This window comes from Muscardinus avellanarius, assembly GCF_963383645.1.
Source record: "Muscardinus avellanarius genome assembly, chromosome: 2".
NCBI classification, from domain to species: domain Eukaryota; kingdom Metazoa; phylum Chordata; class Mammalia; order Rodentia; family Gliridae; genus Muscardinus; species Muscardinus avellanarius.
In genome coordinates, this window is record NC_137787.1 from 129,623,980 (window position 1) to 129,768,158 (window position 144,179).

The 144,179-nt window shown below is 38.6% G+C and overlaps 1 protein-coding gene across 2 annotated transcripts; it reads left to right on the forward strand.

Moving 5' to 3' along the window:
* Nucleotides 1-24,542: 24,542 nt before the first annotated feature.
* On the forward strand, nucleotides 24,543-92,086 carry RXFP2 (relaxin family peptide receptor 2; the record flags this gene model as incomplete). Of its 2 annotated transcripts, XM_080690043.1 has the most annotated exons (18): nucleotides 24,543-24,585; nucleotides 47,488-47,634; nucleotides 50,804-50,881; nucleotides 53,591-53,696; nucleotides 55,778-55,849; nucleotides 63,792-63,863; nucleotides 64,609-64,680; nucleotides 66,977-67,048; nucleotides 68,107-68,178; nucleotides 71,138-71,209; nucleotides 72,146-72,217; nucleotides 76,198-76,269; nucleotides 76,373-76,444; nucleotides 78,778-78,849; nucleotides 81,366-81,595; nucleotides 82,189-82,599; nucleotides 86,129-86,347; nucleotides 91,827-92,086. In XM_080690043.1, the coding sequence occupies 18 exons, from the start codon at nucleotides 24,543-24,545 to the stop codon at nucleotides 92,084-92,086; spliced, it is 2,214 nt and encodes a 737-aa protein (XP_080546169.1). The 2 variants fall into 2 exon arrangements, with proteins under 2 accessions (XP_080546169.1, XP_080546170.1); XM_080690044.1 differs by lacking the exon at nucleotides 72,146-72,217.
* Nucleotides 92,087-144,179: the final 52,093 nt, after the last annotated feature.

The following is a 144,179-nucleotide window of genomic DNA, read 5'->3' on the forward strand; positions in this document are numbered from 1 at the left end:
GCCTAGTGGGAGGCAATTAGACCATTTGGATCATGCACTTGAAGAGGATTGTTAGACACTGGTATCTTCTTCTTCCCCTTCTCTCTTCATTTTATGGTTGCCATGAGGTGAATAGTTAGATTCACTTTGTCTTCCCCTCCATGATTACTGCTTTATCACAGTCCCAGAAGTAATGGAACAACCACTTGTGGACTGAAAGCTCCAAAACTGTGATCCACAATAAAACCTTTCTCTTTAAAATTTGATTTTCTTAGGTATTTTGTTATAATAATGGAAAACTGACTAACACAGTGAGCATATAAGATGCTGAGAGATGAACAGTCCTTAAATAGTTTACTGTTTAGGTGCTTGTATTTGTCATATTTGCATTATTACATTAAAATACCAGAGGCAACTAACTTTACAAAAAGAAAATATTTAGCTCACAGTTTTGGAGGTTCAGTGTCCAAGATCAGGGTCCCCAGTGGTTTTATCTCTTGTTAAGGTGATAGATGAGGACACATCATGGTTAGAAGTTCACACACACACACACACACACACACACACACACACACGTGTGTGTGTGTGTGTGTGTGTGTGTGTGTGTGTGTGTGACATAGCTTAGATAATCAAGTAGAAAAACAGAGAGAATGGGGTCCCCAAAGTCCCTCCTATAGGAATTCTATAGAGATGACCTAAGGACCTCCTACTAAACCACAACTCCTAAAGTTCCTGTCACCTCCCAATATTGCCCATTGGGCACCAAGCCTTCAAGGGAAATTCAACATCCAAACTCTATCAATGTTAAAGCAAACTAACTCCCCAGGGGAAAAAAACATAATCACACAAAACAATTTCTGAGTGCAAGGCTGCTTGTGAGATATTTATTTTTTTATTTTTCTTATATTTTTATTGGTGCATTGTAGTCATACATCTTAACGGGATAAAAGACTTGTGTAGACATACATGTAAATATCACCCAATTAGTCTTTACCCAATCCCCACCCCATTCCCTCCCCATCCCTCTTTCTCATGCTTGTCTTAGTAACTGACTTTGATATTTGTTTAATTACATCATGTGCTTTAGAGAGTTTCCCTCTTACCACCTCCCATCCCCTCAGTTAGGTCACCTTATTTGCTCCTCTATAGAATCTCCTTCATCTAGAGTTCCTCCTGGTACCCATTTCTCCCTAGCTTTCATGTATTAGAGAAAGCATCTGATTTCTTCTTTTTTGTGACTGACTAACCTGACTCAGCATAATGTCCTCCAGTTCCATTCATTTCCCTGTAAATTATGTAATTGTGTTTTTCTCTTTGTTTTTTAATGTGTTTTCCTTTATGTTTTTTTATAGAATTAGTAAAATCCCATTGTGTACATCCCACAGTTTTGTAATCCATTCATCTGTTGATGGACATCTTGGCTGGTTCCATAATTTGGCAATGGTGAATTGTGCAGCTATGAACATAGATACACATGCATTAGTTTGGTAGTTTGGTTTCCATTCTTTTGGGTAGATACCCAGAAGCAGTATTGCTGAAATAAATGGTAAGTTAATTCCCATTCTTCTGAGGACCCTCCATACTGTTTTCCAAAGTGGTTGCACTAATTTGCAATCCCACCAACAATGTCTTAGAGTTCCCAATTCTCCACATCCTTGCCAGCATGTATTCTTGTTTGTGTTTTGAATGATTGCCATTCTAGTTGAAGTTAGGTGAAATCTTAGAGTAGTTTTGATTTGCATCTCTCTGATTGTCAATGATGTTGAGCATTTTTTCATGCATTTATTGGACATTTGAATTTCTTCTTTCATGAAGATTCTATTTAATTCACTTGCCCATTTTTTGATTGGGTTATTTGTTTTCTTAGTGCTGAGTTTCTTGAGTTCTCTGTATATTCTAGATATTAGTCCTCTATCAGAGGAGTAGGTGACAAAAATCTTCTCCCATTCTGTAGGCTCTCAATTGAGGTTCTTGACAGTTTCCTTTGCTGTATGGAAGCTCTTCAGTTTCATGCAATCCCACATATTGATTTGCCTTTTAGTTTGTTGTGCCTTTGGAGTCTTGTTGAGAAAGTGTTTATCTGTGCCTATGTGTTGCAGTGTTGGACCTATGCCCTCATCAAGGAGCCTCAAGGTCTCTGGTCTAATTTCCAAGTCTTTGATCCATCTTGAATTGACTCTTGTGCAGGGTGAGAAGGTGTGATTTATTTGCAGTTTTCTGCATATGATTAAAGAGTTTTGCCAACACAATTTGTTGAACAGGCTATCTTTTTTCCAGTGTATGTTTTTGGCCCCTTTGTCAAATATCAGTTGGCTATAAGTGTGTGGATTTGTTTCTGAGTCTTCTATTCTGCTCCACTGGTCTATGTATATATTTTTTTGTGCCAGTACCATGCTGTTTTATTACAATGGTTTTGTACTATCATTTAAAGTCAGGTATTGTGATTCCTCCTGCATGGTTCTTGTTGCTGCAAACTACTTTGGCTATTCTGGGTTTTTGTTGTTTAAGGACTGATTTTTCTATGTCTATGAGGAATGATCTTGGTAATTTAATGACCATTGATTGCATTGACTCTGTAGATCACTTTTGGAAGTATGGCCATTTTGATGATATTTATTCTGCCTAGATAATTTTATTTTTTTGGTGGTACTGTGGGTGGAACCCAGGGGCTTTCTACCTCTGGGCTATACTCCCAAACCTTTTTTATATTTTATTTGGAAACAGGGTCTCACTAAGTTCCTGAGAGCCTCACTAAGTAGCTGAGGCTGGCTTTGAACCTGTGCGATCCTCCTGTCAGCCTCCCAAGTGCAGGGCTTACAAGTGTGAACCACCACACCCGGCCTCTAGAGAATTTTAAATGCTTTCAATATTCATGACAAATGTATCTTAGTTTCAGATATCATGTGCCATCTCTTTATTCTCCAGTTCCTATCTTCCTCTTCTCTGCTTAATGAGACACATCCTCTTAGAACAAAGCCAAATTCAGACTCCACTGGTGAGGGATGACTTTGCTGGGTCTTCCTATTCTCCTCTCACAACCTTCACTGAATGTATCAATTGGTTTTCCCAATCATGATCTTTAATGCCACCTTTCATCAAACAGAATCAGAACTCAAAGATGGCTGGTTTGGGGACAAGAGCAGAGCAGGAATGTGTGACTGTGCCATAAAGTAAATAATCAAAACACTCTGATAGCATGTCTGAAGAAACAAAAGCCTACTTAAAGAGTATTCACTGACCAAATATTAATAATTATACCATGTAACAATGAACTATATAATCAAGAAAAGTATAGCATTTTTTACTGTACAATGCCTATAGCAGACTGATGTGTCTGAGGAATGCTAAATTAGAAAATCAGCATTTTCAAACATATTAAGTACTGAATCAGATAACGATCATACTATAGAATGACTTTTTTTATGAAGATAAAGAATGTTCTTAAGGTAGTTTTCTACAGGTTGCATACTAGGTGAAAACTGTATATGTTTTGGTCTATAACAAAATATCCACATCTACTTATAAGGAAACATCAAATCCAAACTAAGGACCATTGTACTTTTCTTTCTTTTTTTTTTTTTAGAAAGCTAAAACTGGCTTTTATTCCATCAATATTTGGCATGGTCTGAAATCTACAATCAAATATTCTATCAAATTTTTAAATTTATTTTTATTGGTGCTTTGTAATCCTATATCACATTGGAAAACAAGACTTGAGAGGATATACAAGCACACATCATCCAATTAGCCCTCATCCAGTCTGCATCCCATTCCCTCCCCCTCCCTTGATCCCATGCTTGTTTGGTGATTAACTTTGATACATTTGTTTATGTACCTCCTGTGTTTTAAAGAGACTCCATCCTTCCCTATTCCATACCTTCTGATTAGTCACCTTAATTGCTTCACTATAGGGCCCTTTCTATAGCTCAACCTCTTCCTGTTGCCCCTTTGCTCCTAGTTATTGCTGATTAGGGGAAGCATCTGGTTTTTATTTTCTGTGATATTTCTCTGTGCATGCTGCATTGCAAGTACCGATCCTGCTCTTGACAGCCCCAGTAGTGGCCTGGCTACCCAGTGGATTGATCCACACCTCGCTGACTCAAGCAGTGGCCTTGCCTCATGGGAGGCCCCGATTCTGGTCTCGCTGGCCCTGACACCGGCCTAACCCCTCAGCTGGCTCCGATCCCGGCCTCACAGACCCCAGCACCGGCTTTGCCTCATGGCCGTCTCCAATCCCGGCCTCGCTGCTCCCGGCACCGGCGTAACCCCTTGGCAGGCTCCGATCCTGGCCTTGGAGGCCCCAGCACTGACCATGCCTCACAGCTGGCTCTGATCCCTGCCTAGCTGGCCCCGGCACCAGCCTTGCCTCATGGCAGGCTCCAATGCTGGACGCTGGCCCCGGCATCAGCCTAAACCCTAGGCAGGCTCTGATCTCGGCCTCAGAGGCCCCAGTAGCGGCCTTGCCTCATGGAAGGCTCCAATCCCGGCCTCGCTGGCCCTGGCACCAGCCTAACCCCTCAGCAGGCTCCAATCCCGGCCTCAGAGGCCCCAGCACTGGCCTTGCCTCACAGTAAGCTCCGATCCTGGCCTTGCTGGCCCCAGCACCGGCCTAACCCCTCTGTAGGCTCCAATCCCGGCCTAGGAGGCCCCAGTAGAGGCCTTGCCTCACAGCAGGCTCTGATGTTGGCCATTGGTCCCAGCACTAGCTTAACCCCTCGGCAGGCTCAGATCCCAGCCTTGGAGGCCCCAGCATTGGCCTTGCCTCACGGCAGGCTCCAATCCCAGCCCCACTGGTCCCAGCACCGGCCTAACCCCTCGGCAGGCTCCGTCACGGCCTTGGAGGCTCCAGCACCGGCCTTGCCTCACAGCAGGCTCCAATCCCAGCTTTGCTGTGTCCGTTGCCGGCCTTACCCCTTGGCAGGCTCCAATCTGAGCACCCTCTTCGCCCAACCATTTGTCTCACATTCTCGAGGGTGCGTGCTGGTAGCATTCTACCTCTGGGGTTATTACTTCAAAGGTTCCAGGTGTAATGCATCAGATCTCTGCATCCCCTGAGTACTGGACACTGCCATTGCCACTGCCTCCACCATTTCAAATCTCTCCCAAGCTTTTTTTCCACTCTGAATGTTGTCCAGTGTTCCTAAGCATGTACAACGATAGCATTCAACATTTGGTGTAATTTCTCCAAAAAAATAAGGTTGGTAGGATCCGATTTCTGCTTCTCCTGAATACAAGTCTCCACCGCCATCGCGGAGACCACTTTCAACACTGCCTTTCTCCTAAGTCTCTGCTAAACTCTCTCCTTATAGGTGATGTCCAAGATTCTTAGCAATGTAGAGAAGAAGAGCAGTCCTCCTTTGTGGGGAATTTTTCCAAAAGTTCCAGTGCATTTGGATAAGTTTTGTCTGCATCTCCAGTATCCTGGCATCCGCCATGGCTTTCTTGACCCCTCTCCAATTTTTTTCCTTTTTCTTTTTCTTTCCTTTTTTTTTTTTTTTTTTTTAAATAAGAGAAGACAGTATGTGTGGTTTGAGGAGGTTGTGGGATCAGGCACTCAGTAGCACTGTGACCTGGGCCTGGTTTCCCCATTAGTCCAACGTGCTCCACACGACTCTGCCTGGGTCTGAGTCCTGCTACCTGGGGTCCGGCGTGCCCTGCCTGACCCCCTCCTGGGACCCAGGGTCTTACGACTGGGCCTGGTTTCTCCAGGGGTCTGGTGTGCTCTGTGTGGTCCAGCCCAGGGCCCAGAGTCCTGCGACCCGGCCCCGGCTGTTCCGGGGTCCAACGTGGCCTGCCTGATTCCCGCCCAGGACCCAGGGTCTTAGGACCGGGCCCCCACATTGTACTTTTTTAAAAGTGAAAGACATAGGATGTGTTCTTCAAAAAATATATATGTATCATAAAGGACAACAAAGCTACAAAATGTCCCAGATTGAAGGAGAATAATTAAAAAAGATATGGCAACTAGATATAATCCAAAACCCTAAGCTGTATCTTGTACTAGAGAGCAAAATTGCTGAAAAAAATGCATGATCAATTATCATGCTTCAATATGGATAGTAAATTAAGGTATTGTGTCAATTCAAATTTACTGAAGTTGAAAGTATACTTTGATTATGTAAGAGAATATTGTTATTCCTAGAAAATACACATTAAAGCATTTAAAGGGACATCATGCATGTAATTAACTTTCTAATGCTTCTAGATAAAATGCATGGAGATAAAAGGATGAATGGATAAATAGAACAAGTGACAATGTGAATCAGGTAGAACAGTAACAAAAATTGAATCTGATTAAAAAAGTATATTGTGGGTTGGGTGTGATGGCACATAATCATAATCTCAGTAGTTGGGAGGCTGAGACAAGAATATTGCAGGTTAGAGGCCAGCACATGGTGACTTAGAAAGACCCTGTTTCTAAATAAAAAATAAAAAGGGCTGGTGGTAAAGCTCAGTGATAGAATACCCCCTGGGTTCAATTCCCAATATAAAAATAGAAGGAAGAAAGAAAAGGGAAGGGAAGGGAAAAGAGAAAGAAAAAGGAAGGAAGGAAGGAAGGAAGGAAGGAAAGAAATTATAGGTATTTGTGATAGTGATATACTTACAGCTTCTACATAGGCTTAAAATTGATTCCAAGTAAGTTTCATTTTTTTAACCTGCAAGGATTCCTGAGACATTAGTAAAAGAGCAGGAGGGCTAGTAGACATTGCCTCAGCTATACTCAGTTACCTCTGATGCCATTGTCTGAATTAAGGACGAGCACTTGCACTAATGCATTGCATGTGCTGGTGTCAATGTCCAATCCTTCCTCACTTGGGCACTGCCTTGGGAATATGTCCCTATCCTGTTCCGGATCATACTTCTTTCTTCTTCTTTTACACCCACCACTCATAGCATCATTCCACACTGCGCTGACCTGGGCTAGCACAGTGACTTCTGTTTATGTCTATGACACCTCCGTAATCTACTCCAAGCACATCTATATTACTCAATGCCAATCTTTCTCTGGCTCTAGTTATCTAGATTGCAAATGTGCTGCTCTGTGGACAGGGCTTTTCTTTTTTTCTTTCTTTTTTATTTTTTTTTGAGGGTCTGGTTTTGGAACCCAGGGGCATTTGACCTCTGAGCTACACCCCCTGCCCTATTTTTTATTCTTTATTTTGAAACCGGGTCTCACTAAGTAGCTGAGGCTGTCCGCGAACCGTGAGACCTCCAGGTCTCAGCCTCCCAAATGCTGGGATTACAAGCGTGCACCACCATGCTTCAATGTGTGCTCTGCCCAGTTAAGGTTCCCATTTCTTCAGAAAAGCAGTCCCCATAAACAATCTCTTCTCTCTGAGGAGTGAAGTTCAGGACTGTTTCAGCTATCTGGTATCTGAAGACAGCAGCAACAAAGAGCCTGCAAAGCCCTCCCAGGCCTTCAGGAGTCACATCTTCTCTGCTTGCAGTATGTAAATCTAACACATACTTTCCCCACCCCAGCAATAGTATTTTGTCCTTATGTTTTGATATTGAACATTTTGTGTCCACTTATTTGTGGGCTATAGCCACAGGGACACAGTAATTCAAAAACTGGCTATTAAAGCCGTCCTACTTTTGCTTTCTCTCCACCAATAATTAGCTTTAGGAATCCATCCATTCCCAACTTTTGATCCAGCCCTTTCATCAGTGTTACTCAATCTGTAATGATATCTCAAGGGAATCCCAGTTAGCAAATGACTCCAGTGAAGATCCCTCAGTGACTGTTCTAAGATAATAGGTGTATGAAGGCTCTTTTCCTAATCACAATTAAGTATCCTTCAGTTAGGAAAAATCTGTTCTTTATTTATGCAATATAGTTATGGAATCAGGGTGTTATTTTCCTAAAATTGTCCCTCTCTCTTTGAATGTTAAAAAATATTTTTAAATGCTTCAATACTCTAAATATTTAAAATAAACTTTTCAAAGGTAAGTAATATTGGAGGAATAAGCAAAAGCAAGGTTTTGCTTACTTCAATGCTGCTATAAAATCTTTTTAATACTTTTATATTAATAATATTTATTTTATCAAGTAATTATAAGAAATAAAAGGAATTTTTTCTACCTCAGACTTACAATATTAAAGAGAGAAATCAAGTGTGCTAGTCATATTTTTGTCACTGTGGTGCAAATACCTGACAAGAATGAGTTAATCTGCTTTTTGTCACTGTGATGAAAATACCTGACAAGAACAGAATTCATTTTGGCTCACGGCTCTGTAGGTTCAGTCCATGGTTGGCTGGCTCCATTTTTCTGGGCCTGAGGTGAGGCAGAAACATCATGGTGGAAGGGCATGGCAAGGGAAGGCTGCTCCACTCATGGCAGCCAGAAAGCAGAGAAGGAAGATGAGAACAGGGACTCACATAGTCCCCAAGGCCATGAACCTATGACCTACTTTCTACAGCCACACTCCACCTGCCCACAGTTAGCACCCAGTAGGCCATGCAAATCATTAATCCACTAAACAGATCAGTCCATGTATGATGTCAGAGCTGTAATACCAGTATGTGAGAGGCTGAGACAGGAGGATTACAGGCTTGCAGCTAGCCTCAGAAATTTAGCAAGGCCATTCACAACTTAGTTAGATTCTGTTTCAAACTAAAAAAATAAAATAGGGTTGGGGTATAGCTCAGAGGTAGAATGTCCCTGGATTCCAACCACAGGATCAAAAAATAAAATAAAATAGAATAAAATCTACAGTTCATATTTCTCCACATTGTATCATTAAACCTTCAGAGATTCTTCCTAAAGTGAAATAATCCTAGCAATAAAATCACATTGATGGCTGCAAAAGCTCTTGCCAGATCCCACTCATTTAGGGGATATTTGCCAAGGACCAGATGAACTAGAGTTGAGGGTCAAATTTGGCCCAAGGGCTGGAGGTTTGCCAAAAACAAAGCAATCCAATATGTTGTTCTGACAAATATTCAGCAATACATGGTCAAGTCCTGAGTTCACAGTTTCATGTATTGTGGGGGGGAGGGAGAATGCAATCAAAATATTTTTATAAGATCCCAACCTATTTATTTTTCTTAAAATATATATTAAGTGATAAGTGTTCAATTAGAGGTGAAATATATAATTGGTGCTGGTTACAAATTTCAGAGAAGATTCAATTTATTAAAATTTGTGACTGAAGAGTTTTGCATTATAGAAAAAGTTCAGTATATGATAGCTGAAGACATATTCTTCAGACAAATCTCATTCTATCAGTGCTTGCTTCAATAAATAAGTTTTTCTGACTTTTCTATGGCCAAGACTTTTGGATTGAATTGGTGACATTTTTTTTTTTTTGGCTTTGTTACTCAATCTAGAACTACATCAGTCTCAACCTCTCTCTCTCTCTCTCTCTCTCTCTCTCTCTCTCTCTCTCTCTCTCTCTCTCTCACACACACACACACACACACACACACATTCACACACTTTCTGACAGCAGTAGCTTTTCAGAAAAGGCCAGAAAACAGAAAACATATCTGAGGAAGTAAAGCAAGAAAGATGTGATGTATCCTGCTTTAAAATATTGAAGAAAAAGTTTTATAAAGCTGGAGTTTTCATTTTATATAGCAACTGTGTTCAGTAAACCAATTATTTACCAATTATTTACCAATTAGACCTTTAAGTTAAAGTGGAAAAATTAGTGTAGACTTCTTCATATTTCCTTAAATCCTATTTGAGTGGAGGGAGGAGCTGTGCATGTGGCAAAGGTGATGGGATGATACTCATATGAGACTGTCTTCCAAACGAAAGTATTCTAGGGATTTTACTTGCTGGCTTAATGAAGAAAACATGACAGAAAACTTCAAGGGCCTCTAAGAACTGGAGACAACCCCTATCCAGGGCCAGTAAGGAGCCAGAGGTTTCAGTTCTATAACTGCAAGGAAATAAATTCTACCAACAACCTTGTGGAGAATAGAAGTAAATTCTTCCCCAGTCTGGCTTTCAGATAAGAACATAACCCACTTCATACATAAATAGCAGCTCTGTAAGACCTGGGGTAAGGACCTGCCACCTATGCCTGACTCCCAACTTACAGAATCTAAAATAATAAAAGTGAGCTGTTCTGAGCCACCAAGTGTAGTAATTTGGGACATAGGAATAGATAACTAATAAACCTATTCAGAGTAACTCAATAAATTCCAGATATAATTGATAACTTATCAATTTTCCTTTTATTACCTCTGGATCAAATCATAGTTTGAAAGTCTATCTCTATGCAAAAGTTTCTGAGAAATTCATTCATGTTTTTTCTTAATACTTGGATTTTATTTATTTATTTATTTATTTATTTATTTATTTATTTATAATGTATCCCAGAGGTAGAAGAGTTTCCAGGAACCCCAGTACCACCAAAAAAAAAAAAAAAGATCTCTTAAGGACAATTTTAACCAAATATTTGCAATATATGCATACTGCAATATATAAAATATTACTGAAACTAAAAAAGGCCTAAATAAGTGGACCTTGGTACCATGTTTATAAATCATAAGACCCTATATTGTTAAGAAGTAAATTATCCCACATTTATCTGTAGGTTGCATAGAACCCCAGTAACAATACTAGCAGGTGTCAAAATTGACACACCTGGGCGTGGTGGCGCACGCTTGTAATCCCAGCATTTGGGAGGCTGAGACGAGAGAATCGCAGTTTATGGACATCCTTAGCTACTTAGTGAGGCCCTCTGCAACTCAGTGAGACCCGGTTTCAAAATAAAGAATAAAAAATAGGGCAGGGGATATAGCTTGGAAGTTGAATGCCCCTGGGTTCCATCCCCAGACCCGCAAAAACAAAAAGAAAGAAAGAAAGAAAGAAAGAAAGAAAGAAAGAAAGAAAGAAAGAAAGAAAGAGAGAGAGAAATTAACATGCCCATTCTGTGTAGATGCAAACAACCTAAAACAGTCCAGTCAACTTTGAAAAAGAAAAAATTTAGAGGACTTACACTACCTAATTTAAAACTTTTGATGCTAGCTGGATGTGTTGTTATATACCTATAATTCTAATACTCTGAGACAGAAGGAGGATCACAGGTTTGAGGCCAGCCTCAGCAACTTAGCAAGACTCTGTTTTAAAATTAAAAAAATTTATGAAATGCACCTGCCTGTAAGGCATTAATTTCTTGTAGGCAGTACCAAAAAAAGATATGATAGTTATGATAAAGCTACTGTAATAAAGACAGTGTAGTACTGGCAAAAGAAAAGACTAGAAATCAATAGAACAAAATAGAAATTTCAGAAAAAAAGTGTGTGTGTGTGTGTGTGTGTGTGTGTGTGTGTGTGTGTGTGTGTTTGGAGAGAGAGAATTTTTAACAGATTTTAAGGTAATTCAATAAGAAAATTACGGTATTTTCAACAACTTTTACTGCAACAACTAAAAAACCATATGGAAGAAGTTAAGACTTAATTCTAATCTCTTACCACAAATAAAAAATAACTCAAAATTGATCACAGATTTGAATGTAAGAGCCAAAATTTATACAAATATGCACATAAAATTGGTGATTTTATTCTATATAATCTATAACTCAATAAAATTATTTAAGTATATAGTCTACATTGTTGTTAACAAGATATTTTTATTTTTTATTGGTGCATTGTAGTCATACATCTTAATGGAATACAAGATGGTAGAGGCATACATGCACACATCACTCATTTGGCCCTTCCCCCATTCCCACCCCATTTCCTCCCTCCTCTCTCCCTCTCTTGTTTGGCTTATTGATTGACTTTGATATGTTTGTGAATGTACGTCATGTACATTAGGGAATTTACCTCTTCTCCCCTCCCATCCCTCTCAGTCAGGTCACCTTATTTGCCCCTTTATGGTTTATCATTCTTTGTCTAGAGTTCCTCCCATGACCCTTTTTCTCCCTAGCTTCACCATAATTGCCGAACTATGGACCCAGCCAAGTTTTCCACCAACAGATGAATGGATTACAAAACTATAGGTTATGTACACAATGGAATTTTACTCATCCCATAAAGAAAAAACAAAATTACATCATTTACAGAGAAATGGATAGAACTGAAGAACATTATGCTAAGTGAGATACTTTTTGTGAGTCACAAAAAGTAAGAAGATATTTTTATATTGAGTATGTGAAAAAAAATGAGTTGAAGTCCTATTCTCCTAGAAGAATAATACTTTACAAAATAGTTCAAATCATGATCTCATCTAAGTTCCTGAGGGTTTATCCTTGGCAAGTCTTCTCGGTCAAAAATCTGCATTTTATGAGAAAAACAAAATTGCATATGATGTTTCTTTTTTACAAAAATATTCTTATATACATTACTATATTCACTAGAGGCTTCATCTATTACTATATTTAGTCAGAGTTATAAAAATGATGATTATAAGCAATCCTTAACATAGTTACATCAAGAGGTTTATGAAAACCTTCAATAGACAGGGCATGAATACAATCTAAATTGTACATCATTTTCAATATGTTAAAAAATAAAATAAAATGTAAAAAAATACTTAAGGCTAAAAGTGAATATATATATATACATATATGTATAAATGTATGTATGTATGTATGTATGTATGTATGTATATGAAATTTCCTTATTTCTTTAATACTTAATGTATAGCCTGGATATTCAAAAACAAAAACAGTCTATTGTTTGGGGCCTATTTTTTAAATCTCCCTCGCTTCATAGTTTTTTGTCACTGACTATTCAATACTTAGTTTCTCTTGTCTTTTTCACTTTTTCAAATACTGTGTTGTTAGGCTCAAATGTGAGATGATATTTCCTTTCCATTTCCTTTTGCTGAAGTCCTATCACATTATATGATATGTATTTGTACATATGAGTAGTTTGCATATATATATATATATATGAACATGTGTTTATATATGTTTATATGTGTCATATATATTAACTATGGCTAAAGAACATCATGAATAGATTTGGAGATGCAAAGGATAGGAGATGTCTCAGCTACAAAGGCATATGGAAAGGAAAGAAGAAATTATAAATTCTAAGTATTCAGCTCTGCTGAATATGTGCATTACATATCTAAGAATTTTATTTCACTGGTGCCACAATTGGTAGCAGCCAGTGAAGTCATTTTTCTCTCTAGGCCCGCATCTCCTGTCCCAGTGAACTTCCTCAATATGTTTGAGTTCCCCTGGTCCTCACTGGATTTAGAGGATTCCTAAAACAAAGGCATAGAGAAGTCACCCTTACATGTGGTTATCTGGAGACAACTGTGTGATTTAATAGAGAATTTCAGCCTTAAGTATCTAGCCTTTTTCTAATATTTTATAGCCCATAAAATTTCAACATTTCACATAGTGTTTTCTCCATTCATTTGCTAGCTTTGTGTGCCTCAAATAACCATTCTGAAATCCACAGTCTTCCACTGCAGGATCTAGCTAATCTTCAGCAAGGAAATGTTTACATAACCTCACCTACAATCCATATATCCCAGAGAACTCTGAGTAGCTTTTTCTTAGCTCCTTTACCTGGATATTCCCAAATAGATCTCATGTACAGTTCTGCTAGTCACAGAATACATGTTCACTAGACAGTAAACCTCTTTATTTTTTTGGTACTGCAGATGGAACCCAGAGGCATTCTACCTTAGCATTACACCCCTAGCCCGATTTTATTTCTTTTTTGGACACAAGTTCTCAATAGGTTGATGAGTGTATCACTACTTGCTGAGGCTGTCCTCAAACCTGAACCCCTCCTGTCAGCCTCCCAAGTACTAGGATTGTAGGTATGCACCACCACACCCAGCTGACAGTAATCTATTATTATTTAAATGTAGCCCTAATATTTTGAGTGTCTTAGAATTAAATTTTTTGTGTGTATGTGTACTGGGGATTGAACCTACAGCCTCATACATGCTAGGTAAATGCTCTACCGTTGAGCTACATTCCCATCTTATTAGTGTCTTTGAATTTTAATAACTTTTTTTGTACTAGGGATTGAACCCAGGGATATTCTACCTCGAGCTACACCTCCAGCCCTATTTTATTATTTTTATTTTGAAACAGAGTCTTATTAAGTTGTCAAGGTTCTCACTAAGTTGTTTAGACTGGCCTCAAACCTCTAATCCTCCTGTCTTAGCCTCCCTAGTGCTAGGATTACAGGCATGTACTATCACACCTGGCTTCTTAATGACTTTTAAATAAGGTTTCTAGAAGGGGGCCACTAAGAGCATTTACATGTATGTCAATGTCAACATGATTTATATTATGATGTAAGACTATAATGCACCAATAAAAGCAGAAAAAATAAGGCTTCAATGAATATCTCCTACCATGTAATCACTCAGTGATTTGTGTGTGTGTGTGGTGCTAGGGATGGAATTCAGAGGCATTCTACTTCTGAGCTACACCCCCAGTCCTATTTTTTTATTCTTTATTTTATTTTATTTTATTTTTTTATTGGTGCACTGTATTCATACATCATAGTGGAATACTAACTTTTGTAGACATACATGCACACATCGCCCAGTCAGCCCCCACCCAATCCCTACACCATTCCCTCCCCATCCCTCCTTCCCATGCTTGGCTTAGTGGTTGGCATCTAGTATTATAGCAAATTATCCAAAATTAAAAATGATAATCTCACATAACAGTTTCATTTGTCTGATACCAAGCTTTTGATGACTTAAAGATAACATTTCAATATTTCTTTTTGCTTTCTTTCTTACCAGAGAATATTTTTTCTTTTTTTTATGTGAAACTATCATATATTTATATATTTATTTTTCAGAAAAAAAATCTATCCTAATATGGAATATGGATTCTAGATACCCAAAACGATCTTGAAAAAGAACAAAGCTAGAAGATATATATTTTCTGACTTCAAACCATATAAAGCTACAATAATTGAAACAGTGTAGTACTGTTCTAAAGGCAGATATAAAAACCATTGGAGTTAAGTACAAGCCTAGAGCTAAATTCTTCCCTATATTATCAAGTTATTTTTGACAAGGTTTCCACAAACATTTGGTGGTAGAAATAATAATCTTTTAACTAAATATTGTTGAAAAATAATAATTACATGGAAAGAATAAAATAGGACCCTAACCTAATCCCATATACAAGTATTAACTCAAAATAGATAAAAGACCTAAATATAAATCTTAAGACTATAAACTTTTAGAAGAAAATCTGGGTCATAAAACCTCACAACATTGAAATTGGCAGTGATTTCTTGGATATGATTTCAATGGCACAGGCAACAGAAGAGTATACAAACTCCCTAAAAAATAAAAAAAAATATTGTATATCCAAAGACAATGTAAACAGAGTTAACAGTTACTAATAGAATTGGATAAAATATTTCCAAATGCTATATCTGAAGGTATATTAATATTCCAACTAGAAATCCTAAAAATTAACAACAATAAAGGCAAACAATACCCTTTAGAGATAGGTAAAAGACTAACATAAATAATGAATCTCCACAGATAACCAATCTTAGTTGTCTGTTGGATGGAAACTCTTGTTTCTCTGGTTCTGGTGTGTGTTACCTATTTCTTCTTTGTAGTTAATCTCTTTGAGTATTTTCTCTAGCGATGGTTTTGAAGACATAAATTCCTTCAGTTTCTGTTTGTCATGGAAGCTTCTTATTTTTCCATCTAATTTGATAGAAAGTTTTGCTGGATAGGAAATTTTTGGCTGGAAGTTGTTTTCTTTCAGAGTTTGGAATATGTTACTCGAAGCCCTTCTGGCTCTCATGACTTGGTTTGGGAAGTCTGGCGTGATTCTAATTGGTTTGCCTCTGAATATCACTTGGCCCTTTGTTTTTGTTGCCTTTAAGATTCTCTGCTTGGCTTCCACAGTGGTCATTTTGACAATTATGCAGCGTGGGGATCCTCTTCTCCGATCCTGTCTAAAGGGAGTTCTATAAGTTTCCTGGACCTGTGTATCAACCTCTTGCTCTATGTTTGGAAAATTTTCTGCTATTACTTCCTTGAAGAGATTGTTGATCCCTTTGGTTTCACTTTCTTTTCCCTCCTCTATTCCAATTATTCTTAGGTTAGCTCTCTTAAAATGGGCCCATATTTCTTCAATGTCAGATTCCTGCTGTCGGATATTTTTTCCTGGATTAGAAACTATGCGTTCATTTTTGGAATGATCATATTCTAAGAGCGAGATTCTGTTCTCCATGTGGTCTAATCGGTTGTTTGTGCTTTGAATTGAGGCCTTTACTTCATTAATTGCATCCTTTATCTCTTTTTGGCTCTCTCTGAATTCTTTTTGAAGCACCTCTATTATTTCTACAGTTATTTTCCTGATTTGATCTTCTAGAAATCTCTGATTTTCTGTTTTATCAGGTTCTGATGTTGTGGGGTTGTGGGCATTCATTGCTCCAGTGTTATTCCTCTTTCCCATGATTTCAGAAGTTTGTGCCTTCTCTGGGTTCTTCCCTTGGGTCACTATGACTTCACTTAAGGTGTTCTGGATCTTGAGTCTGTAGTATCTCAGACCCCACTACTCCTTTACTGGGTTGTATCACAGAGTCTCCGACCCAGGGAGTCGATAGAGGCTGCTTTAAACTATGGGGGGTGCCAGGTTGCACGTTCTCCTATGGTGTGATAACTCTGCCACCGCCACTCCCCCACTGGGTCATGTCCCAGGAAGTACAGTACTGGGATTTCTCCTCTGTGGCCCGCAATTTGACTCACTGTTCTTGAGTTCGCAGATGTAGCTGTACTGGACTCATTGAATTCGCTGCTACTGCCGCCGGTGGCAATATGGCGCCCTTGTTACACCCTCCGCCGTGAGGCTGGCTTATTTCTTCTTGGTTTTGAATTCCACTCTGAATTCTTGCAGTGTGTGCTGAGCTCAGCCACTGGGAGCTTTAGATGCTCCCTGCACTGAAAGCTGTAGCCGTCAGGTGAATTCGCCGCTGCCGCGTATGGCGCTGCTGCCGCGTACTCGGGCGTGAGGCGTGAGGCCGGTATATCTCCTCTGTGGCTCTGAGCTCTGTTCTCAAACCACTTTCTCTCTGGAGCCTGGTGATTTTTTTGTTTCTCTGGTGATGGTGTTTTCTGGCTATGAAAGGCGCTGATTTTGTGGTAATGGAGAATGGTTGTTAGCGAGGCTCTTAAGCCCCGCTTTTCTCGGTTGCCATCTTCCCTGAAGTCTCTATTCTTTATTTTAAAACAGGGTCTCACTGAGTTGCAAAGGGCCACACTAAATAGCTGAGGCTGGCCGTGAACCTGGATCCTCCTGTCTCAGCCTCCCAAATACTGGGATTACAAGCATGTGCCACCATACCCAGCAGTGATTTAAAATATTTGATTGTATTCCTGGTGGCTTCTCAAATCCTCATTTTAGAGTACATTAAGAAGCTAGTTCACAAGTGAACTCTTTGTTTCCCATGAGTCCTCTTTCCTATAGCCTGATAATTTCCACCGGCCGATGGGACATTGCTTTCAGAATGTCCTTGGGTCTCTCAAACTCAGCACATGTAAATACTCCTTCATCACCCTCCCTGCTAAAACACTCCCCTTCCTAAGTCTATGATCCATTAGATACCTGCAACCACCCAGGGTTTCTCTATCATCATGTCATCATCATCGTCATCATCATCATCATCTCCCATCAATTCTTCCTCTAAAACATATCTCACATTTGTTTCCTCTTCTTTGCTTCCACAGCCAAGGTACTGTCCTCTGCCTGCCTGGACTGCTGCAGGACATCTACTGGGTCCTGTTACCTTCAGGCTCTGTTTTTTCCAACATACCTCCATGCAAGAGTCTGTCAATTTCCTCTCCTCTCCTTTTTGATTCAAGATTTTAACAACTCTCCCTTTCCTTCCATGTGAAGTCTACATTTCTTATCATGACTTAAAAACCACCTTGCATGCTTGTCCTAATTCCACTTACACCCTTATCTTTCCCAAAGTCTCCTTCACTGCGGCCCTCTGCATATACAACACTACCTTATCTTTCAGCTGAAGTGTAATCAAAGTGTAATGAATGAGCATGTCAATACACGTAATAAAAATATCCATCCTGATTGTCATGGGGTGGCCCAAAGAGCCCAAAGATGAGCAGTTAACTCTGCTCTCCAGAAATAGAGCCATTAATTGAATATTGGGGGCCTTCTGTCTATTATTTCTTCTCCAATGAAGAGTTGGGGGGGGGGGTTTCTGCATGTTTCAGCCAACTGTCAGTAGGTAGGAAGTAATATATTCAAGAAATGGTATAAAGGCAAGGCCTGAGAACAGAGGGATAGTAATCACCATCACAGGTGCTGGGGCTGGGTCAAGGGCCTCTGCGGTGCTGCCAGGCTTCCTTCTTTATGATCCTATAAAATGAAAGGCTGGCACAAGGAATTTGAAAAGAATTTAGATAAAAATGATTTGTGACTTTAAATCAAATATCATTACCCTGCAATATACATGGTTAGAACTCTATAAAGATACACTCATTTAGGGTAAACTCAATACACAGACCTGAAAATTTAGACAGCCACCTAATAAGATTCTAGTTTATTTTATGTTATTGGAAGCTTTAAAATGAAGGAAACTTTGATATATACACACTAGAAAATAGCAACTATTGATTAAGTGTGCATTGAAGTTCAGTTAGAATACGCACAATTTTAGGGGAAAAAAGGGAGAGGGAATTTAGTTAATGTTCAGGAATAATTTTTTTAATAACAAAAGGAATACCAGCTTTAGAAATAATTTCTTAATAGTTTAGGTAGAAGATATTCCAAAAGAAGAAACACTCTACAAGGGAAAATTGAATGTATATATTAACTATTTCACACACTTTATGCCAGAGGTTAATTGCCTCAGTCTTCATCCTCCAAAACCAAGGGTTGGGCTGAAGATTTCCAGATCTAACAGGCTGAGTCAGGTTTTTCTGTGACAATCACAATAGAATGGAGGTCTTAAAAGTGTACAGGAATGTGTGTGTCTGCCTTGCTCATGGTTCTGTGGGTCATCTGTGGCTCTTCTGGGCTTGGCTGGACTCAGGTTCAAACATGTTCCATGTGGCTTTCATTCTGGCTAAGGAATGGGGAGTAAAGAAAGCCAAGCCATATTAAAAACACATCCAAAGCCTCTGTGGAAAGGTGGCAAACGTCACATCTGATCACATTCAATTGGTGAAAATACATCTCACTACCAGGGTCCATGTCAATAGAGCAGAGAAATACACATGACCTACTGAGAAATGCTGTCAAGTCACTGCAAATGGTGGGGGTGCGTGATCCTTTACAGGGTGTGTGGACTCACAAAGAACAACAATCTAAAGTACTACAATATCTCTGGCATACTTTTTGAGTGTCTACCCTTTGAGATCTGGCCCAGAATGTATGGTGAGGATTCTCTCTGTTCTACACAAGTACACGAATCTGCTTCTCTTCTTCCTTCCTTCCTTCCTTCCTTCCTTCCTTCCTTCCTTCCTTTCCTCCTTCCTTCCTTCTTTCAGCCTTACTTGCATGTGTCTTGATACAACCAGAAGAGCTGATACTGCTTTTTGTTGTTGTTGTTGTTGTTGTTCTTACTGAAGGTTGAATTTAGGGTCATTTTATCTCCAAATTATACCCCTAGCCCTATTTTACTTTTCATTTTGAAACAGGGTCTTGCTAAGTTGCTGGGGCTGGCTACAAACCTGCCACTCTCCTGTCTCGGCTCTCAAGCACTGAGATTACAGGCATGCACAACCATAATTTGCTTGAAAGTACTTCTTAATCTCTAAAATCATCAGTCAAGAAGGACAGAGATCAGGTGTCACCTAACAGCCTTCACTCTGATAGATTGTCCCCTTCCCTGAAGTGCCAGAGAGCCTCCTGTCTGCATCCTCACCTTGGCTCTTCCTAGTACATCTTGTATTAACGACTATTCGTTTACACTCCCCTTAAGAGCTAGTACGAGGGGCATGACCTCCAGTCGCTAGAACCCTGAGCCTTTCTATCCTCACCCTGGCCACTACTGCTGCTGTGCTGTGCACAAGTCACTACCGTTCTTTTTCTTCATAGATCTGTCTTTTCTCTCTAGTTTCTTTTTTAAAGCCACCTTGGTTTCTTTGATGTTGGGCAATTTCAAAACCAAATATCTAGATTTTAATCTCTAAAATCATTTTTCTTTGTCTGCCTTAGTAGAACCTGTTCTTCTTCCCATGTTCACAAGTCCTTGTACTTGATCAGGTCTAGACAACTTGGCCCTGATCCCCTCAGGCACTGCCTCTTCTCACTATTTTCTCCTTTAGGGACTTGAATTAGCTTTGTATGGAAACTTCCCATGCTTTCCCCCAAATCTCTCAGCTTCCTCCATGCTTTTCATTTCCTTTTATCGGTACCACCCACCGAGTGCCTCCTTTACTTTCTAATCCCAATTTTTTTTTTTTTTTTTTTTTTTTTTGCAGTACTGGGGATGAAATCCAGGGTCATTGTACCTCAGAGCTACACCCCCACCCCCCAGCCCTATTTTTTAGTCCTTTTCTATTTTTTTTTTTTTTTTGTGTGTGTGGGGGGGGTTGGGTGTTAGGGGATGAAACCCAGGGGCATTCTACGACAGCCACACCTCCAGCCCTACTTTTTTATTTTTTTGTTCTTTATTTTGAAACAGGGTCTCATTGAGTTCCAAAGAGCCTCACTAAGTAGTAGCTGAGACTGTCCATGAGCCATGATCCTCCTGTTTCAGCCTCCCAAATGCTGGGATTACAAGCTTGCACCACCACACCCTGTTCTAGTCCTTTTCTTTTTGAAACAGGGTCTCACTGATTTGCAAAATGCCTCCCTAAGTAGCTGAGGCTGTCCGCAAACCAGTCTCCACCTCCTGAATGCTGGGATTACAAGCGTGCACCACCACGCCCAGTTCTAATCCAATTTGCAGCCATTTTTTTCAACTTTGCCTTAATGACTATCAAAACTATTCATTGAATTTTTAAATTCCAGAAGTACATTGCTCATTTCTAATAATCCTTTTTGTTCTTTTTGATGATTTCTTATTTCTTACTATTTTTTATTCCAATTGTTTTTCTCCTGACCATTTCAATATTGCAAGTAATCAGGTCCCTAAATATATTATTTTGTTTCATTAACTCTTGCCTCTGGGTGTTTGATCCTTGATAATGAGCTAGTATCTAACTGATGTTAATCTGGATGAAGTTTGGGTGAGTCTAAATCCAGAATGTTTTCCTATGTAGTTTATGTTTCTTCAAGATGGTGCTGAGGGCACCCAAGCTTGGTCCTCTGTGAAGCTCTGACTTGGGTCTCAGACCTTCCCACTGAAGTTGCAGCTCTGATACCCACCTTTGTTGTCAAGACAACCTGGCCTTCTACATTGACTTACTGTGCTCCATCACTGTTTCAGTGTCTGAGTTTTGTTTGTTCCTGTGTTTTCCCATTAGCTTTGATTGTCCTGTTTGAAGATTCTAGAAATGTGATAACATTTTTTTTATGCAGAAGTTATTACCTTCAACTAAGGCAGCCTTTCAGAGTCTCTAATCTTCCAAATTTTCAGCAGTGGATGTCTTTTGTGATATTTTTTTACTCCGGGTTTATGGCTGTGTTCCTCATAGCGAAGCTTGCCAAGAGTGAAAATTCCCAGATAAATTAAGCATAACTTAAATTATTTTAAGTTTAGAACATCAGAGTTAGAACACTTAGGCCTTCTTGCCTCTAATGGGACTGGTTGGCTCAACTAATGGACGCAGAATGCTCATAAGATTGTGTGATTCACTTAGGTTCACTCTGGCTGAGGGGTGCCAATAAATCTGTTTCCACTGCTGAAAAGATTATATAAAGTATCAGTCTTATTGAATGATGAGTTAATGTTATAAACCTCTGTAGAAAGTCTAACATATAATTACAAATACTTAGCTCCTATTGCTAAATTATTAAGGCTTTATGACAACTTGACATGTAAGACGGAGGTGACTCAAGTGAGCTCTGTCATTGTTGGCCTGTTATCAGTTCAATTCTTATATTTATTATTATATAATTCAACTTTTCGAGGGAAAATCTTATCTATTAATATAATTTATTCACCAAAAGTCACTACGTCCTTCTCCCCCCAAAACAGAACATGTTACAAATTGCTAACAAACTGGGTTTTGTGAATTAAACACTGGAAGAGTCTGTATAAATGAGAGGTATGTCCAAGGCTATACTACCATTAAGTACAGTGGGCATTTAGTAAATGTCTTGACTGAAAGCAGTAACTTGGCAAAATAGTGAATTATAGCTTATTTGAAAAACAATCCAATCATATGATTCTAAAAATGTGTTAAAATTGATTTTTTTCTGGCCATATTTAAGTTATATTCTTGATTTAAGAACTGTATATTTAACAATGATTTCTAAGACATGCATAAGATCTATAGCAAAATCAAAGATAATGTAGGCTTCAACTTTTCCCACACATAGAACCAGGTAATTAGTACTATAATAAATAAACTCCCTGGAATTAGCCAGAATCATATTGAATTGTACTATATACTGTATAGTATAGAGTGTAAGTGTGGATGTTATTGACAGGAGACAGGCATGAAGAAATGAGTTGATTGAGGCAAGGACGGATCAAACACACTTATACAGATGTGAAGTGAATATCCAGTAATGAGCCAGTTTGCACGAGTCTTCCATCTCAGCTCCACATGAAGCACTCTCTGGAGTCTCCTTACCAATTATGTCTTTAAGAAGAGAGTAAATTTCATTTACCCTTACTTAATCACAGACATTATAGCCCTGTGTAGATTTCAACCATTCCAGTTACAGTTCAGAAGGCTGGATATGCACAGGAGATAAATCAAAGTTAAAACATATTAAATGAATATGACATCTCAGTGCTTGCATTTTCTGCCTTTAAAACCCCATAATGAGCCAAAGATATTCTTACTACTATTTATAATTATTGAGTTTTGAATCTTTTTGTGATATTTCAAAGATTAGCTTAGAAAAGCTTAAAAAAGAGATAATGATTTAACCTTTTGCCAGTTTAAATCTACTGCTAAAGTTTACCATTCACGAAGAAATTTAGACTGTTCTTTGAAATCTTGACTTTTTTAAAAAAAATTATGTTTTCAGAGAAAATATATTTAAACTTTAAATAAACTTATAATAGACAATTCGTTGCATTTAACTGCATTTAAATTTTCATGTTCAAAGTTTCAGTACCAGAAACTAGCAAACTAGCATCCATCATCTTGGCAGAACAAAAAATATTTTTAAAAAACCTAATCAGTTCTGACATTTTTAAAGTGAAATACAAAGATGTTTATCTAAAAAGTCCTCAAAGTTTGTTAAGGGGAAAAAAAGGTTTTTGAAATATAAGAAACTATCTTCAAGTATTTCTTTTCATCTTTAACTTTATTCTCTCTGTTGCTGTTTCTTTGGGTTTGAAAAATCAAATGAAAATACATCTAAACGTATCTGGAAGGTATCACGGGGAATTTAGCTCTCTTCTGAAAACAGAGAAGTAACTTCATTATGTGTTAAATAAAATATTTTTATTTTAAATTCTGTTTGAAAGCTTATTTCATCAAAGCCTGGACTGAAAGAAAGAACATGGAAAACCCCACCTTGTGATTTGGGATAGCAACAACCATCACAATATAGCTTTCCTAACAATGTTGTTAGGATACAGATAATCACAGCATATAAGAAAATCTACATCATTAATTATAAAACCCACTGTCCAAATCAAGTACAAACTGTCTTCTACCTATACATTCCCAAGTTAGGAAAATACACACTCTGACAAGGAAATTCTACAGTGTCGCTCTGGGGCTCAGCTGAATCCTACAGCCACAAGCCCTTGTCCACTGTAACTTGCACAACCAATGCTGTTTAGGAAGCTGCTCCCCGGAGGTGAGGACTAAGTCATAATTAAAGTTTTCTGGTAGATGCCCAACACAGAACTGAAAGCAAGAATAAATTACACACTTTAAAATAGGAATATGATTATAAAGGAAGTAAGTGAGATTTAAAATTCCATAGAAATGTTTTTACAGTAAGTAACCTTTGAGCACAAGGCTATATATTTTAATTATTACTATCTTTCTATACGTCATTCAAAAATTTTAAGTGCATTTGAGTAGTAGATATTCTTTGTGTGCTAGTAAGTAGCATTTTGTCACTTGCTAATGGCATGAAAAATGTTCGCAGAGACTTTCATAGCCTATTCAGCATAAATCTATATCCCTTCCTATTTAAGAATTTCTATATATCTGGATGTAAAATAAGTAAAATATGATCTGCTTTAAGGGAGGAAAAGTAAGGAATTAAAATTGTTTCTTGAAATCCTAAAGTCATGTCTATATCTCCTTTGACACATCAGAACACACGAGAGACCAGGAGTATAACGGTAGATTTAAAATGAAATGAAACAAAAAAGAAAAAAAAAAACACAAAAAAGGGAGGCTACATCGTGACAAGAGTTTGTTTCCCTCGTGCCAGTGAAGTTTCAGCTGTGAGCATGCTCAGACACACAGGAGGAACCCAAGTTACCAGCTCAGAACTCCTTCGGAGGTGTGCGGAGTACAGTCTAGTAACTCAACCGCTGTAAACGTATTGTGATTGTTCTGATATTAAGCATCTCCTCAGCCTCACATTGACTGCAATGCTCCTTTTACTTCATGTCATCGTGCTGATAGACGTCAAAGGTAAGGCTGCTCGTTTCTCACTTTAAATAAGTGCAATTCCCAAAGAATATACAATTTCTGTTTAGTTCTGTGCCATGGGCAATAGACTCATTGCAGTGTTTGAAAAATAGATATTAAATTTGTGCTTCATTATTATTAACACTAATTCCTTGTAGTTCCACACAGTCCAGTAATTTCTAATGTAACAAATTTTTAGGGAAATTCGCCTTTATGGGTTATTAAAGCTATACATAAAATATCTTTTTAAATATCTTGACTCTATCAATTAGAACAGGGAAAATATCTTAGTACTTACTTTTAAAACAAGATAAACTAATACTGTGTCTTGTAAACAATTCTACCTGTTGCAATGTGTCCATAAAGATATATAATTATTAGTAACTATGTTTCATTGTTAACATAAACTGAGAACTTCAAGCCATAGAAAAATCTGGAATGTAGTCTCTTTCCCTAAAAGTACATCTATATTATAAAGTTATTACAGATCAACCAAAATGCATCTATTTAGAACATTTTCTGTTTTTAGTTTTGAGATTTTTATTTTAGTCAAACTGATAATTTTAAAATCAGTGATATTTTACTTTAAAGCTGGCAAAAATTTAAATCTTCACTTGGTTTTAAAGTATGAGACTTTCGTTGTGAACTTTACACTTAGTATACTTATCTACTCATCAAACCCATGCCTGATATGCTAGTCTTATCATGATTACTATTATTCAAAATACTTATTTTAGTTCATAAACTTCAAGATTTTGATAAATGTCAGAGAATAAATTTTAAGATTTTAAATTATTTTTATTTTCTGAGAACATCCTTTTAAGTTTTTAAAATATTTAACATTATCAGATGAATTCCAACTGGAATTTAAGTCTTGAAAGATTCAATATTTATGAGTATAAATGCAGTATGTATAAGCATTAAATGTAATATTTAAGAATATCAGATAATCAAGAGATGTTTAAGATATTTAAAATTATAGAAGCTTTACATTAATTTAAAACGATGCTAAAAGTTTATTCAAATTGTTTAAAGATATTATTCCAATACACCTAGAACAAATTTTATTTTGCACTTAAATTTCTCTTATGTGAAAATCTGTTATCTAAAAAGAAGCAATATATGAACTTATCTTTAATGAAATACCACTGCAGAAAATAGTTTGTTTCTTTTATTTAAGCTCTTACCTCAGAAGTTAATGTCCTGCCATTTTTGTAGTATTCAATTTTATATTTATTTTTAAGGAAAAGCAGTGAGAAATAGGTTCTTACGTTTAAGATACATCATAAAGATGTACCCTTTAAAAAGTCTCTAATACAGAGAACCAAATACTATATACTATACTGTTTTTACTCATGATAATGTCTAATTGATTTATTTAAACCCTATATGAGATTTAAAAATCTATTTCTAAAGTAACAGTGAATGATTCTTTTTTGTAAAAAAAAAAAGAAAAAAGAAAAACTTTAAGCTAATAATTTTGCCTTTTTATTTATAAGTAAATGCCAAACTTCAGATTCATAGTCCCAGCCTAGTAAATTTTTTTATTAATTATAGTTCTCTGGAAAATTTTGCTTTCTATCTTTGTTATTTTTGAGTCCTAATTTAAATCTTCATATTTAAAATGATTCATTTTTAAAGTAAGACATATTAATGGTGCATTGGTTTCTAGTTGCTGATTATGGAAATAAGCACTTGCTACATAATTAGTACAACTTTTTCTTTTTCACAGCAAAATTATAGTTAAAATGGTGAGGCTCTTTATAATAATCAAAAGAGGTTATTAAGAATTATGTCAGAGTAAAGATTGCCTTTTAAAATTAAATATTTGTGATAGATTCTTAGGGCAGCCTAAGTGAAATGAAAAGTTAGAAACATGATTGTCTTCTCTTTTTGAGCCACAATCACCCTGGAGTGTCTAGAAATGAATGATATTGACTGTCTTAATCTATAAACACGAAATGGTAATTACAGATAATGTACATTATTATCATCACGTGTATTTTTATCATTATTCACTGTGTATCTTCAAACCACTACTGGACTAATTAGAGACAATATTACAAACCAAAATCACGGGCTTATATAGGAAATTAAAGTATTACGTATTAAGGATGCTACTTGATAACTGCCAATTGCTACTTGTTCAAATAATGTGCTAACCTTCCCAAACCGCAGTCCTGCAGACAGAGCCTGAGCAGCAGTATTTGACTGCCCCCTACTGGCCAAGTCGAAGGCCCGAGCTGAACAATCCTCAAATGTCAGTTCAACTTGGTTGCTAAGACTTTCCGACTACATTTCCATTTCACACAATGTGTCCCTGCTGCGAAGAGCTGTAAAAATCAATTATATTTCAGGTCAGCTGTCCTGAGGGGCTGAAGCTATATAAATAATGAAAAAAAACTTGGCGGCTTGAGTGTAAACAGAACCTGCTGTGAAGGAGAAGGGAAAGATGGACGCCCCAACCAAGACTCTGTGCCTGTGTGATCTGATCTGTCGAGGCACTGGCTAAACACACCGCTCCATAAATGACTACTCACTGGCTCACCTTGCCGTGAATCAATAGAGCAAGTGTAATAAAAGAGTCTGTTGGCCTCTCACCTGGGGTGACAAGCTGGCCTGCATTTTAATTTTAGACAAAATTGGGGTGTTGCTTTCTGCTAAATTGATATTTAAAGTCACACGATTTTTATCTGGAAAGCAGTGTTGCAAATAAAATTTAATGAACAAGAAGTGGAAATTGTTATGCAATAATAAATGTTCAGTTTTTTTAGAACCATAGATCTATTTAAGAACCTAAAAATGTCCTGGTTTACTTATTTGGTAAAAATATAACATTTTTTGCGATACTGGAGATAAAACCCAGGGACATTCTACCTCCAAGTTACATCCCCAGCCCTATTTTTTATTCTTTATTTTGAAACAGGGTCTCACTGAGTTGCAAAGGGCATAAGAGGCTGGTCACGAACCACCATCCTCCTGTCTCAGCCTCCCAAATGCTGGGATTACAAGCATGCACCACCACACCTGGCTAAAATATAATTTATTTATCAAGTGGAATGGCTGCTTGTTTGAAATGGGAAATAATAGTGAATTAGGGGTATTATTATCTGGAAACAAAAAGTAAATCTCTCTTGCATGTTTTATTTAGTGTATCAATTTCTCACCTTATCTTTGAGGGCTGAGAAAAGACCCTTCCAAATGTTAGTACATATGTAAAAATGAAAATTTTCTGTGAAAGTTCCACTATTAAATGCCTCTAAAAAAGGACCCAAAACCCAAATAAAATGAGTGACTTTGTGCTCCATGTGATAAAAGGCTTTTGAAAGTTTAAAGATTAGAAAGGAATTCCACCTGAGCAATTAACTTTATTGTGGAGTAAAAGGCTTTTAAAATATATTTAATGTTATTGATAAAATTCTAGCTCCTTTTTTCTAGAGTGGAGACACTGGGGATTGAACTCAGGTGTGTTCTATCTTCAAACTACACCTCCATTCCTATTTTATTTTTTGTTTTGAAATGGGGTTTTGCTAGGTTCTGAAAGTTGCTGAGGCTGGTCTCGAACCTGCAATTCTCCTGTCTCAGCCTCCCAAATACTGAGATTAAAAGAATGCACCACCACAATTGGCCAGCCCTCCTTTCCTGTCCTGCTTCTTTCCACCGTTCTTCTCAGAGGTTTTTACTTCTGTCCTTCTTATGCCCCTCTCTATCCCTACTGTTGTTTTCAATTTCTTTGTTTTGCTCTAATTTTGACTTTATTTTTGTAATTGACACATAAAACCATACCTATTTATGGGGCATTATGTGATACTTTGACACAAAGATTCATTGTATAATATTTGAATCAGGGTAAAACTATTGATCTCAAATATTTATCATCTGTTTTTAATGAAAACATTCAGAATCCTTTCTTCTAGTTTGCTTTTCCTTACATTTGTATTAGCAAATATTACTTGTACCTATTAATGAAGCACTGTGTGGTATCTCTACACATGCATACAGCCCACACTGATCAAATCAGGAAAATTAGCATTTCCCTCTCCTTAACATTTATGTTTGGAGACTTTGAGCTCCTCTCTTCCGCACAGAAAGACGAATACCACATATTCTCATATGTAGGAGCTAAAATAAAGTCTAGCCAAAGGTAGAATAGTGATTACTAGAGACAGGGAGGGTGGGAAGAGGGAGAAGTCAAGGCGGTTGAATAGCGGGTACCAGACATAGGCAGAAGGAATGAGCACCGGTGTTCCTCAGCACAGCGGGATGACTATAGAACACAGTAACCTATTACATATTTTATGAAGTTACTGCTCACTTCTTGGTCATTTATTCCCTTTTCACCTGTGCGTGCATCTGTCAAGTGCACACATGCGTGTGCGTGCGTGTGTGTGTGTGTGTGTGTGTGTGTGTGTGTGTGTGTGTTAGTTACTGGGGATTGAACCCTGGGGAATTCCGTTATGCCCCCAGCCCTATTTTATTTTTTTATTTTGAAACAGTCTCACTAAGTTGTGGAGGGCCTCGGTAAGTTGCTGAGGCCGGCTGTGAACCTGGCATGCATCTGCCTTAAGACACCTCCTGGCCTCTCTCCCCAACATTTCTCCATCTCCTCTGCTCCCTCTCCTCTCTCTTCCTGATTTCCTTGCCTCTGCAATCTTCCCCTTTTCTTCTTATCCCTATTTTCCAACCCTCTTGTTCTATGAGCTCTTCTCTTAACTCTGCCTTTGAGCTAACTCACATTTATCCATCCTGGTTATCCACATCTGCCTTTGCATATCCACTTTGGGTCATCTAAGCTCTCACCTTGACCTGTTCAAGGACCATCACCTCTAACCACTTCCTGCCCTGTGGCTCCCTGCGGCTCTGGGCTCCTCCTGGCGGCTCCCGGTTCCTCTCTGGTATTTGTCTCTCTTGTTACCTTCACCTTCTGGCCTGGTCAGTGGTCACCATTTCTGTGACTAAGAGTGCTAGCACACATGCCCAAGCAGAGCTAAATGAGAATAATTCCCTCTTAGTACTTTAGAACTGCCATGCTCTCTTTCTTAGGCCCACTGTGATTTGTCTATATTGATGAAATTCAGAAAGCTCTGAAAACTGAAATTTTTAACACTTTTGGATAGAAAATTTGGTCAGAATTGACCAAAGGCTATTTATATAGTTTTTACTTTTATGCATATTAAAAATTCTACACTTGTGCTATGGAAAATTGTTTATGTGTTTGATTATGGGAAGTGTGTCCCAGAACTAGTAGGAAATGTTATATAATTTATAGCATATGCATCAAATTTACAGGGTCTCACTGAGTTACAAAGGGCCTCACTAAGTAGTATCTGAGGCTGATCCTCCTGTCTCAGATCCCAAGTGCTGGGATTACAAGCATGTGCCACCATTCCCGCCTCTCAAATTTACTTCAAAAATTTAAAAAGTTAGAGCCGGGCGTGTTGGCACACGCTTGTAATCCCAGCACTTGGGAGGCTGAGACAGGAGGATCGCACAGGGTCGAAGCCAGCCTCAGCTACTTAGTGAGGCTCTCAGCAACTTAGTGAGACCCTATTTCCAAATAAAATATAAAAAGGTCTGGGAGTATAGCCCGGACATAGAAAGCCTCTGGGTTCCATCCCCAGTACCACCAAAAAAAAAAAAATAATAATAATAATAATAAAAAAATAAAAAAATAAAAAAGTTACAAATTTTACATCATATCTCTCCAGAGGTTTTCTGCTTAAGTGATGTAGATCTGTAGAGTCCCAACACTCCTGAGATCCCAACTGACCTGGGCCACATTATTCTAACTAGGAGTAGAATCACTATTTTCTTTGCCCAAATAAGTTTGTTGTTAATATAATGTGTTTGATGAGGGAAAAATAGTTTCAGCTAATTTCTTCTTTGTCTGACGTGTTATTTTTTGTTCTTTCTCTGATTCCAGCTTATTTTTATTCAAACTTATAGGTGGGTTTTTTTTAATTTCAGCAACTATATTTTTTATTCCTATAATTCCAGCTGTGTTTAGAGCTATCTGGTTTGGTTTTACAAGCTGCTTCTTTTTTATTTTTTTATTTTTTATTTTCTTTTTGTGGTACTGGGGACAAACTTCCATTCTTATTTCATGATGTTCTTCCATTCATGCTTTGAGAATTTTAAGCATGCAGATTCTAAACTACTATTTAAAGCTCTATTATTCCCTAATTCTCCAAGTATGAATTCTCCCCCTTTTTGGAGCCAGGGACATGTCCATGAAGTTGGAGAAACTTCTGCCCTTGGTTCCCTTCAAGTGACCTCACAAGTACTTTCCAATCTCAATCGTAGCTTGTGTCAATGTCACAGGCATTTTGCCTTGTGGGGACCTAGCTCCAGTCTCGTGCCCCATTTGCAGGGCATCACACTGCTTTCCTGCTGACCATGGGCAAGGGGCTCTGTTCAAGCCCTGGGGAGTCAGGCAGAGCTGTCAGAGTCTCCGCCCCAGCACTGAGCTTCCTCTGGGTCCCAGCCTCTTCTGGGTGAGCTGCACTCAACCACCTTCTCAAACCAGTATTAAATCAAGCTCTGGTTGCTTCTCCAGTCCCAGCCCCCTGCATATCAAATGATGTTGCCTCCCCTTAAAACAGTGGCTTTATTGCTATTCATATTCTATAGAGACCTTTTCCTGCTATGACTTACAGCTTTGAATGAAAAAGTCTAAGAGCAGTCTCTTCTGTGTCCTTGGAAAAGAGTATAGTACAAAAGTCTATTCAGGATTTACTCACAATAGAGGATTTTGGGGGGAAGAGCTGTCTGGGGATAGAACCCAGGGGCATTTGACCTCTGAGCTACACCCTCTGCCCTGTCTTTTATTCTTTATTTTGAAACAGGGTCTCACTAAGTTGTAGAGGATCTCACTAAATAGCTGAGGCTGTCTGCGAACCACAATCCTCCGGTCTGAGCCTCTCGAATGCTGGGATTACACGTGTGCACCACCACGCCGGGCACAATGGGGGATCTTGATCCAGAACCCAGAAAAGAAGGTAGTATATCAATTCTTCTGATTATGCGTTATCAGAGAGGAGGCATGGAGAAAGCTCACAGAGGGAGATTCAGAATTGTGAAACAAAATGCTCTACAATGTCAAGAGAATAAAAAATAAAATAGGGCTGAGAGTATAGCTCAGAAGTAGAATGGCCCTAGGTTCCATCCCCAGTACCATAATAATAATAATAATAATAATAATAATAATAATAATATAAAATAGGATGAAGCCAGCAGAGTGGTGAAGATGCTAGATTTGGGATCAGCAGACCCATGTCAAGCCACAGCCCTGGCCTACTTTAGCATTTGGACTCGAGCATACCCAGTAGTAACCTCTCAGCTTTGTCTACAAAATTGACATTACCATCAATTTTCTAGAAACCACTTGCAATGATCATAGAGTCTAGGGTTCTATTTCCTGAAGATTCAGTAGGTCAGAGAAGGAGCTTGGGACTCTACACACGAAGAAGCACTCCAGGTGGTTCCAGTGACCTTATCCCTTGGATCACGCCTCTGCAGATACTGGTATTGTGGCTTCTGTTGCACTGCTTGTGTATATCAGGATTGCTAATTGGATTGATATGGATTATTTAACACATTAATCCTACTTGAAAAGGTTTTATAAATTTGGAAGTTATTAGGACAAATTAAATATTTTGCAAGAGAATAGCTGGCCCTACATTGTCTAATAATCAATACAGAGCTTCTTAATGGATGGTACAATTCAAAAACTGAAATATAGAAGCTTATTTATAGATCAGTCTTGATGTTAATTACCACCCCATCCTTAAGAAGAAATTCATAGTCATAAAAATAGCTAGAGAAGAGGGCATCTTCTTTCTCATTTGTCATCTGGGTTTCATTACCTTTTGGCTTGATTATAGCCCAACCAGAGGACATCAGATTGGTCAATGGCTGTATCTCTGCCTCTGCCTATTTCTCTTTCTCTCTCTCTCTCTCTCTCTCTCTCTCTCTCTCTCTCTCTCTCTCTCTCTCTCCTCTTCCTCTTTAATTACACCTTTCTTGACACATTCTGCTTCAACCACATATGTTTTCAATAGTATTTCCATTGCTATAGATATTTCTACCTCTAATTCCCTTTGCATAAACCAATATGATTCTCCCTCATCCTGTCTTGAAGGGTCACTGCAAAAAAAATTAAAAATAAAATAAAAATTCCTTAAAAGCTTCCGCTTTTGCCTGAGGGTGATATGAGTCTTTATGTAACTGCTATTATAGACAGAAAAGGATAATAAGCTATGCTGAATGTTACTGAAAACCTCTGTTCCCTTATTTGAAGCCATTTACTTTATGGCTGTTTCCTGTTTCCCACTTTAAAATTCAGCTTTTACTGTAATAACTAAAGCTGAAATCATCTACTGAGTAAGTAAATCACTCTCCCTAAGCACACCGGGTTTTTTAAATTCTAGGTTATTTTTGTCCATTTGCACATGTGAATTTTAAGTTTTGCAAAGACCAAAGTGTGAAGAAATTACCTGCTCTGTGACTTAATTCCCAGACCAGTGTGGACCATCTTAGCCCAAACTACATTGAATCCACTGAAAAAGTAGGGATGGGGACCTAGCTGCCCCTCCTCCCATAGCATTTGGCTTTGAGCAAATATGCTAGCATTTTAAAAAATATTGATGTAAGTGAAAAGAGGAAAGTGAGCATAAAGCCTCTGCATGTACTGAGCCCACAGTGATGTCACATCCAACATGTAGATGCCCACGTCTAGCCTAAGCTTCCGACGTGGGTTGTCACTGACAAACTTAGTGCCCCCATGACATTGCTATTCCTGAAAATGTTTAGACAAAATTTGTGAAGCTTAGGTTCAAAATGGAGAGATTTTCTAGCCATTGAGAAAATAAAAACTAATAACTTTCTTTCCACTGGGTGGGGGGCATAGTGACTATGTGGAAAAGACAAAAATCTATAATTAATATATAAGGTCATTAATATTACAGTGGAATTATATATAAGATGATTTGAGAAGAAGAGTTCATACTCTGGAGTGGTCTTAGAAGGAGTAAGGTTTTCCCAGAAATGACATCTGAGATGACTGTCAAAGAAAGAGAAAGTGTAAAGGGAGAGAAATCACATTTCAAATACAGAGCACAGTACATGGTAAAATCTTAATAACTTCTTACTGTAAAAGTCCAGGCTGCCAGGAATGTTTTCCTGGATGAATATAAAATAACTGGAAATAAAGGAAAACTGTCATGATCCGAAATCACTTGGAGGCTTTTGCTCACTCATTTTTCAGACCAAATTGTGTCACTGAAGGATGTGTCCATGTTTTAAAATCTGTTTTCTCTTTCAAAGACATTTGGGTTGTTTTCAGTGTGGGGCTATGGTGAGTAACACCTCCATGAGTATTCTCAGAGGAGTCTCCATGTACACACCTGCATACATTTCTGAGGGCATATACCTAAGTAAAAAGTGTGAAGTCATAGAGTTTGCAAGGCTCCTAATTCAACCGATGAGGATAAACTGTGCTCTAAAGCAGCTGTTCCCATCAGCACCCCAAGAAGTGTAGGATAAGTCACCTGGCTTCCCTTCCTCATCAAACCCTGGATCATTGTTTTTAATTATACCCATACTAGTAATCTATGGTGATATCCCCTTGTGGCTTAAATTTACATTTCCTGTCTGGCACAGTGGCACACACCTGTAATCCCATTACTTGGGAGACTGAGACAGAAGAATCACAAGTTTGAGGCTAGCCTCAGCCACTTAGCAAGAAAGACCCTGTTTCAAAATTTAAAAGGGCTTAGGGTGTAGCTTTGTAGCTCAGAAGTAGAATGCCCCTTGGAGTCAGTCCCCAGAACCAAAAAAAAAAAAAATCATTTCCCTGGTTAAAAGTTTGATTTAATACCTTTTCAGATGTTCTTACTCGTTTCAACATCTTTTGTTTAGTACCTATTCAAGTCCCTTGCCCACTTTTCTATTTACTGTTCATCTTTTCCTATTAATTTGTAGGACATCTGTAATTCTAATGATCAGACTTTGCAAATATTTTCTACTGTGCATCTTTATACTCTCTTAATGACAACTTTTTCTTTTTTGGTTTTAACATAAGTCCTTAATTTTAATATAGTCTAAGTATCTTTTCCTTCATGGTTAGTGCCTTGCTCTGTTTTTTATTATTTGTATTATCCTTAAGATCTTCACCTTAAAGTCATAAAGATTTTCCTTTTATAATACTTTCTAGATGCTCTATTATCACCTTGTTCTTCCTCTTCAAGAGGGACTTGGCTCTTCCTCTCCTTGTGGTACCATGTGCCTTTTAGAACAAGCCTATCTTTTCCTATGAGTGTGTATGCATGCTCCTGAGATTTTATTGAGATTGCTTCAAATGAATAAAACAATCTGGGGAAACAAGTTAGCATCTTTAAAATATCACCTTTCATTATTTAGATCTTTAATGTCTCTCAATTATATTATCTTCCTCACACAAGTATTTGCACATTTTTGTTAGTTTTATTTCTAAATATATGACATTGTTGATGCTATAGTAAGACATTTCTTTTTAAATTTTTTATTGGTGCATTGTAGTCATACATCTTAATGTAGTACAGATGGTAGAGGCATACATGCACACTCACTTAGCCCTTCCCCAAATCTCTCCCCTTTCCCTCCCCCTTTCCTCCTTCTGATTGACTTTATATGTTTATGAATGTACATCATGTACATTAGGTAATTTCCCTCTTCCCCCTTCTCATATCTCTCAGTTAGGTCACCTTATTTGCTCATCTATAGTTAGTAAGAGTCATTTCTTAACCATTTCATTTTCTAATTGTTGCTGATATGTAATTGGCTATAGAAAATCTTGCTAAATTTACTAATATTAGTAATCTATTATTCTGGATGTTTTATTTTCATAGTCATATTCATAAGTGGTAGCAGTTTAATTTCTTCTCTTACAATATTTCTACCATTAATTTGCTGTCTTTGATTAACTATATTGGCTTAGTCCTTTCGTACAATGTTGAGTAGATATAATAATAGTAAACATCGATGTCCATTTCCCATTCTCAAAGAGAAATCCTTCAAAAACTCACCATTAAGAATATTATATGCCTTTAACCAGAGGAATAAGGCAAGAGAAGGAAACAAAGGAGCACAAATAGGAAAAGAACCAAAACTATCAATATTTGCAGATGACACAATACTATACTTAGAAGATCCAAGAAACTCAACGAAAAAGCTTATAGAACTGACAGAAAAATCAGTCCTTAAACTCATTTGGAACAACAAAAAAATCAGAATAGCCAAAGTAGTTCCTAACAACAAGAACCATGCAGGAGGAATCACAATACCTGACTTTAAGCTATACTGCAAAGCCATACTAATAAAAACAGCATGGTACTAGCACAAAAACAGATACATAGATGATAGAGCAAAATAGAAGACTCAAAAACAAATCTGCACACTTACAGCCAATTGACTTTTCACAAAGGGGCCAAAAACATGCACTGGAAAAAAGATAACGTCTTCAACAAATGGTGTTGGCAAAACTGGCTAATCATATGCAGAAAATAGAAATAAACCCTACTTTCCTACTCTGCATAAGAGTTAATTCAAAAATAAATCAAAGACTTAGAAATCAGACCAGAAACTTTGTAGCTCCTTGAAGAGGGCATACATCCAATACTTCAATATATAGGCACAGTTAAAAATTTTTTCAACAAGACCCCAAAGGCACAAGAAATTAAAAGGAGTATAAATATGTGGGATTGCATTAAATTCAAGAGCTTCTGTACAGCAATGGAACCTCAAGAACCTCAACAGAGAGCCAACAGAATGGAAGAAAAATTATGCCAACTATTCCTCCAAAAGAGGACTAATATCTAGAATATATTGAGAACTCAAGAAACTCAGCACTAAGAAAACAAATAACCCATTCAAAAAATAGGCACATGAACTCAATAGACACTTCACAAAAGAAGAAATTCAAATGGCCAATAAATGTATGAAAAAATGTTCAACATCATTAGCAATAAGAGAGATGCAAATCAAAACTACCCTAAGATTTTATCTAATTCCAATTAGTAAAAAAGTAAAGATAGCAACAAACTACAGGTAAAGGGCTGGAGCAAGGTAATCCATGCCAACAGAACTCAACAAGTAGAAGTAGCAACTATGATATCAAACAAGTTAGACTTCAAGCCCAAGCTTATCGGAAGAGACAAAGCAGGTCATTTTTTACTGGTAAAAGGAACAATACAGCAAGAGGAAATAATGATAGTCAACATTTATGCCCCACACATAGGTGCAGCTACTTTCTTAAAACCTAACTCCAATTAGAATGGCAATCATTCAAAACACAAACAACAAATACTGGCAAAGATGTGGAGAAATGGAAACTCTAATATGTTTTTGGTGGGATTGCAAATTAGTGCAACCACTATGGAAAACAGTATGGAGGATCCTCAAAATAGTGGGAATGAACTTACCATATGATCCAGCAATACTACTACCAAAAAGAACAGAAATCAAACTACCAAACTAATGCATGCATATCTATGTTCATAGCTGCACAATTCACAATTGCCAAACTCTGGAACCAGCCAAGATGTCCATCAACAGATGAATGGATTACAAAACTATTAGATATGTACCAATGGAATTTTACTCAGCCATAAAGAAAGACAAAAATACATCATTTATAGGGAAATGGATGGAACTGGAGAACATTATGCTAAGTGAGATTCATCACAAAAAATAAAAAATTGCATGCTTGTCCTAATATGTGGAACCTAGGGAGCAACAGGGTGATAGGAAGAACTTTAGATGAGGAAGGAGATGCTATATATGAGCAACTAAGGCAACCTAACTAAAGAGAATAGAGAAATCCCTTAATGTACATGATGTATATTCATAAACATAGCAATCAATAAGCCAAACATGAGAAGGAAGGAGGAGGGAATGGGGTGGGAGTTGGGTAAGGGCTAAATGAGTGATGTGTGCATGTGTGCCTCTACCATCTTGTACCATCTTATACATTAAGATGTATGACTACAATGCACCAATATTTTTAAAAAAAGAATATTATATGATATGGGTTTTGTAAATATACTTAATGAAATCATATAGATTACCTCCTACTTTCAGTTTTCATGGCTATTTTAAAGTTAGCTTCAAGTAGTTCCACCCCTGAAGCTCCTCTTTATAAGTAAAACCAAAGGCAAATGACAAATTGGGAGAAAATATGTGAGTTATAGCAAGAGGGCTGACCTCCCTAAAGAATTCCAGTCAGATTGCCAGACTCTGTTTTCTCATACTAAGGTTCCAGACACTGTGTTCCAGACCCCTGCTGTCAGGAACAAAGTTTCACCAGTCTACGAGCATAAATAAATTATTTTTTCACCCAGGCAAATTTATTCCTTTTAAAGAATTGCTTTTTCTCCTACAGACATCTTCTCTTTCATTTTTAACCATAAAATGTTATTTTTCTAATAATTCAGTATGAAAACATAGTTTACAGAGTTTTTAAAACATCCTTACTTGGCAAACTAAAATATTAGCAACATTTTTGTTGTTATTGTTTTAGACTGGAAATATAACCCAGGGGCATTCCTTTGAAATAGAATCTTACTAAGTTGCTGAGTGTCTTACTACATTGCAGAGGCTGGCTGTGAACCTGGGATCCTCTTGTCTCAGCCTCCCAAGTACTAGGATTACAGGTGTGTGCCACCAAGCCTGGTTTGTTTGTTCTAAAGATGAGAACTGGTGTGTGTGTGTGTGTGTGTGTGTGTGTGTGTGTGTGTGTGTGTGTTTGCAGTGGTAAAAATCAAACGTAGGGTCTCCGGCATGTGAGACAAGCACTCTACCACTGAGCTACATCCCCAACCCCTGAAATCAGATTAAGTAAGAGTAATCTGTTTAAAAATCTGTTTAAAAATACAGAGGAGAGACAAAGATACTGGAAATATAGGAAAGAAAGGAAATAATTAATGAAGAAAGTCCAAGAAAGTGAGGTCAAGTGAAGTATAGAACACAAATAGGGCAGGAAGAGCGACCTTCCCTCTTTATATGTCATAAAGAAAGCATCTTGGCCTTGGCTCATGACTGTACTTTCCATAAGGCTCAGCATAAGCTGTCTAAGTGTGCAATACCCGATATCTGTACAAGGCTCATCCTGCCCAGACACATGCAATAGTCTTGCATGTGGGCAGATTTGTAAATTAATAGGACTAGAATTGGGGAGAATTTCCACTAAGAGGAAGAATAGCCAGCAAAGGCTCCTTGACACAAGGAAGTCAATGACTCAGAGAGGAAATTAGAAGAGCAAGAGAGTCACAAAGACACCACCATCTCCTCATTTCCCATGCCATGTTTCCTCAACCTTCACCTGTCTGTCTTACTTTCTCTATTCCTATGTTCCCCACATGCTGTGCCTTCTGAAAGCTCACCATTTTCAGGCAAGTTTTAGGAAGAAAGTAGTCTCTCAAATTCAGCAGAATAAGATATTTCAATATGAAAAGATAAAATTTTAAGCTAAAAGGATGTATCCCTAGGCATGAAGCTTAGGCAATTCACTGGTCAACAGAAAAGATATTTTTGGAAGTCTTCCTTATTCCCTCAAATCTCTTAACACCCTCAGAAGCCACAACATTCATTGTGTGACAGGCATGGAGATCTCAGTCAAAGGACATTTAAAGCTGAAATCCATCCCTGCTGAGGATTATGTTGGCAATTTGAAATAAAATTTTCCAATTTAAATCAAAATGTGTTGAAGCCAGGCATGGGGTATACACCTGTGATCACAGTACTTTGGAGGCTGAGACAAGAGGAACCCAGGTTAAGGCCAGCTTCAGCAACTAATGAAGGTCTTCAGTAACTTAAGGAGACTGTTTCAAAATAAAAAAGGGCTGAGGATGAAACTCAGAAGTAGAATGCCCCTGGGCTCAATCTCCAGTACAAAAAAAAAAATAGTATTGAGTATGTTCCACAAAGTTTGGATAGCATTTCCCAAACTCTGTCTAAACATCAGGAAACCATCTGAATTGGGAGATGGGTAATGATTTCTGCAGAAAATCTGTTAGTAGTGATTGGTTGGTTTGTCCCAGAAGAGCAAAACAGAAAACAGGGCTTAGAGAAATTTAGTTAAGGCAGAAATCTTTAAATTGGGAAGGAGGTGGGGTAAATGTTTGAATGAAACTGAGTGGAAAGCCTGCATATTATGATTGGCATGCCAAACAATGCTATCAGTGCAAGAAACACCAACCAGCTGCTTAAGAAATGAGATTTCCAAGTTTAAAGAAAAATAGATTAGTGGCCAGTTCTCTCCACCATCTTCACATGAAAAACTTTTAGAAATACTTTCCTATGTTCCTTCAAACAAGCAATAAATCATCTACTCTGCAAAAGTGTGCTCTCACGACTCTCAGAATCTTCTAAGAAGTAGGTGTCCAGAAGGAATGGAGCAGGATTCACCCTTGCTTCTCCTGGGAGCTGCCCACGGTGGTGTTGCTGCTCCCAAGAGACCCTGCACCAGAGCTCCAGGTGGGAATGGACTCTCTCTGCTTGTTAATTGGCAACAAAGTTTGGCACATTGTGGAAACTCAGCTAACATTTTCTGGATGTTAAGAAGATATTTTTTCAGCTCATTTACTCTAAAAAATTCATGACAGAGTTGCTATCTGTGAGTTCTGCTCTGTAGCTCCATTGCCTTCCTCTGTGACAATGTCATCTGAATTGGTGGAGAAACCCTAGGAGTGGTGCATCCTGGGGAAGGGTCTCCATGGCCAGTAGCCTCTGTGCTCCCCCAGCACCAGGGAGCTGCCATCTCTGGCATTCCTGTGGGGAGAGACTACTATTGGCAGAAAATCAGAGCAAAGAGGGATTTGTGTATCTCCATTAATTCTTAAACTGGGAACTAGAAGTTCATTTTCTACTGTTGTTTCCCAGTCACCCAGGGAAAGTGTTGGCGGGTGGCAAAAATTCTCCTTGAGCAGCAGGCTGTTTGGTTTCCTAGGGCTGTCACAGAGCCATTTTATAACCCCTTTGCACAGACATGCCTGGAATATAAACTGAAGAAAGAAGGACAATTATGAAGCAATTTTCTGTTACATGCTCAACTCTCCCCTTGGCTGTGTGGTTGGTGGGAATCCCATGAAAATGGCTGTGGAAGCTATCAGTACTGCTGTAAAGTAGGCATCCTTCATTTTTCTAACCCCCAAGTTTTAATATAACTGTCTCCACTTTCACAGATGGCAGGAGGAATAAACAGAAGAATATGCCTCCTACAGACCGCTACTGATTCTTTTTCACTCTCTGCCAAACCCAGCAGGATCTTTTAATTATTATTTAAATTTTATAATGACAGAGCAGAATAATCAATGAAGTGCAAAGAACATCAAACAATATTTTGTCATCAGAATAAAAGCATAGGCCTGAAACTTTACAAAGAGTAGTTCCAAAAGGGGCTTTCTTCAATTTCTTTCTTATTTCCAAATGATCCATTCATTCATTCATTTATTAAAAAACATTATTGAACACCCAGTAATACCAGACACTAAATGGAAAAGAGGATTTAGGATTCAGAGGGAACAGAGTAAGGAATAGACTTTATTTTTCTTTTCATGCAAAATTTATACCTAAATGTCTTTGTGATAATGCTACTCCAGGTGAGAAATGGAATTGGAAGTACTATCTGTGCATAGTCAGTATTTCCCTTTTCTTCTTTTGACCATACTTGCTAAATTAAACTCAATTTTCTCCCCTGTGGAAAAGAAAATATTATTGATCCCTCTTGTCCATGAGAGTCAGCTGCTCACCTACTTCTGACTCTCTTAGTGAGCCTGCATCCAAGTAACTGGCATGTTCATGGCTCCAGCTGAGTATGTGCTCATTATTATTCCCAGGATCAGCCCCAGAAGAAAGCACAGTAGTCCACCTTCACAATGCTTACTTAGGCAGCCTCAGCCTTCTCTTTCAAAATCCTCTTCCATCAAATGCTTAACCATTTCTTCTAAGTGTTAAGAAAATGCTCTTATGAAGAGATTGAAAGGACATTTTTATCGCTTATTTGTTACTTACAACTTTCAACTTTCAAGAGAGATTTGAGGCTGTTAAAAATAAAAATGGTTTGTCATAAGGCTTTTTACATGGAGGGACATGAAGAAGTAGGGAAGCTTCTAGTATAACCATTTTCCTTTCTTTCATAACAGTCACATAAAAAATCATGAAATAATAAGGCTCAGCAAGCTGCTGTGTTACATAGATCCTCCTTTTTATTGTCCTATTTTCTACCTTATGATGAGATCACCTGTCTGCCGGGGTTTGCTGGGGGCTAAGAGTTCTCAGCATTTAATGCTTGTGTGGTGCAGGGAGTACCTGGACCACGAGCCATACCCCATAATTGGACACCCACATTAAGCCTATTTTAAGTAGGAGGAAACAAAAATTTGAAGGGGTGAGGTAACTTGCTGGAGGTCACATAGCTAATGAATGGCAGAGGGAGCTTTAATCCATAGGTCTAATGGTCTCTGACAGGCTCCATCACTGAAAATGTTTTTAAACAAGAAGTCACATCCCATTCATGGATCATGAAACAATTTAGTGACTTATTATCTCTTTTCAAGTAAATAAGATAGAATAGCAATGATCAGAGTTCATTTGAATCAGTAAAAGGTAAGTGATATTTCAAGAAATCTTGTTTTCTTATATGGGAGGTGTAGTTGTGTGACTGTGGGCATGTGGGTGTGTGAAGGAAAGTGGTAAGAATGGTTAGTGTATGTGGAAGTGTCTAGAGGTATGGAGAGAGAGGATGTGTGTTGGGTGTGAATACAGATGTAGACAGATATGTAGATGGGGGTAAGTTGTGTGTGTGTGTGTGTGTGTGTGTGTGTGTGTGTGTGTGTACATGTGTGTATGTATGTGAGTGCATGTGCCCATTAAATTTTGATACAAAATTTATTTCTAACTATTAATTATCATCTTAAAAATTCAAAACTGCTACACTAAGATATATGGCTCTTATTCATTTTCCAAGCACAGGAATATAACCAGTTTTTATAAATCTGCCCTCTCTAGAAACCTTTCTAAACAAGAAGTTAAGAGACTTTAAGATCTATGACTCTGTATGTCTCTCCCTACATTAATAGGTTTAATAATCCAGCCCCCTGAGCCACAAAGCAAAGAAAATCTTCCTAAAATAGTTACAGCTTGACTGGTCTTGTGCCTAATTGCTGATAATAAATAATTCATCTAACACTGTAGCAAGTGCAGGGAAAATAATTAGCTGTTGTAGAAACACGGGGTAGGGGATAAAACCCAGGGGTAGAAAAGCATCCAAGGCCCACACTCTGGGTTGGCCTTCTGCATCAGAAAAGGCCCAGAAGATGCAGTGCGGCCCGAGCCACAGAGAGTGTGCACATGACACCTGCTGTCCCCCGAAAGTCCAGCTGCTCTGCTTTTACGAGGCTGCTGGATCTCCAGGGTCACTGAGTCTAAACCATTAAAGCTCAAATAATCCACTCAACCTCTTTAATGATGTCACTAAAAGCTTAGTATACACTTGCAATTCAGATATAGCTTTAGTGCCCAAAACCAAACTCCTGCCCTTTGACAAACACATCATTTGTCAAATAAGGAAGGCCAGCAGGATTCACCTACTTTAGCAGAATATCCAGAGAGACAGGGAGCGAGAAGAACAATACTGTCCACTGTTTGTGAAGCTCCAGATCCCCCAACAGAGGCTCTCCCCTCAAAACCAGAGTAGAAGTGTATTTATATCAGTCTTCATTCCTCATCTTTATATAGAGATCAGACTAATGACAGGCATAGCCATTAACTTTCAGTAAAATAGTTGGAAAATACCCACCACAACATAGGTGATGCTCCATGAAGACCTGTTCTCTATCCTTCTGGTATGTTAAGGAAAAAAAACTCTTTTTTAAAAATTTTTTTTATCTATTTTATTGGTGCACTGTATTCATACATCATAGTGGGATACAAACTTTTGTAGACATACATGCACACATCGCCCAGTCAGCCCCCACCCGATCCTCACCCCATTCCCTCCCCATCCCTCCTTCCCATGCTTGGCTTAGTAGTTGACATCTAGTATTATAGCAATTTATCCAAAATTAAAAATGATAATCTCACATAACAGTTTCATTTGTCTGATACCAAGCTTTTGATGACTTAAAGATAACATTTCAATATTTCTTTTTGCTTTCTTTCTTACCAGAGAATATTTTTTTAGGTGAAACTATCATATATTTATATATTTATTTTTCAGAAAAAAATCTATCCTAATATGGAATATGGATTCTAGATACCCAAAATGATCTTGAAAAAGAACAAAGCTAGAAGATATATATTTTCTGATTTCAAAGCATATAAAGCTACAATAATTGAAACAGTGTAGTACTGTTCTAAAGGCAGATATATAAACCATTGGAGTTAAATACAAGCCTAGAGCTAAATTCTTCCCTATATTATCAAGTTATTTTTGACAAGGTTTCCACGAACATTTGGTGGTAGAAATAATAATCTTTTAACTAAATATTGTTGAAAAATAATAATTACATGGAAAAGAATAAAATTGGACCCTTACCTAATCCCATATACAAGTATTAACTCAAAATAGATAAAAGACCTAAATATAAATCTTAAGACTATAAACTTTTAGAAGAAAATCTGGGTCATAAAACCTCACAACATTGAAATTGGCAGTGATTTCTTGGATATGATTTCAATGGCACAGGCAACAGAAGAGTATACAAACTCCCTAAAAAATAAAAAAAAATATTGTATATCCAAAGACAATGTAAACAGAGTTAACAGTTACTAATAGAATGGGATAAAATATTTCCAAATGCTATATCTGAAGGTATATTAATATTCCAACTAGAAATCCTAAAAATTAACAACAATAAAGGCAAACAATACCATTTAGAGATAGGTAAAAGACTAACATAAGTAATGAATCTCCACAGATAACCAATCTTAGTTGACTGTTGGATGGAAACTCTTGTTTCTCTGGTTCTGGTGTGTGTTACCTATTTCGTCTTTGTAGTTAATCTCTTTGAGTATTTTCTCTAGTGCTGGTTTTAAAGACATAAATTCCTTCAGTTTCTGTTTGTCATGGAAGCTTCTTATTTTTCCATCTAATTTGATAGAAAGTTTTGCTGGGTAGGAAATTTTTGGCTGGAAATTGTTTTCTTTCAGAGTTTGGAATATGTTACTCCAAGCCCTTCTGACTCTCATGACTTGGTTTGGGAAGTCTGGAGTGATTCTAATTGGTTTGCCTCTGAATGTCACTTGGCCCTTTGTTTTGTTGCCTTTAAGATTCTCTGCTTGGCTTCCACATTGGTCATTTTGGCAATTATGTGTCATGGGGATCCTCTTCTCCGATCCTGTCTAAAGGGAGTTCTATAAGTTTCCTGGACCTGTGTATCAACCTCTTGCTCTATGTTTGGAAAATTTTCTGCTATTACTTCCTTGAAGAGATTGTTGATCCCTTTGGTATCACTTTCTTTTCCCTCCTCTATTCCAATTATTCTTAGGTTAGCTCTCTTAAAATGGGCCCATATTTCTTCAATGTCAGATTCCTGCTGTCGGATATTTTTTTCTAGATTAGAAACTATGCGTTCATTTTTGGAATGATCATCTTCTAAGAGCGAGATTCTGTTCTCCATGTGGTCTAATCGGTTATTTGTGCTTTGAATTGAGGCCTTTTTTCATTAATTGCATCCTTTATCTCTTTTTGGCTCTCTCTGAGTTCTTGTCGAAGCACCTCTATTATTTCTACAGTTATTTTCCTGATTTGATCTTCTAGAAATTTCTGATTTTCTGTTTTATCGGGTTCTGATGTTGTGGGGTTGTGGGCATTCATTGCTCCAGTGTTACTCCTCTTTCCCATGATTTCAGAAGTTTGTGCCTTCTCTGGGTTCTTCCCTTGGGTCACTATGACTTCACTTAAGGTGCTCTGGATCTCGAGTCTGTAGTATCTCAGACCCCACTACTCCTTTACTGGGTTGTATCACAGAGTCTCTGACCCAGGGAGTCGATAGAGGCTGCTTTAAACTATGGAGGGTGCCAGGTTGCACGTTCTCCTATGGTGTGATATCTCTGCCACCGCCACTCCCCCACTGGGTCAAGTCCCAGGGAGTACAGTACTGGGATTTATCCTCTGTGGCCTGCAATTTGACTCACTGTTCTTGAGTTCGCAGATGTAGCTGTATTGGACTTTTTGAATTCACTGCTGCTGCCGCCGGTGGCAATATGGCACCGCTGCCACGCCCTCGGCCGTGAGGCTGGCTTATTTCTTCTTGGTTTTGAATTCCACTCTGAGTTCTTGCAGCGTGTGCTGAGCTCAGCCACTGGGAGCTTTAGATGTTCCCTGCGCTGAAAAATCCCGCCTGGCTGTTCCGCAGCGGCTCACCTCGGCTTGCTGTAGCCGTCTGGTGAATTCGCCGCTCCCACCAGCAGTATGGCGCTGCTGTCGCGTCCTCGGGCGTGAGGCCGGTGTATCTCCTCTGTGGCTCTGAGCTCTGTTCTCAGACCGCTTTCTCTCTGGAGCCTGGTGATTTTTTTGTTTCTCTGGTGATGGTGTTTTCTGGCTATGAAAGGCGCTGATTTTGTGGTAATGGAGATTGGTTGTTAGTGGGGCTCTTAAGCCCCGCTTTTCTTGGTTGCCATCTTCCCAGAAGTCTCGTTTGACAAGATTTCAAAAAAAAAAAAAATTCTTAAACTAGCCCCAATTCTTGGTCATGAAATTCTTGGTCATGATGCTAATCTTAGCAGTTAGGAACATTTTGCCAACATCTCTCTCCTTCCGATAAGTCATATTGAGCTGTTCCCATTCCTGTGTCTGCCCACTCCCTAAATCGACTTCTGAGAAGTTCCAGCTTGAACTCCTTTCTCAAAAACATATGATGTCCATGATGTTACTAGTCAATTTACAAAGAACACATCTCTTTATTTTATAGAAAGTACGTTCAAAATTGAAAGAACATCTCTCATATCTAAATTTCAGAGATTGGTCCATCCTTTATGCAGATATAGTACTTTCCTAAATGTTCATCATATTTTCTTTCTATATTATCTTATTCAACCCAGAATGTGTTCAATTCTCTTTGTTCTTGTGTTATATCCCCTGCACACGATTATTTTTAATTAGCCTTAATAGATGACCTGTGCTCTTTGAAATGTATATGTCTCAATTAGTATCCTTATGAGGATACAGATGGTTGAAGGTGGACCTCTGGGGTCAGGCCAAGTCAGACCTTCCTGTCTCACTTTCTAGGTGAATGACTGCAGGCAAGATGTTTAACTTCTTATCCTCAAACATAAATAATAATGTCACCTATACTATAGGTTGAGTAAGGATTAACTAAGATAACTACTGTGTAACATACCTAGCACATATAAATTCAGTGAGGGTTAAATATTATTGTTTAATATTATCTCCCCTTATTTTAATGGGGGAAATTTCTCTCTAACTTGCACTTAAACTTTCCTCTTGTGTGTATATATATGAATGTAAGTCACCTCAAATCCTTTTTGCAAAAATACTAGTTAGTAAATAAATTCATCTACTTCATCCTACTTGCCCATGGTTTTACCTTTCTGTTTCCAAGTATGGACCACTCTTTGAATTCATGCAAAAGTAGGACGATACATTTGGCTCTGCTTACTGTTACCTTGCTGAAATAAAAATAAGAAATGAACCTTATTCTCATTCTTGGTGTAACTGATTTTGGGTGTGATCATGGGCATCTAAAATGTTACATTTGGCATATTATTCAAAGCAACAGGTCACCAACTGTTATTCACTAATTCAACTAATAGGATCCTTATAAAAATTAAGTGAGACAGTGTGGAAAGGGTTTGGTCATGTTCACACTTGGTTTCTCTAACAAGAATTTTGTTCCTGCTTTCACATAGATTTTGCCCTGTCCGAAAGCAGTATGACCTCTCCTTTGTGCCAGAAAGGGTATTTTCCTTGTGGAAATCTTACCACGTGCCTGCCCCGGGCTTTCCACTGTGATGGTGTGGATGACTGTGGAAATGGTGCTGACGAGGAGAACTGTGGTGAGTCCCCCCCCCTCGTAGCAATGCACCTGTGCCATTCTATCTGGGTGTCCCAAAATGGGGGTTGGGGGTTATGACCAGATAGAGATGTATAAAGAGCTGGTAGAATGGTCTGGCATTCTATAGGGAATCCTGTGTAATGAAGCACTTCTTCATTTATTTGTGATAACAAGCTAAACTTTATATATAGGGTTTTTATTTAATCTGAGATACAGTATTATAAAAATATTACATTTTATTAAATTTGAATTTTTAAATCCACTCAAGCACTCATTTTTATTTTAAGGAGCTCTCTATGGCTCATAATTTTGTTCAGCTATGAGAATATCCATAAAATGTAAATGGGCTTACTTAGAGAATTAATTAGCCCATTTTGAGAGCCATTGATATGCAAGGAGCTCTTCAAATTGAAGTGCAAGGAGCTTTACTTCACTAGGATGCTGTAAGCTCAAGGGAAACAAGGGTCTTGGTCTTGTGAGTTTGCATGGACTATATAAACTAAGACAACAAACTTGTGTGTAATAAGTTAAATCCTTTCAGAGAATGAAATGTACCATAAAGAAAATGAAACAGTATAATGTAATGACAAGTGAATTGAAGGGAGGAATACTTAGAGGATATAACCAGAGAAAACCTTTTAAAGATAATGACACTTGAATCAAGAACTAATTGAAAAAAGAGGAAACAAGGAAGGGAGGAACAAGTTGTGATATATTGTGGAGGAATAGAATTCCAGCCAGGAAACAGCCAGTGTAAAGGCTCCTAAGGTGAATAAAGCACAATAATGAATTTGAAGGATAAAAAAGCCAGTAGGGAGCCGGGCGTGGTGGCACACACTTGTAATTCCAGCATTTGGAAGGCTGAGACAGGAGTATCACAGTTCGCAGACAGCCTCAGCTACTACTTAGTGAGGCCCTTTGCAACTCAGTGAAACCCTGTTTCAAAATAAAGAATAAAAAATAGGGCTAGGGGTGGAGCTCGGAGGTAGAATGCCCCTGGGTCCCGTCCCCAGTACTGCAAAAAATGAAAGAAAGAAAGAAAGAAAGAAAGAAAGAAAGAAAGAAAGAAAGAAAGAAAGAAAGAAAGAAAGAAAGAAAGAGAAAAAAGAAAAAAAAAGCCAGCATGATGTGCTCAGACTATACAAGGATATAAATGGGGCGAAGAACTTTGCAGAGGCCAGATCACTCAGGGTCTTACAGGCCAATTTTACTCTGCATAGTGAGACCATATACTGTCTAATCTAACTTGTCTCTTTTGTGTGTGAAGGAGACTGATGCCAAGAGAGGTTTTCATGTCCAGTTAGTCCCAGAATAGATACTAGAACCCAGATCTCCTGACTTCAAAAGAATCCTGTGTGCTTTCTGCCATCCAGGGCTCTCTATCTTCAGCACTGCCTAACTAGAGGTCCAAGTGGGGCAGCAGAGTCCAGGAGTGCCTCCTGTCTGTCACAGTTGGAACTCAATCAGTGCTCAGTTTGGGATGCAGTTTCCTAGATGCTAATGAATAAGTCATTCAAAGAGATTTTTCTCACTGGGCATGGTGGTACACACTTGTAATCCCACTACTTGGGAGGCTGAGACAAAAGGATCACAGGAGGTTCAAAGTCAGCCTTGGCAACTTAGTGAGACTGTCAGCAGCCTAGTGAGACTCTGTTTCAAAATAAAAAATAAAATATGGATGTAGCTTAGAGATAGAATGCCCCTGGGTTCAATCCCCAGTACAGAAAGAGAGAGGAGTGGGGGTCAGAGTGGGGTGAGAGCGAGGTTCTCTTTGCTGTGTGGAACCATGGACATTTCTCTTGATGTTCTGAAGCCAAATTAAATAGTGCATGTAGAAGAGCTTATTGTTACAATATTGTAATAGAATCATTGAGGATATTAATAAAAAATGAAAATAAATTAAAGATTTGCTTTTGATTCATGTGAACTTCAGTATTATACATTATAATACAAATCTTATTTTTACAGCATGTGTTCAAGTGATCACACTTCAAAATTAAGCCTATTTTTGTTTTTTTGTTTGTTTTTTGTTTTGTTGTGTTTTGTGTGTGTGTGTGTGTGTGTGTGTGTGTGTGTGTGTGTGTGTGTGTGGTACTGGAGATAGTACCCAGGGGCATTCTACTTCCAGGCTATACCCCCAGCCTTATTTTTTATTCTTTATTTTGAAACAGGGTCTCACTTAGTTGCAAAGGGCCTAGGTGGGATTTTAAGCATGTACCACCATGCCTGACTTTTAAGCTTCCTTTTGTAAAATATATACATATATAGAATTTTATCAAAACAGAACACTTGGAAAATAAGTAGATTTTATTAATATGAAAATTGACATTTATAAATGACAAATTGAGAAAATGTTATTTCTCTCAACAGTACTGCCTATGCCCTTTATTAAAAAGCATTTTGAGCCAGGCATGGTGGTGCACACTTGTAATCCCAGCATTTGGGAGGCTGAAACAGGAGGATCAGAGTTCGCAGACAGCCTCAGCTACTTAGTGAGGCCCTTTGCAACTCAGTGAGATCCTGTTTCAAAATAAAAAATTACAAATAGGGCTTGGGGTGTTACTGGGAAGTAGAATGCCCCTAGGTTCCATACCCAGTACCACAAAAAAAAAAAGCATTTTGTTTTTGCTTTATTGAAGATGGTCATTTGGCTGGGGGCAGGCCAGTGGTAGAGCATGTGCTTAGCATGCATGAACCCCTGTCTTTAATCTCTAATATCAAAACAAGACAAAATCAGTTTACGTAAATTTTATAAAGCTCATTACATCTATCTAGCATGTTTTCGCATATAATTGTAGAGCAGTAGTAGTAGACACATGACAAAAACAAAATTCAGGTTATATTTTCTTCTGAGATCCTCAAAATTAAGGTCAAACATTTAAAGTATCAGTATTAGAAATAGGTGATTTCGTCAAGACACTCATACTTATGTAAAATAATTGTATATCTGCAATTTATATTTCATGGTACATTCATTTGAAACATTTGTAATTGTAAAAAAGAGAAATTCCAACAGTTACTTGCCTAGCTTTTTTACTTGCTGTGCACTTAAAATACCAACATTCTATTATTTTAAAAAGTTTTAATTTAATGTCATATTAAATTTTTGTACTTCTGATTTGTAATATGATATATGATTTCTAGAATAACTGGCACATATTAATTCACAGGTGACACTAGTGGATGGACAACCATATTTGGCACAGTGCGTGGAAATGTTAATAATGTGACAGTAACACACGAGTGCTGTAAGTGATCCAAAGACAGTATTGACTTTGCAAAAATAAATAACAGACAAAACTATGATCATGGTCCATGTATTTATGTGAGTGTAGTGGTCCCCTCTTATGTGATTCTCTGTCAGTATTTTCAGTTTCCTACAGTTGACAGCAGTCTAAAAATGAATATTTTGAAAAGTTGGGGATATAGCTCAGAGGCAGAGCACTTGCCTAGCATGTGCAAGGCCCTGATTTTGATCCGCAGCACTGCATACAACGATGATGATGATGATGTTGATCATGATCATGATGATTAAGATATTTTGAGAAATCAAATTTACATAACTTTTACTATAGTACATTGTTAGAATTATTCTACTTTGTCATTAGTTATTGTCAATCTCTCACTGTGTAGATTCTATGCAAATACTACACCATCCTACACCATCCTAGATTTCAAAAAAACACTTGAACATCTGTGGATTTGAATATCCACAGAAGCCCTGAATCCAGTCCCCTTCAGATATAGAAAAACAACTGATTATAGTGTTGTGTAGATTGTGATAACAGTTATGTTCACTATGGTACTTAATTGAATTCAAGTAACTTCTAATGTATAAAATTAGAAGTTAAAGGAATAAGACTAAAATAAATATAACGATTTTTAAATATTTTCTTCCTTTTCTGCAAAGGGTTGCCTTTCACACCTCCCATTTCTGAGCTCACTGCTGTATCCAATGGGCAGCCACTGAAGTCATGGGCCTTTTTGTTTGGTTTTGGATGGGTTTTAAAAATTTTGTTTATTTTTATAATAGAGAGAGAACACATGATCAGCAATGAATGCGAAAAAAATCTCCATTGGAATTGCAGAGAATGGATTTGAGAAATAAGTCTCAGCTGGCTCAACTGTGTCTCACAGTGTCTGTTGATATTTTTGATTGTCATAGCTGGATGAGTGGTGGGTTGCCACTGGCATCTAATGGGTAGAGTCCAGGGATGCTATTGAGAATCCTGTAATGTACACAATAGCCCCACAACAAAAAACAATCCAGGCCAAAATGTCAATCATGATAATTGAGCAGAAAACAATGATGGAAATACTGATCATTATGTTGATTGTGAGGCTCTGGATGAGCACTGAGAATCCATGTTCAGAAAATATCATTGGGAAGTGTGTAGTAGAGGGAGATGCAAGAGGCTTTTTAGAAAATTCACAGAACTTGGATGCATGGCTGGCTTGTAGAACAGGGACACTAAAGAGTTATGCCCACATTTCTAGTTTTAGAAAACACACTCAGCTTGAGCATATGAAATTGTTTTTATTGGCAAATAAAAGTTTCCAACCACAGGCTTTTAATCTAATAATACAACCACAATATTCTTAATATTCTCAATAAACATGGACATAAGCATACTAATGGTATCTTCAGAGAGTTGAGCTAATGAGTACGTACTTATAAACAACATAAAATCTTTTCCAAAACTTTGTACTCTAAATTATCTTATGCATTAAGGAGATAATCAATAATAAGTTTTTTGGCTTTGCTACTAAGATTCAGTGGAACTCATTGTTAAAATAACATTTAACTCAAGTGACCCAAAAAAGAAACAGAGCAACTAGGAAGAACTAACAAACATTTTTAAATAAATAATAGTAAAAATATAAATTTGGAATAACTCTTACTTAACTACATCAAATCAAGTCTTGATAGTATCAAAGGAGAGATCAAAGATCCAAGGAATATTCTTTCTCTTTCTCTTTCTATATTTCTGTCTCTTAGTCTATCTTTCCTAACACATGGGCACACCTTGGCCTTGTTTTTTTTTTTTATAGATTTCTCACTCCTTTATATTCCATTATTCCATTATCTTAAATTCTTTAAGATCCTTCAAAGTAAATTCTTTTTTTTTTTTTTTGGTGGCACTGGGGGTGAAACCCAGAGGCTTTCTACCTTGGGGCTATACTCCCAGACCTATTTTATAGTTCATTTGGAAACAGGGTCTCACTAAGTAGCTGAGGCTGGCTTCGAACCTGTGCAATCCTCCCGTCTCAGCCTCCCAAGCGCGGGGATTACAAGCATGCGCCACCACACCCCACCTTCAAAGTAAATTCTGACAACATTTTTGTCTTCTGAATGCTTCGGATAGATGAATATTTGGTTTTTCTCAACTTTATAGCTTCTCTACAACTTCTGCTTTCCACTTTCAATTCATGGTACTAAAAAAATAAAGAACTAAAATTAAAGGAAGTCTGGCTGGATTAATTTTAATAAGATATGATGATGGTTACAGCATTTCTCTCTTCTCACAGCTCTAAGTTCATAAGGGGAGATTTTTTTCATTAAATTTTAATTAGCTAGCATTTATTTAGCAATTACTTTAGCTATTGAATTGAATTAACCCAATCATTGCCATTAGGATTTATTCAATCATACTAATATTTTTTAGTTGGTATTGCTTTACCATATAACTTCAAGCCATTTAAAGATGTCTGTTATTTATTTCCACTCATCTACTAAATGCTTGTGAAGTAACCACCAGAAACAAGTTGAATACCACATTAGTCTGTACTTGATTAGAAGAGAATTCTTATTTGCTTTTATTATAGACCAAGAAAGTTCATCTAACAGATGTAAATTTTATACCTTTGATTAAAAGAGGAGAATGTCACTTGCTATAATAAAATTATAATCACGGACATGTATTTATCTAGTAAAAATCTTCCTCTTTTGCCCTTAGTTCTAAACCAGTATCCACAACACTGCAACTGCAAAGAAACTGAATTAGAATGTATAAATGGTGACCTACAGTCTGTACCTGTGACTTCCACCAATGTGACATTGCTGTGAGTAATCTCTAGATGATGTTTGTCCCTAAAGTCACAAGAAAACACCGGAATGTTATTATGGAGGTATATCGTCAAAACAATAGAGTCCGTTTATTAATGAGAAATCTGTGTACTTTGTTTCTAGAGGAGAAAAAAATGTTTTAAGCATTTTAATGTTAGATTAATCTGGTTAATGTTCAGCTCACACATGTCTGTGGATCAAAGCTCTTATTTTCAATTACTTTCTGATTTATGTATTGTTACTAATGTTCCTGCACTTAAGTGTTAAAAGGAAACAATCACTTATTCCATCTCTTTTTGTGTGTGTGTGGTACTAGGGGTGGAACCCAGAGGCTTTCTACCTCCGGGCTATACTCCCAGACCTATTTTATATTTTGTTTGGAAACAGGGTCTCACTAAGTTTCCGAGAGCCTCACTAAGTAGCTGAGGCTGGCTTCGAACCTGTGCGATCCTCCTGTCTCAGCCTCCCAAGCGCTGGGATTACAAGCGTGCACCACCATGCCCTGTGATTCCATCTCATTTTTAAGTTGATAAATCATCCAAGACTGCAATAGTATGAAAAGTTTATGAGCCAGTCCTGTTATATCATGCAAAATATTTTTCAGCATTTTGCCTAAAACATTAAGAGCATCCAGACTTTGCAGTCATGACATTTGAGCATGTTTGGCTTAGTTAGAATCCTTAGTTGCTTTGGTTTTCGTCAAATGTTTTGTTAACTTACCCAGAGAATAAAAGAAAAAGTTCAATCACCATGGATTTTACAGTCTATTATTCTAACTAGCTAAATTTATCAAATATTTGCAAAGTAAAGTTCTGAGATGCATGGTGGACCACATGTACAATAGGGGATCCTAAGGTTATAAAAGAGCTGAAGAATTCCTTTGCCTAAAATGTAGCTATTATGATATCTTAACGTAATGATTACTCATGTGTTTGTGGCAATGCTGGTATAAACCAACTAACTATGCTGCCAGTCATGTTAAAAACATAGCACATATGATTATTTGCAGTGTGTAATGCCTGATAATGGTAAGGAATAACTATGCTACTATTTTAAGTATTTAGTATACTATACTTTCTATTGTCATTTTAGATTGTACCCATTCTACCTATTAAAAAAATCCACTGCCAAGTAGGATGTGGTGTTCACCTCATATACCTTGTTTCTCTAAGAGCACTATAACGTGTCCTCAAAATAGGAAAATTGTCTTATAGTGTATTTTTCAGAATGTTTCCCACTGTTAAATAGTCCACCGCTGTACTTTTAATTTTCTTTTTTTTAAACAATTTTTCTATTGAACATAAATAGTATACATTTAAACTATATTTGGTGCCCTCTCCCCCCGTCCCCGTTTTCCCTTCCCCCCTCCCACCAATGGTTGTCCAGGTTAACCATGTCTTATTCATAATTTTACACATGTTCAGATGTATACCCTCATTAATCAAGATCGGCCCTCCTCTCCTATCTTTCCATTCAAACTTGGCTAGTATTTCCCCTCTAATGTCCCACTGGTATCCTTTGTGTTTCCTAGTTTGGGCATATTAGAGGAAACATATATATCTTCTCCTTCTGTGCTTGGCTGATCTCACTAAACATAATGTTCTCCAGGGCTTTCCATCTGCTTGCAAATGATATAATTTTGTTCTTTTTTATGGCTGAATAGAATTCCATTGTGTGTATTTCCCACAGTTTTGCTATCCATTCATCTGTTGATGGTGATCTGGGCTGGTTCCATATTTTTGCTATTACAAATTGTGCTGCTATGAACATAGGTATGCATATGTTGCTATATTTCTCTGAATTCAACCCCTTTGGAAAGATACCTAGGAGTGGTATAGCTGGATCATATGGTGGATCTATTCCCACCTTTCTTAGGAATCTCCACACAGATCTCCATAGTGGCTTAATTAACTTTTCATTCTCCCATGAAAAGTTTTTGGTTAACGTTTTGTCAAATGCATGGTAAGTAGCAGGGAACATCACCAAATATTCTCTTCCCTGGCATTCAGTGTCTAGGAAAAAGTCTGGTTGGCCATGAAATTCCATAATGAGATCTTTTTCTTACATATTATTTTAGGTCTCTTAAGAGAAACAAAATCCGTAGTCTTCCAGATAAAGTTTTCATCGAATACACAGAACTTAAAAAGATGTAAGTGGCTTTTAATATTGCACTACTGAGAAAACGCTTCTGATATCTTAAGATATTTCTGATCTAAAAATAAAATGAAGCATAAAGTTTTTATATTTATTACTAAATTTATACTTGTAAATTTAATTAAGATTAAAAACAAAGCATTTAAAGTAGGTCATTTTTACATTTTATAATTTAATGTACATAAATTGATTTCATTTCAGCTTTTTCAGAGTGCTAACATGGAGTTGAGATAAAATATTTCAGTAAAAAAAACTACATAGTTTTGTGTTTTTCCATAAGACTTTTTGGAAGATGGCATTGCAGATTCAGAGGTGCTGCATATACTTTTTAATTTTGAGATGAAGGAAAGCATAGACAAGAACAATCAGATCTTATAAAACACATAATGGTAAGGTACAGACTACCTCCCAGGGTAATAGGAACAAAAACACAGTAACAGCACAATCAGTGGTATTAGCATATCTGAGGAAAGAAAATGTCAATAAATAGTGCATCAGCAGCAGATGGTACTTAGGGAGAAGAAAGGGGCCAAAATGCTTCCAGCATTATCCATGAAAGATAATGGGAATACAGAAAATAAAATCTCTAGAGATGGTTTGTTGGAGGACAGGGATGAATCATCTGTCTCCATCACAATTTCATGAACTTGTCTCTTAATACTATCCATAAGGCTTTGCTTTGATACCTTATTCACTAAGCAATCTTATGATGACTAATTTAACTTGCCAACTTCATACTGAAGTAATTGAAAAGTTGCATTGGATGGGGAATGTCATTCCTGTCAGAAGAATGGGATATTTCCTATTCTGCTTCCCAATAATATTCATAGTAATAAGCTGAAAAAAAATGTAGGTTTGTGTATCAGCCCTTCAGTCAGGTTAGTGTCTGCCAGCCCCTCTAAGCCCAATCACTCTGGGGCTCTGGAGAGGCTACACTTGCCAAGATGACCATTAGTCTAGATAACAGAATCAGCAGGGTAATGCTGTACATGCTGGAAGGTCCTTGGCAGTACCATTGTTTTATTTAGTGGTTTTTTCTTTAACATACATTAGGAAGAGATAGTTTCCAGAGATAAAAATTTTTATAAATTTTTAATAAATTTTATTAAAAATCCAGGTATAAAGATGATCTGAACCTTTGCTGACCCTGGACAACCACATTTGGCTAGAAATACCATCAGTGATTCCATGTTCATGAATCCAAGGACAGATACCCTCAGACAAGAAAGGAAGTCAGTGAAGTAAGCCTAGAGAATAGGATTGTGTGTGAACATAAACACCCAAGCTTACCCAGTTTCAATGATCACCTCTGCAAATCCTGGCTGCAGTCAGGACCCTCTGCTGGCACTGCTGGTCTGGTGGTACAGTTGTTCTGGTGGTCATGTTGTCACTGTCACAGTTTAATGGCTGCATGTTGCCTATGGGCTTCTAGACTTATTGAGAGAATGCTTCCAGTCTTTCTGGAAAATCTTAAAATTACTTGTTCATTTGGTGAAACTATTGGTCTTGTGCTGCCTGAATAATGCTCAGGGGAGAAAAAGTAAAATATCACTAGCAGGCAGAAAAGGGAAAAATTCTTGTTTTGGATTAGATGTTTAAATTTTTCTAGTCAGCCGGGCATGGTGGCGCACACTTGTAATCCCACGCTTGGGAGGCGGAGACAGGAGGATCACGCAGGTTCAAAGCCAGCCGCACTGGCTTAAGAGACTCTGTTTCCAAATAAAAATATAAAAAATAGGTCTGGGAGTATAGCCCAGAGGTAGAACGGTTTCCAGGAACCCCAGTACCACACACACAAAAAATTCTTCTAGTCAGCTTTTCTTTCTGTCACTATGACAATACCTGAGATAATCAACTTAAAAAGAGAAAAGGCTTACTTTGGCACATAGTCTTAGAGGTTTCAGTCCATTAATAGTTGGCTCTGTGTGGCAGCACATTGTGGTGGAAGGAAAAAGCCTCTTAACTCACAATCAAGAATCAAAAGAGTATTATAAAGAGATAGGAGCTGGGGCCATACAATTCCCCTTGAGGATGCATCTCCAATATCCTGAAGACCTGCCACTGGGCCTTACCACTTAAAGGTTCCACCAACTTCAGTAGCACCAATCTGGGAACCAAGCCTTCAAAACATGGATCTTTGTGGGACACTTAAGATCCAAACTATAGAAAATTCTACCATCTAGCATTATAGAAGTTGAAGAGTTTCTATTTAGATCTTCTTATTATACATGAGGTAACTAAAGGCTGCAGTGATTAAATGACTCATCTATTACTAGATAGTAGAAGAGTCAGAATTAGAGCTCAGGTCTTCTGATGCTCAATATCGTGTTTATTTTATCATAACAGAAAAACCTGGAAATGGAAAGATATTGTTCTAGTATTTAACTGAATTTCTGCTGACACATACTGCCCTGCGCCATGCAGAATTTCTTTGTATAGTTTTTGTCTCTTAATTTGAGGAAAGCCGACTTCTGGAGAGGCAGAGGAGTCACTAGGGGATCAGACAGAAGAGGTGAAACTAGATGTCCCAGGCTAAGCCCCTTCTGTCTGCTGAGTCATAGAGTTGTTCTCTATCAATACTTCTCTGTGCTGGCAACTGCTGGCTCACTGAGGGAAATGCTTTGAGAATTCAAGTCCCATCTTTTCCTAGTGGGATAAAAAAGTAGGGATTAACCTTCATTGCTGAGAGCAGCTGACAACTTCCCCAAGTAAGTATTTAATTCTACTAGAAACTCAGGTACCACATACCAGCTGGCAGGGTTTCTCTGAACACAAGCTGATATTTGATGCTTCCTAGGCAAGTTGGTTCTCCAAATGACTCAGAAAAGATATGAGATTCTCATCAATAAACACTCACTGAGTGTCTATTATATACAGGCTACAACACAGGAGGATACAACACAGTTTCTCTTATTTAGATAGCACATTTTAAAGTTAACAAAGAATTCTGATATTTGAATTTTTTTCAGTTTTTATGTCTATTTTCTTTTTTATTTTTACTGGTGCATTGTAGTCATACATCTTAACAAATTACAAGTGGAATCCTTATCTAGGCTTTGGTCCTCAAAGACAGTGAGATAGAGCAGCAGTGAGGAACACTTTTGGAGAGGAAAGTTTTGTCCAAAGTCAGACAGCTAACTTGTACCTCTGACTACTCTCTTTAGGAAGCTCTCCTTGGTCCAATCTCAGAATATTGTTACCATTGATGAAATCACCCAATAACTAAACTTCAACTTGAAAATAACTGAAAAGGACTTTCCAAGTATTGCTCAAATATCCTAAAGTGGCTCAGAAGCTCAGCGATGTTTTGTTAAATTTCCTTTCCTCTCTATCTCCTTCCTCTCACTCCTCAGGCAATTTTGCCACCCTTCCCCAAACTCTCAGAATAATCTCCCCCAGGCCCAATCCCAACCTGAGTTCCTATTATCTTCCTACTTTCTCTTGCTTTTTCCAATTCTGCATACAACAACCCAAATAACCAACATGGCAAAACAAACAAACAAACCCAAACCCAAACCTTCCCCAGTAACCAGTATCAGAGAAAGAAAAAAGCCAGATGGATGCCAATCAGAATTCCTGGTGGTAGAAAGCAGGAGAGTAGAAGCTGGAAAAAGCCATGTATCCATTCATTCTTCCAATAAGTATTTACTGATACCTACAAGGTGCTATTCACCAAGTTTACAGCCATAAATAATTGAATATGTGGAAAGCAGCCCCCTCTTTGTGTAGCTTAAATTCCAATGGTAAAGACAGTCAAACACAATTTCAAATACAGAATGTGGGTTTGAGGGTATATCTCACTTGGTAGAGTGCTTGCCTAGCATATGGAAGACCCGAGATATGCTAAATTCCTACTAATCTTTCCATTTTATGGCAAAATTATGATTCTATGCTACTGTGTCACTACTAAGTAGTGTGTAAGCCATTCTGCTCCTGTACACTGGGCACTCGAGAGGCAGTTGTTAGTTACAACTAACTCCATAGTTTTGGACAAACTAACTCTAACTCACTAGTAGTTTCATTCAATTAGATTTAGTTTATTTTAGTAGATGGTGAAGATCTTTTTGGATCATCTAACGTATTCACTATTCCTCCCAGATTTCTATCATCTGCAAATAAGATGAAGCATCTTTCCCTAAGCAATGGAGTAAAATGTGATAGAAGAATATGCCAAATTTTCTTTACATACTCCTTTATCATCATCCTTTAAGTAAGGATGTATAGCATTATTTTGTCCATAAAAACATCATCTATTCAGCCATAAAGAAGAACAAAATTTTATCATTTGCAAGGAGATGGAAAGCCCTGGAAAGCATCATGTTAAGTGAGATCAGCCAAGCACAGAAGGAGAAGATACACATGTTTCCTCTAATATGCCCAAACTAGAAAACACAAAGGATACCAGTAGGACCCCAGATATTAGAGGGGAAATACTAGCTAAGTTTTAATGGAAAGATAGGAGAGGAGAAAGGCCGATCTTGATTAAGGAGCATCTTCACCTGAACATGTGTAAAATTATGAATAAGACATGGTTAACCTGGCCAACCATTGGTGGGGGGGGGGGAGAAAACGGGGGCGGGGGGAGAAGGCACCAAATATAGTGTAAATGTATACTATTTATGTTCAATAAAAAAAATTGTTAAAAAAAAAAAAAAAAAAAAAAACATCATAAATTACTAAATCAGTACCTGACAGACATGACAATATATCTTTCATGGTTTTGTTTGTCCAGTCTTTCAAATAAGAAAGTAAAGTCAATCAAACATATCCTGTTTTTAATTGTCCTCCTCACTTCCTCTTTATGGTGTTCATAGAGTAGCATTATAATCACCAATTACATTAGCTTACCAGACAAGCATTGAGCTTATCCACTCTAACTGTAAAGCCTACTTCTTCCTTTTCTGAAAAAAAAAAAAAAAACAAAATCCCATTTTCCATCTTTAACATTCCAGTTTCTCCTTCATTCTCCAGATTCCTCAGTAATTGATTATGATTCTACATTCTCACTTTTTTATGTTTACCAACTGCTAGGGTAAATTGTGGGCTTCATTCTATTCTGGTAAAATATTCTACCATCTTGGATTTTTACTTCTCTCACCCATAACCTTTTAATTCACTTCAGTCCCAAGACCATCTTACTTGAAATGACAATAACAAAATAGGAGTGGAAAAATAAGCTGATGTTTATTTCTATTATCTCACAACCTTACAAAACAGGTCCCAAAAGGCTAGCCTGGACTCTTAAGATTTTCTTACTTCTACAGCATAATTAGAGTACATTTGTATTGCCCACAATATTCTTTGCTTTCTGTTTTTTGAATGATGTGGGCCAACAACAATTTAAATTTTCTGAAACCCTTGCTGTCTCCGTCAGCATTCTCATTGATATAATCCAAAGCAACTGACCATACAACTTAGAAAAAGGAAGATTCTGGGTTCAATTCAGGTGAGACCAGAATGTGGAGCTCAGGGCATAGTGGTAGGAATCAGAAGAAGGGAAAGAGGGAGGTTTTGCTGTCACATTATGGAGGCCAAAAACAAGGAGATTCAAAGGCACACACACAATCTCTAGGGCCACAGCCACACCCTAGGGACCCACTTTCTTCAGCCACATTTCATCAGCTTAGATTAAACCACCTAGATAAATCTATTACAATGGATTTTATCTACTCATGAGATTACAACTCTCAGGATTTAACTATATCAACCCTGAACTCTTCAGAGGACATTCCATATCTGATCATAATACTCGTTTTCATCCTTGAATTTTGGAGGGAGTAGTTTTGGCTCCTGAGTTGGCTGTCCTCCCGCCTTTCCTATAGAACCATGTGCTGTTGTCTCCACTGCCACATATGGTGTAGGACATAGTAAGCACTAGTGAGGATCAATGAGTATTTCTTAAGTGAAAGATAGGTGGAACCAACATGCAAGACCAAAGAGAAGGTAAGAAGCATCTTTAGCAGAAAGAACAAAAACTATATAATTAAACACATATATTAAAATAACACTAAAAATATTGGGAAAACAGTGAACAGAGCATTTTTTCTAAAGGAAAAAAGAATTCCAGTAGAAAAAGATGGATAATATGCTAGCAAAGTTGTTGAATTATAACTGTAAAGACTGCATGCCAGTGAAGATATCTAGATTTTTACTGGATTTGAGCAGAGAAAGAAATGCAAAAACTTTTGTTTTTGACTCTATGGAGCTAGCAAAGTTAATCTGCATTTTTAACTTGTATTGGAATTTTAGCCTAAAAGATCACAGATTTTTTTTTTTTTTGGCGCTACTGGGGGTGGAACTCAGGGGCTTTCTACCTCCAGGCTATACTCCCCAGACCTATTTTTTATATTTTTATTTGGAAAAAGGGTCTCACTATGTTACTGAGAGCCTCACTAAGTGGCTGAGGCTGTATTTGAACCTGTGCAATCCTCCTGTCTCAGCCTCACAAGCATGGGGATTAAAAGCGTGCACCACCACACCCGGCAAGAATCACAGAATTTAATGTCAAATTAATCTCCCACCTGGAATGCTGTAAACACAGTGAAGTTAAGATCATTTAGGCATTGAGAAAAATAAATTTCTAAAGCAAAATTAAATTTTAATTGCAAGGTGACTAAATATTGCTTAACTGATCTCAACACTTTTACTATTCGTCAATTTATTCATTTTAATACTCTTGTAAGATATCAGGACATTACAAAGTTGGGGAAGAAAAACAGTTTCAGATGACCTTTGAAAGAAATAAAACACAATTTATGGGATTGACTATAATCCTTTATCACTGCTACCATGGAAACTAACCACAGTTCTCATTGTAACATGAACCTTATATAAATTAGGAATTTCTTCTTATACTGGACTCTTGTTAAATGCGATCATTGGAAACAAAATGCAATTTGAGGTGTCTTCCTTGATCTTTATTATGAACCATCACATTTAAAAATAGCCTATAAACATGCATATCATTAAAGCATTTATTTGCTTTAACTTTAGGTACTTAAATTCCTGGTGTTTCTGCTTGAAAAGTCCTGACAGCAGAAACAGCAGGAATTCATGAACCAGAAGTTATTCTTAGAAAAGCCATTCAGTGTAAAGTGTATTAAATGGACTCTCTCTCTCAGCTCTGACTAAAAAGAGGGCATCGCTTGCCAGATTGTTATGTTTCCAAGTTTCTCCTCCCTTTCTCTAAGCTGCTATTCTGCAAAGAAGAAAGTAGAGGCTGAGGCTGGGGTTTTAAGTTCAGTAGCCTAAATCTGAGACCTGAAAGTTGGAACCCTAGGTCTTTATGTGGGGGACTCAATAGAAGACTGGAGGCTCTTTGTTATCTAAGGAGCTTTAGCCTTAAGTGAGGCCGGGAAAGGGAGAGATTTTGTGCACATCAGATAAATCATTCAGATCATTGGTTTTATTCTTCCTTTCCTTTGACTTCTAAAATGAAAACAGAAGGTCAGATTCACAATTCACAACTGCACCCATCTCTTCAAGATGTAGGAAACTGTGTATTGTGCTTTTGAATTAATCATCTCAAAAGGAATGTAAATACCACTAGTAAGGTAATGAATATTATATTTATGAGAAACTTCAGTGTACCTAGATTGAGGAATGATATTCTTTTTCTATTCTAATTTGCTATTGTAACCTAATTCTTTGTATTAACTTGCATGACATTAGTCCAAGGACTTTGAGAATGCTGAGACAAATATTGATCTGTGTGAGTTCATCCTATTCATAGCAGAACCTTAAACTAAAAGCAGAATTCATGCTGCACTGTGAAGCATCTCCCTACAGTCATGGTGCAGAGGAGAGAGGTCGGATGGCAAAGGGTAACTGGGTTTCAAGTTTACTTTGCAGGATTGAAATTGAAACTGTGTGTATCACTGTGGGAAGGACTGGCCATAAATCATGATCACCTGATTCCTGTGTCTTGTTCCTACCAGATTTCTTCAGCATAATTGCATTAGACACATTTCCAGGAAGGCATTTTTTGGATTATATAACCTTCAAATATTGTGAGTAACTTCTTTGTAATTATAGTATGGGTATAAATTTAAGTAAAGACTAAAAAGATAGCATGGTACTTTTTTTAGGCTTGACTTAGAAGTGGGGAGGAAATGGGGTATCACCAAATACTTGGATTAATTATTACACTGAGAGAATGATTTATAGACTGATTCTACCAGAAGACATAGGAAAGCTCTTCTTAACATTGTTTTCTCCATCTTGGTTCACTTCCATACTATATTGGCATTTTACTTATTTATTCTGACCCTTGCTAACCCACTAGATATTTTCTTAAAGTATTAATCTATTGAAGATATAACCAAAAATGTTCCACATATTTAGTTATCATATTCTTTTTTTGAAGATTTAAAGAAGTTTATTAAAAAGATAGAAATACAGAAAATAGCAATACAGAAAATAGTTACAACCCCATGCCAAAAATGGCATGAGGGGGGAGGGTGGCCCGGGCCAACTCACCACTCCCCATTATCATATTCTTATATAGTACTATAATGTGATATTACAAAATAGTGTTTTTGATCACTTTCTTTGTTCCAGCCCTGATGCTGCTTATACTGGACTTGAGGGTTTCTCTGTAGCTCCCTGTCATCCCTTGATGTTTCCCCCACTTCTTGGCCAGCAAATCACTTTCAGAAGCAGGTTACTTCGTAATGATCATGGCTCCCCTTCTAATTATATGTGACTAAAATTCACCATTGAATTGGCCTAATTAACTTCCTGTGCTACTCGTAGATATCTCAACCACAACTGCATCACAACGCTCAGACCTGGAGTATTCCAAGACTTACATCAGCTCACTTGGCTGTAAGTATGTTAAACTGTATTTCCTGCTTAATGATCTTAATCTGTATGATACATAACAGTGCTCAGACAGTTTTCCCTTTGGGATGAATCTTGTTAATTATACTTGTGTTTCTGCTTGTCACTGAATCTGGAGTACTTTGCCCAACCGTTTCAAACAATGGATGCCAAGGGTGGTTGACAAGGGAAATTATGGTACAACATCTGGACCTTGCTTATAATCAGAAGCCAAACAAGGCTTTATCTGGCTACCTTAAGATCTGAGGAAGTCAGTATCTTGGTACCTCTATAACACACTCATGACCCAAAGGCTAGAAAGATCTGCTAGGGAATAATTGTGGTCTAACAAAACTTCAGACAGACACCAAATAAGCATGAGTAGTTGTGTCAACAGGAAGCTGGTCATGTTTTTCTGGAGGGCCTTGTGCACCCACCATTAGGCTGGCTGAGCCGGCCAGACCTTATGTAGGTGTTCAAAAGAAGCAAGATTCCTCGCTCTCAGCTCTGTTGACACTGAGCCATATAAGTCTTTGTTCAGAGAAGGCAGAGAGGACTGTATGCCTCTTTATTTTAAAATGTTTAGCACCATCTGTGGCTTTGTGGCTTCTACCCACTAGATATCACTAGGACACCCCCTTCCTCTAGAAGTTGTGACAACAAAAATATGACTTCAGGTCTTGCCAAAGGTCCTCTGGAGGAAAAATTGCCCTGTGTTGAAAGCCACTGTTCTAGAAACCAAGCAAGCTAAATACGGTCTGCTTCCTAGAGAGTTCATAGAAAAGTCTGAAAACATGATCACTGGTGACATTTTACCCTTGTCTGGATGAGCTACCAGCTCCATTTCCGGGAGTCTTACATCACCTGTTTGTGCTCTTATCAGGATAGTAGAAGGCTCTGTGTCAGTTTACTCCTCTCCTGCAGGTTGGCCTGGTCTAGTGGAAAAAGCCAGGATTCCAGGTTCATCCTAACCCGATGTGCCTTGGCCCCCAGGCAACTCCCTTAATCTTCCTAGGCCTCTCTTTTCTTATCTGTACTCTATAATCATAATTCCTTTTTAAGAGGTGTGTTGGAAGGACTAAATCAGTAACATGCATAAAGTGTCCCAGGCAGAGCACCTGACATACAGTAGGCCTTTCCTTCTCCCTTTCTACCTTTTAGATCCCTGAGACCAAGAGGAAATAAACTAGGCATGGTGGTGCATACCTTTAATCCCAGCACTTGAGACAGGAAGAGCCCAGGTCCAAGGCCAGCCTCAGCAACTTAGAGAGAGACCCTGTTTTATTTATTTATTTATTTATTTATTTATTTATTTATTTATTTATTTATTGTGGTACTGGGGATGGAACCCAGGGGCTTTCTACCTCTGGGATACATTCCCAGACCTATTTTTATATTTTATTGGAAACAGGGTCTCACTAAATTGCTGACAGCCTCACTAAGTAGCTGAGGCTGGCTTCAAACCTGAGCAATCCTCCTGTCTCAGCCTCCCAAGTCCTGGGATTACAAGCACACACCACCAAGCCCAGCAAGACCCTGTTTTAAAATTAAAAATGAAATAAGCTGAGGATAAAGCTCTGTGGTAGAATGGCCCTGAGTTCAGTCCCCAGTAACACACACATACACACACACACACACACACACAGGAAATAGCACCTAACTTCAAAGACAGTAAGAGAAAAGGAGGTCTATATTTTCCCTTAGTCTAATTTCTTCCACAAACAATACAACATATAGTTTAAAACAATTTGAAAATACAAATATACCTCTTACCTGCAAAGTTTCTTATGAGTGGTTTCACATCCACTCATTCATTTCTACAGACAACATAGTATGTATCTTTTAAACCCCATGAGACCAAAGAACCATTTGTAATACCCTATGCATTACATTTGCATTTATCCTTGATTCAGCCAATCAGAAATTCAAAGCATTGATGGAGCCCACAATTGTCCAATAACTGCAACTTGTGCTGGGCTGGGAGATTCTGAGGTGAAGACTATAACCTAGATCTGTAAGTCTAGTGTGAGTGGACACAGGGAGAAAAAATAGACAAGCATGGACCAGTTTGATAAGTGCTGGGGTGGGAGTTGCAGAAATTGGAGGACAGTAATAATACTCTTAACACAGGGAGGACAGCTTTCAGGGAAGAGATACTTGAGCCAAATATGGAAGGACACAAAGAAGGAAGCTAGGTAGGTGTTGGGGGAGGCATGATGATCGTAGATCTTTTATTTATTTTTCCTGGGTTTATTTCAGAAGTATCTCTAATGTTGGAAATGTTTTCAATATGTTTTGTCAGAATTCTAGATGACAATCCAATAACCAGGATTTCACAGCGAGTGTTTACTGGTTTAAATTCCTTGTTTTTCCTGTAAGTATTAATTTACCTTTCAATACATCCGTCTACAGGTTGTGCTGACATACAACACTAGCTTATAGAGAGCATTTTAAAACAAGATCAAGGCCACTAAAATTTTTATTAATCAAAACCTTTCCTGGATATCTGCCTCCTACCCATAGCTCAAAGGGAACCATGGCCAGATTATAATGTATATTTTAAGTCTGCTAGTAATTTTTGTATAATCTTCCATATCCTAAAATTCTAAGGCATGTTTTCATTTGCAGTGGTTGACTAAAGATTCATTTTTTTACCCTATCTATTTTTGTTATGTCCTAACTATTAGAATCTTCCAGGAATTCAGATCCAACTTAATTTTTAAAAGAGGAAAATGTGCTTTTGTCTAGTGACAGTCAATTGAACATTCCAGAATCTCTGTCCTGCCAACAGAACTGTCCTTGTACCTACATTTTTCACTGTTTATTAATATTCTGGAATGATTTATCAGCAAGGGGTTGTTATGTTCCTTTTCTGTTGATCGTATAGCATCATTATTTTTCCATTTGTCAAAAAGGAACATAATATCATAAATTAATCGTGCAGCTTAACATACTCATGAGTTGTTTTCTTCCCCCAAGTTCCCCCTTCTGTCACTTCTTAGATTTAATGCGGTTTCCATTGTGGCCCTTTAGTGTTATAAATGATTAATATTTCCCATAAGAAGAAACTGTGGCTGCATGGCACTAGAAATTATTGCAATCTTAAAGTGTAAAAAGAAAATTATTATGACCTTCAAAATTATTACTTGAAATATATTTTTGTTTCACCTCATAAAAGTAAACTATATCATGTTGATTCCTAAGATGTATATCAAACTTAGGCATTCATAGTTTCAGTGACAACATCTACTCCCTAGTCCTTGCCAGACACATTATTTAAAGACCCTTTTCAAGGAACAGTTGTATATAAGCACTTCATCCTAGTATGTTAATTTTAGCATGCCAGTTTCTAAATTGCAGAATAGTAAAATTTTCTCTTGGTAAAGTAGAATACTATTTTGTTTCTAACTTTAATATTTTCTTTACATAAAGGTCTATGGTTAATAACTACTTAGAGGCCCTCCCCCAGCAGATGTGCACCCAAATGCCTCAACTTAACTGGATGTGAGTATTTGTTTAGGGTTTAATTTATGTTCCAAGATTTTAAGGAAACTAGCCATGAAGTTAGTTCACAATTACACTGAAAGTCCATCTTTAATTTCTTTCTAAAATATCTGATTACATTATTCCCCAGTTTGAAAATTCCCTTTATGTTTCCCCAAGGTGTAAGGCCAGTGTGTCACCTTCCCCTTGAGCACCCAGGAGCCCTCATTTTTATTCCTCACCCCATATGATCTCTTTTCCTACTCCTGGTCCAAATGCTCTTTCCTTCCAGATGGTTCAAACTACTGCTCCTGGTATCAGTTCCCTGAGCACACACTGTTCTGTGTCTTGAACTTGAAAAGTTTGCCTCCTTACTTTTTTTAAAATATGTTTTATCGGTGCACTGTAGCCATGCATCATATTGAGGTTTACTGTGACAGAAATATCCATGCACACAGCACCTGGTGCATTTCCCCCAGGTCCCACCTGCTCCCCCTTCTTCCCTTGAATAATATTGAAACTGGTATTGATGGTTCCACAAATGTACATAGGATTGTTCTGTTTCCTTCAAGTCTCCCCTTTCCCTTCCCACCTCCTTCCCCAAATCCCCTTCTGCTATTCTACTGCTCTCTCTCCTCATTTATCTAAAGTTTTTTTTATTCCCATTTTCTCTCTAGCTTCCACATATGAGAGAAAACATGTGACCCTTGACTTTCTGAGGCTGGCTAATCTTAGCATAATATTCTCTTCTTCCATCCATTTTTCTGCAAATGACATGAGAATAAAACTCATTAAGAAAAATTAAAAAGTACTTAGAAATTAGCAAGTGAATATATACAATGGGACACAAATATGAAAATATCAGGCCCCAGCCTATTCCTCCTTCTCTCAAATGGGCAGTAACAACAGCAAGGAGGAGTCAGAAGCCAGCATCCAGCCCTGTTCTGTGTTCCTTTGATGCCCATTTTCACCATAAGTTCCCACAAACTCTAGGGGAAAAACAGATTCCCAGTGAAAATGTGGGGTGAACATGATGGCCTGAACAAGGTGCAGTGAGCAAATGTGGCCTCTCACAAAGGAGAAGGGGAAGAGAGAAAGGTGAGAGGCCAGACCCACATTGCTCTAACTGAAAGGCAGAAAAAAACCTGCCCTGGCCTGGTTTCTCCTCCTTCCTCCCCTGCCATCCTGTAGGACAATTGCTCATGACTACCAAGTGTCAGATGAGAACGAGGGGGAAAAATCCCATTCTGTTTAACAACTAATATTATCAATAACAAAATAATTTCAATAACAAAAAATAATATCGAGCTCCTACAAGCATCTTTAAAATGATTTTCAAATAGGACTTAAAAGAACATAACAAAGGTTTTGGTGATTTTAGTGTGACCATGAAAAAAGTTCAGAAGCCAAAATATAAGCTGTTGTCATATTTGGGGGCAATGATAGAATGCTAGATATAAGTAGAAGTTAGGAGAGTTGGCAGAAAAGTTGACTATTTCTTATTCTCCCTGTACTGTGCAAAGCAGGACTGCCAGAGGGTTACAGAGGGCCTTTCCTGAGTAAGTGGGGTGTCACTGAAAACAGGAGAACTTGTTCATTCCAGAGGGCTGGGCCTCAGTCCTCGAGTTTCTGACCAGCCAGTTTAGGGGTACAGCAGAAAGATCAGCATTTCCAGCACGTTCTTAGTTGGCAAGCAAGCTGTGTCCCCACTACACTCTGAACAGCACCACCCAGGGCACCAGCAGGCAGAAGGGAAAGAACCCTTGCTTTAGCACCGCATAGATCAGACTCAGATCTTGACTCTGGCCTTTAGTACATGCAAAAGAACTTAGGCCCGAGTTTCCCTTCCAGGAAAATAAAGCCATAAATATCTATATGATGTCAGGAGGAATATGGGAATATAATGACCCAGAACACTACTAACACAGTTAAATGTCTGGGCTTTTGATTCAGAAAGATCTGATTGAGAAGATCAGTTCTACTGTGAACTGGCTGTGTGACCAGGAGGGAAGTGAATCTCTAAGCACCCCAGGGTCATCATATGTTAAATGTGGAGTAATAACGCCAACCATGAATGCTGTGTCATACATGCCATGTACAAGAGCACCTGACCCTGTCAAGACTCAAGAGACCGCAGTTTATGATGGTTGCACAATATTATAAATAACAGCATGGTGTCCGGCACAGAGACACTCCCTCACAAAATGTTAGGCTGCCCTTTCCCTCAATTTTATTAAGTTCTAACATTAATTGGAAAGTACAAAAATATTATTTATATTAACCTTGCAATAATTAGGAGGAAAGCATAGTAAAAATAGAATTTAAATAAAATGAAGTTTAAAACTATTATATCAGCAAAAAAACTTAATATATTATTTGTACAAAATATTAAATATTAATATTAAAAATGAAATAATTGTTAATTTACTTATAATTAATTAAAATATCGATATTGAATATTCATACAATAATATTTAAATGTTAAATATTTAAATGGCTGTGGTGGTGTACACCTGTAATCTCAGTACTTGGGAGGCTGAGATAGGAGAATCACAGATTCAAGGACAGCCTCAGCAAATAAAAATACTCTCATCAATCTAGTGAGACCCTGTTTAAAAATAAATTAAATCAGGTTAGGGGTGTAGCTTGGAGGTAGAATGCTCCTGAGTTCTATCCCCAGTATGAATAATTTAAAATTTTTTAAAAATATATTTATAATTAATTGCTTATATTTATAATAGTCTACCAAGTGATATATGTCACTGCCAATATGATTTACATTATGATGTGAGACTATAATACACCAATAAAGCATATTAAATTTTTAATATAAACTTAACTATACATATAATTATTTATATACAATTTAGGTTTATAACAATTTAGGTTTATAACAGTTAATTGGAAAATGCCCTCCAGATTATTATAGATGTCAAATATAATATTTTATATTAAAAATAATTCCCCTCGTGACTTTCAGAGATCTGGAAGGCAATCAAATAAAGTCTCTGAGGAACTCCACCTTTCTGTCCTGCAGTTCACTCACAGTACTGTAAGTACCCAATGCACCTCAGTAAATGATAAGAAACCTTATAGATTTGGAAATTCAAAGAAAACATTGACAATGGATTTTAAAATGTGTTTTGCTTATTGCCTTGGTCTGGAAGTGCAGTGCTAGGAAAATGCACACTCATTTCTTGATTTTGAAGGTGGAGCTGAGCTGTCAGTTAAGCTGCCCACCACACAGGGCTCCTGCTGGCTCCATGCTTCTGAGGATGGTCAGTATTTCTATGCAAACTCTCATCTGAAGTGGTACCCAAAAGCTCCAGTTTCCTGACCCCAGGGTCACTGGTAAAATTGCAAGTGTCAAAGTGGCTGGCCATAGAGTGGTTAGCTGTTACTGCCAAGGACTCTAGCCAATGTATGTCTCTCCCTACAAAGAAAAAAAAAAAGAAACCATTGTCTTATTCTAAAGGGGAAATATCTAATGCATTCTGATTGACCAAAGATTCTGACTGGTGATTCTGATTGCTGATTTTGCTTATTCTGGGAGAGGGAAGGCAGATGAATTGGTCATTTGGCACATTTGCATTGGTAAGCTAAAAAAAACCATGAGTATTTTGTGTTTGATTAATTATAGTTTTCCATAGACAGTAAGGACTTGGCAATGTTTGGTGATCAAATGGGTGATCGGGAAAGAGAATGATACTGAAAGATTAGAAAGAGACACTTTCTAAAATCATCAGCATCCAAACAAAGTACAGCTCTATAGACCACACTCAGTGCCTCAAACCCTTCACAGCAGCACTTCTGAGACAGACGCAAGGTCCTCAGTGACGAAGTCCTGCTTCAGCTGCAGCCTGAGGACGCCTCCCTTGGAGGCCTCAAGGAAGCTTATTAAATTACACCCGACCAGTGACATCTCCCAACGACAACTGATATGACACAGACGCAAACCCACGGTGCTGACTCTCGCCATGTCTTACAGGTTTCTGCCTAGAAATCAAATTGATTTTGTTCCAGAGAAGACATTTTCTTCATTAAAAAATTTAGGAGAACTGTAAGTAGCATCGTCTACTAGGAAGAATATGATTGCTTCTTCCAAGATTATAAATTTCAATGACTAGTGAGACTGCTTTTCCACTAGTAGCAATCAAAATCCGGTAGACTATTGGATATTATAAATCAGTTAAGGAAACCAACATATCCTAAAGTCAAAAGCACATTCAAAACAGAGAGTGGGTTTTATATGGAGTTAGCCTACCTTAGTTTCCCCATTTTCACTGGGTGATTTCATATATGTGTGTGTTTGGGAGTAAATGAGTTTTCCATAGCTTCTTAACTAGCCAGAGTATAGTTAGTTCTCAATAAGAACTTTCTGGATGAATAACGGACTGACTGAAATGATATTAACTGGTTAGATGTGAACAAAGGAATAAAAATTCTTACTTTCTATTGAGAAACTATGACTTATGTAGCAGGTGAAGTAAATACTTATGTCTAGAATGGGGATTAGACTCACTGAAGAATATTCAGAAAACTCATGTAACTTTTGTAGTTCAGATATATGTTTTATAGATCTAAAGCCTTTTTAAAAAGCATTTGTTTTGCTACTAACTCATTTCTTCCCACATAATTGTGCATCATTAGAAGTTAAAATGAAGTGTGTTACATTACAAATGGTGGAGGTTAAGGTAAAGAATCTGTCCTTCTGTTTGAGGCCTTAAAATGGAAAGTACAGCCTTAAACATCTTTTCCTTCATTCTTTATGCCTTGTTTTGTAATCCAGAGAAGATTGGATTATAGAAAATAACTCAATGATAGTAATTTAGAATATGATTCATGAATAATTATAATTCTACCTAACTCATGAACATCATAAATCAAACCCACAAATATTTATTAAGTGCCTAGTATGCACAAGGCTACACATTAGAACTGAAAATAATATCATTTTATTGGCAAAAAATTAAGGATAGCTTATTTAGAGGAGACTTCCATAATGGACTGCTCCTGATCAGACTCTGGAGAAGGGATGGGGGCTTGGGTTACAGAGTTAAAAGGGACTGTAGCCTAGGACAGAAAGGCTTATTTTACATGTAAAGTTAAGGAAAATGGTATGGGGTCCACAGTTTGAAAATTTTTCTAATTATCTCATCCTACATGTAGGTAGTCCCCTCCAGAAAGGGGTGTCTCACTTAAGAGCCATTAGCTTGCTATTATGTTCAAGACAACCAGTAATATATCTCAATCCACATAGCCTCAGAGAGCTACAGGAAATTCAGAAGTTGATAGACCAAGCTTGAACAAGAAATTCATACATCTTGAGTCTACAAATGTTGGATAATTTGCCATCATGCCATCAAACTCATCCTGAGGAAGAATAAATGTAGTACGAAACCCCCAATGTCCTTTTTCTAAAAATAGTGTATTTTTCTCTTTTTTTTTTAATAGGTGCATTGTAGTCACACATCTTAATGGGATGCAAGATGGTAGAGGCTTACATGCACACCAGAGTGTATTTTTCTATGTAACACTTTGAAGAACAAATTTCTAGGTGTCTGAGGTCATTGGCATCTTGCTCTGTGCTAGGCACTCTCTGGCCCATGTACACCTGTGGCTTTCTTGCCAGGTCATGATCCGGTGTGCTTCTCCCATCTGGAGCCCCAGATCAGAATTCCACCTAGCAGGCCCTGGTGCATAGATGTCATCGCAGCATCTCCAAAGTGATCTGTTTAAAACTAAACTGAGAACACATCTCACCCACTGCCAGCTCCTTTGCCTGGGCTTGCCATCCTATTAGTTGTATCAGCATCCTTCCTGGCAGCCAGGCCTGAAGATGCTCCTCACCCTCTACATTTCCCTTAATGCTTTATTTATGTTCTTCCAGACCCCAAGCCCTTCATCAGCTCTTACCTGAAGACTCCTGCTGGTCTCCTCTTCTGACTTTCTAGCTTTTTTGCCTTTCTTTGAAGGTTCTGTGCTATGCCATTCTATAACCCACAGTATGATACACTGCTGACCTACTTAATACTCTCCTTTTTGCCTGATATTCAGCAAAGTCCTTGACCTGGTTCTCAAATGCTAATGTGCAAAAGAATCACAAGGAATGTTGGTTTAAATGCACATTACCAGGCTTCTTCCCTGAGATTCTGATGTTATCGTTCTGGGTGGGTCACCTAGAATGAGGTCTTCCTTTAAGCATCCTCAATTACTCTGATGCCTGGACTGTCCTCTGAGTAATACTGCCTTGGACTGTGTTTGTAACCCCCCTGTTTTCTCTCCATAGACTTCTCTGGGATCACTTCTTTTGCCTCTCTCTCATATGGTTTACTCTCCTACCTACCTACATTAGACCACTGCTGGCCCCAATAGATGTCATTCATTTCCAAGCATCTGTTTCTTTCATTGTGCTTTACTCTCAACTAAAATGCTACTCTTTAAAAAAAATGCCGCTCTTCTTTGACCTCACCTAAAATCATCAAGCTTTGTTTGAACACTTCCTAATTTCTTAGGTCAGGATTAATGGATCCTCTCTCTCTTTTTTTTCCTTCCATTTTATGCCACTTGCTTCATTCTTTCTGTGTTTTATAACCTTTTTATATTAGCCTGTTTTCTGTTGCTATAACAAAATACTTGAGGTTGGATACTTTATAAAGAAAATCTCATTTAGCTCACAGGTGCAGAGTCTGAAAGTCTAAGATCAGGAAGCCATGTTGATTTAGCCTCTAGTGAGGACATCATACCACATGGTGGATGGTATTATGGCATGAACATGTTCAAAGGGCCACCACATGTTGGCAAAGGAAGCCAGAGAAGGATTTAGGGATCAGGGTTTCTTTTCTAATAGCTGCTCACTCTTGTGGGAACTAACTAGAGCCCCACAGGAACTACTTTAATCCCCTTTAAGGGCATTGCCTCCAGTCCCACTATGTCCCACCTCTTAAAGGTTCTACCACCTCAAGGACCTGAGGACCTAGCCTCCAACACATGAACCCTCAGGGTCAAACCACATCCAAACCATAGCACTAGTTATTAGTCATGGGTTCCAAAACTAATTTGGCATACCACTCCTTTTTCAGAGAAAAAATTTACTCAGTACCCCTTTGGAAATCTACCTTCTTTAAATGAATGAAAAAGAATGATGTTGTGACAAAATTACATTCTTTTATATATCTCTATTTTATTCCAGCACCCTAATGGACAATATGGCTCACTTTGAGAACCTATGAAAGTATAAATTAAATCTTCTTTAGAGCTTCTTTAGAGTTCCAAAGTATCAAGAATAATTAAGGTTTTTTTTTTTACTTCACTCTTAATTAGACAATTGTATATCTGCCCTATCTTTCACATCTTCTATGGAGCATAAGGATATTTTGGACTTTTAAAGACTGCTAGATTCTTCTGCTCCTAACAGTTGTATTTTTCGCTTTTTGCAGTTCTGTCCCTATGATTTTTTTCTGGATTGCACAGTCCTACCATATTTGATTGTAAACTCTCAATTTCTTGTACAAAAAAGAAGAGTCCTGAATAAAAGTTATTAAAAAATGTGTAAATGTATCCATACAAGATTTTCTGGGCAGCTATCGTAGTTGGAATGCCAAATAAATAGAAGACTAGAAGACATAAAACTTGACCTCAAAAAGGTTATTTGCATAAACAAGAGATCAAAGAACATTTGCATAAACAAAAGATATAGAAACAAGTAGAACTCACAGAAGCATGAATGGTAGAAGTGTACAAAGAGTACCTAAAACAGAGGAAACTAATCAAAGCAGATATTAAAGCCAGGGTGTGTTGGCAAGGGTGTGAGAGGAAATTCCACACAGGAACTGGATGAGCAAAGCGTCACATGTCTGTAAGTGATGGAAAACACATCCATCTGGCTGACTTACATGGCCTTGTGTAACAAGTCACCAGGTTAGTTAAATGAGACCATATTTTCTGTTACATCCAATGGGGTGATGATAACCATTGGGATTACTACCCATGTCACTTATTCCCATCATAATTGTTTTGTGTTTTCACTGTCGTCAACAGGGACTTATCTAGCAATATGATAATGGAGCTGCCAGCCCACCTGTTTAAAGACCTGAAGCAGCTGCAAAAACTGTGAGTTCCTCTCATCATCATCAGATTTAAATGGCAACACCTTAGGCTTCCAAATAATAACATCCGTACTTCTTTTCCCCTCCCTCCAATGGTTAAAAAAAAGGAACCTGTCATCCAATCCTCTTTTGTATCTCCACAAGAACCAGTTTGGAAGTCTTAAACAACTTCAGTCTCTGTAAGTAAAATATTGCAGTTGTGTCCATTATAATTTTAGTGGATGTATTTTACTTAGAGACACATTGTTTTTTCAATGGGTGTTTCACACCCAGGAGTACACATCCTCTGATGACCGTGAATATCATTGCTACCATTGGTAATGTACTGAATGAAAGCAAAGTTTCAGCTTTTACCATTCAATTGGATAAGGCTATTTCTGTGTTTGAAACACATATATCTCCTTCCTAAAAACTGGGTTCACATGAAAAAGTGTCATCCTGCAATTTTCACAAATAATTAAATTTGCAATAGTTTTATTTCTAAAAGTTGGGTAAAAAATTATGTAAGACTTGCCTTCCTTTTCCTTTTATTCTTTCCTATAAAAAAACTACTTCTGATGCAAATCTATAGCACATGAGCTTGCTTCCCAATAACTAAAACACCCCCACAAATGCAAACATTAGACAATTAATGTTTTAGTATCTTAAAATTTCTATCTTAGATTTTAGTGATGTCAAGAACTCTGCCTGTTAGTGTTTGAACTTCAAGATTCCTTTCCCCTGGGTGACTATTTATTGGCTAAGGATTGTTCATTTTAGACAGAGAACATAACTACATTGCCTGAGTTCAGCCTAAAGCATTTCTTCATTTAATTCTAAAGACCACTATTGAACATAATTTTTTATGCTTGTTAAATAAGTTTTATTAGAAATGAATGCAATATTTAGTTTTCTTTCAACAGATATTAATGAGTATTCATTGATGAAAATGATTTAGTTTCTTCTCTGAAGAAGAAGTTAGAGTATAAAACAACAAAATACGTAAATAACCCATTGTTCATAAGTCATGAGAACAGACCTCAGGATGTGGACTACAGGATTCCTCCCTTCACTCACTACATACAATATTTCTGAAAGCCAAAATATTGAGCCACCACTTAAAACTTTTCTGAATGTCAAAGTAGTAACTACTCTGTGCTTTCTTTATTGTCTAACTTCTTTTTTTTTTAAGATTCACGTATACATTTATTTCACAAGTATTTATTGGCCACCAAATTATTTATTGTCCTGCCTCATTCACTCAGACTTAGGGGCCTCTACTCTTTAAAATATTAGAGGGTATTAACCAACTAATCACACAATCCACATAAAGATAAAATTGTGACAAGTCAAAGAGAAAGCTAAGGTAGAGGGCAAGACCTTTAGAACTCACAGTTTTTTTTCTAGAGGAACATGTACTAGTTCAGTAATATCAGCACTCTCAAATTCTGACTTCCAGAGAGCAAGTTTATTCCTCGAAAAAGGATCTACTAAACAAAGAGAAAATTCAAAAGATTTAAAAAATTCCTATTCAAGTAGCCAAAACAAAAAAGAATAAAAATCAGACATCTTTCAAGCCAAACATTAAAAGCAAAAGGTTTCCATTATTTTAGATTATCTTCTCTCCATTTTACTGAGAACATGGTAGCTCTTAATTTAACCCTCCTAAAGAGATCTTCAAGATACTCACATTTGTAAAAGATTCTGGATAAAATAATAGTGTTGGGGTAATCATTGAAGTACTTTGAGGATATCTCACGGTACCTGGAGAGATTTCAGAAACTCTGCTTCCTGCTGTTGACTTAGAAACTGATTGTCCTGAACACTTTAAACACTTTTAAAACACTTAGAAAGTGATTGTCTCCTCTTGCTGCCTCCATGGCTTTCTGCCCTAAAGATGCATAAACCAGGAAGAAATTAACATCTACATTCAGATTCCCACAAAATTTATCTTGCTGATGTTCACAGTGGAAGAATCAGCTTCTGAATGAGAGCTTCTAACCTCCATAGAGTTTTTTTATTAGATTAAACTACAGAACAATTTTATATATAAGATAATACTGCCATATTTGAATGACTGATTGATTTATTAATTGATGGAACCCAGGGCCTTGCACATGCTAGGCAATCACTCTACCATTGAGCAACATGCCCAGCCCCTTACCACTTTTTGTTTTCTTTTGTTTTTTTTACATTTATTGGTTCATTGAAATTATGCATCATAGTGAGGTTCAAAGTCATAGAAACAAACATGCACATGGGTCTTGGTGTGTTTCCCTTCATTTTTAAGTCAAATAAATGAATGAAAGTACTTTGTTAGAGTTCATTTCTAAGTGTGAATTGACAAAACCAACTCCAATTGGTAGAAGGTTTAAATAAAGTGAAAATTTTCTGAGAGAATGTACTACAAAATTTTTATCCTGCTTTGAATCAGTAACCTAACATTTTGAAATGTTTGAAGGACCTGGAAAATAATGCAATCATTAAAAAGTTTAACCCTAAAAGCATTAAACCTATTGTGTATGTTTTCCAGAGACCTGGAAAGGATAGAGATTCCAAACATAAGCACAGAAATGTTTCAACCCATGAAGAATCTTTCTCACATGTATGTATGTATTAAAGAAGAGATCTGTGGTGAAATGTTTCAGATATTCTCATGTCAACTGTCTACTGTATCACTGCAATATGTTTTGTGCAAGAAAAGTCTTTTTATTGAGAACTTTTTAATTTTGTCACCTTTGGTCCCTGTTCAAATAGAGTTCAATATTATGATGCACCGACACGAATGACCCTTCTCTCTGGAAACACGCTGTTTATCCAATTGAGGCCCAATAAGAGATCAGGGTACCAGAATGCCACATATTACACAAGATGAAGTCACTGGCTATATGGTACTCAGGCGACCTGGAAACATTAATTCACCTCACATGAATGAGCAGTCGGCTGCTCTAAGATTTGAGCCCATAGGAAGAAAGGTGCTATATATATTCCAGGTGTTGTTACTGTTACTAAGTGCACTGCAAAATGGAGGTAATTAATCTTTATAGTAGTTTTTGTTAAGACAATTTCATATATTTGGCTAAAGTGCACTAAGTTGTGTTAATATCTGTGTTTATAACATAATCATTTCTTTATCGACTGTGTAATCTATATGTTCATGATTTCAAAAATTAACCATTGTTATCCACAAAAATAGGGAGGACTCGATGTAAGATCACAAGTGGGTGCAGCAAGTGGATGAAAGAGTTGATGTGCAGGCGCCCTTTGGGGAGAACACTTGCCTTGTGTCTGTGCAGTAGCCGCCATGGCTGAAAGACACGTGTCTGGCGCATCTCCACGTGGTTATGTTCGTTTCTCTTTATGTGGCACCATTAGACATCTATTTAATGAGGCCACTGTGTGTTTCCTAGTTGCAGGCAGGTGAGGTCTTCTTAGAATAGAGAAGGCCACTCCTTTTAGAACTGGATGGAGAAACTGCTGTTTTAAATATATGCCTCAAATCAAGGTCAGGAAGGACATAGCAGGTAGCAAAAAAAATTTTTTTTAAGTTAGCTAGTTCCCTACTAAGTGACCTGCTTCTTCTTCCATCTTCCTTGCCCTTTGCTTATTGAAAATCCTCCATCTCATCACCTTCATCCCTTCCACCTGCCACCTGGAATGTCGGTTGCAGTGGGAGAACCTAATGAAGACAGTGGAGATAATGGAATCCTAAAAGAACCAAGAGGCCAAGTGTGTACCAGGGATCCCAGAGGAGGGAAAAAATAGAGTCATTTGTTAAGTTGTATGCCAAATGCTAAGAAGACGAACTGTAAGCTGCCTGCAGGTGCAGGTTGCCTCCTGTGTCTTTACCTGACACATAGCTTTCAATGATCCATCACTTGTTCTCTGACCTAGGACATATTTGTTAAGGACCTAGAATGTGCCAGGCAGCTTTAGATGGTGAGAACACAGTTGAGACTAAGAGGAAGAATGTCTGATGGGGCTTCTGTTTAGCCTTGGAACCCCAATAAATGAGTATACAAATAAACTTCATTAAATGCTGTGGAGATAAGGAAAATGAAGAGATAAAAGGAGAGTTTGGATGGCTTAAATGGGAATCAGAAGGATAAGACATTTGAGTAGATCTGAACAGAGAGGGAACAGCTCTGGCAAAATAGGGGAAGAATCTTCCAGGCAGAGGAAAAGACAAAAGCAAGAATCTAAGAAAGGGGGGCTTCTTTGAGGGTTAGAAGCCTATTGTGTCTGGTCAGAGGTGGCTCAGGGCACCATGGGTTCCAGTAAGTAGAACTTGGCATTGTGGCAAAGTGAAGCTTTGTTTATCTTGCTTGTGTAGAAACAGAATTGAGAGAGGACCAAAAAATTAGGAATAAGGAAGGAAGACAAAGAAGCAGAGAAATCAACGAAGAGGTAGTAAAAGAAAGAATGAAATGAGTTTTGTGGGAGAAAATCCTAAACACACAGTTTGAGGGATGGCCGTAAGCCAGAAGACCTCACCAGTTCCCACACTTCAAGATGCCCATTCCCTTCTCATAAATACATTGTCCACAAACAAACCAGTTTTTCCTTGTAGAAATTGTTTAGGTCCTTCCAGATACTGGTAAGTAATACACACTTAAGGCGAATGCTTGTCCTCCCAGCCCCAGTGACACCTGATATTCCTAATCTCAGACACCCTCCTTTCCTGCCAACTCCAAGGAACAAGAGACTATTGAGTAGACCTCACTGTTTAAAACTAAGAACAAGTCAGGAAAGTGCACAGTCCTCACATTCCCTGTGACGGCCCCTCAATATTGACTAGAGATCATCTTAGAGATGATAATCCTTAATACCCAATAAGAGAATAAAACAATGTGACCACGAAAATGTTGCACCCCCGAGACTTCAGATTCCCACCCACAGCCTCTCCTGACTGTCAGGTTCCTTGTCTTTCAGAGGGCACCACCTCAGGTAACAGAAGATTTAATGATGAACTCTCCAATTAGTAGTCACTATTAAACCCAAACAAACCAACCTAGAGAAGGAAGTCGCATACTTAGCATAGAGTTGCAGCCCTGCTAGGACTGCAACTGTACTTTCTGTATCATTACTGCAAAGTGACTCTTTTTTTCCCTTTGACTTTAGTTATTTCAAAAACTTTCGATACTGCTCCTATGCTCCCCATGTCCGAATATGTATGCCCTCGACTGACGGCATTTCTTCATTTGAGGACCTCTTGGCTAACAATATCCTCAGAATATTTGTCTGGGTTATAGCTTTCATTACCTGCTTTGGAAACATTTTTGTCATTGGCATGAGATCTTTCATTAAAGCTGAAAATACAACTCACGCTATGTCCATCAAAATCCTTTGTTGTAAGTATATTTTCCATATAAATAGACAGGATATCTTCTGTGAGCTGTGCACGAGATATATATAGAGAGAGTATGTGTATGGTATTTAATGAATTGGAGATGGTGGGAAAATTTACTTACTAAATATAAACCTGCTGTTCTTTGTAGCTATGTTTTAGATTGCATGATCTTAGGGTGACCTACCTCTGGGGGTTTTGCCTGGGAAATGGGGTAACAAAACAATAGGTCAAGTGATAGGTTATGAAGAAAGTTTTGTGGGTTATAAACTAAGCTCAATTAACTCCAATTACTATAACACCCACACTTCTCAAGCTCAGAAAATGATTAGCTATATAAGTAATACATATTTATTGTTTAAAAACTAGCTCTTTGCCCCATAAATGTTTCCTTCATACCCCTTTTTAACTACAAAACAAAGAGAAGGTGTGATGCTGTAGAAATAGCACAAATTTTGAGGTCCATTGGCTTCTTGGTATTCTAGTAGGTGATTACATTAGTTCACTTAATCCAATGTGAGGGAGCTAGACCTAATGAGGAAACTCAAGGAGAGATGCTGGGAACTACCAATATACACTGCGTCAATTCATCTGCAGGTGCTGACTGCCTGATGGGCATTTACTTGTTCTTCATTGGCTTTTTTGACATAAAATACCGAGGGCAGTACCAGAAGTATGCCCTGCTGTGGATGGAGAGTTTCCAGTGCCGCCTCATGGGCTTCCTGGCCATGCTGTCCACTGAAGTTTCTGTCCTGCTGCTCACCTTCTTAACTCTGGAGAAGTTCCTAGCCATCGTCTTCCCCTTCAGTAACATTCGTCCTGGAAAGCGACAGACCTCCATCATCCTCATTTGCATTTGGGTGATGGGATTTTTAATAGCTGTAATTCCCTTTTGGAACGAGGATTATTTTGGAAACTTTTATGGGAAAAATGGCGTTTGTTTCCCACTGTATTACGACCAAACCGAAGATATTGGAAGCAAAGGGTACTCTCTTGGAATTTTCCTAGGTAAATTGTATTTTTTATTTACTGGATAAATATAATTTTGATAGAAATACTGTAAGTTTTTGTAGGGGCAGATTTGTCTATTTCAGGAAACAAACAAATATTGTCAAGACTATGTCATTTCTAAAGAACAATTCTTGCTATATATTTATACAAGTTTTTATTAAACTTTTTATTATAGAGATTTAGTGTGAAAAACAAAGACATACTGCTAGGATTTCTGGATGATCTTTTTTATTATCCCTAAATTCTTTTATTTTACACTCATATATAGTGACTATGAGCTAGAAGAATTCTAGTTTAGTGCCTCAGCCTGAAGCCCAACTAAGTTATTTGGAGTCTTTAGTTTTTTTTTTTTTTTTTTTTACAGTCTATTTATGAGTTAAATAAAGAATAATAAAATTCTGGAAACTCACTAGCAGATTATCTGAATGGAAATACCAGGATCATCCATGGCCTTTAGTTTAGTCATCTCTTAAATCAACACCATGAGAAGGTTTAATAAGACTCTTTTCTTCTTAGTTTTCTTAATTCTCCCTCTTTTTTAGAAAGGAACATGCTGTGTTCTCTGTTATAAATAAATGACAAACTTAGCACCTTAAAATTAAAACTTTTTATTGTGGTCTATATATTAACTCTGCTTAAAATCAAGGCCATCCCCATGTCCTTTTTTAAACTAGGGTGTGTTATTTTATTCCCTCTTCCCTTCTTTATCCCCCATCCATGTAGTCAAAAAGTTCTATGGGCCTTTCTTTCAAATCAAATAATTTTCACCAAAATCCACCTCTTTGGAGTTTATGATCGTTCAAGCTTCTACCCACTGCAATTACTTTAGTTTGAAACCTTACCACCTCTAATCTGAATTATAACTTTAACATATTCTGGTCTTTTAATCTCTGGGCCTTTCTCTCCTCCCACTTTCCTGTTTACCACCGCATTATAATCTCCTATGTATCCAAAAGACTGTCCGCACTTCTGAACAGTGTTTTCAATGATTCTTTACTACTGTCAAGGTCAAGTTTAAACAAAACTCATCGTGACATGATTCTAACCACTGTTTCTTCTCTATCTACTCCTTTCCCTCCTCTAAAAAAATCAAAATGCTTCACTTACACCACTTTGATAGTATTCCTTACACAGCACCATTTGGTAGCCCTTTGTCTGTAGCTAGGTCACTTGCAGGATACACAGGTGGCTCTTTGTATTTCCTCCTGACTGGCTTTTTTGTTGTTGTTGCTTCTAGCATAGGTAGGCACGTGCACACACACACGCGCGCACACACATACACACACATATTCACATACCACATTACATTCATTAAGTCAATAAGGATTGATTTAGCATCTACTATGAGCAGAGGAACACTGTATTGGGTACTGGAAATACAACAGGTTTAGCCTGAGACGAGGATGCCGATGAGTGGACATGTCCTTACATCACAGGCTAATGAAGGTTATGATGAAAGAGTACAGGCTATCCCGGGATCCCCAGACCTGACGGCCAGGGAAGGCTTCCCAGAAGAAATGAGTCCAAACTGAGGCCCAGAGGAGGCACAGCTAGGGGAAGGCAGAGGAAAGTGTGGTGGAGGCTGGGTGCCAGATAAAGACATAGTGGATTCAGAGACCCAAAGCCGGGGGACAAGCCCAGGTAATGAGCTAGAGAAGTTTTGGTGTGGGGTCTACTAAGAGGTTAAACGCCTGTGATAAATTTCAGATATATTGTGTATTATGAGGTAGCAATACACACACACACACACACACACACACACACACACATCCTCATTCTCATTACCTTTCTTATTGTCTATATATACATAGTTTACATCCTGGAGCTCTAGATAAAATATATAGTTTGAAGTTTATATAAATATACAATTTTAAAATCAGAGTTTTTTGTGGTTTAAATGTTTTATTTTTATGTGGATCATATTGAAAATGGCATACATTCGCACAGTGCTTGCTGCCCTCTCCCCCCTCCACTTTCCCTTTCCTCCCCTCCCAACAATGAGTGTCCAGGTTGACCATGCTACATTCACACCTATACACATATTTAAATGTAGCTCCTCCACTTAATCAACCTCAGCCTTCTTCCTCTCCTATCCTTCCTTTCTAGCTTTGCTGAGGTTTCCCCTCCATCATCCCTCTGGTATCCCTAATACTTTCTAGTTTGGGCATATTAGAGAAAACATATGTCCCTTCTCTTTCTGTGCTTGGCTGATCTCAGTTAACATAATGTTCTCCGGGTCTTTCCATCTTCTTGCGAATTACCTGTTTTGTTCTTCTTTATTGCTGAGTAGAAATCCATCTTTCCAATGGGGCTGAAATCAGAGAACTACAGTAACATATGCATACCTGTGTTCATAGCAGCACAATTTGTAAAATTGTTTTTTTTTAATTTTAGGCTAGCTTTAGAGTTCAAGAAAAGCCATGAAGACAGTGCAGAGCCCCTGCTTGTTAGTACCTTACACTGCTAACATGTGTTTGAAGCATGTGCTTTTCACCTGTCCTATAAGTCTATTTTCAGAATTTGAGCCAGAGGAGCATTTTCTAATAGTCAATTTATTTTATGCTTAACTAAACTTTGTCACAAGAGGCCTAAGAAAACCAGTTTTATAAAATTCTATCATATAGCTTTATAGCGAGATTACATAAAATTCATAAAATGTTTGAGATAAAAATAACCTTAAATTTATTTTTCTACAATCGTCACCAGTTTTACGTACATGTAGGGTTCAGATTAACATTGTTTGAACAATTGGGAAAACATATGCAAATGTTATGCAAATTATGAAAATGAGGTAATCTCTTTCAGAATTTTTATTAGAGCAGGAATAAAGTGAACTAAAGCAGTAAGAAGTCACTTCTACAGTGATGTTAAGTGAGAATTTTGTGAATATATTTTGCCCCCCAAGAGTGATTCATATAGTTGAATTTTTAACTTTTTTTAAATTTCTTTTTCTAAAATGAGTCTAAGGGGTTATGTACTATAGTAGTTTAAATTACTATGAGCAACCTGAATAAAAACAAAAAATACATTTACGTTTCATGTATTTTTTAAGACCAAAAAACATAAGAAATACTGTTTCTGAAGTAATTATATTTATAATCGAGTCCAAGGTTATCTTATTCATATGTATAAGAAAATGGGATTGTATTTATTTTTGAGATATGCATATGATTATAGTAAATCCCATAAGATTTGAATTTGCAAAGAGCTAAAAATAGCTTTTTCACACTTTTAAAAAATCTAGAGTTTACTTCATAATATCCAGATCTGAATTTCAGAATTCTGTCATTTTTCATAAAGGGCTGTGTCTTTGAAATCTCACTTTTATGTTTGAGCTGTAAAATTCAATTCCTTTATCTTAGTCCCTGAAACCCAGGATTTATACAAAAAAAATCCCCCTGGATTTATACAAAAGAATGCTTCTTAGAAACACCAGAGGAAGAAGTGCCATATTTAACATCTAAGTGTCCCAATATTTGCTGTTGACTTCTACACCTGATGCTAAGAAGTGTGCTTTTCCCTACAGGTGTGAACTTGCTGGCTTTTCTCATCATCGTGTTTTCCTATATCACCATGTTCTGTTCCATTCAAAAGACTGCCTTGCAAACTGCGGAAGTAAGAAATCACATTGGAAAAGAGGTGGCGGTTGCAAACCGTTTCTTTTTTATAGTGTTCTCTGATGCCATCTGCTGGATTCCTGTATTTGTAGTTAAAATCCTTTCACTCCTCCAAGTGGAAATACCAGGTCAGTACCTTCTATCATTCGCAAGCACACTGTGCCTTCTGATGCTCTTTGACAAGGCTAAGATATAGGACAGTACCTTATACATAGTAAATTCTCCATGAATACCGTTGGCTTTAATGCAGAGTCCTTATTTTCCTAGTGTTTTAAATTGGTATTCTAAAAATGGAAGCTGGGTAGAAATAGATTCCATAGAGTAATAATTAAAAAAAAAATAGATGCCAGGAAGAAGACTGGGTACCTCGTTTCTATCTAAGCTGGACAGTGGTTCTTGATCAGGAATATAAAAAATCAAATCAAAACATGTGTGCCCAGATTCTACCGAGACCTCTGAATTTAGTTTCAGAGACTAAGGCACACACCCAAGCATTTGGCAAAACCTCCCCTGTGATCCTGATGCGTACCCGAGAAGGGAGCCAGCAGTCTGGCCCGTGGTCCTAGCTGTGACACATCACATAGGCACTTCTGGGGAAGCGCCTAGTCCCAAAAACTACCTCCAGGCTCTCAGCCCTATTCCAACCAGAGAAAACCACCTTTCATTAGTTAGGATTTTACTCGAAGCCTTCGCTGCAATCTAGAGATCACACCTGTTTGTGAGGTCTTCTTTGGCTTTGCCCTGACTCTGTGACACAGGCTTTGGGACCATCTTCATCCCGCTGTGAGCCAAAGGCAGTCTACTTGAGGAGTTTATCCACAGGGCAGGGGTTGTCCCTTATTCATCTTGGAAACCCAGCATCAAGCAAGATAAAAGTTCTTTTGGGGCTTTTTGTTTTATTTTTGTTTGTTGTTTGTTTTCCCTATTTTGCAGTACTGAGGATGGAACCCAGGAGCATTCTACTTTGAGCTATACCCCCAGCCCTATTTTTTATTCTTTATTTTGAAGCAGGGTCTCAATAAATTGTGAAGGACTTCACAAAATGGCTGAGGCTGTCTGCGAACCCAGATCCTCCTGTTTTGGCCTCCCAAATGCTAGGATTACAAATGTGCGCCATCACGCCCGGCTTCTTTTTCTTTTTTTGGTGCATTGTAGTCATACATCTTAATGGAGTACAAGATGGTAAAAGCATATATGCACACGTCACTCATTTAGCCCTTCCCCAATTCCTACCCCATTCCCGCCACCCTCCCTTCTTTTCTTGTTTGGCTTAGTGATTGACTTTGATATGTTTGTGAATGTACATCATTTACATTAGGGAATTTCCCTCGTTTCCCCTCCCATCACCCCAAGTTGGGTCACCTTACTTGCTCATCTATAAAGTCCTTTTGTAAGATGCTGAATGCTAAATGACAAACAGCACAAAGTCATGTGAGGCCTCCTCAAATGCCTTTCTGCAAAATGGCACATTACAGACACACACACACCCCAGTCCACTGAGTTCATCTCCACAGCCAAGCATAGACGTTTCTCAAGCCATCTGAAATGTGAAATGTGAAACTTGAAGTCAGGAGGGAGAGCAGGGAACATGTAGGAGCCTGTGCTTATCTGAACAGTGAGAGAAGTCATGAGAATTTGTGTGAGGTCACTGGAGAAGAGCCAGTTGTACATGAAGAGCAGAGTTCATTAAATATTAAAGGTCACAGATGTTCTCTTAAACAGCCTCCAATCAGCTGGTCGTGGTGGCACATTCTGCAATCCCAGTACTTGGGAGGCTGAAACAGGAGGATCACAGGTTTGAGTCCAGCAACTTAGCAAGACAAACAGCAACTTAGTGAGATCCAAAATCAAGAATAAAAAGAGCTGGAAGCATAGGTTGGAGGTAGAATGCCTGAATTCAGTCCCCAGTATACCCTGTTCTCTGCCCCGCCCCGCCCAAAATAAGTCTCCAGTCTATGGCTGCTACCTAAACATCTCGATTTTCATATTCTACCATTTCCAATTCAACAGAACTTAAACTGTATGTTGGTGCCCATTTCTCATGAAAAAAGTCCAGGTACTGGGATTTTCGTTATAGTATTTCTTACTCTCCCACCCCACCCTCATAGGCTGTGATCCAGGTGGTCCATTCCAGTCAGAATTAGTACACTTTTACTTCTGCACTCTTCTATGCCACTGGCTTTCCCTGAAGCTCTTCCTTTGGCCTGGATTATACTCTCGACCGAGTCTAGCCTATAGAACAGCCCTTCTAGTCCTGCAAGGTTCATCCCAAATGCTTCCTCTACCATAGTATGTTCCAGATCTTCCCCGACCTGCTTTCATCCAACCCAATTCTTGACCTTTCAGGACATCTGTGTGCCCATGCTGCTTGGCCTCATTCAAGCTGCCTCACATCAGTGTTCATTTTGAATACATCCCTACTCGCTTCAGATTTTAAGCTTCAGAAGGGAAGGAATCATGTCTTATTCATCTTCCCGTGTTCCACAGTGCTTTTCACTTACTGTTAGTCAATAAATAGAAAGCACTTGTGTGGCTGTGAGCTGCCATAGGAGAGCGGCGTGTGGCAGGCACCTGACACCAGGGAGCAGGAGAACCAGGCTCCTGTCTTGACCCAGCCAGTGACCCTTCAAGGGAGCTTAGTGAGCTCACTTCACTTCATAAGACCATTTCTAGATAATCTCTCAAATTCCTCTACTCTTAATATTTTGGGAGTCTGTTAGATCTTTGAGGCCTTTCTCTCCATGTTAGTCTGCTAGGGCTAATAGAGCAGAGTATTGCAGAAACTTATTTTCTCAGTTGAGGAGGGTAGAAATTTAAGATCAAAGCATTGGCACGCTCTGTTCTTCCTGGAATCTCTTCATTGTCTTACAGATGGCTGCCATTTTTCTATCTCTTGACATGGCCTATCCTCTGTGTGTGTGGAGGGTATCTTGGGTATCTCTTCCTATGTCCAAAGTTCTTCCTTTTATAAAAACATCAGTCAGATTAGAATAGGACCCATCCTAATGGCCTTATTTTAATTTGCTCATTTCTTTCAAAGCTCTGTCTCCAAATATCGTCACATTTGGAGATACTGGGGATTCAATATATGCATTTGTGGGGAGCTCAAATCTGCCTAAGGCATGCTCTGCTTTAGACTCGGGATGTCTGGTACTTAAGGCCAACCAGTGGCTGTGGGAGTGATCAGCATCCTGGAGGAGCCTAAGACACCCAGATCCCTCTGAGCTCAGTCATGACCTCCACATGGGTCACTAGGACCGGGCAAAATGTCTTGTGGAAACATGACTGTGCTACACGTCAGTCTTTTTCTACATTTGTGTCCAACACTTTGAGGTTTCCCTAAAATACCTTGGTGGACTTCAGAGAGAAGTCATCACCCTTGACCAACCTCTGCTGGCTTGTCTGGCTTCCTGTGGTGTTGTAGGAAATGCTGTTATCACTAATTTAGACCCAGCTGTCTCCACCTTCCAAGGCCATGGCACAGCTCTAAGACCACCTAGGGCCTCCTGTCTCAGAACTCAACTGCTGCTCTTAGATTAGGGGGGCCTTCCTGAGACCCAGCTTCTGAGAAGCCTCCTTCCTTGTACAGATTATATGTAGAATCTATGTGTCTGGTTGCCAGTGCCTGATTGAAAGCAGGTGCTATCAGGAGTGGGTTCTCTGCCAGGTCAGTGTGTGTTTGCTGGTCATAATTCCTTTAGAGGGTACAATAGACAAAAAGCAACCTACTTTATTTTTTTATTTTTAAACTGTTCAGATCATCTAGTTTTTTAAAGTAAGGACAAATAATATAAAATTTCAATAAACCTAAGATAGGATAAAATATATTTTTTCTTTTATTTTCTTTCCAGTTTTTAAAAAATAAAGACAAGGAAGAGGAGATAGAATGATGGGGGTGGGGTGGGTGAGAAGGCAAGTACAGAAAAGGAGGAGATGAAAAGAAAGGGGAGCTGGGCGCGGTAGTGCATGTTTTTAATCCCAGTACTTGGGAGGCTGAGACAGGAGAACCACAGGTTTGCAGACAGCCTCAGCTACTTAGTGAGGACCTCCACAACTTAGTGAGACCCTGTTTCAAAATATAAAATAAAAAAAATAGGGCTGGGGTGTAGCTCAGAGGTAGAATGCCCTGGGTCCAATCCCTGGTACCGCAATTTAAATAAATACATAAATACATAGATAAAATTTAAAAAGAAAAGGGGAAGAGACATAGGAAGAAAGGTCAGAAAAACAGAGAATGGCAAAGAAAGAGGGCCATGGTGGTGCGCACCTATAATCTCAGTACTTAGTAGGCTGAGACAGGAGAATTGCAGATTTGAGACCAGCTTTAGTAACTTAGTGAGATCCTGCTTCAAAATTATAAAAATAAAATAGGGCTAGGAGTATAGGTCAGAGGTAGATGGCGCCTGGGCTCAATCCCCAGTATAGGAAAGAAGGAAGGAAGGAAGAAATGAAAGGAGAGAAAGATAAAAGGAGGGAAGAAAAGAAAGACAGGCATGGTCAAAATAAAAATTATGGTGGCTAAAGAAGAGAACTGTGAAGTTAGAAAAGGAGGAGAGGGGGACCAAGGAAAGTGGGAGAAAGTGTGTCCCTGGTCTTACTATCCAGCTCTTCATTCAGCTGGAAATTTTGAGAATGTGGAAGGAGGCAGCATCACAGTGGGGTTTGAGAATTTCGGAATTGGTGCCAGAAAGGGATGTCCATGGAGCCTACCAGCTGAGCTCTGGATTCAGTCAAGCCAGCTGTTGCCAACCCACTTTCACTGAGAACATAGCTGAGGTCTAGAGGGACAAGGAATGTCCATGGTTACATAACTAATGAGTGTCTCACCCAAAGGGTAGGCTGCCTTTAAAGTGGGGAAATGAATGCCATCCTAACCCAGCAAAGAATATACTCAGTAAAAACATTATCATTCCAAATATCTCCTCACAAAGAAGAGTCTCTTGTGCCCTTTTTCCCCCAATATTCTACTAGCATGTGTAAGGCTGTACACAAAAGAGGTTGAACAAGCTTGGAGGACACATTCCTCTTTCTCTGAATCTTCAGAGCCCAAGGATAAGAATATAGGCTCTCAGGAATGGAAGGCTGAGCTAGCCTGGACTCGATGGAGTTCCTACTAAGGTCAAATATGGCCTCTGGACCAGGAGTTTTCTAAACTCAGTTGCACAGATTAAAGACTGTTTCCTCGTTTTCTTATTTTTTTTAAATGACTGAATAAAAAAAACATTCCATAACACTTTCCAGTTTACAAAGTGTTTTTGGATATCTCCTTTTATTCTATCTTACAACAGTCTTCAGTTTAGTTACTGAAACTCAGAAAAGTGAAATGGTGAGACCTTGAATCCATAGCTCCCATGCTCTTCCAACACAGAGATTTTTCAATAAAGTGAAAGAAAACTCAAATACCCTAAGCAGCCCTCTAATAAAAAGAATTAGCTCTAAGATGTTATTTGATATTTTGCCTATTTAAATCCCTGCCTTTCAGCTGGGAGTGTGGCTTAGTGGTAGAGTGGTTGCCCAGCTCCTGTGAGGCCCTGGTTTGATCCCCAGTACTGGTGGGGGAAAAAAATTCTCACTTCTTGTTCTTTTTCATACTGTTTCCTGCTCCAGGCACCATCACTTCCTGGATAGTGATTTTTTTCCTCCCGGTAAACAGCGCCTTGAATCCAATCCTCTACACTCTTACCACCAGCTTTTTTAAGGACAAGTTGAAACAGCTGCTGCACAAACACCGGAGAAAATCAATTTTCAAAATTAAAAAGAAAAGTTTATCTACATCCATCGTGTGGACAGATGACTCCTCGTCCCTTAAACTTGGGGTTCTGCACAAAATAACTCTGGGGGACAGTATAATGAAACCAGCTTCCTAGATATGGTTTGGGACTACTGGACTTCCAAGGGAATACCTAAAACAGGTACAGCTTGTGGAAGATGGCATCGCGTTGCTTTTCTTCTTGGCCCACAGCAGTGATGGATGTGGCAGGATGACTTCTGGCACTGTGCTCCAGGGGCAGTGCTAATACTTATCCACTGTGTGGAGAACTGCATTGAAGGGCTCTCCCCCTCACTCTTACATGCCTGAATGTACAAGTGAATCTGTGTAGAGTAGGCTGATCTGCAGTTGACAGCTAGCTACTCAGCTCTACCCACCTACCTACCCACAGATGCCCACCTGTAGACACTGCATGGTCTTCTTTTACATCAGTGACACTGTCCATAAAATAAAAAGCATTCACATCTTATTGCAGTGTGGCCATGACAAAAGAAATCTAACATCTCTTTCCTTGTTTTTTTTTTTTGGTATCAAATAAAATCTTCATTATCCTGTTGATGCTTTAATAGTAAAGGATTCCTGAGATGTTCACCCACCCTAGGGAGACAGGTAAGGTAGCAACTTTGAAAGCAGGACTTCCAACAAAATTACCATGTTTACCATATCTGGAGAGGAACAGTGTGGAAGCCTAGTACCATTTGCCTTTTGGATTTTCTTTAAGCTCATAAGAACTGAGATCTTAAAATATTTTTCCTAAAGTTGCCCAGGGCACAAAGAAAATTTGGGTACCCCAACTGCCAAAAACGCTTATATTTTTAAATAGAATTTCTTAAGAGCAGTATTTCTATTGCCAGTAAGTTCTGCCTTCATAGAACAGACAAGAAGTGTTGAAGGAGATTCAAGAAGACTGGTTTGATTTTAGACCATTTCCTTACTTGGATAAATTCACATTTTTTTAAAACAAGAAGAATCGGCCAGGCGTGGTGGCGCACGCTTGTAATCCCCGCGCTTGGGAGGCAGAGACAGGAGGATCGCGCAGGTTCGAAGCCAGCCGCGCGCGCTGGCTTAGGAGACCCTGTTTCCAAATAAAAATGTAAAATAGGTCTGGGAGTGTAACCCAGAGGTAGAAGGGCTTCCAGGAACCCCAATACCACCAAAATAAATAAAAAATAAATAAAGAAAACAAGAAGAACAGTTAAGTTTGTATTCCTTTTTAAAAATGGAAAATCCTTGTGAAGGTTTGGATGTTTTTTATACTGAAAGTTTATATGTGAAAAAGAACCAGGTAAATAAAAATATAATTTGTATTTGTCCATATATTATTTTAAGTTTAACAAAAACCAGATTCAGGGTTTACTGACTGTTGAACATGTTTCTCCTGATAAGGAATATAGCCAGGAAGCACTGCACTTTGCACTTTGTTGAGTAAGATACATCTTACAGTTTTTTTCCTCTCCCCTTTTTGCAAAAGCATGAGGCAGCAAGTTAATTTCTTCACTGTTGACTGCATTCTGAGTTTCTTTAATGAAATGAAGCATGAGCATCTGGCTGAGAATGCCAGGAGCCAGGTTACCTCCTATTAAATATTGAATCGGATGCCCTTTTATCTAGTACCATCCAGGACATGAAGTAACTCAGAGGATGTGTGTCACAGGTATCCTGCTCATTTATTTGTTATTACTTAATATTGACAAAAGTCATAATGTGAGTTCCTTCATTATGATCTAGTAAGATATTTCTTACATTAGTGAAATCTTACCATTAGGATTCTAGAAATAATGTTTCAACCCATTGACTAGGCTGCCCTTTTTCCTTATAATGTCACACTTCTCAGTCTTTTCTCTTCCAGTATGATGAATTGCCTCATGGTTGGTTCTCTGAACCCACTGACATTTTATTAATATCTCTGCTAGTTCTCAATCACTGTTAGGGTTTGCACCTTTAATGTCCCAGAAGACTCATGTGCTAAAGGCTTGTTCACCAGCCTCTGATGCTGCTGGAGGCTGTGAAACCTGTAGTCGGTAGAGCCTAGGGGGAGGAAGTTAGGCCATTGGTGGAGATGTCCTTGAAGGGATATTGGAAGCCCTTCTCTCTCTTTGCTTCCTGGCTGCCATGAGGTGAACAGGTCTCTACCTCCATGCACTTTCACTGTGATGTACTGTGTCACCTGATGTACAGCAACAGAGACAAGAAACCATGGATTGAAACTCCTGAAATCATAAACCAAAATATATCTTTTCTTCTTTAAGTTGTTTATCTCAGGCATTTTGTCACAGTTTTGGAAATCTAACACAATCACAATGTGATTTTTTTCCTAATACATTTTTCAACAGCAGAAGCGTAAGTAAGGGATAGATAGACCCTTAGCATAGATGTGTGTTTTCCATTCTTGAAAAGCATCATTCACATTCCATGAACCAAATTATCTGAGAACGTTCAATTGTTAGCATCTGTGCTGTGATGTTGAGCAGTGGGCAGGAGAAGCAGAAGATCACAAGCTTCAGGGAAGGTGGCAGCTCTATAGGAAGACAGAAGCTATGTACTGGTGAGCAGCTGGCCAACAAATAGCATAAAGTTGGGATTTGATACCTTAGTGATTTATGATCTTTTTAACTTTTTATTGGTGCATTGTAGTAATACATCTTAATGGGGTACAAGTTAGTGAAGAAATACCTGCCCACATAACCCAATTAGCCCTTACTCAATTCCTGTCCCATTCTCTCCCTCTCCCTCCTTCTCATGTTTGGCTTAGTGATTGACATTGATATGTTTGTTAATGTACATCATGTGCATTAGAGAATTTCCCTCTTCCCCTCTCCTATCCCCTCAGTTAGGTCACCTTATTTGCTCATCTACAGTATTTCCTTCTTTGTCTAGAGTTCCTCCTATGACTCATTTTCTCCATAGCTTCCGCATATTAGGGAAAGCATCCAATTTCTTATTTTTTGTGACTGACTAATCTCACTTAGCATAATGCCCTCCAGTTCCATTCATTTCCCCATAAATGATGTAATTGTGTTTTTCTTTAGGGCTGAGTAAAATTCCATTCTGAATATATCCCATAGTTTTGTAATCCATTCATCTGTTGATGGACATCTTGGCTGGTTCCATACTTTGGCTATGGTGAATTGTGCAGCTATGAACATAGATACACATGCATTAGTTTGGTAATTTGGTTTCCTATCTCTTGGGTAGATGCCCAGAAGTGGTATTGCTGGATCAAATGGTAAATTTGTTCCCATTCTTCTGAGGATTCTCCACACTGTTTTCCAGAGTGGCTGCACTAATTTGCAATCTCACCAACAGTGTTTTAGAGTTCCCACTTCTCCACATCCTTGCCAGCATTTGTTGTTGTTTGTGTTTGAATGATTGTCATTCTAGTTGGAGTTAGGTGAAATCTCAGGGTAGTTTTGATTTGCATCTCTCTGATTGCCAATGATGTTGAGCATTTTTTCATGCATTTATTGGTCATTTGAATTTCTTCTTTCATTAAGTGTCTATTTAGTTCAATTGTCTATTTTTGATTGGGTTATTTGTTTTCTTAGTGCTGAGTTTCTTGAGTTCTCTGTACATACTAGAAATTAGTCCTTTATCGGAGGAGTAGTTGGCAAGAATCTTCTCCCATTCTGTTGGCTCTCTGTTGAGGTTCTTAATCTGTATGACTATGCAGATGGAAAACTATTAGAAATATGTATGGTTGGGGCAAATAATAGTCTGATATTTAGATCAAGTTAGATCTTTCTTGTTAGGTTAAACTTGTTTTCTAAACAAGTATTTCTATCTGGTTGTGAAAGTAATGCCTGAATTCATGAATCATTTTTAATGACAAGATAAATATTAATTAAATATCACTCCAGAATTGAAAAGGCCATAGACTGTGCTACCTCTGAATGAGACACAATGAAGGCAAATCACCTTCTCTATATCACTGAGGTACATCTGTATATAACTAATATCTTGCCTTGAATGGTTTAAAACTAAAATATACCCTTAAAAGTTAATGTGCAGCCAGGCGTGGTGGCTCATGCTTGTAATCCCCATGCTTGGGAGGCAGAGACATGAGGATCACGCAGGTTCAAAGCCAGCCTTGCTAACTTAAGAGACCCTGTTTCCAAATAAAAAATATAAAAATAGGTCTGGGAGTGTAGCCTGGAGGTAGAAGGGTTTCCAGGAACTCCAGTACCACAAAACACACACACACACACACAAAAAAAAAAAAAAAAAAAAGAAAAAAAAAAGTTAACGTGCAATTTTTTCTATCTAGTTTGATGTCTTTTACCAGTTTGTAAAAATTATTTGTGATTATCTATTACGCTATTATGTCTTTTTCATTCTCTCTTTTCTCTACTTCAGATATCAACTACACACAGGTAAGGCAACCTTCATTGCATTTCACTAGTCTCTAATGTCCTATCCTTTATTTTTTATTCATTTTCTATTTACATGTTACTATCTTTGTTTTGTTTTGTTTTGGTACTTGGGACTAAACCCAGAAGTATTCTACCTCTGAGCCACCACCCTAGTCTGATGTTTTTATTTTGAAAGAGAGTTTCACTAATTTGCTGAGGCTGTTCTCAAATCTATGATCCCCTTCTCTCAGCATCCCAAGCACTAGAATTACAGGCACATGCCACTGCATGTGGTTTGCATTTTAATCTTTGTATTTTGCTGGGCATGGTGACACACGCTTGTAGTCCCAGCACTTGGGAGGCTGAGACAGGAGGATCGTGCAGGCAGCCTCAGCTACTTAGTGAGACTCTCAGCAACTTAGTGAGACCCCGTTTCCAAATAAAATATAAAATAGGTTAGGGGTTTAGTCTGGAGATAGAAGGCCCCAGGTCCCATCCCCCATACCAAAATATTAAATAAATGAATAATCTTAGTATTTTATATTGGTTTAAATTCTACTTTACCTTATGGTGTTTCCATATGTTTAATCTTATTTAAAGCTCTTCTAGTCCATTTTTAATTCCAAAACTTTTAATTCTAGAATTTTATTTATGAATTCTAATTTTCCATGGAAGTTTTTATCTATTTGCTATACTTTTCCTCCTACTATCTTAAGCATACTAGTTATTATTATTATTATTATTATTATTAGCTTCCATATTCTTGATAATATCCGACTGTTTTCATTATCTTTTTTATGTTTTTATTATATCTTTCAATCTTCTTGTGTTTCTAGAAATTTTTATTAAATAATGGCTATTATTCATTAAAAATCATAAAAAAGTCAGAGCCTCAGATGAGACTATAAAAAGAGAGTATATATATATATATATATAGCTTTAGTTAAGCTTGCTTACACTTATTTCTTTATTGGGACTCAATTCTTTCTTTTGTCTTGTTTTCTGTCAAAATGGCTTATGGCAAGCCAGATATGGTAGCACATTGCTATAATCCCAGTACTTGGGAAGCTGAGACAGGAGGACCGTGGGTTCAAGTCAGCTTCAGCAACTTTTAAGATTCTTCAGCAACCTAGTGAGAACCTGTTTGACAATAAAAATAAAATAGGTATGGGGATATAACTTGGAGGTAGAGTGCCTCTGAGTTCATCCTCCAGTACACCTCAACACACACACACACACACACACACACACACACACACGCACGCACACACATGACTTTTGTCCATTACAGTTGCTGAAATAGCTTCTTGATGGTCAGAGGCTTTAAATGAAAATACATATATTTGAGTTTTTCTTACAAGTTCCCCACCCCACCTAGCACCTGAGCACCACAGATACATTCACCTGGACTCCACAGACAGTATCATGAACCCACAACAGCAGACTCATCACCCTCTGAAGTATTCTAATCTCTTGAGGGTGTGCTGGAGCCAGATTAAGGCCACATTTGGTGACTTGTGACATACATGCTCATGCTGCATGTTCAAGAATTTATCTTACCCCAGGTGATTTTCTACTCTATCATCTGCGAGTTTGTAAGCAAATGAGATCCAGAGAATGTACAGGAGAGAAAAAAGAAATGGCAGAGCATCAGCATGTATATGTCACCTATAATTGTAGCTTCTGAAATTAACCAGGAGTACATGTGAGACTTAACTCTTTTTAGTTTTGCAGTCTAGCATATATAGGCATGTACAGGATCACCTTACCTTTAATCAAAAAATACAATGTTAAGATATTTGTGTTTTCTTATTCTTACCCTGATGAGGAAGAAGGGTCAAGAATTATTACAAAGCTATCTGGTTATATTTATCTGTTTATGTGTCAGACATTTATCTGTTTACATGTCAGCTGTCTGACATCCTACTTATGCAAGATGGAGGATGCATATTTAATAATGATAATATTCAATTCTGAACCATGAGACTAAGCTATTCTTATAAATTATTTTTCACTAAGAAGCTTCAAAGTTATTGAGAAATATTTCCTAAGCCCTCTAAGCTGATTTAAACCTATTATTCAATATATTTCATTAGAACAGTCTTCTGGATATTTCTCCACATGCCACATATGGGAGGAATAAATTACAAATGAGGAAATAGGGACCAATAAGGCCAAGTTATGAAATCTCAGACCCAGGATTAGGGAATCTTCTACTGTTTCAACAGCCTGTACCCAGCCCACAGTGATGTTTCTTAACTCATAACTAGTTTCAATATAAGAAGAAATTATTTATGGACCACCTGGGAGATAGTAACACTTTTGCTAGATTAGCCAGTCTCTGAATTTCTGGTATTATGGTGTTTGATTCAGTAATTTTGCAATGAAGCCATACCCTTTCCTGATACAGGCAACATGCACTCAGGCCAAAGAAATTCAAGGTCAAAAGTCTTGGAACTAGAGATACAAATTCAGTTTAACCACCAACTACTTGCATGACCTCAAACATTCCTTTTATGTGTATGTATATGGTGCTGGTGATTGAACCCAGGGCATTCTACCACTGAACTACACCCAACCCCTTATTTTTTATTTTGAAACAGGATCTCAGTAAATTACTGTATGTTAGCCTCCAACTTGTAATCCTCCTCTCTCAGCCTCTCGAGTACTGGGATTACAGGTGTCCACCACTGTGCTTGGCTTCAGACTGTTATCTTTGGATCTCTTCTCTTTTCATAACTGGATCTCCTAAAATAATATCACATAAACAAGATATCTGATCCCCTTTCTGCTAAGCTTTACTATGTGACCTAAGATAAAAATCACATACTAAAACTCCAATGGCTAAACATCTACAAATTTACATCAAGTACAATTGAATTAACAACTTCCTGGGATATTACACATTTTGTAGGAACAATAGAATTAAAGCTGGATATAGTGGTACATGCCTGTAATCCCGGCTGTTTGGGAAGCTGAGACAAGAAGATCACAAGTTTTAGGCCACTCTTGGCAAGTTAGTGAGAGCCTAAAAAAAAATTATATGTACGTATATACAGGGCACCAATGTTGAGAAACACATTTCTTCCAGGGGAGGCTTATGGGCCTCATTCTGCTGTTACTGAAACAATGAGGTTTTTCTGAGCATGACAGGTTCAAGCCCTAGCTACACACTATTTGTTTAGACTTTTTTAACAGGATAGAAAATTCCATGAATTTAAAATAAATATGTGAATCAGACTAGAGATGAGTGATGAGAATTCTGTTGGCCACATATATAAATTCTTTGTTAATTTGTTTATCTCCAGTCTAAAGCCACATTTCACATAAACTTATTTTTTACTCTTTTCTAGGAGTAAAACAAAATGTTCAGAGATGTCCATTAAAAATGTGAGGTCCAAAAAATGGTTTTAAAGACATCACGGAAGAGTCACTAGATCATGGGATGGAAGCCTCATAGCATGTGACAGTTGTTTTAGAGACTGAGACAGTAATGTGAATTGATTTCTCTCTGGTTTTTATGTTCAGAAAAAGCCACAGCCTTAACCAAAGGCTGTATTGTTCTACTGCATTTGAAATAGAAATTTTTATGGCATTATTTTTCATCATTTTTATGCAGCTTATACTCTTCTTTAAAAATACTTGGCTCCTCATTTCCTGTGATTTTTTTTTTCATTTCTACCACCCTCTTTGTTGGTCAATAAGGAAAGAGTTGGAACTGGGTGGCACATGCCCATAGTCCCAGCCTCAGCAATTTAGGAAGAAACTGTTTCAAAATTAAAAGGGCTGGGTATGGAGCTCAGAGGTGAAATTCCCCTGGGTTTAATTCTCAATGGCAAGAAAAGGGAAAAAAAAGAGTTGAATATAATATATGACTGTAATACAAATTTTTAGAAAGTAAATTATTGCAAAAAGTACCCATCTAAATTTCTGCTGCCATTCATTTATTCTTTCATGTGTACATTCATTCAACAAAGAAGCCTTGTGCAGGTCCCTGGAGCCAGGCACAGTACTTTCCAATGAGTCATCTCCAAGGACAGGTGCATTCACACCGCCATGAAGCAACCCCGCGAGACAGTCGTGGGACTGAGTCTTCTCCAGAGGTTAAGTCCCACATGTTTATCAGTCTTAGCACTTTTAACCACAGGACACTTTCTTACTGCAATATCTTTTCTCTTTAGTGTTCCATCCCTTCCCTCTTTCAAACACTGTTAACATTTCTCACTCTTTTTCTTTGGCTCTTCCCTCTACCTCCCTAGACATACACTTCTTATCTCTATAAAAAATTTTTTGGCCTCCTGGTTTTTGTTTTATCACTGTCTTTCTATTGTTCTCTCTCTCCTCGTGTAGGCAGTATTAGGAGAAGGATTATAAGACCAGACTTAGGCTAAAATAAGATGGACACTCATATTGAGCAAACCAGCAAGAAGACTGACAGATTACATTCATGTGTATGTTCTCAGCCTGCTGTAAGCACCCTGATTTGATAATAGGGACCTAACTGGCTTCCAAACCATCAGATAGCATCAGAATAGTAATAGTGTTACATTATATCTGAACAGCACTTTAAAAATTACCATGTACTTTTATATAAATATTAATTCGCTGGTCAAACATTTGTTCACAAGTGCATGGAAACACCTCACTATGGTAGAATTGATTTATTTGGCAACCTTACCAACTTGAAACGTGACCATGAATCAACCTACTATTTTTTAGAGGCCTTTAAGGAACTAAAGACAAACAGTTGTCCAAGATTCATCCATTAAAGTTTAGAAATAGAATGTTGTGTGGGGACAAAGCACAGGGCATCTTATTTGAATCATTCCTCCATGAATGTTTATTGAGTTCCCATTATACCAAGCAATGTTCTAGGTGTTAGAAATGCAACACTTTTAAAATACTTTAATTGGTGCATGTAGTCTCCCATCATAATGTAGTTCAGAGGAATAGACTCCAGCCCCAACTCCCTCTCCTTCTCCATGTATGATATTGAAATCGGCATTGATATTCTCATATATGTACAAAATGTCAATGGAAGTTAATTTTTCCTCCCTCCACACCACCACCCTCCCCTGGACCACCTTCCTCACTCAACTGGAGTTTAAAATGCAGCATTAAACATATGAACCAGACAGGCATTGTGATGCACACCTATAATCCCAGTACTTTGGAAGGTTAAATAGGAGAATTGCAGATTGGAGATAAGCCTCCATAATTTAGCAAGACCCTGGGTGGCGGTTGTTGTTGTTGTTGTTGTTGTTGTTGTTGTTGTCTTTGTGTGTTTTTGTTCTGAGAATTGAACTCAGGAGAGTTCTACCTCTGAGCTCTACCTCCAGCCTTATTTCATTTTTTTTTTTTTTTTGGAACAGGCTCTAAGTTTCTGAGGCCCTCACTAAATTGCTGAAGCTGTCCTAGAACCTGTGATACTCCTGTCTCAGCCTCCCAAGTACTGGGATTACAGGTATGTGGTACCACACCTGGCTAAGATCCTGTTTTAAAACAAAACAAAACACATGAACTTTTCTTAATGGAGCTTGAATTATTGGAGAATGGGAAGACAAACACGAGTAGAGGAAAAAGAGAAAACTATATATTATATATTATACTAGAGGATGAGAAGTTCTATGCAAAAAAATTAATCAGAGAACAGGAAAGCCTATTGTCAGAAGAAGAAAAACAGCAATGGAAATCTTCCATGAAGGTTATGTTTAAGTAAAATGGTCTGATGCCTCTATTTCTTTTCAGTTTCTTTATCTATAAAATAGGGAATAATAGCCACTTCAAATAAGTACTGAAAGGTTTAAATGAATATATACATATATTTATTTAATATATATATACATTAAATATATAGTTAATATATATTTATTACATATCATAAGTGAATATGATATATATATATATATATCTTAGCACAAAGCCAGAAATTCCTTAATAACTCAAAAAAGAGTAGATATATCATAATCTCATAAATTGTACTCCTCATAGAGATCCTCATATATTCAAAATCTATTTTCTTAAAATTTATCAAAATTCACATATAATTTATCAAAATATATCTTCTTATTTGCTTTTTTCTTATGTTTAAGCTCAGAGATTTTAAGACTATTTACATGCATGAATATGTGTGTATATGCATATATATGTTTGTGTGTATTAAACATCCATGTGAATTGCATTATGAATTTAAACTTCCTATGGTCTATGAATTCCCAAACCAACAAATTTACCTGAAAAATAATTTTAAGATCAATCCCTCTGAGGTAACTGGAAGAAATAAGCACAATTTACTCTAGAATATGTATTCCAAACTCAGTCCTCACAAACATCTCCAGAATTTTATATCCTTATATAAACCTTTATAGTATCTCACAGATAAAGTTTCATTGAAGATGACTCATAATGCAATGATAGTGATAAAAGACAAATGATCTATTATATCACAATAGATGGCCTAGAAACAGATCTACATAAATAAAGGATCTGGTGTATAACAAAAAGCCTTAAAAATCAATACAAGAGTAATAATGGCTGAGTAGATAATCATCAAATCAAGCATTTTTAAACTGCCAATTTTTTATTTTTTGCGGGTCTGGGGATGGAACCCAGGGGCATTCAACCTCCGAGCTACACCCCTTGCCCTATTTTTTATTCTTTATTTTGAAACAAGGTCTCACTAAGTTGTGGAGTGCCTCACCTAAGTAGCTGAGGCTGTCTGTGAACCACAATCCTCCATTCTCAGCCTCCCGAATGCTGGGATTACAAGCGTGTGCCACTATGCCCAGCACTAAATTAATATTATCAGAGAAATATAACAAAATAGAATATTTATAGCATCATATTCACAATGTTTAAAATGCATTCCAAAATTATTCTATGTGCAAAAAAACAAGGGAAATTTGACATGTTCTTAAGAGAAAACAAAATCAAAAGAGACCAACTCTAAGGTGTCTTAGACATTGAAATCAGCAGGTGAGAATTTTAAAGAAGCCACTATCACTGTGCTTGACAACATAAAGAAGAGTATGCTGGTAGTAAATGAAAAGACATAAAAACTTAGCAGAGAAATAAAATTGTATAAAAATAACTAAGTGTATATTCTAGAACTAAAATATACAGTAATGTAAATATATTAATTTCCCCTGGTTGTAACAGTTGTCACAAATTGGCTAGCATAAAACAATAGAATTGTCTTCTCTTATAATTTGAAGATCAGAAATTTGAAATCAAAGCATTAAGGAGGCCAGACTTCCTCTGGAGATCTAGAAAAAAGTCTTTCTCGTCTCTTTCAGATTTTGATGACTGTTGATGTTTCTTCCCCAGTGGCTCCATCACGCTGGTATCTGCCTTTATGATCGCCCTTCTTTCTCCTTCTACCTACTAAATCTCCCCTGAATCCCTTTTATAAGGATGTTTGTCACTGAATCTAAGGCCCGTCAGATAATACAAGACGATCTCTTTATCTCAACATCCCAAACCCAATAGCATCTGAAAAGACCACTTTTTTCATAAATAAGCAACAGATTTGATGTGGACAATCTTTGGTAAGCTCCTATTCAGTCTATAACATATGAGCTATGAAATATTAAAAAAATGCAGAGGAAAGCCTATAGCAGAATGAATAATCAGCAAAATTTAAGATAGAAATACCTTAAACCGATGTAGAAATTATTCAATTTGAAGAAAAATAGAAAAAAGATCAAACTAAACAACGTCTGAGGAACCTATAGATCAATTTCTAAAGAGCTAAATATATGTTATTGGATTCCAGAAAGAGAAGAAAGAGGGAATGAGGGGAAAATTTAGGGAATAAATAGTGGCCAAATCTTTTCCAAAGTATATGAAAGATATAAAATTATAAACTCAAAGAGTTTGGAAAAACCCTAGGAGGATTAATAAGCCTAGAGATGATTTTTACTTTTCTATGAAGTATTATCTCTAAGAATATCATGTGGGGAATGATTGAAAAGATAAACAAGAAATTGGGGGTTGATGGTAATTTTCTAACTTGATAAATTTGTATTGTAGAAGTGTATTTATATTCAGCAAATATAAACTTAAGACGTGTGTATTTTTGTATGTAAATTTTACCTCAGAAAAAATGAAAACAATATTGAAATTAATATATGCATATTATAATAGCTAACATATGCACATTACAATATTGAAGATAAAACATATTGATGCATGCATCTCAGTTTTAAGTGCATGAAGAACAAGAGGATAGACTGAAGAGGAATTAAAGGATGGATAAAGGAGCTGATGGATAGATAAAGGTATGGGCTAATAAAGCCAGCATAGTAAAGGTCAATAACAGAATCCAGCTGGTATAAATTCATAAATTTACTGTAAAATATTTTTAACTTTGCTGTATGTTTGGTATTTTTTACCAGCAATAAAATATTGGAGATGACATCAATAGGAAAAGAAAGGACCAAGTGATACTTACTCTAAGTTGGTTATCCAGATAAAATCATTTGCCCTATGCTAAGCAGACCCAGATTTCAAGACTTTAAGTATTTGTATATGTGATGGTTTGGTTCTTAAATGTCCCCCAAGGAGCCATATGGTCACTAGTCTCTGGAGTTATTGGGAGGTAGTGGAACCTTTAAACAGTGGGACCTAGTGGAAAGAAGTTGGGACACTGGGGGTGTGCCCTTGAAAAGGATATTCAATTTATTTCTTTATTTCTTCCTCCTCCTCCTCCTCCTCCTTCTTCTTCTTCTTCTTCTTCTTCTTCTTCTTCTTCTTCTTCTTCTTCTTCTTCTTCTCTCTCTCTCTCTCTCTCTCTCTCTCTCTCTCTCTCTCTCTCTCTCTCTCCCTGTTCTCTCTCTCTCTCTCCTTTCTTGGCCACTATGAGGTGAACAGCTCTCCCACCATACTCTCCCACCATGATGTCCTAACTTGCCACAAGCCCAAAGCAACAGGACTGAGTGAACAGACATTGAAACCTCCAAAACTGTGACCCAAACAAATGTTTCTCCTTTAACTTGTTTATCCAAGGCATTTTGTCATAGTGACAGAAAGCTGACTAACACAGTATTTAGGTATGTTTGGAGCAGAGTTGGAGATTCTGGGAGAAACTCACCATTGTAAATTTATTCTGAAGAGGTAGAGTGAAAATTTCCTCTGCCTTGGGAAAAATTTGTAGAGGAAAACTATCTTCATAAAATTTGATTATGCTGAGGAAAGTCTAAAATTTTTAGGTTTTTTCCTTGTGTTTTGTGTGGCTTAAGGGTAAAGAACTTGAACAGAGGCCCTTTGTTTAGAATAGCAGATTTCATATTTTGGTTATAGAAAGGTAGGCTAAGACTTGGTTTGAAGTGGGAAGTTAAGAACAAAACTGTTATGCAGAAGGAATTAGCAGGATTTGAGAAGTAGGACAAATATGTATGTGCGTGTGCAGTTATGTGTGCATGCATGTGTACGTATATTTGTGTGTATATGAACCCACACATATAAAAAAATCCCAAGAAGGTAGAAAAGAGGTAGACCAAAATGTGGAGGTTGAAATGGTTCAATGAGCTTTTAAGGTGTTTTACTGAACTGTGATCCTTAAATATGCTTAACTATCAGTACAAATCTATTATGCTGCATTAGTAATGAAGAGAGCTGAGGTCAGCACAGTCCTCTGTTCAGCACCTCTCTACTATGCTAGTGTGTTGGTAAAAGCAATTGAGGGAAGACTGCCTGTCGTATGGTCCAATAGTGTAGCATGGTGTCAGGGTACTTCAGAAAGGATAAGAAAACGAGATTTTAAAAGTTCAAGAAAGGCTAGGTTTAAGAAAGAATTCATTTTGCCAGACATGGTGGTGCACGCTTGTAATCCCTGCACTTGGGAGGCAGAGACAGGAGGATCGTGCAGGTTCGAAGCCAGCCGTGCGCGCTGGCTTAGGAGGCCCTGTTTCCAAATAAAAATGTAAAAATAGGTCTGGGAGTGTAGCCCGGAGGTAGAAGGGCTTCCAGGAACCCCAGTATCACCAAAAAGAAAGAAAGAAAGAAAGAATTAATTTCAAAGTTTAAGTTTTGATGGATGCAGGAATGTGTAGAACAGTGTCCAGTACATGGTACATGCTTGATAGTTGTCAGTTGAATTAACAAATGAATTGTTGAAATGTGCCAATGCCAAGCTGTCTGAAACCACAATCTAGTTGTCCAGAATGATCCAAGTGTTTTAGATGACTGAAATGGTATTATATGGGTTAAGGGGAGAAAGTGCTTATATGCATAGATACACACATATCCATAAATTCTCCATAGCCCTAATTCTCTTCCCCGCCATCTTTGTATAAAAGCCACACTAGGACGTGTAAATTATAAAAAGAGAAGAAAATACACACACTCTCAAGGATGTAAAAACTATACCTAGAGAAAGATGCTAAGATTCAGTTAAGTTTCTTCTCCACACATGTATTGTCTAACAAATAAATCATTTTGTGTAATCTGCAGTGACATTTTCTTCAAAGAAAGGGCATGTCTGATACCTTACTTCCTGATGCTCAACACAGAGATAATAGGACATGAAATCAGACCCTCCACTTGACACATAAGAGGAAACAAATCTGCTTGAACAGTGGAGCACATCTAGCCAGGAAACACTTCTCTTGGATGAGTTAACAGCAGAGTCTTTAATTTGGCATAATCTGCTCCAGAGAACAAGAGAAGAGTGAAGAGATTCAAAGTGGAAGAGCAAGGAGTGCATGCATTTAAATACCTCATAAAAATGCTGTTACTGAAGCACACTGGAGAACTTAGACCACCAACCAAAATGTAAGCAATCCCTATTGAGCAAAATGCCATGGTGTCATTGAATCACCTGCAAAGCAAACGCAGGTGGCTCTTGAATAAGCTCTTGTGTATGATCACATGGCATTGAAAACATGCTAAAGGAGGCCAATAACTTGTGATGTCACCATATGTAAAAGAACAATAAATAAATACATAGATAATAGTTAACTAATAATAAAGTAAATAAAATAAAGAGAATTAAAAGAAAATAAAAGAAAAACCCCATTAATTTAATGCAATTTTTAATTAATAGACACTGCAGACACAATCAAACAGTTAATGAACTAAAAAGAGCCTTAGCAAAGAAACTGATTTTCCTGCAGGTGATTTACGGGAGCAAGCAGAGCTTTCTGAGAATTCTGCAGTTGCTGATTGGATCCTCTAGCAGATCTGTTCTTGAGGTTTTTAAGTCTCAACTCCTGGCCAAGGCCCACCAGCCTTGTTCTCAAGCCAACCATGGTGTTAAGAAAGCCACGGACTTGTGGTTTATTTTCTTTTAAACAATGTAATTAGTTTTGCACATGCTAAATTACAGCAATATTGAAAGAACTTTAAACCAAGACTTGAAAATCACCCATAATCCCACCATGTTAATATAATGACTGTTTTCATTTATTTAGTATTTTCTGGTCTTTCTTATGTACACATAAGTGTTTCCTTTCATTATGAACCCAGCATATAATACACTTGTACTGTGCTGTTTTTCTTTTGCAAGATCATAATTTTTCATGATATTATACAATTTTCACCATTTTCTAGGTAGAGAGGCATAATTTTTCTTTGAGATATTAATTCTCAATGTTTTATTTTTAATTTTTTTTAAATTTTTATGTGGATCATATTGAAAATGGCATCTATTCAGACAGTGCTTGGTGCCCTCTCCCCACCTCTGCTTTCCCTTTTCCTCTCTCCCAACAATGAGTGTCCAGGTTAACCATGCTACATTTGTATTTTTACACATATTTGAATGTAGCTCCTCCATTAATCAACCTCAGCCTTCTTCCTCTCCTACCCTTCCATTATAGCTTTGCTGATATTTCCCCCTCCATTATCTGTACTCCCTTGGTATTCCCACTACTCCCTAGTTTGGGCATATTAGAGAAAACATATGTCCCTTCTCTTTCTGTGCTTGTCTGATCTCACTTAACATAATGTTCTCCAGGTCTTTCCATCTTCTTGCGAATGACATGATTTATTCTTCTTTATAGCTGAGTAGAATTCCATTGTGTGTATTTCCCATAATTTTGCAATCCATTCATCTGTTGATGCAGAACTAGGGTGGTCCCATATTTTGACTATTATGAATTGTGCTGCTATGAATGTGGGTATGCATATGTAACTGTAGTTCTCTGATTTCAACCCCTTTGGAAAGATACCCAAGAGTGGTATAGCTGAATCATGTGGTGGATCCATTCCCAGTTTTCTAAGGAATCTCCACACTGATCTCTATAATGGTTGAACTAGTTTGCACTCTCCCACCAACAGTGTAAGAGTTCCTCTTTCCCCACATATTTGCCAGCATTTGTTATTTGACTTTTTTATTCTTGCCACTTGATTAGGATTAGATGGAATCTCATTATAGTTTTGATTTGTATCTCTCTGATGGCTAATGATATTGAACATCTTTTCATGTATCTATTAGCCATTTGTGTCTCTTCTTTTGTGAAGTGTCTATTCAATAGAGTTGCCCATTTCTTGATTGGGTTATTTGTTTTGCTAATATAGAGTCTTTTGATCTCTTTGTAAATTTTAGGTATTAGCCCTCTATCAGAGTGGTGGCTGGTAAAGACCTCCCATTCCCATGTAGGCTTTCTCTTTAGGTTCTTGGTGGTTTCCTTTGATGAGAAGAAACTTTTTAGTTTGATGCCATCCCCCTTTTTAATTCTTGCTTTAATTTCCTGCACTTTGGAGGTCTTGTTGAGAAAGTTAATGCCTGTGCCTATATGTTGAAGTGTTGAATCTATGCCCTCCTCTAATAACTTCACAGTCTCTGGTCTAATTTCTAAGTCTTTGATCCATCTCAAGTTGATTCCTGTGCATGGTGAGAGGTATTTATTTAGTTCCATTTTCTACAAATGGATAGCCAGTTCTCCCAGCACCATTTGTTGAAAAGGCTGTCTTTTCTCCAGCATATAAGTCTGACCCCTTTGTCAAAGATCAATTGACTATAGGTGTGTGGGATTGTTTCTGTATCTTCTATTCTGTTCCATTTGTGTGTATACCTATTGTGCCAATACCATGATATTTTTACTACTATTGCTCTATAGTATAATTTGAAGTCAGAAATGTGATGCCTCCTGCATGGTTATTGATGAGGATTGCTTTGGCTATTCTGGGTCTTTTCTTTCTCCATATAAAATTCATGACTGATTTTTTTAGGTCTATAAAGAATGTCATTGTATTTTGATAAAAAAATTGCATTAAATCTGTAGATCACTTTTGGCAGAATGGCAATTTTGATGATATTTATTCTGCCTATCCATGACCAAGGGAGATCTTTTTATCTTCTAAGGTCTTCTTAAATTTCTTTCTTTAATGCTTTATAGCTTTCATTGTAGAAGTCTCTTACATCTTTGGTTAGGTTTTTTAATTCCTAGGTATTTTATTGGTTTTGAGGTTATACCAAATGAAATTGTTTTCTTTATTTCTTTCATTGTGGATTCATTGTGGGCATGTAGAAAAGCAACTGATTTCTTTAGACTGATTTTGTATCCTGCAATGTTGCTGAAATGGTTAATCATCTCTAGTAGTCTTTTGGTTGAATTCTTTGGGTCTTCTAGATAAAGGATCATGTCATCTGCAAACAAGGAAAATTTAAATTCCTCTCATCCTATTTGAATTCCTTTTATTTCCTTCTCATGTCTTATTGCTGTGGCAAGAGTCTTGAGGACTATATTGAAAAGGAGTGGTGATAGTGGGCATCCTTGTCTTGTTCCTGATTTTAGAGGAAATTCTTGCAGTTTTTTCCCATTCAATATGACGTTGGCTTTGGGTTTATTGTATATTGCCTTAATAATTTTGAAATACATTTCTTCTATTCCAATTTTCTTCAATTTTTTTAACATGAATGAGTGTTGAATTTTGTCATATGCTTTTAAGCATCTATTGAGATGATCGTGTGTTTTTTGTTTTCAGTTCTATTTATGTGGTGAATAATGTATATTGATTTGTATATATTGAACCAGCCTTTTCTGAATAAAACAAACTTGGTCATGATGTACAATTCTCTTGATAGAGTTTTGAATGCGTATAGCTAGTATTTTGTTTAGAACTTCTGCATCTATGTTCATCAAGGCTATTGGTCTGTAATTTTCTTTTCTTGAAGTGTCTTTATTTGGTTTATTAAGTGATACTGGCCTTGTAGAAGGAATTTTGGAGAATTCTATCTTTTTCAATTTTCCAGAACAAATTGTGAATCATTGGGAGTAATTCTTCACTGAAGTTTTTGTAGAATTCAGCTGGAAACCTGTTAGAGCCTAGGCTTTTCTTTGAGGGCAGAATTTTTATTGCTTTTTTTTTTTTTTTTTTTTTTTTTTTTTTGCTTGCTATTGATTGGTTTACACTTGCTATGTCCTCTTGGTTCAACTTAGGTAGGTTATATGTGCTTAGAAATCTATCAATTTCTTCCATGTTTTCCAGTCTTTTGGAGTAAAAAATTTCAAAATAGTTTCTGATAATCCTTTTAATTACCCACAGTCTGTGATGATGTCTCCCTTTTCATTTCTTATTTTAATAATTTGAGTTAATTCTCTCTTTTGATTCAGTTGGCCAGGGGTTTGTCAATCTTATTAATCTTTTCAAGGAGAAGCTTTTTGTTTTGATGATTTTTTGAATTGTTTTTTTATTCTCTATTTCATTTATTTCTGCTCTGATTTTAATTATTTTCTCCCTTCTGCTGGCTTTGGGATTAGACTGTTACGGTTTTTCTAGGTCCTGGAGATATGTGTCATTAGGTTGTTTACTTGGCAACTCTTTGTTCTTCTTCTGTAGGCACTCAATGCTATAAACGTTCCTCTTAACACTGCCTTCAAAGTGTCCCATAGGTTTGGTAAATTGTGTCTCTGTTTTCATTTATTTCCAGAAATTTCTTTATTTTTCCCCTTATTTCTGATCTTGCCCACTCATCATTCAATAGTGTATCATTCAATCCCATGTATTTAAATAGTTTTTTGGGTCTTCCTGTCATTGATTTCTACTTTCATTCCATTGTGGTCTGAAAAAATGCAGGGAATTATATTAAATCTTTTGAATTTGCTGGTACTTGCTTTATGGCCCAGGATGTGATCTGTTTTAGAGAAGGTTCCATAGGCTGCTGAGAAGAATGTATATTCTGTGTTCCTGGTTGAAATATTCTGTATATGTCTATTAGGTCCTTTTAGTTTATAGTTTTCATTAGTTCCGAAGAGTCTTTAATCATCTTTTGCCTTGAATATCAATCTAGTGGTGTGAGAAGTGTGTTGATGTCTCCCAATATTATTATATTTGAGTCTATTTGTGATCTGATGTCCTGAAGGGTTTGTTTTACAAATGTGGGTGTACCCATGTTTGGGGCATAAACATTTACTATCATTATATCTTATTGGTGTATGTTCCTTTTAATAAAAGGAAGTGCCCTGCTTTGTCTCTTCTGATGTGTTTTAGCTTAAAGTCTGTTTTGTTAGATATCAGCATTGCTACCCCTGCCTGTTTTTGATCTCCATTACCATGGTATATCTTTTCAATCCTTTCACTTTCAGTCTATGAATGTCTTTGGCTGTCAGGTGAGTTTCTTGCAAGCAGCACATATTTGGATTATGTTTTTTATTCTACATTGCCAGTCTACGTCTTTTAATTGGTGAGTTAAGTCCTTTGACATTCAGGGTTATTACTGAAATATGATTTTTGTTTCCAGCCATTTTGTGTTCTATCTTCTGTTTGGTATAATGTTATTTCTTCTTTACTTAGTTGCCCTGGTGATCAACTTCATCTCCTCTCTGATTCTGAAATTTGTTTCTTTTATGGTTTATTTCTTTAAGTATTTTCTCTAGTGTTGGCTTTGTCTTCATGAATTTTTTTTTGAGATTCTGCTTATCTTAAAACACTTTTGTTTCTCTACCAATTTTGAATAATAATTTTACCAGATATAGCAGTTTTGTTTGGAAGTTTTTTTTTCCAGGATCTGGATTACATCATACCAGTTTCTCCTGGCATTTATGACTTAGGTTATAAAGTATGGGGTGATTTTTATTGTTTTGCCCCTATATGTCACCTGTCCTTTTGTTCTCGCTGCTTTTAAGATTCTTTCCTTGGACTCTTTGTTGGTCGTTTCGATTATTACATGGCATGAGGAGGCCCTTTTTGATCTTGTCTTAATGGTGTTCTGTCTGTCTCCTGAATGTGTATGTCCAAGTCTTATTCCATGTTTCAAAAGTTCTCTGAAATTGTTTCTCTGAAGATATTATGAATACCCTTGGTCTGTACCTCTATCCCTTCTTCAATGCCTTTTATCCACAAGTTAGGAAGTTTTATGTTGTCTCATAGTTGTTGGATGTTTAGATTTTCTTGCTGTAATGACTTCTGTATGCTGTTGACTGTGTTTTCAGTTTTGAATGAACTGTCTTCTAACAGTGATATTGTATTTTCCATTTCATCTAATCTTCCAGAATTTCTTTCTGTTGCTGTCTTCATTTATTGGCTCTTTCTGATTCTTTTTTTAATGTCTCCATTTCCTCTTTTATTTCCTGTATACTTGCTGTGAGGTCTTTCATCATATTGAAGATCAGGATTCGGAATTCTCCTTCTTGCATTTCTTGTAGGTCAGTATTCATGACTTCCCTTATTTCTTCACCGTTTCTAGTTCTTGTAATTTCAGGATTCTCAGGCTTATTTTTCTGATGTCTTGGCATCTTCTCTTTTGTGTGTGATCTTGTGGGTATTCTGTCTGATCTAATCTTAGTAGTAGGAATTTAGAGGTGTCAGCAGGTAAGCAGTGTTTTTTCAATGGTGATGGTTGGGTAAAGGGAGAGGATCTAGGGTTATGGGTACAGGAGTTGGGTAAAGTAGAGGATATGATTAGGTTGAGTAAGAATTTAAATATAAGGTAGTATCTGGTTGAGAATGAGAGGTTAGATAATAGGATTTTTGTAGTTAGTAGAGTAGGTATGGAGATATGAAATAGCTTGAATATAAAACAAAGAGATACAGTAAGGGAAAAAATAAAAGTTTTGAAAGAAGATAGTAGATATGCTAGAGTGGGGATGTTTGTAAAAGAAATGGGGAAAGGAGCAAACAAACATGAATAAAATAGCAAAACAAGTTATAAAAAACTAACAATTATAAATCAAAGACAAAAAAAGAAAGGAATAAGAAAGAGAAAAAATAACAAAAATAAAAGTACTAGTGACAGTGTGAGAGAAAAACAAAACAAACCAAAAAATAAAAACCAAACAGTAGTCCTACTAATTTATATATATAGGGCCAGGGCCCATATAATATCTGTATGTCTGTTCACTGTGTTAGATTCTGGAGTACATTCCAATATCTCTCATTTGTTCCGTACCAATTGTCAGCTTTTGAACCCACTCTATGAGTGTTTGCACCCGACTCTCACTTCTGACAGCTTTGTGTTTAGGTGTCAGGGCATCGCACCAGCAGAGGGCATCCAGTGTAGTCTTGGAACAACCCCCTGTGACCCTGTGCAGTACAGTGCTTTAAGCACCTTTCCTGTGTCTCTTGACTTCTAACTGGACTACCTTAGGGATGGACCACCTGGCCTTAGCCCGCCGGGATCCTGCGGCTACTCTGGGCAGCCATCCTCCAAGTACCAAGTAACACAAGCGGTTACCTGGCTGTCCTGTTTCCGGGTCTCTAGAGGGCATGGTACACCGCTGCAGGTGTCACCTCCGGTGAGCACATGGGCTTTTGGATCTTTTTCTGCATCCCTGAAGTGTGGTGCTGGTCACTTAAGATGTTGGACCTCTGTGGCTGCTTTCTTCACTTCAAGTTCTTGGCTTCTTTTTCAGGATTTTGGGGGGCTGCAGAGCCAGAGTTGGCCAGATCCAGCATTCATGGTTTGGGCTGGTGGCCCAAAATGGTGCCTGCAGCCAGGCTGGCAGGTGCACCAGTTCAGTTGCATGTTCGGGCTTTTTGTAGTAGATCTTGCAGTTCAGAGTACTGTATTCCCTCTGCTGTGGTTCCTGTTTCTGTTTTGGTTCATGAGCTTTGCTTATTTTGTTCATCAAGATACTGCTTTCTCCGTAGTTGAACTTTATTTGTTTCAGCTACTGAGATGTGCTGCCTCCCGCAATTGCCATTTTGAATCCTCTCAATCCTCATTGTTTTAACCACTTCCATACTGTGAAATATTTTGTTTTTTTTTCTAATTTTTGTTTTCTTTTATGCATTCAGAAAACATAGAATTTTTGTGTATGTGCTAAACGTAAGGGACCTAATGGCAAATAAGTAGTCCCCTGCTCCTGAGAAGTTTTTACTGAAAAGGAACCTAAACACAGTGCAAGGGAAGGATCAAAAGTCAAAAGGTCTGGCCATATTTTAGAAGTGTTAATTAGCATTTTCCAAGATTCTTAGGAAGGTACATGAATAGGTAGTATGAAAAAAGACATCTGGAGTTGAGTAGACTTAGGAAGAATAATAAAAAAAAAGCAAAGTCAAAAATAGAGTTTTAAAAGTCTGTGCTCCTACCTGGGTGTGATATCCCATGGCTTTCAGAAGCTGAGACAGTAGGATCACAGGTTTGAGGATAGCCTCAACAATGTAGGGAAACTCTCTGTAACCTTACAAGATTCTGTTTCAAAATAAAAAATAGAGTTGTGGTATAGATCAATGGTAGACAGTCCCTGGATTCAGTCTCTAGTAACACACACACACACACACACACACACACACACACACACACCTGTGCTCCTAAAGAGATAGTGTGCACTCTGATTCAGCAATTGGAGAGATAGTCACCAGCATCTTTCATATTTATCTGATCTCATGATCCACTGCAAGAAAGTAATTACAGGATCTATCAGTACAACTGAGGAAAGCTGCTCTGGTACATACTACAAACAATGTCCAAACAGATTGCATTGCTGTAGCAGACGACTCCAGAGCCTGAGCTCGACACTTCCACCCACAGCTTCATCACTGAGAATGTTACGAATTAAATAGGTGCAAGACATACTTCAATACAGAAATGATGTGTTATGCTGGACGTGGTGGCACGCGGTTGTAATCCCAGCATTCGGGAGGCGGAGACTAAAGGATAATGGTTTGCAGAGAGCCTCAGTTACGTAGCACGGCCCTTTGCAACTCAGTGAGACTGTTTCAAAAATAAAAAAAATAAATAAAAAATAGGGCTAGGAGTGTAGCTTAGAGGTAGAATGCCCCTGGGTTCCATTCCCAGTACCACACAAAAAAAAGAAAGAAAAAAAAGAAAAGAAAAGAAAAAAGATGTGTTACTCCTATTTTCTTTTTTGTTAATATTTTTATTGTTGCATTGTAGTCAAACATCACAATGGAATACAAGATTTGTTAGGATATCCAAGTACACATCATCCAATCAACCTTTACCAATCCCCATCCCACTCCCTCTCCCTCCCTCAATCCCATGCTTGATTTAGTGTTTAACATTGATATATTTATTTACGTACATCATGTGCTTTAAAGAGATTCCATCTTCCCCCATCCCATCCCCTCTGATTGTTCACCTTAATTACTCCTCCATAGGGTCCCTTCTTCCATTAGATTCCCTCCTATTACCCATTTCTTACTAGTTTTGCATATTAGGGAGAACATCCGATTTTTTTTATTTTCTGTGATATTTCTTTGTGTATGCTGCTTTGCAAGTTCCAATCCCACTCTTGAAGGCCCCAGCACCGGCCTGGCCACCCAGTAGACTCTGCTCCTGGCCTCACTAGCTACAGTACCGGCCTTGTGTTGTGGCAGGCTTGCCACAACACAAGGATCCCAGCCTCAGGGGCCCCAGCACCAGCCTTGTCTTTAGGCTAGCTCCTATCTCGGCCTCGCTGGCTCCAGCTACAGCCTCATCAAATGGCAGGCACCGATCACGGCCTTGCTGACCCCAGCACCAGCCTCCCCGCCATCAGGCTCCAATCCGCGCCTCTGAAGCCCCTGGCACCTTACTCCTATTTTCTAAATGTTTAGGCTGCTTATTTGGTCCTCCCTAACCAGGAATATAAGATGATTGTGTCCCCTTAAGACATGAGCACTGAAGTTCTAACCTCTGGTACCTGTGAAGCAACCTGTTGAAAAGCAGAGTCTTTGCAGATGTAAGTAAGTTAAACTGAGGTCGTTAGGTTGGACCCTTAATCCAGTATAACCGGTGTCCTTGGAAGAAAGGAAGATTTGGACACAGACATAGGCATACAGGGAATATGGCCATTGAAGATCTAAGCAGAGATTGGAGAGGTGCTGCCAAAAGCCAAAGAGTGTCTGGGACTACCAGAGACTAGGAGAGAAGAAAGAAGCCATTCTAGAAACTTCCAGAAGAAGAATAGTCCTGCTGACACCATGATTTTAGACTTCCAGCTTCCAAAACTTTGAAAGAATACATTCCTGACACCATATTGGTAGATGGAGGCAAAATAATATTAGAAAGAGGAGTTAGGCATGTCTTCCTACTCAAAGTATAGACAGCCAAGAGCCACCACGTCCTCTGACAACTTGATAAACATGCAGGACCATGGGTCCCTGGCCTGCCAAAGAGGAGCCTGCATCTTCACAGGCTCCCTGGTTGATTGACATGCATACAAGAAGCAGGGTACACTGATGATGGGTTGGGGGCTTGTGCTCTTGGCAGTGGACTTATGTTGTCCCAGCTGCTGTGACCACAGTCAGCAGCCTTCAGTTGTTAACTGAACTCTTTAGTAATTGCCTCATCTGCAGAGCACCACCTTGCCCAAGGTCATGCCCTCCCAGGGTTCACTGCGTCCAGAGTTAAGGTGGGCCCAGCCTTTTTGGCCCACTGTACTCCAAGGCATGGCAGCTATGATGGGTCATCTACAGTCCAGATCTCCCATGGTGCCAGCTCACTACTTTGCAGCCTAGTCAGTCTCTTCCCTCTCCCTTCCACAGGTGCTGACCAAAAGTCATGCTCTAATTCTCCCTGAACATTACACTCTGCTGCAGCCTGCTTTCTGGAGAGGCTGCAACATACCATGAAGGAAATAGGAAGCTGTGAGGCTTTAGGGCAGAAATGGAATGACCATAAATCTCATATTGGGCATCAAAACATCTATTTCAAGTTCCAGATCAGCCACAGAGAGGCACTGTGATCTTGAACAAGCCTGTTATTGTCTCTGAGTCAAATGTCTATAAAACAAGAATTATTCCTCCCCGTCTGTCTCACAAGGCTGTTGTCATGAGGACTTTGTGATAAAATAATGTGTGTTTTGGGAAATCACTCTACAGAGTACAAGACATTAATTTATTGTTATTTGTAAATCCTTTGTTGCTTAAATCTATCTTTTTCAGCACTGACATATTCAGATCACTCTAGAAACCTACTTATCTGGGCTAGGCTCATATTTAGCTGAAACGAAGTCTTAGAGACTCATAAACAGGATGTCAAAAATCAAGAATTCAGGGGGAATATCAAGTACTTTGCAAAACCTATGAAAAATTCTAGGGAAATAATTTGTCACAACACATTCAGTTTCTAGGCAACATGAATGTCTGTATCGTTGGACATAAATGAACTAAGACAAGTCAAGGCAGACACTTGGGCATAGGTACAAAGGAGATAAGTGGACTCCAAGTCCTGTTTGTGTACAGGCAGCTATAACACAATGTGGGGAGGGAGGAATATTGCTAATGCTTCAGTCTACTTTGGCTAGAGAAAGTTATAGGTAAAAATTGGTTCATTTTACTTTCTTTCATGAAGTTTTTTCATAATATGTAGGAGCCTTATTTGAAATATAGTAGCACAACCAGAAATCCAAAGAATGATGGACATTTCAACCCACAACTGAAGGAGAGCCTGAACGTGGTAGAGACCACAGCCCTCCTGTAAAAAGTGTCAATAGGAATCTCTCTAAGAAATGGTGTGCACTATCTGCCTCTGACAACTGTCCCTCTTTCTTCTGCCTGCCTGCCTACCTCTCTTTTATGGGGAGAGAAATAGACTAGTGAAGCAATTTACTTCACAGGAGATATAATAAGGATTTCTACACTTCAGAAACCTTTGGAGTTCTTCATTTCAATTTATAGAAAGGCTAACCACTATTAATTGAAAACTATAATTTGAATTTAATTTATTCTGGAATGATCTTTTGGGATCATAAAAAGTATTTCTTTGCAAAAGTTTTCTTTTTGCTAAGGGCAATCATCTTTCATTTAGCTCTCTTCCAGCACTAATAAGGACAAAGCACTTCTGATCGGGCATGGCGGATCACAGGTTTGCAGCCAGCCTCCACTGCTCAGTGAAGCCCTCTGCAACTTAGTAAGACCTTGTTTCAAAATAAAGAATTAAAAATAGGAATGGAGGTGTAGCTCAAAGGTAGAATGTTCCTGGGTTCAGTCCCCAGTACTGCAAAAAAAAATTACTTTTCATGTGTGCATACAGTACTGGGATTGAACCCAGGGGCATTCAGCCTCTGAGTGGCTCTGAGTCCTTTCTATTTTTTGTTTTGAAACAGTGCTTCACAAAGTCACTGCACACTGGCCTCAAATCTGTAATCCACCCATCTCAGTTTCCCAAGTACTGGAATTACAGGCATGCACCATCATGCTCAGCTTAAAACCCCACTGCAGAAAGTGGGCCAGGGCTGGGGCTGGGGCTCAGTGGTAAAGCACTGCTGAGCATGTGGAAGGCCCTGGGTTCCATCCCAGCACTTGGAAGGAAAGAGGGAAGAGGAGGGGAGGGAAAGAGGCCTCCCCCATCAAAACAGAGAGTAAGCATAAACATATTATTTTTGTTTTCCTTCACATAATATTATCAAGTGATGAGTAGAGAAGGTGAGCATTAATTCAATAGTTAGTATAATATGACTCACACAAAACTGAAAATCAAAAAGGTAAAGTTGGTTTATGTATCTCTTCTCTTTCCTTCTCTCTTTGTTCTCTTTTTGGATATTCCAAGTCATTCTATTTTATTATTTTATTTTGAGAGGAGCTAGAAGTTAAACCAGGGGCATTCTACCTCTGGTCTAGATGCCCAGCTCTATCTATCTATCTATCTATCATCTATCTATTTTAAAATGTGAAACAGGGCCTAGCTAATTTGCTGAGGGTCTCACTAAGTTTCTGAGGCTGGCCTCAAACCTGAGACCCTTCTTTCTCATCCTCCCCAGTACTGGAATTATAGGTATGAGCTATCATGCCTGGTACTTCCAGTCATTTTAAAGGTGTTCTCACCTTGCTGTTCCCTGGTCCCCATAATCTTCATCCTTCTTTGGTCTTCCTGACTCAATATCATTATTTTGCCCCTACCCAACTCAGGCCATAGACTCATTCTCACCCCTCCCCAATCCCCGTGGCTCTGATGTTCTCAGGATGAAAAGGCTACCTAGCTAATCCAGAGGCTACCTGTGATTGCAAAAAGAGGTTGGGTGGGGCAGGTTGCTTCCAGATAGTATGTAATATGTGCATGTTGATAATAGCCCCCTAAAGACAAATCATCTATGACAACCATTTTACCACTAGTGATTAGTGATTAGAGATGTCAGAGGTGACAGTTGAGGAGGACCAGGCTCCAGCTGGGGTGGGGGGTAGAGAGAGGCCACCTTTGCCCCATCTGAGGGGTTCCTCCCAGCCCCCTTATTTTGATATAGTGGTCCTTACTTGCTAGTTTCCTTCCTTCAGAGTTCTGAAAACACTGATGTTCTCTTGCCAAAAAGCTTTTTGGTTCCCTCATTTCTACTGGTCCAGTCGTAAACTTGGCTTTAGAACAGAGGATTTCAGTGTCTGTCAAGATTGGTCTCCTGTGGTGTGGCAGGCCCAAAAGATACACTTGCCAAAGTGAGAAAATTAAAGAAATGGTTCTCTCTATGTGAGAACAACCATGCATCAAAGCACTGGGTACCTCCTGAAAGATAAATAGGAAGTGTAAACACCCAAGTACACGAATGGTATCCTAACTTTTCTATTTAAAAACAAACTCGGGATGCTTTTAAATGCCCTTAGCTCTGCATTTCCTGAGGTAGAAGCCCTGTGAAGAGTGACATGTCCAAGGGGGCTGGGAGCTGATGGGCTTTGACATTAGCCAGCAGCCTCCTGGGGGAGGTACAGCCCCCTTTTAGATAGCAGAGAAGGGTGGAAATGACAGCAAGGCTCAAGGGAGGCAATATGGGTTTTAATGTGAGGAGGGACATCTGGTGACACCCTAAACAGTGAGTGGGAGAGCACGGGTGGGGTCAAAAACTATCACCATGACAACACAAACTATCCCCTCCCCCCTACTCCTGGGTCTCCGCATATGCATTAGAAAACAGATCCCAGGCCACTGAAGCTTAAACCCCAGCACCAACAAAGAATGTGCTCTGTTCTCCAACTGTATTTTTTTGGCTTTGTTTTTGGTTTTTGCCTTATAAATTGGCAAGCATAAAACTCATATCCCTCTCATGTTCCCCCAAAGTCTCAACTATCTACCATAACTAAAAGCGATAGTCACTGACTCATTCAGTAAAATGAAGAGGAATATAAGAGGCCAAGAGACAGATTTTACCGACTTCCATATGTTCCAAAATATCTTTATGCCTGCCTTAATGCCTTAATGTTGAAAGAGATTTTTTTCTTTCTTGTTAATATATGCAGGTAACTGCTTTATATGCTTAATATGCAGGCATATATTTATATCTGATCAACATTATTACAATAAAAACTTTCTTTTTTATTTTCATCTTTTTTTTTTTCTTTTGGTGGTACTAGGGATTGAACCCAGGGGCATTCTACCTCCAGGTTACACCTCCAGCCCTATTTTTGTTCTTTTTTTGAAACAGGGTCTCACTAGGTTGATAAGAGCCTCAGTACTTGCTGAGGCTGGCCTCAAACTTGTGATCCTCCTGTCTCAGTCGCCCAAGTACTGGGATTATAGGCATGCACCACCACACCTGGCTTTTTTTCTTCCTTCCTTCCTTCCTTCCTTCCTTCCTTCCTTCCTTCCTTCCCTTTTCTTTGGATTGAACCCAGAGGCATTTCTCTCTCTCTCTTCCTTCCTTTGTTCCTTCATTCCTTCTTTCCTTCCTTCCTTCCCTTTTCTTTTCTTGAAATTGAACCCAGAGACCTACCTTTCTTTCTTTCTCTTTCTTTCTTTCTTTCTTTCTTTCTTTCTTTCTTTCTTTCTTTCTCTTGCTTTCTTTCTTTTTTCTTTCTTTCTTTTCCCCTGAGGATTGGACCCAAAGGCTACCTCTGAGCTATACCCCCAGCCTTTTTTTCTCCTGTTTGGTAACAAGATCTTGCAAGGTTGCTGAGTCTCCCTAAGCTACTGCTGCTGGTCTCAAACCTGAGACCCTCTTGCCTCAGACTCCAAATACTAGGATCCCAGGAGTGTCACCATGCCCAGCTTTGAAACTTCATTTCTAAATGTCTTATTCATTGAGTTAGTGATGAAAACAAAATAACATAAAATGTGAGATTCCATAAAACAAAAGTAGTAACTTGAGGTTTTTTTTTTTAGACTGGAGTACTATTTATTCACTTTTATCTAAATCAGTTTGTCAATAACAATCCACTGCAGGAAAGAAATAATTCATGTTCTTTTTTTAACAAATCTTTACTAAAGATTAAATTTTTACAAGGTAGAGAATAAGTTGTTGGGCCAGGCGTGGTGGTGCACGCTTGTAATTCCCACGCTTGGGAAGCGGAGACAGGAGGATTCGAGGTTCGAAGCCACCCTCTCTGGCTTAAGAGACCCTGTTTCCAAATAAAAATAGGTCTGGGAGTGTAGCCCAGAGGTAGAAGGGTTTCTAGGAACCCCAGTACCACCAAAAAATAAATAGATAAATAAGTTGTTGGGGGTTTATCTTTTTCCTTAGGATCTGAGAGTTTTTTTTTTCCATTTAGAAAACATTTTCAAAAAAATTTCAATTGTGAAAACTAATGACTATTAAAAAGTTGAACCAGATCGCTAATTTGTTTTTCTTTTCTATTAACTGACCAAGAAACTTAATTTCCTAAAATGGAAAGTAGTTACATATTTGCCTATTACTTAAATATCTTATATTGAAATGTGTAAGCACATATATATGTGGAGCTAAATTGTTTTCTAAACAAAGTACATTATTTCTCTGACCTGCCGGCTCTTACTTAGTATTTACTACAAAGATTCCTGTTACCATGTTTATAAGCACAACCATAATGGCTTCTGAAATATGATTTAAAAATCAATACCTAAAAGTATCTTAAATGTGTAGTTGGATAGGATTCATCCTAGAAAAATGCATATCTCATTTTCTAGAAAAATCGAAGGCATACTCTGTTAAAATAAAAACCATATTTTTAATTCTGTCTGCATGACTTGATTGAACTAGAATAATACTTATGTCTCGCCAATTTAGGGGATGAGCTTGAGTATCCTATGCTTGTATTTTTTTCTATAGCTACAACTAGCAGAAATATTGACTAGTAAAGAGATGAAGTAAACATTAATATAAGGTTCAATTATCTTCATTGTTTCTGAAAAATACAGAAAAAATTATTATAATTGAGCTCAATATTATTGCCTCCTGATTATATAGTAAATTTCTTTTCCTAGCCGGGCGTGGTGGCACACACTTGTAATCCCAGCATTCAAGAGGCTGAGACCAGAGAATTGCAGTTTGCGGACAGCCTATTTAGTGGGGCTCTTTGAAACTGAGTGAGACACTCTTTCAAAATAAAGAATGAAAAATAGGGCTGGGGGTGTAGCTCGGAGATAGAATTCCCCTGAGTTCCATCCCTAGTACCGAAAAAAAAAAAAATCCTTTTCCTAAGGTATGTTTGGAGACACAGGGTGATGACAATATTATACATATTCAATTTATGAGGAACGATTGCTAAATAATGCAAAATTTATAATATATACTTTTTTTTGTTTTAAAGCCCTTTAGAACTTTAGAATACTAATAAAGCAGATATAAATATATTTCTTTGGATGAGCTTTATAATTTTACTTCCCTTATTTTTATGAAAATTATGACTTCATGAAAAAATGCATTCTACAGTTATATATTGCTTGAAGGCTTTAAATACATGTTCTGATATATATTATAATCCAAATAATTAATATATTAACCTAGTTCATGACAAGTCAGCCTGAAGTATATTCACTGCTCATTACTGTTTCACTTTTAGTCTGTATTGAACTTGAATTTAAAACTGATGTTTTTTCTGAAAAAAATATTTAGAATTTTATTTTTTATTGTCAGGTGTGGTGGTACATGCTTGTAATCCCAGTACTTGGGTGGCTGAGATAGGATCACAGTTGCAGCCAGCCTCAGCTACTTAATGAGGCCCTTTGCAACGTAGTGAGATTTTGTTTTAAAATGAAGAAAAACATAGGGCTGGGGGTGTGGTTCAGAGGTAGATGCCACTGGGTTCCATCCTCAGTACCACAAAAATAATTTATTGGTGCATTGTAATTATACATTATAGATTCAAAGTGATATATTCATATGTGCACAGAAAACCTCTGGGTGTGTTTTCCTCCCCGAATTGCCCCCTCTCCCTTATATTTTATTTATAATAGTTATTCAACATTGTCAAATTAATCAAAATTATACAGTTTGTTAATTCTTTTGAACTTCAGAAGCCTATAATGTGGGTATATTTTCAGCATATTTCTAAAAATTATACATTTGCAATGACTGTGGGTTTAGTAAGCTTATAATCATGACCTCAAATCAAAACTGTGGCTATAAAATACTTAGAGCTTCCTACTTATAGAACTTGTTAGGTGTTGGTGGTACATGCTTGTACTTGGGAGGGTGAGACAGGAGGATCGCGGTTTGTGGTCAGCCTCAGCTACTTAGTGAGGCCCTCCTCAACTTAGTGAGACCCTGTTTCAAAATAAAGAATAAAAAATAGGGCTGGTGGTGTAGCTCAGAGGTAGAATGCCCCTGGGTTCCATCCCCAGCAACACACACACACACACACACACACACACACACACACACACAAATTATAAACTGTGTGTCATGAAGATCGTACCTATAATCCCAGTACTTGAGAGGCTGAGGGAGGAGTATTGCAGGTTCTAAGTCAGCCTCAGCAATTTAGTGAGCCTATTAGCAACTTATCAAGATCTTGTTTCCAAATAAAAAAATAGAATAGGTCTGGGAGTATAGCTCAGAAGTAGAATATCTCTAAGTTCAATATCCAGCAGCACAGAATGAACAAACAAACAAACAAAACAATTATAGAAACATATCACTTAGAAATACATAGTCTACAGGGGGAACAATTGATGAAATACATAAATACATCACAAGTGGTGCACAAGGTCCTGTATCCATAGGCTAACCCAATGCATAAGCAGCTACCTCCTTAGAATCACTTTTGAGGCACTATAAAGGCCACCTCTGCCCTGCTGGGTACAAAGGAGGGCTGTGTGCAAGAGATTACCCAAGAACAATCCTGCTCAAAGACCTAGACTCACATACCCACAAATTCTCAACCCCTAAGTTCCAACCAAGATGAGAATTTTCCCTCCCTTTATCTATAACCATCCAACTGTTTTTTACCCTTGTCTTCAAAGTGACTGACTGAGCTTAATTTAACCTGATTTCATATCAATAAGTTGCCAAGCGAGAAGCATGCTTTGTGGGATTTCCCTACTGCGCACACATACAGGGGCAGTGATGCCCTGTCTTTCACCTCTGCAGGCCTAGGCCTCTGGTCAGTCGCCACAGGAATCCCCAAGGCTTCCCAGTCAACAGTATACATAAAATTTTTATCGGCAAAGCTCCAGAGTTTGCTCTGCCTATTTTCATGTTCTCACGGATTAATTTCTGACAGCTCTTGTCATTCGGTGAGTCTTAATTCTCCATCATGATGAGAGCCGTGGGTGCAGAGCACAAAGATTCAGAAACTACCTAGAGCCGAAAGCACTGCTGTTGCTTTTTAGAATATAGCATGTGCATGGTTCTCCCTGCAGTCACATGCCTTTTAACCAGATACAAGCAGAAAAATAATAGCTGGAAATGAGAACTGAATCTGCAAAGCTACCTAATGTGACTTGAATCTGCCAGAAATACTTTACCCTGACCCCAGACTTGGGATAGTCATACATTTAGTGCATTAATCATTAATGTTAGAGCTTTTCTAGTTTTATTTCATCATGCAAATGATGTCTTTTGAAAAAAAGAAATTGCTGCCCTGTTAAATAGCCTAAGATCGTTAGAGTTTTCTAAAGATGAAAAAATGACAGACGTTCTTGTCCTTAATTTGCCCATATGATTTCTATTTGTCTACCTACATACTGTATATTTTCAATTTCCCCACTCCCACCAATTCTCATTTGTTCTGTAGCTAGTCCTATATTTGCATAGCAAATATACTTATATTTGTTCCAAAAACTAAAGTTCCCATGAAAACCCTATAAAACAATCATAAAAAATTCTATATCTTTCTACATCATTCATTTTATCCTTATGTCTTTAAAAAAGAAAAACACCAACTCATTCCTTTCTTCACATTGTGGAAAGAGAAATAAGACATGCTCTCCTTTTGAAGGAGTTCACAATTTGTGAAAGTGATTTAAAAAAATTTAGGTCACTGATCTCTTTTGAATTTCAATGAGAACCAGAACTACCCAAGAGCCGGGTGTGGTGTTGCATACTTGTAATCCCAGCATTTGGGAGGCTGAGACAGAAGGATTGCTGTTCACAGACAGCCTCAGCTACTTGGTGATGCCCTCTGCAACTCAGTGAGGCCCTGTTTCAAAATAAAGAATTAAAATAGGGCTGGGGGTGAAGCTCAGAGGTAGAATGCCCCTGGGTTCTATTCCCCAGTACAAAAAAAAAAAAAAAAAAACTAACCAAGAAAATGAATGCATGCATATGCATATGCAATTTTTTTTTTCCAGCACAGCAGATGGAACCCAGGGGCATTCTTTCTCTGAGCTACACCCTCATCCCTATTTTTTATTCTTTATTTGGAAACAGGGTTTCATTAAGTTGTTGAGGGCCTCACTAAATAGCTGAGGCTGGCCAAGAATCCGTGATCTTCCTGTCTCAGCTTCCCAAGTACTGGGAATGAGCCACTTCCCAAGTACTGGCATGAGCCACTACACCTGGCCATATGCAATTTTGAATACAAACTTTTAGGGAGTTAATAACTACCTATCTTTGAAGCTCATGTTAAACTGAATGTGTTCTCTCCCAAAACTGATGTGCTGAGGCCTTAAATCCCAATGTGATAGTCTCTGGAGATAGGGCTTATGTAAAGAGGAAGAGAGATGGCTTGTTATTAGGAGTTAGCACTCTCCATGACTCCCTGGGGGAGAAGAAATGGAAGATCTGCCCATGGAACTCACCTGGACCTTGGCTCTTGTGCTTCTTTTCTTAGCTAATTTTAATCTGGCTCCTTTCCAGATTTTGCTGTAAAGCACTGAAACTCCGAGGATAACAGATTTCGGCAATGAGTTCTGAGAATCCTTTCAGTGTATTATCAATTTGAGGGTTTTCCCCACACTTGTGATTGAAAATAGGGATGGTCTTGGAGCCCTTCTAAAGTTTTTGTTTGGTGTCAAAAATGATAGTGGTTTGGGGTACTCCCTAATTCTGTACCTATTACACATGCTTAAATTCATAATTATATAATGCTATTAAAGAAATTGGTCACCTTTGTAGGGCAATTATGATAATTATGACAACTATCCTAAAAACTGGTAAGGGAAAAACGTGAACATTTATTTTTGTCCTAATTATATGAACAGTGCCACTGGATAATCACATTCTAAATTAGAGTAAGCATACATTTTTACAAGTAATCAAGTAAAAAATGAAGCAGAAGTGATGGCAATGGAGGCTGTTGCCACTTTGCAAGTCTTAATGGATTGATACATTCAGGCACTCCAGATCAGCAGTGCCCAAAACCACACAAAAAGAAACAACCAGACACTGTGTGTTTCCTGCTGAAAGAACACTACCACCACTTCGCCAAAGGAATCAAACTTGAGTCTGATTAACTATTTGAATCCAGCTACCAATTTGCAGGAAATAGCAAGTACAGAGAAACTTATTAAACACAATTATTATTATGCAGCCACAAAATCTTTCCTATTTATGTTTGTTTGTTTGTTTGTTTTTGCTTTTCTGCCAGCAGGATGGCTGAGAATCCTAGTGACTCCGTGTCAGTCCTGTAAACAACCACCTGAAGGTGAGGGAGAAAGTTTTGGAAGGAAACGGAGCCTCTGTATGATTATCTGGGGAGAAATATTTGCTGATCGGGAAAGTGGTGAGATTTGCAAGTGTTCCTCAAAAGTTCTTGTTAGAACCTCAGTTCTAAATGCAGCACTCTGTTTTGGGAGTAGTTTAGGTTATGAGGGCAGATTTCTGTCATCTCAGGAGTAGGGGAGCAGGTGCATTTTTTTGTAAGAGTGGGTTGTTTCTTGTTGTTATTGTTTAGCGGTGTGTGTGTGTGTGTGTGTGTGTGTGTGTGTGTGTGTGTGTGTGTTACTGAGGAATAAACCCAGAGGCATTCTATCTCTGAACTATACCCCAGCTCTTTTTATTTTTGGTTTTAAAACAAGGTCTGCCTAAGTTGCTGAGGTTCTGGCCAAGTTGCTCAGGTGGGCCTCAAGCCCTTGAGCCTTCTGTTTCAGCCTCCCAAGTACAAGGATTGCAGGTGTGCCCTGTCACACCAGGCAAAAGTGGTTTTTGATTGAGGCATGTTTGGCTCTCTCAGCTCATTCTTGCTCCAGTCCTCTTGTTCTTCTGCACTGACTGAAGATGCAAGAAGGCTTTCGTCAGAAGCTGAGAAGATAGTGCACCATGCTCCTGGACTTCCCAACCTCCAAACCCATGGTCTATATATACCTCTGTTCTTTATAAATCACCTGGTCTGTGCTAATCTGTTACAACAACAGAAAATAGACTATAACAGAATGCTTACCTGTAACAGTTAGTTAAGATAGAGTCAAACTTCTTTCACATTACATCACATTATCGTTGGTTATAACAGCAACATAGTCTATTTCCCTAACTAATATCCTAAAGATTGCTAACTCTAATGTCTTTGGGTGGCATTCGGGGAACATAAATATATAACGAGGGCAGGAGTAAGAGAATGGGAAATGTGGTGAGTTAGAGAGTATTTACTATCCTCAAAGCACTCAATTTTTATATTATTATTATTATTATTATTATTATTATTATTATTATTAGTGGTACTGGGGTTCCTGGAAATCCCTCTACCTCCGTGCTATACTCCCAAACCTATTTTTATACTTTTTTATTTGGAAACAGGGTCTCTTAAGTCAGCCAGCGTGGCTGACTTCGAACCTGCGCGATCCTCCTGTCTTTGCCTTCCAAGCATGGGGATTACAAGCATGTGCCACCACGCCCAGCTTAAAGCACTCAATTTTTTTTTTTTTTTTTGGTGGTACTGGGGTTCCTGGAAGCCCTTCTACCCTTCTACCTCTGGGCTACACTCCCAGACCTATTTACAGGTCTCTTAAGCCAGCACGGCTGGCTTCGAACCTACGTGATCCTCCTGTCTCTGCCTCCCAAGCGCGGGAATTACAAGCGTGCACCACCACGCCTGGCTTAAAGCACTCAAATTTTTAAAAATGTTTTTCAGCTTACTGTACTACAAACAAAATGTCTCTGCAGCCAAATTCCAACTGATGGCTACCTTTTGCAGTTCCTGTTTGATCAGAAACTCTTAAGGTCATTCTTCCAGCTACAAATTCATGACTTTCTGATATACATTTCTTCTTAAAAATACTTAAAAAGTCACTTCTGGCCAGCTAGCTCAGTCGGTAGAGTATGAGACTCTCAAAAATACTTAAAAATCAGTGACTCAGACAAAATATGTTTTGTTTTTTTTCTTTCTCTCTCAAATATCCAATATGGAGGGAGATGTATATTGAAATTAAGTTGGGGGTGGTAGAGGAGGTAAACACTAGCCAAGTTATTAAAGGACTCTTTAATCAACTGGCACCTTCGGGCAAGGTCTGCCAACTGTGGGGGAAGGGACTGATGACCGAGCAGCAGAGCCACGCAGTCAGCAGAGTCATGGTCGGTGGGCAGAGTCACACAGCAGAAAGGAAGCCAGGGTATTTATGTAGCCGGGGTCTTGAGGCCAGTCCTCTCACGACATCAGTCCTCTCCTGACATCTCATGATGTCAGGAGTCTTATGACTTCTTTGCTCTGGCTTCTGGGGTTCCACCTCCTGTCCTCACTGAGGGGTCTTGCTGCAGGATCTCATGGGGAAGGGAGGAGCCCAACCTATCATCCTGGCCTTTTGGTGATATTGGGTGACAATCAAGTCCATAACAACTTCCTGCTGGCAGAGGATGTCGTAGGGGGCCCCTTGGCCAGGAGAGGTCAGGTCCTTTGGAAGTGGGCATGAGAGAGTATGGCTGCAGCGGGAGTTGATTGGAGGTTACCCTGTACAGCTTGGTAATGTGTATTTGCATAAAGTTTAACAGACGAGGAGCTATTTAGAAAAAAGGCAAATTGTGAGAATGGGTCCTGGGAATGGAAGGAGCCCAGCAGTTACTGGCCCTTGGAATCCTTCCAGATATGAGGTAAATTGTCAGTATCATGTTTTAAAATTCTTGCTTAACCTGGTCAGAATTTAGACATTTTCCTTAGTTAGACCAGATTTATTAATATAATAGCAGCATTTTTCCTGAGAAAGAGACATATAGCACCCTTTTCAGCAGTTTCTTCATTAGACCAGATTCATTAATGTAATAGCAGCATTTTCCCTGAGAAAGACACATACCACCCTTTTTAGCAATGAGTAAGTATGGGTCAGTCTGGTCAAATGGAAAACATGCTATTGATTCAGGAGCATCAGTTTTAGAGTTTAATACTTATGACTGTTTGGCATCCAGAGAAGGAGAGCAGCGTACTATGAAAACAAGTGGACCTGCTGAAATAAAAGCATTAAAGTGGATTATGCCAAGAAAAACGGAGCTTAGTGGGCCCCAACACTGTACAGGAGAATTTGTCATGAGGTTGCTGTAATGGAGCCCTTTTAGCCAAGTAAGGTGATGCCATTTGGTGGTCCCTCAGCAGTTTGGCTGCAGTAGGTGTGGTAAAAGGCCCAGTCCACCTTGGTTGGAGATGTTCTGGTTGGAATGACTTGAGGAGGACTTGATCCCCTGGCTTAAGGGCCTTGACTGCTGGGTGTGGAGCTGCTTCTTCAGTCCCAGATTGGGGAAGATATCGTTCAGCATGTTCTCTAGGAGGTGCCTGGGAAAAGACAAGTAAGGGAGATAGGAAGACAAGGAAGGGGGGTCTGAAGGAATAGAAGCACTGAGTAGGCAACCAAAAAGGAGATTGGCTTACCCACTACCTTGAGAGTTACCCTGGGCTCAGAAAAGAGGATTGAAGTTGAGGAGTACGGGAGCCATCAGTCTTTGGCCAGGCTGAGCCAGTGATGGATTCTCATCTGAAAGGGTAGTCGCCCTGTGTTGAGGCACCTGAGGCTCACCACTTTTCCAAGGGCACTCACTTTTTCAGTGTCCCTCCTGGTCACACGCCAGACACAGTCTGGTTGGTGGACATGACTGGGGGCAATGCTTGGCCCAATAACCTTGGGACCCACATTTAAAACAGACTCCCAGAGGTACTTGTCATTGCTGTCTTCCACCCCTAGGTGGCACTCATCATCCTGAGGGCTGAGCCTCCACCTCCAGCCCACAGGGCAGCTACTAAGTCTCAAGCTTGCAAATCTGCCTTTGGGCGAAGTTGGAGTGTATGTTCCATTTACTGTTCCTCTTGGGAATTAAAGAATTTAAATGCCATGTTCACCAAATCTCAGATATGGGTCTGAGAGCCGTCCTCAGCCTTTCTTAATTTTTTCTGAATATCAGGGGCCAATTGCACAATCAAATGGGTTGCCGGCACCACAGATCCTGCCTCAGTAGATGGATCTAAGTGGTATAGAGGGTAAAAGTTTCCTAAAGCCAATTAAGAAAAATGGCTGGGTTTTCATCTGGACCATGGGTGGTTTCCTAAAGTTTTATTATAATTAACTGCTTTATGGGAAGCAGTCCACATGCCATCAAGAAAGCATAGTATCATATGGTCTCTCTTTTTTTTTTTTTTTTTTTTTTTTTTGGTGGTACGGGGATGGAACCCAGGGGCCTTCTACCTCCAGGCTACACTCCCAGACCTATCTTATATTTTTTATTTGGAAGCAGGATCTCTTAAGCCAGCAGAGTCTGGCTTCGAACCTGCACGATCCTCCAGTCTCTGCCTCCCAAGCTCAGGGATTATAAGCGTGCACCACCACACCTGGCATGGTCTTTCATTTTTAATCCCTCACCCCCACCATTTGGGGCTGGCTGATACTTCCAGTGGGGATCCTTAGAAGGTACCATGGCCACTCCTATAGGTGGTTAAATGAGCCTGGTCAGCCCATTTTTTCAGTGGCCTTTACAATATGATCCCATTCATCCAGAGTTAAGGCAGAGGTTAAAATAACATGAGGATCCCGCCATGTGAGATTGTACACTTGCACAATGTAAGAGAGGATGATTGGGGGGAGGGGCTGGTGGGAAGGAGAAGGTTAGAATAAGAGGCCATCTTAGGGTAGAGTGGTGGTTGGGGTGGTGAGAAGAGAGCGTAGGGGATCCGGGGTGAAATCAGAAAATGACGCCTTTAACCCAGCAAGGTCATCATAATACGGTGACTGCAACATCACAAGATTGTGACCAAGATGACAACCATGTAACGTCACAAGGTCACAACTGTGTAACATCACAAGATGGCGACCAAGATGGTGACTGTGACATCACCAAGTAGCAACTACGCGCCATCACAAAATGGTGGCTGACGGGAAAATGGCGGCTGATGGGGGAGAGCAGTCAGAAGGACAGGAGTACAGGAAAAAGAAAGCCTGGACAGGAGTTCTGACCATGTACCAGACCGCTTACAAAAGTTGCTGAGATTAGTCAGGTATTAAAATCCAGAGTCTGTTTTTGGGCCACCGTGACCCATTATTTTTTAATTCTGGCTTCCCATGTTTGGTCCACAGGTAAAAATAAAAAAAAAGGAAACAGGTGTCCCTATTTCCTGATCAATCATTTGAAAATAGGGGTTAAGAGATCGGGAAAGATGTCTCAATCCCTTCTCAAAACCAGAGGACAACTGGGTTGTCTGGGGGCTCCTCCAGCGCAGCTGTGCATTTTGAGAATGGAGAAGCTGGAGGCAAAAAGTGAAAAGCAGAAAGCCAGAACTCATTGACCAAGGGAAGGGCAGGGAGCTTACCCTGTCTGAAAGACCTCTGTGGGGCAAGCAGCTGGTGGTGCATACCACCGGAATCAGAGCAGTGGCAGCAGAGCCCCAGTGTCTGGTGAGTGCACGCCGCACAGCAAGCCCAGTGCAGAACCTCGGGGGCACACCTGGTCTAAAAGAAAGTGATCAGTCCAACTGAGGTTTGAGTCAGAGAGTCCAGGGCTAAAGGAGGGATACAGCAACAAAAAAATTTTTTAAAAGAGAAAAAATGTAAAATATCCTCCAGGAGGCAAACATCAAACAAGTGTCTCTTTAATCAACCAGCACCTTCGGGCGAGGTCTGCCTACTATGAGGGAAGGAGCCGATGACCGAGCAGCAGAGCCTGCGGTGAGCAGAATCATGGTCAGTCGTGAGAGTCACGCAGCAGAGAGGAAGCCAGGGTATTTAGATAGCTGGGGTCTTGGGGTGGGGCTAGCGGCCAGTCCTCTCACAATATCTGGAGTCTTGTGATGTCTGGAGTCTGACCGGCAATGCTGGGAGTCTTGTGACGTCTCCTCTCTGGATTCCAGGGTTCTGCCTCCTGTCCTCGCTGCAGGGTCTTGCTGTGGGATCTCGCGGGGAAGGGAGGGACCTGACCTATCAGGAGAGAGCTGGATTTTCTTCATAAAATCATTCAGGGGATTTGAGACCCTTGTCTATTGTAGCTCCACCTCCCCTGGGTATTGAAGTATCCTGCAGTAAAGGGATGGAGAAAGCAGAGGGAAGCAGGAGGGGTATAGGAGGGAAGAGCCTCAGAGGCTGGAAAGGCCTCTTTCTTATCTCCCATTGGCTAAAGCCTGTCACATGGCCTTGTCCAGCCACAGTGGAGTCCAGGAAGTAGAGTTGCTACCTAAACTATTGTGCTCCCAATGGAAACCTAGAAAGTTCTTTTAATGTAAAGAAGATGGGAATTATGCTTCTTGGGGAGCAATCTTTGCCACACACACACACACACACACACACACACACACACACACACGCAGTAGGCTGATAAATTTCTGATCTGCCAATGTAAACTGGAGGAAGCCAGAGGTATGACCCATCATGATTTATTCTTTAATATTATCTGCAGGACTCTCGTCATCTTTGCTCTGCATTAGTTGCCTGTTTCTAGACAATGACTAATCTAGTCTAGACCCTCAGTAAATTCATTGCCAGAAGTAATGACATTTTGTTGTTGTTGATTGTTACAACTGAAAAACTGGATTTCAGTTCTATCTTTTTCTGTCTCTAGATCAACTTTGGCTATTTCCTTCCCAGCCACTCCCAGTGATATGAAATATACTTCTTATGGGTGAGGAAACAGGAAAGAAAGAAAGAAAGGAGGAGAAGGAGAAAGAAGAGGAAACTGAATCATTTGAACTAGTATTATTTTTATTTTTACTTTTTGCAGTACTGGGAAGGAAACCCAGACATTCTACCTCCGAGCTACACCCCCAGCCCCATTTTGTATTCTTTATTATAAACAGGGTCTCACTGAGTTGCAAAGGGCCTTACAAAGTAGCTGAGGCTGTACTGAAACTGTGATCCTTCTGTCTCAGCCTCCCAAATGCTGGGATTACAAGTGTGCACCACCACGCCCAGTTTGAACTAGTATTATAAATAGAAAAAATAAGATAAAATAAAAAAGGAAGCTTATTACAGGTTCAAGGCCAGCCTCAGCAATCTAGCAAGGCCCTTGGCAATTTAGGGAGACTTTGTTTTGAGACTTTGTTTCAAAATACAACATAAAAAGGATTGAGGGTGTAACTCAGTAATAAAACACCCCTGGTTTCAATCTCTCCTATCACACACATACAAAAGCCCATATAATGTAATTCATTTTTGAGAGAAGTTTAGCTAGAGCAAAAAATATCAAGTCATCTTTTTAAAAGAAGATTGTCAATCTCCTTTATAACACAAATTTGTTATTTAAGTAACCAGAACATCAACTTCTCTGAACAACCACAAAGGCTTCCAAAGGAAAGGCAAGGACTATATTCCTAGTCTCAATTTTTGGTTGTCTTCCTAGTTAAGTGTCACAACAGTAGCTTCCTTTGGAATAACTATTCTTCATTATTTTCCTGAAGAGCTGCTTTAGTGGCTGATTCTGAATAATTATATATCATACTTGACTTTTCTTTCACATAATAGGAAGATTTTTATTTTCTTATTCTCTATGGTAACTGCCAAGATACTTCAAGCCTGTTTCTTTTCTCTCTTGAGTACATACATTATCTATTTTCCTAGGAGGCAAATCTGTAAATATACGAAAGTGGAGATGGTGTAAGCAGTTTAGATTAACATAAACATAGATTTTAATCTTTGCTTCTCAATATCTCCTCCACATGTCTTCCATTTCAATTCAGCTTGGTTTTTCTGGACACCTGTGTACACTTTTATGCCCAGTGACTTTCCTTTGCTAGACCAGGAATGCTCCCCATCTTCTTTCATCCTCAGACTATCGATTCTCATTGATCCTTGGCTGTCAGCTCCATTTCTACCACCATTGTGACCCTTTCCCTAATCATCCTGGCAGAATCTGGTACTCCTATTTCAACTAGGAAATAGCTGCATGCTCTTAATTTTTTTTTTTTTTTTTTTTTTTTGGTACTGGGTTTCCTGGAAATCCTTCTACCTTCAGGCTACACTCCCAGACCTATCTTATATATTTTGTTGTTGTTGTTGTTGTTGTTTGTTTGTACTGGGGTTCCTGGAAGCCCTTCTACCTCTAGGATACACTCCCAGACCTATTTTATACCTCTTTATTTTTGGAAACAGGGTCTCTTAAGCCAGCACGTCTGGCTTCAAACCTGCATGATCCTCCTGTCTCTGCCTCCCAAGCGCGGGGATTACAAGTGTGTGCCACCATGCCCGACTTACACTCTTAATTTTTAAGGAGAATGTGTGTAATAGCATTCATTTTGATATAAAAATACTTCCTAGTTTTCACACTTACACTATATCGTTCCTTTCCTAAAATTTAGCCATAAAGTAAAACTAATTTTCTTAGAATAGTGAAGATGCCCAGGTAGCTGTATTGAAAACACCAGCATCCGGCAGATAGCTCAGCAGAGAGGTATTTGGGTTCCTCCCCTAGTCCTGTCCTTGGTTGGCTTTAGAAATAGATCCCATAAGAATCCTCATGGACAAAAGACTAATATTCCTATAACTCTGCTTGTGACATTGGAAAGGAGGAAGCCTGCTGGAGAAGGCTTCCAAGCCATTGCTTCAAGGCAGAGTTGACAGCAACAGCCCCTGGGCCAACCTAGCAGCACATTTCTACTTCCCAAGGACCATCTCTCAATGCTCCTGTGTGGTCCAGTTAGGCCATTTTTTTTTTCTCAATTGATTGTCTTCTGAATAGATTGAAAAATCATAATAGTCATTTGTTTCAGCTTCTAGCAGTAAAAAGTATTTACTCAAGTAGAGATCTCTCTGGCTGGTGCTGGTCCATATTTGATAACACTCACAACGTAGCTTGTTTATTTTCATTATCTCATTTCTTCCAACCCATAATAACTCCCTGGGGGTGGGGCAGCATCTGCTCCTACAAGAGAAATAGTTACAGACCTTCTGAGCTGGTGTTCTCTAGGCTTGAGACTCCAGGGTGATGAGCACTCTTCATTCTTTTGGAGTCTCCAGATTTCTGCACAGACATTTATGGAAAGGAAAATTGTAATACTGAAGTGTTAATTAGATATCAGAAACTTGTGAAAGAAAAAAAACTAGACTAAGAAGAGGAGGTACTAAAGAAAGAAAAATGGAACTGGGAGTATAGTTCAGTGGTAGAGCATGTGTCTTCCTTGCTGTGGACCCCAGCAGCAAGAGGGGGAGAATTAAAATTTAGAAAAGGTTTCAAAGGCCTTTAAAATCACTACTAAATCATCTCTGGGATTGAAAATATTATGATGAGTATTAAAATTTCTTTTGCTCACAAGTATTTAGCTTTTTTTTATTGCTGAAGTACCAACACTATGCTTTCTCCTAGGCTGAAACTACCTTTTCAATTCCAAGCATTTAGTTTTAGAGTTCAATCTACAGCTTATTAAAGTATGGAAAGTGTTGATGTAATTCTCTAATGTTCTTGCAACTCTGTCCCAAAGCTCTGGAGCACACATGCTATGTGGGCCAATTAATTTCCAAATTTCATAATGCATGTCAGCACCATAGACAATTAGTACAGAAAAATGTGATTCCCTCTCTGATGATAAAACCACATTGAACATCTAACAAACATTCATTGAAGACCTACTGAGGGTGGGAAGAGGGTGAAGGAGGAAGGTCAGGATGAGATTGGGATGCAAATGATGGGAGAGGTATAAGAAAATTAAGAAAATACAGCATACGACCTGCTTTTAAGTCAGGCATGGTGACACACTCTTGTAATCCCAGCATTTGGGAGGCTGAGACAAGAGAATCGTGGTTGAAGGATAGCTTCAGCTCTTGAAACCCTTTGCAACTCAGTGAGACCTTGTTTCAAAATACAGAATATGAAACAGGGCTGGGGTTGTAGCTCAGAGGCAGAATGCCTCTGGGTTCCAAACCCAGATCAGTAAAAAAAAAAAAAGGTGTTTATAAACCCCATGAGGTGACACATACCTGTAATCTCAGTTCTTGGAGGCTGAGACAGGAGGGCCACAGGTTCAAGGCCAGCTTCAGCAACTTTGGAAGGCCCTACACATCTTAGTAAGAGCCTTTTTCAAAATAAAAAAGACTGGAGGTATAGTTCAGAGGTAGAATACACACACACACACACACACACACAAACACACACACACACACACACACCTGCCCCCCCAAGCTTCTAACACACGCCAAAATGTTTATAATCTCCTAGGGATAAAAGGAGATGTGGAAAAAAAGGGAAGTACTGTGGGTATGCTGACAATTGTAACTGAAGTAGAAATAGATGATGGTGGTATATATCTGGAATCTCAGTACTAGGAAGCCTGAGACAGGAGAATCCCACATTCAAGGCCAGCCTCAACAACTTAGCAAGATCCTGTTTCAAAATTTAAAGATGGGGACTTCCGGGAAGATGGTGACCAAGAAAAGCGGGGCTTAAGAGCCCCGCTAACAACCAATCTCCATTACCACAAAATCAGCGCCTTTCATAGCCAGAAAACACCATCACCAGAGAAACAAAAAAATCACCAGGCTCCAGAGAGAAAGCGGACTGAGAACAGAGCTTAGAGCCACAGAGGAGATACACCGGCCTCACGCCCGAGGATGCAGCAGCAGCGCCATACTGCCGGCAGCAGCGGCGAATTCATCTGACGGCTACAGCAAGCCGAGGTGAGCCACTGCGGAACAGCCAGGCGGGATCTTTCAGCGCAGGAAACATCTAAAGCTCCCAGTGGCTGAGCTCAGCACATGCTGCAGGGACTCAGAGTGGAAATCAAAATCAGAGAAGAAAAAATACGCCAGCCTCACGGCCGAGGGCATAGCAGCGGCGCCATATTGCCACCGGCGGCAGCAGCAGTGAATTCACCGAGTCCAGTACAGCTACATCTGCGAACTCAAGAACAGTGAGTCAAATTGCGGGCCCCAGAGGAGAAATCCCAGTACTGTACTCCCTGGGACTTGACCCAGTGGGGGAGTGGTGGTGGCAGAGATATCACACCATAGGATAACGTGCAACCTGGCACCACCCATAATTTAAAGCAGCCTCTATCGACTCCCTGGGTCGGAGACTCTGTGATAAAACCCAGTAAAGGAGTAGTGGGGTCTGAGATACTACAGACTCGAGATCCAGAGCACCTTAAGCGAAGTCATAGTGACCCAAGGGAAGAACCCAGAGAAGGCACAAACTTCCGAAATCATGGGAAAGAGGAATAACACTGGAGCAATGAATGCCCACAACCCCACAACATCAGAACCCGATAAAACAGAAAATCAGAGATTTCTAGAAGATCAAATCAGGAAAATAACTGTAGAAATAATAGAGGTGCTTTGAAAAGAATTCAGAGAGAGCCAAAAAGAGATAAAGGATGCAATTAATGAAGTAAAGGCCTCAATTCAAAGCATGAACAACCGATTAGACCGCATAAAGAACAGAATCTCGCTCTTAGAAGATGATCATTCCAAAAATGAACGCATAGTTTCTAATCTAGAAAAAAATATCCAACAGCAGGAATCTGACATTGAATAAATATGGGCCCATTTTAAGAGAGCTAACCAAGAATAATTGGAATAGAGGAGGGAAAAGAAAGTGAAACCAAAGGGATCAACAATCTCTTCAAGGAAGTAATAGCAGAAAATTTTCCAAACTTAGAGCAAGAGGTTGGTACACAGATCCAGGAAACTTATAGAACTCCCTTTAGACAGGATCGGAGAAGAGGATCCCCACGCCACATAATTGTCAAAATGACCAATGTGGAAGCCAAGCAGAGAATCTTAAAGGCAACAAAAACAAAGGGCCAAGTGACATTCAGAGGCAAACCAATTAGAATCACTCCAGACTTCCCAAACCAAGTCATGAGAGCCAGAAGGGCTTGGAGTAACATATTCCAAACTCTGAAAGAAAACAACTTCCAGCCAAAAATCTCCTACCCAGCAAAACTTTCTATCAAATTAGATGGAAAAATAAGAAGCTTCCATGATAAACAGAAACTGAAGGAATTTATGTCTTCAAAACCAACGCTAGAGAAAATACTCAAAGAGATTAACTACAAAGAAGAAATAGGTAACACACACCAGAACCAGAGAAACAAGATTTTCCATCTAACAGACAACTAAGATTGGTTATCTGTGGAGATTTATTATTTATGTTAGTCTTTTACCTATCTCTAAATTGTATTGTTTGCCTTTATTGTTGTTAATTTTTAGGATTTCTAGTTGGAATATTAATATACCTTCAGATATAGCATTTGGAAATATTTTATCCAATTCTATTAGTAACTTTTAACTCTGTTTACATTGTCTTTGGATATACAATATTTTTTTTTATTTTTTAGGGAGTTTGTATACTCTTCTGTTGCCTGTGCCATTGAAATCATATCCAAGAAATCACTGCCAATTTCAATGTTGTGAGGTTTTATGACCCAGATTTTCTTCTAAAAGTTTATAGTCTTAAGATTTATATTTAGATCTTTTATCTATTTTGAGTTAATACTTGTATATGGGATTAGGTAAGGGTCCAATTTTATTCTTTTCCATGTAATTATTATTTTTCAACAATATTTAGTTAAAAGATTATTATTTCCACCACCAAATGTTCGTGGAATCCTTGTCAAAAATAACTTGACAATATAGGGAAGAATTTAGCTCTAGGCTTGTATTTAACTCCAATGGTTTATATATCTGCCTTTAGAACAGTACTACACTGTTTCAATTATTGTAGCTTTATATGGTTTGAAATCAGAAAATATATGTCTTCTAGCTTTGTTCTTTTTCAAGATCATTTTGGGTATCTAGAACCCATATTCCATATTAGGATAGATTTTTTTCTGAAAAATAAATATATAAATATATGATAGTTTCACCTAAAAAAATAGAAAAAAAATATTCTCTGGTAAGAAAGAAAGCAAAAAGAAATATTGAAATGTTATCTTTAAGTCATCAAAAGCTTGGTATCAGACAAATGAAACTGTTCTGTGAGATTATCATTGTTAATTTTGGATAAATTGCTATAATACTAGATGTCAATCACTAAGCCAAGCATGGGAAGGAGGGATGGGGAGAGAATGGGGTGGGGATCGGGTGGGGGCTGCCTGGGTGATGTGTGCATGTATGTCTACAAAAGTTTGTATCCCACTATGATGTATGAATACAGTGCACCAATAAAAAAAAAAAAAATAAATAAATAAATAAATAAATAAAAAGAAAAAAAATTAAAGATGGCGGGGGTTTAGCTTGGAGGTAGTATGCCCCTTGTTCCATCCCCAGTATAAAGCAAGAAAATGGAGAGGGGGGAGAAAGAGAGAGAGAGAGAGGAAATGGCCTCAGCCTCCTGTTTCAAAATTTTAGTCACTTTTTTGATAAAGTTTGGTATCCAGGGTTTTGTGGCACCATTCCAACCCAGGAGCTAGGATCAGTAGCTAATTTTTTTTTCCTACTGTCTGTCATATTTCTCCTTCCCAATCAAAAAGATAAACTTCAAGTGTAGAAACAGGTTTAACTGGCTGCTGCTTGGGAGCTTTTTTAGTGCTTTGCATGTGTAAAGAAGCTTTGAAGTGTGAAAGGTGGGCACTGTGGACAGCAAGGGATCATAGTCAGGAGATGGAGTGACCTTCACTCAGAAGCCAGAAAGCCTAGAGCACCCCCCCCAAATCTTCTAAGGCAAGAAGAAGAAAAGCTGTACACTAAGAAGAGGGAAACAAAGGCCAGCCGGTCTTATTGTTGTCCCTTCAGGTGACAAACTGGGTTTGGGTTGTGACCATACACCCCAAATCACATGCTGTCGCAGGATGAAAACACCCAAAGGAATATACACTTCGCTTCCTAATGAGGCTGCCCTTCTGAATGGAGCTCTAGACCACCCTTCTACTTGCGGTAACCACCTGCCACCTTCAGTTATATGGGCCACTGCTGAAACATTACACACAGTGCAGGCTTGCTGGGGTCCAGGCAAGGTCCTTTCTTTGGTCTTAGTACTCTAAGTACTACAAACTGCCCCCTTCAAAGGTTGGCCCCTGAAGACAGAGATGCATTTTAATCTTTGTATCACTGTCAGTAACTTAGTAAAGATGGATGCTGTTTATTGAATCAACCAGGCAGATGCCAACACATAAAACCTAATTTCTGCCCACAAAGAGCAGAACTGTGAGATACTCCTATGCATTTATGTGGGTTTCCCTACAGCTTGATATGTTATAGTTTTATTGAGTTCAGAAATATTAAGTTCACTCATATGAAATGTACAATATTTTCAGAGGTAAGCATTCGTCATCAAACTGCAAAGCATTCTCATCATCCTAAGGGGGGGGGGACCACCTATTCATTATCTCTCATTCCCCAATGACCTTTTTCCCCACAGGGTTGTGTGTGTGTGTGTGTGTGTGTGTGTGTGTGTGTGTGTGTGTGTGTGTATGCCCAGGCGCACATGCCACATCTACAGGTACCAGGTAGGATATTGAATCCAGAGACATTCTACCACTGGGTTACAGACCCAACTTTCCCTCCTCCTTTTTTGCTGAACTGGGGCTTGAACTCAAAGTTGTTTTACCTTTGAACTACAGCCCCAGCCCTATTTTATTTTTTATTTTGAAACAGTCTCATTAAGTTGTTGAGGGACTTGATTTGCTGAGGCTGGCCTCCAACATGCGATCTCCATGTATCAACAACTCCCCAAATACTGGGATTACAGACGTGCACTACCATGCCGGGCTCTACTTTTTAATCTTTATAGATCCTCAATTAATTTTTCGCTAGACAGTACACAAGAAACACATATTAGGACACCCCCTCCCTATGAGTTAAAAAAAAAATCTGCAGCACTTTTGGCACAGAAGCAAAGAATCAATCGCCAGCTAGCTCTATGACCTTGGACAAATCGTTTAACTGGATTTAGTTTCTACCTAAGATGATGAAGTTTAGACAGCAAGGGCACCTTCAAGCTAAAAAGCAAACAAGCCAGAACAATAAAAACAAACCCCAAACGCTCTAGCTACGATTCCAATACTCCACCCTCCGTAGCCTGTCTTGGGCTTCGGTAATAAACATCTTCACAAGAAATAAGATTTCACAGCAAGCTGCTGTAGACCCTGCCCTCCCCGCAAGGGGCCTGGAAAAGCCGTTTCCCTTTTCTTCTCTTTTGGGTGGTCTATTTATTTCGAGGTTGGCAGACAGAGGGAGACGCTGCGAGCGCGGTGCCCGCAGGAAGCCTCGCCCAGCGGACCCCACCCTCCTGCGCGGGCCGCGCGGCGGGGGCGTGGCCGGCGGCGGCGGCAGCCAATCGGCGCGGCCCGGCTCGGCTCGCGGCGCGCGGTGGGGCGGGGCTCCGCTTGACAGTGGCGGTCGCGGCGCCGAGCGGGGCGCCTAGCGGCAGGAGCGGGGAGCGCGATCGGCGCGGGAGGCTGCGGTGGCGCCGACCCGCACGGCTCCCGGCCCAGCCAGGTCGCCTCCGCCCGCGTCCAGGCGATGCTGCGGGCCCCCGCGGGCGCCGAGGTCCCGGCCTCTCCCTAAGGTACCGAGCGGCGCCGCCCCCTGGCCGCGGTGCCGGGACCGCGCGGGGTCCGGGGCCGGGCGGGGCCGCGCCGCCCCCGGAGGAAGAGGGTGGGTCGGATCGAGGGAAGCGGTGGGGCGGAGGCTGTCTCCGGCGGCAGCTGACAGCATCCCAGGCTCCATCCTCCTCCTGCCTCCATGTGGTTTGAGGGAGGCTCTGTTCCAGGAGAAAGTTTGATGCGGAGAGTTGAGGAACCGGGTGGATGGACTGCGCCCGCGGCCCACGCCCCTTACCCAGAGCAGCCACCTGCCCCGTTCGCGGTGCGCTGAATAGGCTCGCGGGAGCCGGGGATTGCACTCGCTGAGCGCACTGGCCTTCCCGACACGGGACCTTCCGAGAGGAAATTCCTCGGTGGGAACCCCCCTCAGGGACGAGGCTTTCTGGAAACAACATCCAGGGCCCCCACTTGTTGCTTTTGCTTGAAAACGGTGCAGCAGGTAGTTACTGGCTCCATGTTCGGGGTAGAATAGTCTCCACCAAGACTTGTGGTTTAAGAACTTAAAATTTTTAAACTTACCTTAGCTTTTAATTAAAGACTCCCAAATCTAATGCATTCAAGGTGCCAGTGATTACTTCTGTTTATTGATATGTTGTTGCCACTTGATTTCAATTGGCTTTTCCTGAGTTTGTTGACAGGTGCTTTGGATTGCAGGGAAGCGGGTAGAAGTTATAGGCCACTCACTCTTAAGAGTGAGAAATAGGAACAAAAATACAAAACATGTATACCCACTTGAAGACAGGCAAAAGTTTCAGCCTCCAAAGTGATAGATTAGTTGAGCATCTTTTGCTATATAAGACTTCCTAAATAATGATTAGAGTGAGAATTCAGCTTTATTGGAGGAGACTGTAGGAACACATCAATCATAAAGTGAATCAAGGTAGAGGTGGTAACATGTAGATATCATATGGTCTTGTATTTAGCGGATCTCAACAAATATGTCATATGTAATGATTGATACCTTTCTTATCACACATGTGGATTTTCACATTTAAATTTTTCTTATTAAGCTACATTCATACCATAAGACAACTTTATGATATGTTTTATTTTTATTTATTTTATTTTTTATGTTTTTGATGGTATTGGGGTTCCCTGAAGCCCTTCTACCTCTGGGCTACACTCCCAGACCTATTTTATATTTTTATTTGGATACAGGGTCTCTTAAGCCAGCGAGGCTGTCTTTGAACCTGCGGGATCCTCCTGTCTCTGCCTCCTAAGCGCGGGGATTACAAGCATGTGCCACCACGCCCGGCTATGATATGTTTTAAACACCAAAGGAAATCTCATTTTAGTGGGTGTAATTTACCCCTACACCAGAAAACATTATCTGTTTAAAAATACTTATGCTTAAGGCAGTTTCCTTAGTGGCAACACAATACTGTCCATACATTGAACACATTCCATGTGCCAGACACATTACTGGGTGTCTTTTATATAGTACTATTTAAATACTCATGAACTCAATGCCTATACTCTAATGACATGTAATTACTTTCCTGGAGTTCACATAATTTCCCTCAAGAC